Here is a 121,267-nt window from a genome sequence, read left to right as displayed (position 1 = left end):
AAGATTAGATTGTAAAATATTTGCTTCAGTATTGGCAGAAAGACTTAAAAGATACTTAAATAATTTTATACATTCAGATCAAAATGGGTTTCTGCCAAAAAGACAAATAAGAGATAATATGAGAATGATTCTGGACACTTTGGAATACTATGAAGCCCATCCTGAAAAGCAAATGGCGTTGATATTTTTAGATGCACAGAAAATTTTTGACAATGTAAATTGGCGATTTATGTTGCTTTAAATGGAATAGATGGGTTTTGGCAGCAAATTCATTCAAGCAATAGAAGCTATATATTATAAATAAAGGGCAAAAGTAATGATAAATGGAGAATTGACATACTCTATTGAGATAAAAAAAGGTAGCAGACAAGGATGTCCATTGTTGTCCCCTCTGTTGTTTATATTAACATTAGAAGTGCTAAACAGAAATATCAGAGAAGAAAAAGACGTAAAGGGAATGAAAATTCGAAAAGAAGAATACAAATTACAAGCATTTGCAGATGACCTGGTCTTTATTCTTGAAGATCCATTAACATCAATAACTACATTGATAGATAGAATTGCTGGTTTGAAAATCAATAAAGACAAAATGAAGATTTTGATTAAAAATATGTTGGTAAAGCAAAAAGAAGAATTGGTGGATATATCAAAGATGCAGGTCACAAATAAAGTCAAATATATGGGGATACACTTGACAGCAAGATGTAGCACGCTTAAAGAAAATAATTATAATAAACAAACAACAGATAGGGACAGAATTGGCGAAATGGGAAAATTTATAGCTTTCTTTGATTGGAAGGATTGCAACTATTAAGATGAATATTTTGCCTAGAATTTTATATTTGTTCCAGACAATTCCAATTAGGTTGGGGAAAGATATTTTTGAAGAATTGAATAAAATAGTGTTAAAATACATTTGGCAGGGAAAGAAGGCGAGGATAAAATTAAAGCTGTTACAAGATGCTAGAATGAAAGGGAGGTTTGGGTTACCTAACTGGTAACTCTATTACCAAGCGACAAGTTTGATGTGGATTAAAGAATGGATAACGTTAAGAAATACTAGATTATTGAATCTAGAAGGTCATGATTTGTTGATGGGGTGGCATGCTTTTTTATGGTATAAAGGAACAAAAATATAGGGTATTTTAGAAGACATCATATACGTGAGGCTTTGTTATTAAATTGGGAGAAGATTAAAAAACAACACTATTTGAAAATTCCAGTTTGGGTATCAACAATTAAAGCATTTTCATATTCAGTAGTATTTAGAAGGGGACAAATTGTTAGATATAGTGAATTAATGGATGGAAAGGGTGAACTTAAATAAAGCAAGAACTAGAAGAACAAGGTTTTAAAATGGATCGGTTTTCTTATTTGCAAATACGTTCTAGATACGAAGAAGATTCTAAACAAACATATCTTGACTAATTTAGATAAGATTTTAATGGGTTCTGATGATTATTTAATTAAAAAATTGTATGGTTATTTACTAGGGATAAAATTGGAAGAAGAACAAGTTAAACAATGATAGCATGGGGGAAAATTTGGACCATGGGATTGATTTAGAGAAATGGCAAAAATTGTGGTTGCACAATTATAAAATGACAATGTCTACAGCATATAAGGAGAATTTGTATAAGATGTTTTACAGGTGGCATCTACCCCCGACAAGAATAGCCAGAATATTCAAGAACAAATCGGAGAAATGTTGGAAATGTCATCAGTCTCCAGGATCATATTACCATATGTGGTGGACATGTGCAGAAGCTAAAATATATTGGACTAAAATCCACACATGGTTGGAAAAAATGACAAAGAAACACATAGACTTTAAACCAGAGATATTTTTATTAGGGATTTTACCAGAAACGTACAATAGAGAACTGAGATATTTAATTGTGAATGTTTTAACAGCGGCTAGAATTGTATTTGCTAAAAATTGGAAAGGAGAGAAGATACCTACTGATGATGAAGTTATTAAGAAAATTACGGAATGTGCTGAAATGAGTAAATTGACATTTGAAATTAGAGAACAGGAAGACAAACAATACTATTCGATATGGGATTTGTTTTACTGATGGCTAGATAATAAAGCATGGAGATGAAGTATGAAATATGAAATTAAGGTAATGATAAAATATATGAAATGTTTTCTTATGGGAGTTAAGCCTTTATTAAATAATTGTTAAATGAGAATAATAATATAAAGGGATATATAAAGTTGTCAAATAAGAGAAATTAAATAATTTGTAATTTTGGATATGGGATTATGCACAAAAGAATCTTAACCAATTGACACACTTTCTGTGATTGTATTGAATGATGGTGTTATGTTTAAAAATAAAAAAAAATCAAAAAAAAAATCTACCACATGGAGTACAGGGAATTCCTGTGTGGACTGGAGAAAAGAAACTGAGATCCTGAAGATCCAAACTTCCTTTCTCTAGCCAAGCACTGTGGTTTCTATCTGTACATAGAGCAGAAGGAAACTCCTATATTGGGCCAGATGAAGGCAGTTCGGATCCTAAAGGGGTTTCTCCAGGCCTGTGCAGACAAGGCCATACAAGGTGGAGAGGAAGGGAACTTTTGCAGTACGTTGGAGAAAGGAAATTTGGATCCCAAATATCTGAGCTTCCTTTTTCAGGCCTAGCACAGTGATTCCCTTCCACACAGGGAGTGCAGGGGAAGGCCTGCAGTGGGCCAGAGAAACACAAAATTTATCAGTCTCCAAGAAAGATCTTCCAAACAGATTTATTTATTATTCTACATGTAGAGACAGAATCTTGCCAAACTGAAGGAGACTACTGCCTACATGAATTATATATTCTGGGAACTATTAGGAAAGGGCTGGCTTCACCCTTTTTCTCTCCCACAAACTATCTGAACTGAGTTACCTTTTATTCCCCTGGAATGTGTTCCCTCCTTCCTAGTAATCTGCCACATTATGTTCCATCTTTTATCAGACCTTTGGGATCCAAGCTTCCTTTCTAAATCCCAGAACAAAGGTTATATGGTCATATTTTTATCATTTTCCTTTTACTATGTTCAGAAATTCTTTCATTTATTTTAAGATCTATCCTACTAGGTATTATTTCTCATTCCACTCCCATCCAATGGAATATACTTGTAATCAACACATCAAGATATTGGTTGCAGGACTTCCTCCTCAACATTGAATATGAAGGAATCAGGAGCAATGCTATTTTCTTCCTACAATAATATCAAAAAGGTTTCCTTTCTTTAACTCAACTTCTTGGAAATCAGCTTTACAGAAGAACACATTAAACTCAGTTGCTGATCATTGCTTCTGGTAACAGCAATATTAACAAGGAGTGGGTGTGAGTTTTTAAAGCCCCTCATCTGTCTTCATTAAGAAGAACTCCCACTATTAAGTCACCACCACTTGTTTCAAAATATATTTCAATGATTTAGAGGTGAGAAAATGCTACTACTTATTTCAACATCCAAATGAACATTGCACAATATTTTGAACATATCCCAGTTAATTAGATGCCAGTTCAAGATTCAGAAAAGCTAGATGGTGAATTTGAAATTACACTTGATTTCTTTGGCAAAGCAGGTGTAATTCTGTACAAAGGAAAAGCCAAGAAAATATGGATAGAACATCTGAGATTTGTAGCATTTTATAGGCCATGGTTCACAGATAAGAAATGCTGAGTTTAGTGGCTGAAATGTTATCCACCTGATAGTTGGGCAGATGGAATTCCAAGTCAATCTTTCAAGTGATAATTTCATGACATGCTCAAGAAAAATATCAGTTTCAGGCAAAGGAAGAGATGTCAAAGAGCAGCTACATATTTGCAGACCACGGGAATTTTCCCCTTGAAGAAAATTTGTTTACACTACAAAAAGAACCATGGCATGATATTAGGTTGCTATTTAAATGATACTTACAGGTTTTCTTTTCTATTTTTATTAGTTAGCTTTCTGGATTCTATGCTGTCTTTCATCTAGAATCTGCCTTGCATTTTCCCTTTTATCAATTTAGGTTTAGTTTCTTCTTTCCCCTGATAGCACTGTATTATCAGAAGTTGTAAAATACTGTTTCTTTTTTAATCTCATGCCATTCCCTAGTTGTTGGCTGTTCCTTTTTAGAGCTGGTGCGGGGGGTCTGCCACCACCATCATCACCCTCTAAGTTCTAGATCTGGGTTAATGCTTCCTTTCATGGCTGTGTTTCTTCTGCTCTCTCATGTGTTTTATCAATCATTTAGCACTCAAAATATGTGCCATTATGTGTGTGAGGTGAACTGATAAATTGGTATATTGCTGCACGAAAATCTTGGTAAGATTTTTATATTCACTTTTTTTTACTTTTAGTTCTGCTTTATTGTTTTTAAGCCTAAGGATCAAAATTACCAGTTACAATGTGGTGGACTTCCATGTATGTGTGTATATGCGCATGGGTGCATGAATAAATAAATAGGTACATACATTCTATCCCCACAGAGTCTTCTTTTGGGGATATGAGGATTGCATCCCAAAGGTGTTTTTTCAAAAAGCAACGAGATTTTCTTTGTTTTTGCTTGAAGACATCATTGAGACATTGGAGATGTGTTTTCTACCCTGTGTCCTTTCACTATTGAACACAGGTGCAGGCTATTGGGGATGAGTCTGTGTTGTCTGCATCTCAAACTGAAGTGCAAATGTTTCCTGTAGTCCGCAATTTTTCCGGAAATCCGTTCACACTCCCACACCATTCAAAGTGTGTTCATCCCAAAGTGCATAGCTAAATGTCTATGGAGATTTTCAGACATCCAGGTCATGATTGTGCCAAAGGTGCTTTTCAAAAGGAAGATATGGAGACAACACAGATGCAGACAACACAGACTCATTCCCAGCAGCCTGCACCTCTGTGTACAACATAATTTGTTTTATGTTGTAAAGTCTGTCTCTGAGCCAGATGATTGAAAGAAAGTGGAGTCCTTGGTTCTTCCTGACCTTGCTTGTTTCCACATACAGGATGACAGTAAACTTGGCAGAGATAATGCTTTCACTGACCACATTGCAAAATCTGTTGCTTCAGTGTCCTTTCCTGTTGGTATGCATGTGCACTCATTCCTTTTCAGTTTCCTGTGCCCTACCCTTCATGTACTGCTTGGGATAGGCACAGAGCTCATGAATTAGGTGCTGTATTACAGGGGGATTGGTGAGAATATGATGGTAAGACCCAGTGATGGGTTTCAACTGGTGTTACCACCAGTTCGCTTCATGCGATTTGCTTCGCGCAAGTGCATTAATTATCAGAACAGCTGAGGCACAGCAATCTACTCTGCCACGCCTATCAGCTGGGTTAAAAACGAACAAATATAGGTAGGTATAGCGCAGGGGTGGGCGGGAGGGCCCAGCTGACAGTCACAGTGAACCGGTTCACTGTCAACTCATCATCTCCACTACCGGATCACCCAAACCAGGGAGAATCGGTAGCAACCCACCACTGGTAAGACACTTCTCCCAGTTCATAGGTTATGGGCCCTCTTAAGGGAATTGCATGCAAGTATACATTAGGGTTCCAAGACCATGGCCGAATTATGTTGCCCTGACCACTGAGAGATCTTTTTGACAAAATTCTCTCAGTGATAAGGCAATGTGTTGTTTGTCGAAAGAAAGGAGAACTTCACAAGTGCCAGTTGGGTAAATTTAGGAACGGTTATGCTCTGGGTAGTTTTTGGTAAAGAGATTTTACTGAACTATCATGGAAAGAATGTGCTTGCTGGTCTTAGTCAATGCCTTCTCTGGATGGGTGGTAGGTGTCTGCTTCTCTTCCTGCTTTCAGAGATCATGTTCTTTGGCAATATGTTCACTCTCTGGCTGATAATTTCTCTTCATTAAGGTGGTTAAGATCTTTAAGGATATTCAGGATTCTCTAACCCTCACTGTGGACCCTGGAACCCAAGAGAATAAAGAGATGAATGAGGAGATGATGCTTCAAAAGCCCCATGAGGCCCAGAAGCAAAAATGATGAAGCCCCACCTAGACATATTGATCCCAGGTTCACCTATAGTAATATGACTATCGTCAAAAGGGGCAACCAATACTTGGTGTCATCACTGATTGCCAATATGCATATTGAGAATGTAAAAGCATGGGTAAAAAACTTTGGGGACCCCTGGACAATATTACTACTTATTGGTTCAACTGGATAAAATGTTATAAAGCGTTTGGGGGAAATGTGGATCCCTGCCCTTCTATTTTATGAAATTTATTTAGTACTATGGAAGTGATTGCATATGAAAATTTAAATACTGTGGACCACAGCCTACTGAACAGTTCATACTGCTGTTGGTAGATCATACCCCAATTGGTGGTCATTATGCAGTAGAGTTCCTTATAAATATTTACCACCTTTCTGGTTTGGAATTTGCATAGTGGGCATGATTATTTCCTCTGTTCAAATAATATACCAGAAAGAGTGGAACCACCAGATCTGAAATAAGCACATCTTGGTGCACGATTTAGTTCAGGAGAATCGTGTCAACTATAAAACAGATGATACTGGAACCACGATTGGTCAAACTCTTCCCTTGTCTGAGATAGGAATTAATTATGCATCTATTGTACAACTGGGCAATTGGGTAGAAAGACCTCCCAGCACTGTTCTCAGGGATATTTGCTTGGCTCACAGAGTGGCTGCCTGGCTGGAGATGGCTTAAGGAAATATTTTTAGGTTTACTCTTTATAATCGCTTCAATTCTTTTTTGCTATTGTTGCATACATCTTATACCAGTATGCATGCAGACCTGTCTTAAAATATCTGACAGGGTGACTGTACTTTTTATTTTCTTAGGTGAGCAATTCTCCACATTGCTCAAGATATCAAAGGGGGAATTATATTGAACAGGATTATGGTGATCAAACCCTTAAATTGAAATGGCTGAATTAAAGAGAATAAGTGAGTTGTAATAACATGTAACTGTCCATATCTTAGGAGAAACATGATAGGGCAATGGATTTGGGCAATAGATTTGCTAAAGATGTTCTTTTCTAAATATGCTTCTAAATCAGGGGTGTCAAACTCAAGACCCACGGGTTGGATCCAGCCCACGGGTTGCTTAGATTTGGCCCATGGGACCACGCTGGAAACAGCGAAGGACCAGCCTGCAATGCCTCTGCCAGCAAAAACGGAGTCCAGGAGGACCACATGCAGTGGCTCTTTTCACTGGCAGAAGGCTGCAAGAGGCTGTCACAGCTGAAAATGAAGCCCGGGGGGGCGCGTGGGGCCCCCGAGCTCCATTTTCACTGGCAGAGTGCTAGCAAAACAAACTACTAGCAAAAGTGGATCCCCCAACCCCACCTGGGCCACCAGAGGTACTCCTGACACAAGTGATATCAAACTGGCCATGCCCACCTTGGCCACACCCACCTGGACATACCCACCCAGCCCCGTGAGGTCAAACGCAACCCTGATGTAGTCCTCAATGAAATCAAGTTTGACACCCTTGTTCTAAATGTACTTCGCAAGAAATGATATCGTAGCAACTTCTGTTTTTTAATTACTTTCAGGTAGATGGCTGTTGTAACAAGTCTTGGGAAACAGATAGACTCCTGCAGAATTCGAAAATCTCAAGACTCTTTTCAACCTAAATTCTTTTTTTCCAGTGTGGATATTATAGCAGAGGGATACATCAAAGTAGCTTAGTGGATATATAATAAGATTAGTATAGTTAATAAATACATCTATAGACACAGACGTTAGAATCAATGCAATAGTAAAAGCATTTTTATTATTGTAATTTTTTTAAACACTCAGTAGGAATGAAGTGTGTTGAATACTATTTTCTGGCCAAAATGACATCAAAGATATTTCCTTTCTTGAACTGAATATCTTTAAAGCCAGCTGTGTTGAAGAGCATTCGATACTGTGATGCTTTCCGTGCTTTTCCTAAAGTCTGAAGCAAAGTATCATGGCATCCATATGGGCAGAAAAGACCCAAATATTTCTTCATTAACAGTTGATTCCACCACTAAGGTTCCACCACCTGTTACAAAAGTAAATTTGTTAACTCAGGAATATGTTGCCTAGAAAAGAAATACATCCTATTTTCATTCCTATGGCTGTGGTGTTTCTTCCACTACTTTCTTTTTTTTTTTTTTTAATTTGATTTATATGCCGCCCTTCTCCGGAGACTCAGGGCGGCTTACAATGCATTAAGCAATAGCCTTCATACTTTTATATATTTATACAAAGTCAGCTCATTGCCCCCACAAACTGGGTCCTCAATTTACCTACCTTAGAAAGGATGGAAGGCTGAGTCAACCTTGAGCCTGGTGAGATTCGAACTTTCCCCCTCTTTTAAAATTGTTTTTCCTTAAGTTAAATCCATGGTCCGCTTTAGTGGTATGGGAAGGTCTACTGTGGGCAGAGAAACAAAGATTTTTTTATTTTTATTTTATTTAGTTTGTCGAACATGTACAAGATAACAGATATAGGTATAAACATGGGCATGAACAAGGAATGAGTACAAATACATGGAGACAGTAGGACAGGGATGGTAGGCATGCTGGTGCGCTTTTGCACTCCCCCTTTACGGACATTTTAGGAATGGGGTGAGGTCCATGGTAGACAGTTTAAGGTTGAAGCTGTGTGGGTTTGAGGCTGTAACAACGGAGTCAGGGAGAGCATCCCAGGCATTGACCACTCTGTTGCTGAAGTTGTATTTTCTGCAATCGAGCAGTTTACCTTGAGTTTGTATCTATTGTTTGCCCATGTATTGTTGAGGTTGAAGCTCAGTCTCCAAGAAAGATATGTGGTGATTCTTCCATTCTTAATTGTTCTACATGTAGAGACACAATCTTGCCAAACTAAAGCAGACTGTATATTCTGGGAATTATTAGGGAAGAGCTAACTTCACCCTGTTGTTCTTACAAAAATTATCTGAGCTCAGTTGTCTTTTACTCCTCTGGAATATGCCCCCTCATTCCTTGTATTGTATCCCACCACATTTCATTGCATATGAGACCTTTGGGATTCAAGCTTCCTTTCTGCAGTCCAGTGCAGTCCACTTAACAATCCACACAGCTTCTTAATGACCCCAACTGGGAGAGCTGGGATTGCAACCATTGAATGAAGCAGTCATATAGTAACTCTCTTAATGATGCAATGACCTGCAACCAAAATTCTGAGCCTATTTTAGGTCATAAGTCAAGCACTATCTGTATATTGTCAAAGGTTGTTACAGGTACATAAGAAAGCCATAGAAAGTACATAGGTTGACTGTGGAATTGAAAGAGAGAGAAGAATCAGAGTACTACCAAGTTTGGAGTAGATGCAGTGGTGGGTTCCTCCCAGTTCGGTCCGGTTCGGCCGAACCGGTAGCGGTGATGATATGACGTCACCGAACCGGTTCTCCCCTCCCCACCGCCCTCCCACCCCCCCACCCACCCACATTATTCTTACCTTTTATTTGGTCCCACCCCCAATCTATTGCTGCCTCCTGAGTCCCAGCTGATGACTAGAGGGAAAAAAACTGTTTAAACTCTTGGCGCGGGGCTTCAAAGGGCCGTCCTACAGCTGATCAGTGTTAAAAGCAAACAAACGAGTCGGGTCGTAAGTGCGAGGACTGGTCGTAAGTGCGAGGACCTTCCAGAAATGACTCTGACCAGCTAGCCATGCCCACCTAGTCACATGACCTCCAAGCCACACCCATAAAATAAGCCACGCCCACAGAACCGGTAGTAAAAAAATTTAGAACCCACCCCTGAGTAGATGGTATACCTGGCTAGAGAATAGGAGTAAAATTACTGTATAAGAATTATATAATATTGATGACAATATGATTATATCATATATATGTGTAAATATTATTATAATTCAAACATCTGTATAATATAGGATAGTGAACCATAGAAATAGAACTTATGTAAATATGAATGTTATGGATGATATTGATACTGGAAATGCTGTAATGAGTGAAAAATTGTGTTTTGTTTTTTAATGTTGAAAATGTTTAAGAAAAAAATATTTTTTAAAAACACAAGAACATAAGAAAGCCATGGAAGGCCCTGATTTGCCTGCTTCTCTTCCCATTCACAAATCGCAATTTTACTCTTTCTAGCAATGTGAATATGCCTACCTGGTTTACAAGCTGTAAATACTTTTGTTAATAGCTGGATACACTTTTCATCATTCCAATTAAACAAGACTCTTGATAAGATATAAAGATCTGCTTCAGGAATTGGATCTTTAAAGAAATCCCCTGCAAAAAGAAAAATTCCTTTGATAAGGTAGGAATCTAAGTCTATTATCATCTTGGAAACAGAATTTATTCTCCCTTTCACAAAGCTTGGCTCAACAATGCCACTTTCAATAGTGTTTTTTGAAATGGCAGAGATATTGATTCCAAACATACATTACCTTCACGGAAAGTGATCTGTGAGTCATCTGAAAATGCATTATATTTTTTAGATATTTCCACAACTTCAGGAAGGTCAAAAAGTCACAGTACAATTTGGGTATTTTGAAATCAATTCTTTAGCTAAGCCACTGCTACTTCCTTGAAAAAAGAAAAAAAATCCAAAAAAAGGAACTACGTAAGAAAAAAATATCCTGTATCTCAATTGTTTTTTTAACAATTTACTAGAATATTTATGATTATTTTTTAAAAAAACTTAGCTCATTGATTTATTTTTCATCCATCTGGGCTAATCAGGCATATAATATTGTGATTTAAATAAATATATTCCTTAAAACATGTTGTCTGATTCATTGTCCTCTTCAAAAGTCCAGGTGCCTTTTGAAAAAGGACCTTTGGGACAACCATGACATGGATAACTGAGAATCATAGATATATGTAAGGAAAAAAGATCCTGCCTGTCATTTTTAACAATTTACTAGAATATTTTTTTTAAAAAAATTGATTTATATGCCGCCCTTCTCCGGAGACTCAGGGCGGCTTACAATGCGTTAAGCAATAGCCTTCATACTTTTGTATATTTATACAAAGTCAGCTTATTGCCCCCACAAACTGGGTCCTCAATTTACCTACCTTAGAAAGGATGGATTTGTTCTCCAACATCTTTATATTTTTAATCATTGTCTTTTTACTTTCAGTAATGCTTCATTTATTTTAAAATCTATGATACTAGTATTATTCATCATTCCACTCCTCCCCAATGATTCTTTGCATAACATCTTTGATTTCTTTGCCTTATCGAAATTAATGAGCTCCCTTTTATTCTAAGTAGCTGTAGTGAAATCTGAGCAGAAATTAATCCAATCTTTCTTCCACCATTATTTACAGTTCCATGCAAAAATATCTGTTTTAGATCAATTTCTCAGTTTTTCCTTCCTGTTAGGCTATGAAACCATTTTCCAAACTATATACCAGCTATGTAAAATGGATAACTGTTTCTTGATAAAATTAATAATAATAATTCTAATCTAATTCTAATCTCAGAACATGATGTTGAGAAAGGTTGTTCTATGATTTCCATATTGTTATGGTCATCCCAAGATCCAATTGTGAGAATTTTTCACACATTTCTTTCCAAGCAGCTGACTTTTCCAATGTTCACTGCAGATTGATAGGAGTGCTGCACTGACATACTAAGATACAGGATAAGCAGAGCAAAGCATTGCATGTATAAAAGAGAACCTAAAACCCATTGGTTACACATCAAATATTTTTTTCAAGCAAGTTTAAAAACTCCATGACATTAAATGTAGATTTGTGGTGCATTCTGTAATGCTTTTCATACATTTTTTCTCTTTATATACCTTCACCTAAATCTTGACTCCTGATGACTGCCTGGAAAAGTTCCCACAGATTTTTGGCAAGATTCAGAACTGGTTTGCCATTGCCCACTTCCTAGGGCTGAGAGAGAGTGACTGGTCCAAGGTCACCCAGCTGGCTTTATGTCTAATGCAGGACTAGAACTCACAGTCTCCCAGTTTCTAGCCTGATGCCTTAACTACTGCACAAAGCTGTCTCTCTTTCATACCATGCATCATGGCAATATGAACCCCAGGGAAGGGAAGGAAAAATAAGGAAAAAGAGTGCTTTCATCTTCAAAAATGCCATCACCTCTCTTGTTAGTTACTGTGAGACATCCAGTAATACTTTTAAAATTTACAAATAACATTTAAAACTCCAGGAAAGGGAAGATCTTATCTTCAAAGTGTCACATAGCATTAAATTGCTGGTAAGGGCCATGATGAAGACCTTCAGGTACTTACCAATAGATCATAAATCAGCTGAAAACCAGAAAAATCAAAGGCAGAGACCACTTCTTTTCCATGCAGACTCCAAGCCTCATCCATGTACCTGAAAAAGATTTCAATGCCTTCCTTTGATCTACAATTGAAAAATGCATTGGCAGGTAATAAACAGAAATACAACTACATGAAAAATAATATGATACGTCTGACCGTAAAACTATACCCTTCATTATGAGGTAGGATTTCTGCAGATTTTTGTGATAATACTTTGATTTTAAAGAGCAGGTTGCCTAATATCTGGCCTGAAGATAAATGGCATTTGTCTGGGGCTGTATGAATTATTCGCAGTTCTAACCAGGGACATTCCTGGCTCAGCTGGCTTTGAAGAATCTCAAAAATAGCCCAACGTTTTTATGAACTGGCATATGAGCAACATAAAATACATGAAAAGAATTTGGGAGAATCTTTGTATAATCAACAAAAGTATCTTGGTTCCTATAATGGACTATCCTGCAGATTCTAGCAATTCAGATGTAGCTCTAGCTCTAGCTATAGATTTGAGTTCTGCCTTTTGAAAATTAATTCTTGGTCAATGAGACAGGTTGTAAATATATTCCAGCAAAGAGATACTGAAGACTAAAAGAAAAACATCACGAGACAGAAAAGATACGGGCACTATGTATCTTATTCATGCTTCATTAAGATCCACACATAGCTAATTTTCATGTTATTCTTTTTCAGGGTAAGCAACTTTATTCAAAGCCCGGGAAATAATGAACAGGTGATTTTTACCAAAGAAAGTAATAAAAACTTTTACCTATACAGTGCGCCAAAAACTTCCTTTGAAGAAATGCCATATATTGATAGAATTTGAGGTTTCCCATTCCTGTAACAGATTTTTTGTTTTATTTTAAAAAAATTGAAAGCAACAAAAATACCATTAGTGGAGGAAAGCATCATACTGGAGAACAGTTAAAGCAAAACTGGGAACCAGTCAAAAATAAAAATAAGAGTTAGAAGTGGAGGAAAGCATGTGCTGGAAAACAGCTAAAGTAAAGCTGTGAACCAGTCAATAGAGTTAGGAGTGGAGGAAAGCATACGCTGGGTAACAGTTAAAGCAAAACTGTGAACTAGCCAAAAAATAAAAAGTTAAGAGTGGAGGAAAATATACCTGGAGAGCAACTGAAATACAGTTGTGAACCAGTTAAAAATAGAGGTTGGAGCGGAGGAAAGAATTGCTGGAAAGCAACTTTTTGAGCTGCGAACCAGTTTCATAATAGATTTAGGAGGAGTGAAGGAGATAATGTTGGTATGCAGTTAAAATTATACTGTGAACCAGCCTAAATAAGTAAGGTTAGGAGTGGAGGAAAGCATCGCTGGAAAGCAACTGATTAAGATGTGAACCAACCAAAAAATAAACCTAGGAGGAAGTGGAGGAGATAATACTGGAAAATAGTTAAGCCAAACTGTGAACCAGTTAAATAAATAGAGATAGAAGTGGCGGGAAACACTGTTGGGAAATAGCTATTTAAATTATGAACCAGTTAAATATTAGACTTCAAATTAAAGTATTTTGGGAGTGACAAATTATGAGATGGAAATGTTGATTGATTTAGAAACGATTAAGAGAGGAGGAAAATATTCTTTGTCAAGATTATGGATATTAGCTGCCATTTAAGAGAGGTACAATATAGATTCGATGTAATGGGTCTTAGAAATGAGGAATATATATGAAATATTGATTGTTAAAATGACAAAGATTTGGAATGATGTCTATTTGGAAATAATTGTCTAGAATTTAGGGTGACATAATAGAATGATAAATGTTTAGAATAAGATTTTTATTTTTATTTTCCTTTTTAAAGATGTAAATGGATAAAATTTGGAACAAAATTGGTTGAGGGAATGTGAGTAATTGTATTTACTTTATACTGGATCAAATCCTTGCTCTAAAAAGGTGTATTTTATGTTTTATGTTTAAAAAAATAAAAAACTTTTCAAAAAAAAATACCATTAGTGATTATATTCTTTTAAATCTCCAGAATCAAATATATATTCAAATAGCCAATCATTACTCTAAAACTATTACAGGTGCTAAAAAGTAATGTAATGTGAAAACATGTGAAGTGAGTGAATTAAATTGAAAGGTCAATCTTGTTTCACTATGGTTTTTTTATTATTATTACTAAATAGTATGATCACCAAACAAATTGCTTTAACTAATCTTTTGTGGGATTTTTTTTTTACTTTCAATATTAGGCTCTCTGAATTCTGATATATGATCAACTGAGTTTTGTTTCAATCATCAAAGTGTTTTCCTAAATGTTTAATCAGATTAAAAAGTTTAATTTATCTTTTTACAAATCAGCTTTCTATGTCTCTATGTGTATAGGCATCTTTTCTGAAGACATTGAGCAAGAATAAAATTTTGATTAAGTGGATAAGTAACATGCACCACTGGAAAGGCCAAAAGGAAATGGGTGTGTAATCAGTTCGACGCATCTGTTGAAATTCCACCTTTTGCAAGCAACACAGAATGATGGTTAAACAAATCCCCAGCTTCAAAGATTATTAGTTCTTTGATCTCAGGGGAGACAGCTGACAAAAACTGTATTGAATGATGATAACTTTAGGGAGAATCCGGTGCGGCGGGACTGGCTGGGAAAATGCCAGGCTCCGACGAGCTCAGCAAAAACCAGCCAGACAAACCAACACCAGGGGGTCTTCAGACCAAAGCTGTCCTGTAGGGACAGCAAAGAAAGAGAGGCAGCTCAGTGTCTAAGAGGGGCAGGCAAGTCTCTTAGATAGCCTGAGAAATTCTCTCCGAGCCGGTGACGGGGGGCGGCGATCAGAGTGAATTGCCATGAATCTGGAGCCTCTGAAGCAAGCAATATGCAGGAGGGAAGATTTGGACAGAGTGCTGGTGTTGGATGAGTGATCGGCTAACCCACAGACAATAAAAAGAAAATTCTAAATATATGTATAAATAGTACCGTATTTTCCGGCGTATAAGATGACTTTTTAACACAGGAAAATCATCTCAAAAGTCGGGGGTCGTCTTATACGCTGGGTACCTGAATCTGAGTTGCTGGCACTGACCGATGATGCTATGGGAGCGCTGACAACATTGAGGGGAAGCTGTGCCGATCTCGTCAAGGCTGCATGCTGCTGAATGCTGGACCCAGCTGGTTGCTACGCGGAGCTTCCCCCAGGCATCCAGGGGGATATTACCAACACTCCGACTTCCCCAGCTGACCCCCAGTGATGGCGAGCCCCACCTGTATGGGGAAGTCAGAGCGTCGGTAATATCCCCCTGGATGCCTGGGTGAAGCTCTGTTCAGCAACCAGCTGGGTCCAGCATTCAGCAGCAGGCAGCCTTGACTAGATCGGCACAGCTTTCCGTCAATGTTATCAGCACTCCCGTAGTGTCAGCAGTCAGTGCCAGCAACTCAGATTCGGGAAGATTCAGATTCAACTCAGATCTCGTCAAGGCTGCATGCCGTTCAATGCTGGAGCCAGCTGGTTGCTGCGCGGAGCTTCACCCAGGCATCCAGGGGGATATTACCGACGCTCCGACTTCCCCAGACAGGTGGGGCTCGCCATCACTGGGGGTCAGCTGGGGAAGTCGGAGCGTCGGTAATATCCCCCTGGATGCCTGGAATGGTGGGGGAAGCTCCGCACAGCAACCAGCTGGCTCCAGCATTGAGCGGCATGCAGCCTTGACGAGATCGGCACAGCTTCCTGTCAATGTTGTCGGCGCTCCCGTAGCATCATCGGTCAGCGCCAGCAACTCAGATTCATGAAGCTGTGCCGATCTCGTCAAGACTGCATGGGTGACAGGAAAAAAACCTGGTACAAAATAGCCCTCTTGCCACTACACGTAGCGTAGCCCATTACCTTGACAGGCAGATGTGCAGCCTGGCTCATAGGTATCTCTACAGTACAGCAACAGTACATACAGTACAGCAACAGTACATACAGTACAGTATACAAATAGCTAACAGTCAAGACCCCATCATGGCTCCACCAGCAAGAAGAAAGAAATATGAAGCCAGTTTTAAACTTAAAGTTGTAAACTTTTCCATGGAACATAATAACTGTACTGCTGCAAGACAATATGGAGTAACAGAAAAGATGGTTCGGGACTGGAAAGCAAATGTAAAAGCATTAAAAAGTATGCCAAGGGATAAGTGTGCATTAAGAAGAGGCACCCCACATTGGCCAGAACTCGAAAAACATGTAGCAGACATGGTGAATGAGCATCACCAAAACAGTTATGTAGTGACATGAAATAAAATACGTTTGTTTGCACTTCAGTGGGTCAAATCTAACCCAGATCACAGCAGCAGATTTAAGGCCACTGTATCCTGGTGTACTAGAGTCTTGGAAAGGCATAATTTGGTACTGAGGCAAAAGACAAAAATTGCACAAAAATTACCTGCAGATCTTGATGCCAAAGTAAATAATTTCCATCGATACGTAACACAACAGCGCAATAAACATGGCTATGCGTTAAGTAGTATCGGAAATATGGATGAAACGCCAATGAATTTTGATATGATTGGAAATAAAACTGTCCATCCAAAAGGTGAAAAAACAATTTTAATTAAAACAACAGGACATGAGAAGTCCAGTTTTACAGTGGTACTAGCATGCACAGCTGATGGCTCCAAACTGAGACCAATGATTATTTTTAAAAGAAAAACAAGAAATACGAGATTCGCAGCCAGGGCCCTTGGCTCTTCCATCACTTCGCGCCCCCTTTCTGGCTCAGGGGCTGGCAGGCGGATATGCGTAGTAAGTGGCAGCTCGCCTCCGCCCCCTATTCCGCAGGTTCTCTCTTTGGACCCCCGCTGGAACCTCTCCTGATCGAAACCCGGGACAAGCGCAAGATTCTCCCTTCTCAACTTCGGCGGTCGGCTTCACGCTACACTCCGTATCCACGGTCCCAGTCCTTTCGTGGTCCTGACTCCAGCTTGTTCCAGCCACGCTACCACCATCCTGCCCCTCCTCGAAGCCAACATCTTGACTCCCAGGTTAGATAGGGGTGTAGTAACCTGCCACACCGGTCCTTTCGGGGAGGGCGGGGACGCTTCGCCAGGTGAGGCAGATAGGTCCCGCAATGATATTCCTATAGGGGGTCGCTTGTCCTATTTCTATCCCCAATGGGTCTCCTCTGTATCTGACGCCTGACATCAACTACCTGGAATTGCGGGCCATGCACTTATCCCTTCTCACCTTTCGATCTCTGGTGGAGGGCCAGGACATTCTAGTCCTTACCGACAACATGGCAACCAAAACGCACATAAACAAGATAGGGGGCACTCATTCCAAGGCTCTGCTTACGGAGACCATTCTGCTGGGCCGCTGGGCTGAATCCCATCTGTCATCCATCCAGGCGGACCACATTTCTGGGACGGCAAATCTACAAGCGGATGCCCTCAGCCGCTCTCCCTTGGATCACGGGGAGTGGAGCCTCTCTCCATTCCTCTTCCGGGAGATTGTCCGTCGATACGGGACCCCGGTTGTCGACTTGTTTGCCTCGGCGACGAATCACCTCCTTCCAAGGTACTTCTCATGGTTCCCGGACCCTCAGGCAGAGGATTCCGATGCCCTCCTCTGCCGGTCTTCTATATGCATTCCCTCCCGTTCCCCTCATCCCTTGTGTACTCAGGAAGATGTTGGCGGAGAAGGCGGATGTAATTCTCGTCGCCCTGCACTGGCCACGTCGCCCTTGGTACGCGGATCTGCTGTCCCTCTCTGTAGCACCTCACTGGCGCATACCGAACTCCTTAGTGATGCTGACCCAGGGCCGTCTCACTTATCCGGATCCCAATTGGCTTTACTTGACCGTTTAGAGGTTGAGCGGCATCTCCTAATGGCTCACCACGTCCCTCCTCCAGTGGTTACCATGATGGAAGCCACTCGCCGCCCATCTACAACCAGAATCTATGGAGCTACCTGGCGCTCCTTCGTTTCCTGGGGTAACCGTTCTGTGGTCGATCCTCTTTCGGCTTCCGTCCTCCAAGTCCTTTCCTTCCTCCAAGCTGGCTTCGAAGCAGGATTAGCTCCTAACACCCTCCATCGTCAGGTGGCAGCTCTGGCTTCAGTCCTTTCCTGCGGTTCTCCAGACTCCTTGTCCCATCACCCCTTCATCCGCAATTTCCTCCGCGGAGCTACCAATCTCCGCCCTCCTCCTGTGCATCGTTTCCCTATTTGGGATCTGAACAAAGTTCTCACGGCACTCATCTCGTCTCCCTTCGAACCACTTCATCAGGTTTCTCTCCATTTCCTATCGTTTAAAGTTTCGTTCCTCGTCGCTATTACTTCGGCGCGCAGGATCTCGGAGCTAGCTGCCCTGTCCACCTGCAGTGACCTTTGTATCTTTCACAGGGACAGGGTGGTCCTGCGCCTTGCCCCAGTTTTTTTGCCTAAAGTTAACACGTTATTCCATAGGGCACAAGAGATTGTGTTCCCGAATTTTTGCCCTCACCCTACGCATCGTTTGGAACGCTCGTGGCATCAACTGGATGTCCGCAGGGCTCTGCGGATCTACCTGGCCCGGACTGCTCCTTTTCGCAAAACAGAAGCATTGTTCGTTTCCTTTCAACCAGATACTGTGGGGACCCGCGTCTCTAGTACTACCTTAGGACGATGGATCAGGGCTACTATCGCCTCTGCCTACCAACAATTGAAGCTGCCTGTCCCGCGAAACATCATGGCCCATTCAACCAGGAGCACAGCAACTTCCGCCGCTTGGTCCACTCAAGCACCTCTGGAAGAGGTCTGCAGGGCTGCCACGTGGACTTCTATTTCTCCATTCATTGGCCACTACCGCGTGGATTCCTTCGCATCTGCGGATGCTGCCTTTGGTCGCCAAATCCTGCAGTCCGTTCTTCCCTCCTGAAGTCTTCGGGCCAGTTGTTCCCGCCCTGGTGGACATGCAGCTTTGGTATGTCCCCAGTCTGACTGCCTTCCCTTCCTTTGGAGAATGGACGTTAGTCTTACCTGATACATCCGTTCTCGTTCAGGAAGGGAAGTTAGTCAGCCCCACCCTTGGGTCCGGCCCTCTCGGTCGGTTGGGGGAGGGTGCTTTTAATTCTTTCTCATTTCAGGAAGACACGTCAGTCTACGCCTACGCCCTCATCGAAACACTGGGCCATGAGGGCAGAGTTATTCTGATTAGCAAGACTCGATCAATGCTGCATAGAGGAAGTCCTTCCCCAGTCTGACTGACTTTCCTTCCTGAACGAGAACGGACGTATCAGGTAAGACCAACGTCCATTCACAAAAGGAGGAAACATGCGTGCTCCACAGTTGGATGTTTTGTGCAAGGTTGTCATAAAATCCTGGAATGATATTGATGCAGAAACAGTAATCAAGTCTTTTAAGAAGTGTGGCATATCAAATTCATTAGATGGTATGGAGGACGACTACTTGTGGCAAGATGAAGAGGAAGCCGAAGCTGAGACCACACCATCTGATATGGAATTAGATCCATATGATGACTGCCTTACAAATGTATCACAAGATGTCATTGATGTACTTATGAGATCAGATGACGAACAGGAGGATTTTGAAGGCTTTTAAAGGGAAACTGTCACGCCAGCAAAACCTGTAAAAATAGCTTGCAGTTATGATGGGGGTTGCTGACTCGCCAGGGACTTGCCCGGCACTGGATCTCTATTGTTTGTTATCTTCCTCCTATCATCATCAGTTCCAGTTTGGTTGACAGCTTAGAAAACAAACAGCATGGCAGCTCCCATGGGTTTATTGTCTTATTCTTCCTTTCAGCTTTAGAGTGAATTAGGAAAAGTTTAATCCAATTGCACTGTTTTATGTTTACATGTTTGATGACAAACAGCCTTATGTTTATAAGTGACAGTTTTCCTGCTAAGTACCTGCATGTCATAAGCATTTGAATTAAAATTACCATATTGAAATCAAATCTGATGTTTTTTAATTTTTATTTGGTGGGCGTTGGAAGAGGGGTAGTCTTATACGGCGAGCATAGCCCAAACCCTATATTTTAACAGGAAAAGTAGGGGGTCGTCTTATACGCACAGTCATCTTATACTCCGGAAAATACGGTAGTTAGAATTTAGGGATAAATGAAGAAGGTGTTTATGTATGCAAGTATAGAAATACTGAGGTATATTCAAAATAAAGGAAAGGGGGGAAGACAATATTGACAAAAATTGTAATTGAGTAAAATGTATTTGAATTTGATTAATTGTATAAGATAAGAAACGACCAACACTCTGTTTAAAAAAAAAAAAGAAAGAAAGATGTGGGTGAAGGTGGGAGAGGAGAAAAGAAAAAAACCCAATAAAACGGTTTTTTTTAAAAAAAAAAGAATGATGATAACTTTAGAATAATTTAGTGCATAATCGTAAAAATGATACAGCAACTTCCAAGTGAGGGAGCAAATCTCTGTTACTTGTGTGAGAAAGGCAACCCACAAAGAATCCTGGTCTCTAACATGTTCTTGGTGAAAAGATTCTTACTTCACCAGTGTTCCCTTCTTACCTTACAGCTTCAGGCAAGTATTGCAGTGATTCATATATATTTTCTGAAAGGAACTTCATGGTATAATACTGAGTCTTTGGGCTTGATTTAGCCAGAAAGAGATTTGCAAACTCTGTTTTTCCATAAAGTTCTGAAAATGAAAGCATATTATAAGACAGTTACTTCAAAACACCATTGTTGAATTCCACATACATTTAATGAGCAAAGCATAAGATTCATCATAAATGATTACATTTCAGTTTATTTTATTCCTATAATATTCAGTTTATTTCAGTCATGAACTAACATGACTTGGCATTCCAAAAATAGTTCCTGATAATCTTGAAACAAAGTGGCTAAGATCTCTGGACATAACATAACAAATTTATAATATAATAAATTAATAAGCAAACTGAATAACAACAAACAAATAACAAGAGTTTTTTTTTTTAATTTGATTTATATGCCGCCTTTCTCGGGAGACTCAGGGCGGCTTACAATGCATTAAGCAATAGCCTTCATACTTTTGTATATTTATACAAAGTCAGCTTATTGCCCCCACAAACTGGGTCCTCAATTTACCTACTTTAGAAAGGATGGAAGGCTGAGTCAACCTTGAACCTGGCAAGATTCGATCTTACTTTAATTGCAGACAGCTGGTGTTAAATTACAGTGCTTCTGTCTGTTGAGCTAAACCAGGCTACTTGGTTTGAAGGGACCTTGAAGGCTTCTAGTTCAAGTCAAGCAGGAAACCCTATAATATTTCAGACAAAGAGCCTTGATAGTACAGGGGTTTAGTGCACCCTGTAATTAACACAGCTGCCTGCAATTTCTGCTGGTTCGAATCTCGCCAAGGCTCAAGGTTGACTCAGCCTTCCATCCTTTCTAAGGTAGGTGAAATGAGGACCCAGTTTGTGGGGGCAATAAGCTGACTTTGTATAAATATAGAAAAGGATGAAGGCTATTGCTTAGCGCATTGTAAGCCGCCCTGAGTCTCCGGAGAAGGGCGGCATATAAATCAAATTAAAAAAAAAAATTATTCAGACAAACGGTTCTTAAAAACTTCCAATGTTAGAGAATCCACAACTTTGATTATGTTATACTATGCCTATCCCGAACAGTATATTATGTGTATCAGGCAACTATAAACCAATTACCTACTTAGCAACAATTTTCAAATTGCTATCTGGTATGGTAGCTGATGCAGTCCAAAAGCATCTAGTTGAAAACAAGCTCTTTCTACCTGGGCAGAAAGGAAAACATCCCAATAGCAGAGGAACAAAACATCAACTCCTAGTTGACAAAATGAAGACCAACCTAAACATAGCATGGATTGACTACAAAAAGGTATTCGACTCTCTGCCACTTGACTGGATAATCAAGTGCCTAGAAACGACATGTTCTGTCCCCGTCTCATACACGCACACCAGCAGTTGACCAAGAGTTAAAATAAACCAGCAGACAAGAATTTCCTTTGATAACAGAATTGGCAGCAACCGAATGGCTGCTTGCTAACAGTCTTTACTTACAAAGGGAGGTTATCTCCTCCGACCGAAAACATCAAAGTCCACAAAAGTCAAAGAATAGTCAAGTCCAGTCCAAAAAATCAGTCCAAGCAGAGCATATAACAAAGTTCCAGAAATGCAGAATGACTTGCTAGCTTTCAGTTTTGTCCGTCACAAAGCCTGAATGGCCACCACACCACCTTTTATCTCCTGTGGGGTGTGGCCCAATGACTCAGCTTAATCTCTGGCATGCCTCCTTCTCTGCTGCATGTGCTTGTCTTTCTGACGCTGTCGGGGATCCAGGCAAGACTTATCTCCGTCGCTATCTAACTGTGGCTGCTCGGAAATGCCTGGCTCCTGGCCTATCTCTTCTCCTTCAGAAGACACCTGAGGCATTGCCAGAGAGGAAGGTCCTGGAGAAGGAGGCCTTGCAAATTCCTCTCCTTCACTTTCAGAGTCTTCTCTCTCTGATAAGACGGGCTCAGAGGTTGGAGTCACAATACAACAGGAGTCAGTAGGAATCATCAGAAACTTTGGGCAAAAATCGATGGCACAACGAAGACACCCCTGCAGGTCAATGGTGAGAAACTGGGAGAGATTAGTATCAAAGAGGAATATTTCTAAAAGAAAATTGCTGCTCAGCACTGTTCGTATATGCAGTCAAGATATTTCAATGGAGCTTGGACTGGACAAATATGCCATACTCACCATGAAGCGGGGAAAAATAGTGAAAACTAAAGGAATCAAAATACCCTACAAAAATAACATCAAGAGACTGGATGAAGATGATTACTACAAATACCTGGTATCCTTCAAACTGACAACATCAAGCATACTGAAGTCAAGAAAAAGATTAGAGGTGAATACATCAAGAGAGTGAAGAAGATCTTAAAGTCCAAACTCAATGGAGAAAATACCATTAAGGCAATCAACATCTTGGCAATTTCAATAATTAGGTACACAGGTGGAATAGTGGACTGGATTCAAGCAGAATAAAAGCAATGGATATGAAGATTAGAAAAATAATGACAATGAATCATGCCCTTTATCCCCGCAACAACATTAACAGACCTTACTTACCAAGGCCAATAGATGAGTGTGGAATGTTGCGAGTACATCAGATAGTTGAAGAAGAAAAAAGGGCTTTGGGAGAATATCCTAAGGATAATGAAGAAGATGCACTGAAGTTAGTATACCAGGACAGCTTACTGACTATTGGAGAGCCAAACTGACATACAAGAAAGACCAAATGAAGAAGAGAATGGAAATATGGGAAGACAAAGCACTACATGGCTAGGGAATGCAGATAATAACAAGGCCTGGCAATGACTAAGAGCAGGAAAGTTGAAGAAAGAGACTGAAGGACTAATTCTGGCTGCACAAGACCAAGTCTTAAGAACAAATGCACAAATGAATATGGTAAGAGATGGTAGAATAGAAGAGCTGCACTAAAATACACTCTACACTTTTAAGCATATTCAGCTCCAGATTATTATGGCTGCACCCACAGGACCAGTTGTTCAACCTCCTGTCTATATGAAGACTCATCACGATCTTGAATGAGGCTAATGACTGCTGAACCATCTGCAAACTTTAATACTTTAACAGAGGATTCCCTTGAGGTGCAATCATTGGTATCTAGAGAGAAGAGCGATGAAGAGAGCACACAGCCCTCATGGGAACCTCTGTTAATTGCTGGATAGTAGATATAATTTTTCCTAGCTTCACTTGTTTCCTATCTGTCAAAAAGCTGATTATCCACCTGCAAGTATGAACAGGCACAATGAACTGAATCAGAAAGCTATATTCATTTTAAAACAAATGTAATTGCTTCCTTCTGCTAATGGGATCACCTTTGCCATCTTTCCATTCCACTTTCAGGACCTTTAACTCCACAGAGGCCCCCAGCAGCATCTGCATTCCGGTGAGACTGGTCTTCAAGTGCTCTGCCACTGTCTTACAGGATAGCAGTTCCCCTGACTCTCTCAGCAGATTGAAAATGCCCAATTGACTGGTAGTAAATATAATCTGGGGAAAAAATGAGCAGATGTACAAAAAGGAGAAGGTGTGAGTACACTGAGCCTCAGTGTGCAGTGGTTAGATTGCAATACTGCAGGTTACTTCTGCTGCCTGCCGGCTGCCTGCAATTTGGCAGTTCAAATCTCACCAGGCTCAAGGTTGACCCAAATTGTTGGGTCAACCAACAATTTGGGTCAATCAGCCATATACTGACTCTGGAAACTGCTTAGAGAGGGCTGTAAAGCACTATAAAGTATATAAGTTTAAGTGCTATTGCTATTGCTACAGCAAAGTAAACGTTTGAAGGTTCCAGATCACACAAAGAATCATACTCGCACTCCAGAGAATGATATTCTCTAGGAACAAGGCATGATTATGTATACCTCTTGTTGATGAGCAAGAGAAAAAAATGGGCTTGTAGAGACACACCTTTGAATAACCATATCCACTCAGTCTGGAATGATTAACAGCCCAGTGTCTCAATAGCAAGATGGATGGCATATCAATTTTTATAAATATATAAATAAAAATTAAGTGTAGCAACAAAATGGCAGCTCTAAGATTACTTCCCTTTTCACTGCTTGGCTTGTTGAGCTAATGCATGGGGAAACAGCTGGAAAGAGACACATGTACACTGGAAGAAAACACTCAGTGGTTAAGGATTGTGGGAGCATGTTTTTAATTTTTAATTTACATTTTTTTAATTGATCGAAAAAAGAAAGAAGAAAAGCAAAAGAGAAAGATAATTATGATGGAGATATATAGTTTGCCAAAAAAGAGGGGGAAATGAAAATTTATTTGTGAAATAAATACAACCAAAAAAATAACATAATTCATTGTAACTGTAAATGTTACAGTTCTATTTCTAATGATCTAATGCCAATATTATTTACTTATGCATAAATTTTAATACATATATAACTATCATTTTTAACTTATTGTATTTTGTATAAATGAGTCCCATATTTCATTATACTTATACGTACAAGTCCATGTCTATATTCAGTCTTCTCATAAGTAGCAAGTACTAGCAGATCTTCAATCTATTGAATAAACGGGGCTTTCCAATGCTCCAAATTAGTCTTTTGGACATAACAGAGGTACAAGGAATCCATTTCCTTTTAACTAATTCCACGTATTAGATATGTGATTCAAGATAATATTATTCTCTGAAAATGTTAGTTTTTGTTGTACAATCATATTTATATAATTCACTACCTTTTCCCAAAACTTGGTAAATGTAGAACTGTAAAACATATTTTATAAAGAAGCATTATATTTTTAATTACATCTGCAACATCTATTACATCTGTTTCTGACAATCTTTTCCCCAACTTTTTATAGTTGGGTTTCCTGATAAAGTAAAATTAGTAAGGGAAAAAGGACTGAATCTTTTTTATTAGATGCATTCTGTAACATTTATTTCTACTAAAGGTGCTCTATCATCTGTCTGTCTGTCTGTCTGTCTGTCCACTATCTATCTATCTATCTATCTATCTATCTATCTATCTATCTATCTATCTATCTATCTATCTATCTATCCATTATCCATCTATCTGTCTGTCATCTATATCTGTCTATCCCAAAGTTGCTTAAATTAGAATTGAGAATTAACTATCAAATTGTAAATTAGAAAATTAACACCAATTGTTGGTTTCCAATATTTCATACAATAGGTGATATGACTCCAGATTCAGAAAACAAAATCCTCCCTCATTAATTGATGCATTTTTGTAAAGAAATTTTCAGAATCAAAGAACCCCACATAAATTCCTAAATAAATTATTTTATGAAAATATTCCAAATACAAACTGCATTCCCTCAGAATACATCTGGGGTAATATTCATTTTTTCAAGTGTTCACCTTTCCACAAATGGTAAGGTTTAATAATTCTCATTAATCATTATCTGAAGAAACCTCTCTCCACATTTTATTTATATTAAAAGTTACTAAATGAGTTATATCTTTTGGTACACCAAATCTAATGATTTGGTACAAATACAGAATTGATATTGCTTAAATGGAGGATTTGCCAAATTTTCACCGATTGACATTGATTACAATTTGGAGCATTTAATATAGCATTTTGCTAAAGGCTTCTATCTATTGCGTCAATACTGAGGTAGTTGTATGTGGTTTAAAAATAAACAAAAGAATATTGTCTTCAGATAAAACCAATTTGTGTTCAACTGAATTATGAACTATACTTGTAGATCTTTCAATATTACTTAATAGCAGAAGCCTAGTTTTTACAAACTCTGCTTGACTATTCTTAATAACAAACAATATCTCTTGCTGTAATCTATTTGCCAACACTGATGTTAAAATCTTTGTGTCACCATTATCAATGAATTTGGACAATGATTAGCACACTGAGTGTGATCTTTACATGCATTTGATATAAATGTAATATAAACCAGATTAAATGCTAGTGATAAACTTCCCTAATCAAATATCTCTTCATACATTTGATAAAGGTTTGGCACCAAAAGATCTATACTTTTTTTTTATGCCGCTCAAGAGGGAACCCATCTTATTCTGATACTTTACCACTTACAGTTTTTTTTTTATTATATATTTAATTCTACCTGAGATGGAGGACTGAATAACAATTGCTTTTCTGTATCATCTAAACATGGGGAAATTATTTTATTTTAAAAGGCTTTTATATCATTTTTTAATACATTGTCTGGTTTAATACAGGTAGTCCTGGCTTAATGACTGGTTGGTTTATAACCATTTGAGTTGACAATTACTACAGAATTGGTGCTTTAAAGCCTGTAGAGCAATGCCAGGCATCATAAATGGTTGCACTGTAGTCACATGAATGCATGCTGAAAGGGTCAGATGTTTCTATCTCCTGCAACATTATGAAGTCACATAATTGCGCTTTATGATGCTTTTTGCCAGTTTCTAGCAAAAGGACCCATTCAAATGAATGTATTTGCTTAATGAATTGGGCATCCATTTAATAACTGTGATATTGACTTAATAACTATGGTATTTGCTTAACTGCTGTTAAAAAGTCTGAAAATTTACTTACCAGCATAGTAACTTACAACCGTAATTCAGGGCTCAATTACGGTAATAAAATGAGGCTTTCTGAATAAAGTTTGTAAAATATCTTACGAAGGCCGAAAATTAGAAGAACTTTAATCATACAAAGTAGGAAAAGCTCACTTTCTTCCTTTAGAATGTAATTAGAATGCAGATTATATTGGCTAGGAGAGAGTGGCTTGATAATGACAGCAAAAACATGCTTTTAAAAGATGTTAGAGGGTGAAGTCTGAAACTCTGAAGTAGGGTGAAAATGATTTTTCAGATTAAAACAGATTATTTATAATGTGATAATATAGCAATATTATTTTCCAAATTGACTATGGATTTTTTTCCATTTAAAAAAATCTAGATCTATTTTTTTGTGAGAGCACTTATTTCAACCAATTAAAAGGAAAAATAAAAGACATTTTAAATTGTTGAACTATTTGAAATTAAGCAGACTTTTCAGACAAAATTGAATATCCTCCGTTTTCAAACCCTGTTGCTTTTTCCCTTTCCTAGATTCCTAGATTTCAATGGTTAATGTAGTAAAGAAAAGAAATGTCTAATACAATTATTAATCAGGAAGAAGTCAGTGTAAACTTGACCTTGACTGCTTCTGACTCCATGGACACAATGTTGTGTAATTACCACTGAAAACAATATTTTTCAAGCATTTAGACAACACTGCACTTCCTCCCATGATTTCCTAACTCTGTTTCAGCTTTGCCCTTACTAGGAAAAAAAATCTGTTAAGGAGGAAAAGAAAGAATAGAGTAGTTGCTGAACCTCTATCCATTTATGCTCTCTAGACTGGAGTGTTTTATTCAGAAATCCTCCAAAATATGTTTTATAATCATAAATGAAGAGTTCACCCCATCTACATTTATCTGACCCTAATTACACCGCTGGGAAATTTGAGGGGAAAAGAAGAATGGGACGACAGAGAATGAGGTGGCTGGATGGAGTCACTGAATCAGTAGTCATGAGCTTAAGTGGACTCTGGGGGATGGTAGAGGACAGGAAGGCCTGGAGGAACGTTGTCCATGGGGTCGTGATGGGCTAGACACAACTTCGCAACTAACAACGACAACAATCTGATCCTTGCATTGGATTGCAAGATTACAACCTTTCCCCTTTAGGGTATCCCATCACTCCCCATGGTTTACAGCATTGTTGACAGAGATGAAATAGGAGGGGAAGCAGACTGTCAGTACTTCTCTACCATTATTGTACCTGCAGAATGCCACCCCATAGCCCTATTTTGCATGATGTGGATCCTCCTAGCTCAAGAGGACTCAGAGAATCTCTTTCAGGGGTGTATGAAGAAATTTGTGTACAGAATGGAATAACCTTTGCCAGATCTATACTTGAATACTGTTCACCTGCCTGGAATCCTCACTGTATTTCTGACATCAATACATTAGAGAAGGTCCAGAGATATTTTTCTAGAAGAATACTCAAAATGTCTGCTCGAAATAAAATTCCCTATACCACCAGGCTTGAAATTTTAAGTCTGGATAGCCTTGAACTACACAGTCTACATTCCAACCTATGCTTAGTTCATAAAATTATTTACCAAAAAGTCCTACCTGTAAATGAGTACTTTAATTTCAATAGATTCAAACTCAATGTAATTTGCTCTAATCTTGATTATAGGAAATATGACTTCTGCAATAGAGTAGTAAATGTCTGGAACACTCTATCTGATGCTGCTGTTAGTCTCGCTAATCCTCATACCTTTTACCTTAAACTATCTACCGTGGACCTTTCATGTTTCTTAAGAGGTACCTAAGGGGGCGTGAACAAGCGCACCAGCGTGCCTACCATCCCTGTCCTACTGTCCCCATTTGTATGTAATCATTCTATGTGTTTATGGTTATGTTTTGCCTAGTTATATCCTTTTATTTGTGCCAATTTTTTTTCATGTGTCCATGTCTATGTCTATACTGTTACTTGTTTCCTTGTACCTGTTGATAAATAAACTAACTAACTAACTAACTAACTTGCCATGGCCAACTCACTCCTGGACAATTTAACAATTCAATTTAATTATTTAAAACAATTAAAAATTATTTTAATTTTTGTCATTCACATTTCATTTTCTCCCTCCTTTTGAATCCTTTCTTTAATGATTCTATTCCACGATTTCTTCAATATTAGTGTAACTGCCATGATATTGTCCCGCTGTGAGTTCTCCTGCAGCAAGTTGGCCTCGGTATGATATGCAATGTCTGCAGAATCTAAGTGTAACAATTTCCAAAGCTCCTTTTAAAAATCCAATAAATTTTTCCTGCCTCCCATGGCAGAACTTCAAGACTGCTTGTTTTTCATAATGGCAGCAATAAACTTAAGCGAGGATTTAAAAGATATGTTACGATATTTTCAGGATCAGACTCAATAAATAAGTTGAGAATTATCAATTCAACTAAATCTCTGTTTATTTACATAAGGCATTCTATATTCACTGAATATTCACAGATAGAAGCACAGAATGGACGTATGCAGCTCCTTATATATACAATGGGTGGAGCTAGATATGGGAGTGGTGAAATATGAATACATTAAGAGGTGAAGAATAAGTTAACCCCTGATACCCTGTTCATGTACTATTTACATAATGGAGAATAAGGCATTTACTTGTGACAAATCCCCCTCTAAATGCCGATTCGATATATTACAACAATTACAATCAGATTCAGAACAATATAAGACATGTAATTTAGAAGTCAAGTATTTATGCTGCTTAGACGGCAAAGGCTTTGTTAATATGTCAGCTATTTGCTCTGATGTTTCACAATGAACTGCTTTGATAAATCCATCTTGAGATAATTGTCTCACATGTTTAAACTTTATATCTATATGTCTGGACCTTTGTCCAATAGCATCAGACCTAGATATTTCGATAGCAGCTTTATTGTCTTCATGCATAATAAAAGGCAAAATGGGTTTCTTCCAAATATCAGAAAGTAAATCGTTAAACCATACAAGGTTATTTGCTGCCTTAGATAGACAAACATATTCTGCCTCTGTTGTTGAAGTGGCTACTAGATCTTGTTTGCCAGTATGCGCATGCGCAAGATGGCGACTTGCCTGTGATCCCGGTAATCCTGGGGGGCGATTATGGCTCCAGGGGGCCTTTGGAGGGCTGAATTTCGATCGTTGCAGCCCTGGCCCAGCTGGAGGAGTGTTGGGGCTCTCCGTTGAGGGGTCTCCGGCTTCTGTGAGTGTCCTTGAGGCTCGCGGAGACCGTAGGACGGCGAGAGCGGCCCGAAGGAGGAGGGGCGGCAGCAGACTCTCCTGGCGAAGGTAGCAGGGCCAGGATGACGGCGTCAGCGCCGCGGCGGTGGCGGCGGTACAGCACCCTCGCCGGGATCCTCGCCAGCCCAATCTGCCCTGGACATGTACTAGGGGCGGAGGGGGGGGCGAGGTGAGGGCGGGGAGGCTGGCAGCGGCAGCGACGGCGGTGCTGGCGGCGTGGAAATGGCGGCTGCCGGGTCAGGGAAGAAGCTGCCACAGTTTGGTGCGTGGGAGCGTCGGAGAGGTTGGCAGTTGCTGGCTTGCTTTGTTGGATCTCCTGGGCGACCGTGGGGCGTTATTTGGCCCCTTGGTCGTCCCAGAGGCCTCCATGAGGATTTATGGAGGCTGGGCGAGGCTGGACGAGGCAAGCAGCATGGTCCCAAGGAAGATCCGGGAGGGGTTGGGGAGAGCTGGACTATGACTGAGGGGTTTTCCCCCCTATGGCATTTGTTGCCTCTGCTCTCCTTTTTCACCCCCATCCCCCTGAATGTGGTGATGCCATGCCGTGTATGCCTGCTGAACAATCATCTCCGGGTCTAGATGCCATCTTGACCTCCCCGGAGGTAATGACGGTTATGATCTCCGCTGTCTGAGCCTGTCTGGACTATGTGGACTGACCTGACCCCATTCTTCCCCTCCGTTGAATGGAGGTTTACATCTGGGGATTCAAGTCTTGGTGGAGTGGGTCTATAGCTGCTGTCTCAACTCCGGCTTTTTGGACGATCGTGGTTGACCAGCCCCCGTGAGAGGAGGGCTGGGTCACCCTCTGCCGGACCGAAACAGCATTTTACTCCCGCCATTGCCGTGAGAGGGCACTGAGGTCTCACATGCTCCATTGGAACTCTATTGAAGCCTTGCATTGCACTCCTTCTGACTGTGATAACATCAAATTGGCCCCTGGTTATTGGCCATGGACTATCACCTCCCTTTGATCTTTGATGTACTCGGTGAATGACCTTCGTGCCCTGCGAGACTCCCCCCTCTCGCAGGTCTGGCCCTCTTCGTTATCGAGGGCCTATCTTGATGACGGGCGTTGGAGCCCCGAGAGATGGCATGCGGCTAAGAAGAGTTTGAGGGGTTTTTTAAGTGGGTTTTTTAGTGAGTTTTTAACAAAAATTTTAAGGGGTTCGGGGGGGATTAGGGTGGGTTCTGGGGGAAATCCACCGGGTTCAAGACCAGCCTTAGCGAAGGGCTGCGACATTAGGGACGCAGAACCGGAGGTCGGGGAGGGGGTTGGAGTTCGATTTGAAGAGGGCTGTTCCATCAGCACAGTGAGTGGGAGGGGCAGATATGGCGGAAGCTGGGGACCATATCATGTGCGGGGAATGCGCACTCGCTATCTTAGAGCGATTGCGCATTCCGGTCCCCAATGCCTTTCTTGTTCCCCAGGTTGTTCAGATTCTCAGGGCCAGAGCCTCCGGCTGATGTTGTGCAACGCCAGGTCCGTTGTTAATAAAGCCCCCCTCATCCACGATCTTATTCAGGAGGGGGAGGCGGACCTGGCGGGTATTACGGAGACCTGGTTGGGCCAGGAGGGGGGAGTCCCCCTCGTGGATATATGCCCACCAGGCTTCCGTGCATTTCATCAGCTGAGGGCTCAGGGCAGGGGTGGGGGGGTGGCGGTTATTATAAAGGAAGGTCTGGATCCAAGGGAGACCACTGTTCCACAGATAGCCGGATGTGAGTCCCTCTTTGTGAAGTGGGGTCGTGGAGTACAGATGGGCCTGTTGGTCACGTACCTGGCTCCCTGCCACGTGGCAACGGCCCTGCCCGAGCTCCTTAACGTTATAGCCGAGGTGGCGGTGGGCACCCCCAGACTTGCCATCATGGGGGATTTCAATCTGCCATCTATCGGTGAAACGTCTGAGGTGGCTCGAGAGTTCATGGCTTCCATGACGGCCATGGACCTTACTCAGTTAATTCATGACCCCACTCACACAGGAGGACACACTCTGGACTTAGTTTTTGTCTCTGGTCAGTGGTTGAGTAGCCTCGATATAGGGGATATAGCCATCGAACCCTTGTCATGGTCTGACCACTCGCTCCTTCGACTGGACTTTCTAACCGCTGCACCCTGCCGCAGGGAGGCGGGACCGACCAGGTGGTTCCGCCCCAGGCGCCTGATGGACCCTGATAGGTTCCAGATGGAGCTTGGGCCATTTCCTGAGATTCTGGCTCATGACTCGGCCGAAGACCTGGTGGCCGCCTGGGATAGTGCGGCTGCCGGGGCCTTGGACCGAGTCGTGCCTTTGCGGCCTCTGACCCGGCACCGAACTCACCTAGCTCCTTGGTTTTCCGAGGAGCTTAGGGAGATGAAGCGCCGGAAAAGACGCCTGGAGAGTAGTTGGAGGACCAGCCGCTCCGAACCTGACCGAACACTGGTGAGGTCTCATATTAAGACCTACCTAGTGGCGATAAAAGCGGCGAAAACTAATTATTTTGCCGCTCTTATCGCGTCATCAGATAATCGCCCGGCCGCCCTGTTTAGGGTGACCCACTCCCTCCTCCATCTGGAAGTGCGGGATGACCCCTTGCAGGGTCGAGCTGAGGATTTTGTGCAGTATCTGTATGACAAAATCGCTCAGATTCGGGAAGGGCTGGCCTCTGACTGGGTATGTCCAGATGGGATGACTGAGGCAGGTCTTGAGAGTGTTATCTGGGGGGAGTTCGATCCTGTGGCTCCCGAGGACATGGACAGGGTCCTGGGACGGCTGAACGCGACCACATGTTTATTGGACCCGTGTCCCTCCTGGTTGGTACTGGCTTCCCGGGAGGTGACACGAGGCTGGCTCCAGAAGATTGTTAACGCTTCTTTGAGTGAGGGAGTCCTGCCGGCCGCTTTGAAAGAAGCGGTGGTGAGGCCCCTCCTCAAGAAGCCTTCTCTGGATCCGGCTGTTTTGGCTAACTATCGTCCAGTCTCCAACCTTCGCTTCATTGCGAAGGTTGTTGAGAGTGTGGTGGCGCAACAGCTTCCCCGGTACCTGGATGAAGCTGTCTATCTAGACCCGCTCCAGTCCGGCTTCCGGCCTGGGCACAGCACGGAAACGGCATTGGTCGCATTGGTGGATGATCTCTGGAGGGCCCGGGATAGGGGTTGCTCCTCTATCCTGGTCCTGTTAGACCTCTCAGCGGCTTTTGATACCATCGACCATGGTATCATGTTGCACCGGTTGGCGGGGTTGGGGGTGGGAGGCACCGTTTTGAGGTGGTTCTCCTCCTACCTCTCTGACCGGTCGCAATCTGTGTTGACAGGGGGGCAGCGGTCGACCCCGAGGCACCTTGCTTGTGGGGTGCCACAAGGGTCGGTCCTCTCGCCCCTTCTGTTCAACATTTATGTAAAGCCGCTGGGTGAGATCATCCGTGGCTTCGGGGTGGAGTTCCATCAGTACGCTGATGACACCCAGCTGTACATCTCCACCCCAGGCCACCCCAATGATGCCCTTAAAGTGATGTCCCAGTGCCTGGAGGCCGTGCGGGCCTGGATGGGGAGAAACAGGCTCCAACTCAACCCCTCCAAGACCGAGTGGCTGTGGCTTCCGGCGTCCCGATATAGCCAGCTGACGCCATCGCTGGCTATTGGGGGCGAATCACTCGCCCCCACGGAGAGGGCTCGTAACTTGGGCGTCCTCCTGGACGCACGGCTGTCGTTAGAAGATCATTTGGCGGCCGTGGCCAGGGGGGCTTTTTATCAGGTCCGCCTGATACGCCAGTTGCGCCCCTTTCTAGATCGGGACTCCCTACGCACAGTCACTCAGGCACTCGTCACTTCCCGCCTGGACTACTGCAACGCTCTCTACATGGGGCTCCCCCTGGGGTGCACCCGGAGGCTCCAGCTGGTCCAGAACGCGGCCGCGCGGGGGATTTTGGGGGCGACGAGGCGCTCCCACGTGACACCTCTCCTGCGCGAGCTGCACTGGCTCCCGGTGGTCTTCCGGGTGCGCTTCAAGGTGTTGGTGACCACCTTTAAAGCGCTCCATGGCTTAGGGCCGGGGTACTTACGAGACCGCCTTCTGCCACCAATAGCCTCCCACCGGCCAGTACGCTCCCACAGAGTGGGCCTCCTCAGGGTGCCGTCCGCCAGACAATGTCGGCTGGCGACCCCCAGGGGGAGAGCCTTCTCTGTGGTGGCGCCCACCCTCTGGAACAACCTCCCCCCAGAGCTACGTACAATAACAGACCTCCGGATTTTTCGTCGGGCCCTAAAAACCCATTTATTTCAACTAGCTGGGCTGGCTTGAGTCAAATTTTAAACGGATTTTAAATTGGAATGTTTTAATTACGGCCAAAATTATTTAATTATTTTAAATAGATTTTAGATTTTGTATGTTTTGTATGTATGTCTTGTTTTTACTTTGGCTGTTCACCGCCCTGAGTCCTACATTGGAGAAGGGCGGTATAGAAATTTAAACAAATAAATAAATAAATAAATAAGTATACCAGTAAACTGGACAACCGTTAAGGAAGAATAAATAACCAGATGTGCTTTTTCTACATGAGGTATCGCCAGCCCAATCCGCATCGGCATAACATGTGAGGATGGGCTCTTTGACAGTATTAGGTTCCAATAACAAACAGAAGTCTAAACTATTCTTCAAGTACCTTAATATCCTTTTGACAGCTTCCCAATGGTATAGTGATGGTTTGCTAACATGTCTGGACAATAAGTTGAGAGGCAAAGCAATATCAGGTCTAGTCCAATTGGAGATATAAAGAAGTGAACCTATGACTGACCTGTAAAATGTATTGTCTTTGAATTCAGGGGATGATTCATCTGTATTCTTCAAAAAATCAGTTTGCATTGGAGTATTGCAAGGCTTAGCATTACTTAAATTACATTTATTCAAGAGCTCTATGATTTTGTCCTTTTGAGAAAGCTTAAATCCTCTTTTGGTTTTACTGATTTGAACACCAAGATACTTATTTACTTTACCCAAAGATTTCAATGAAAAATGTTCATTCAGTTTTGTTACAAATGCTTCTCTCCTCTCATTATGTTTACCTATGTACAAAATATCATCCACATAGATCAATATAAATTCTAGTGAATCATCCTCTTTTTTGACAAAGAAACAATTATCAGTAGTAGTGGAGTTGAAATTCATAGTTTTGAGTACTTTTACTAAACAATCATACCATTGTTTACCAGATTGTTTCAACCCGTATAAACTTTTATTTAGTAACCAAGTTTCATTTTTGTTTGTGTATTGACTGTGGGGTGCCCTTACATATATTTCTTTATCTAATTTTGCATGTAAATATGCAGTCTGTATGTCGTATTGGAACACATCGAGGTTGAGTGCTGATGCTATAACCAGAGCTGTCTTGACACTCTCTGTTCTTACTGTGGGGGAGTATGTATCTGTGTAATCCTCGGGATATTTCTGTGCATAACCTTGTGCAACTAATCTAGCTTTGTATAGAGTATTGCCTCCCTCTAAATTTTTAATTTTATATATCCACCTAGTGCCAATGATGGTTTTGTCCTTTGGTGCAATTGTAGGTGTGAATACATTTAGCCCTCGTAAACTATCCATCTCTTTACTCATGGCTGATTCCCATTTTTTCCTTTCTTCAGGAGGAAGTTTTAACACTTCCTCATATGTGTTAGGTGTTGGTGATTCTCCATCCATGTGCATTACATAATCTTTGTATTTGTTTGGCACTTGATTTCTGCTACTTCTGATTGCTCTTTCTGGTTTAGTATCATTGTCATGCATATACCTCGCTTCCTTTTTAGTTAATGAATCTGTTCTTATTTTGTGTTGACTATTTGTCCATGTTTTGACTTTATTTTTATGCGTGTTGTTACTATGTTCTTCTCTATCCCCTTTTTCTTGGAATTTAGTGCCTGGATTGGTGTTTGGGAATATTTCATTAAGATGTATTCTAGACCAGTTGGCCTGTTCATGGAACACAGCCGTTCTGGAAACTATAAATTTGTTATTACTATCGATAAATCTGTATCCTTTTGTACCTGTCTTGTATCCCATAAATCTAAGTCTTCTGGATACGTTCTCACCTTTGCGCCTCAATTGTTTAGGTATGTGTACGTCTGCAGTGACTCCAAATATGTGCATGTGTGCTAGTTTTGGTTTTCTGTTATACATCACTTCATACGGTCTCTTATTTACAATACTGGACCAAGTTCTGTTTTGTGTGTAATTAGAATATTGTAGGGCTTCTGACCAGAATTGTTTACCTAAGCCAGCATCCTCTAATGTGCATCTAATCATGGTTTGTAATGTTGAGTTCTTTCTCTCTACCACTCCGTTCTGGAATGCAGAAAATGGGCTAGATGTGTAATGTAACATTCCTTTGTCTTTTAGCCATTGGGAGAATTCCTTAGACATGAATTCACATCCCCTATCTGTCATGATTTGTTTTATTTTAATATTGTGTTGTGTTTCTATACGTTTGTAAAATTCCTTAAATTTCTGAAAGGTTTCATCTTTATGTTTTAATGTGTAAACAAATCCATAACGACTATAATCATCCACAATGGTTAGAAAGTAATGTTTTTTATAAGTAATTGATGGTGTTAATGGACCAACTAGATCCATGTGTACCAAATCAAAAATTTTGTTAGTTGATCTCGTTGACTTTCTAGGTCTGGGACTAGTTTTGAGTTTTGTAGATTTACATACTGAGCATTCCAAATAGTTTTCACAATTTTTTATTTTAACACCTTCTGCATGTTCAGTCATCTTTTGCACTACAGGAAAACTGGCATGTCCTAATTTCCTATGTAAGACATGAGCACACTCATCATGAATTGGTTTACCTATTTTAGGTTTTTTTTTCATTGTGTGTATCTTTGTGGTTATGAGTTACTTCATGTTCCTCATTGTCACTGTTACTATTGTCTCCATTATCTATTTCATTGTCATCTTCCATATTTGAATCAATGTTGTTTAACCATTTCTCCTTTGTCATTAAATAAGGTAGGCCTCCTTTGATTATTACTGTGCCTATGTTTGTTCTGTTTTTCTCTAATGTTGCCTTTCCTTTTGAGAACACAATGTTAATGTCAGAATCTCTGCTTAGTTTTATTGCACTAAGTATGTTATGAGGTATCTCAGGTATTAGTAATACCCCCTCTACTTTTCCTAGGCCTGGTAAGATTACATTCCCTCTACCTATTACTTGAACCTTTTCTTGATTAGCTACTTTGATTACAAATTTATCTTCTACAAAAGAAGATAATATATTTTTATTATTTGTAGTGTGATTGGTTGCTCCAGAATCAATAAGCCAATTGTTGTTCTCTGGTTGTTGTATGTTAATGTTGTCATGTTTGTCTAGCCCATTCAGTGAACCAGACTTTCTATCCTTTGAATTGTCTCTGCCCCCTCTACGTTCTCTATAGTTGGGTGGACTTCTATACCTGTGTCTATCAATGGAAGGTTGTCTGTTGTTGTACCTATTTCTATATTCTGACCTATGTCTTTCTCTTAGAATTTTAGGGCAATCCCTCCTATTATGTTCTCTGGACCCACAATTGTGGCATCCAAATGGTTCATGGTATCTTTCTTGAAATGCTACCTTTTTATATTGTTTGTGTTCTATGTGGTTGTTATAACGACTCCTCCTTGAATTGTCTTCAGCTATTAACTTGTTAGATAGACTTTCTATGGATAAGTATCCTAGATTGATTGTGTCTAAATGTGACATATAATTATCCCATGATGGGTCAAGTGAGTTGATGATAACACTTTTCATCGTTTGATCTGAAATCACTTCCCCCCTTAAGTGCAGTTCTGCTCTAATTTTGTTTAAAGATATTAAATGTTCACTTATGGTAACCCCTGGCTTTATCCTAGAAGAGAAGAAATCTTTAGACATTCTTGTGGTAGTGGCTACACTTTCACTGTGAAATAAATTAAACATGCATTGAATAATTTCTGAGACAGTCAGATTTTGCTTAATGCTGTGATACATGGCAGGAGATACACTGGAAATTAATAAGAAGAATGCTCTATGGTGTAGGCAATCTAACTTTAGAGTCCAAGGTCTTTTGGGGGGGTTAGTAATAAAAAAGAGTAAATTTTCTTTCATAAAGACAACCTGGAGCTGCTGATACCATTCTTGCAAATTAATGCCATCTATCCTCAGCTTTGGGAAGTCATTGGGTAAATTCCCAACGTTGTTGGGTCCATTACTTACAACCGAAGGTAGTCCGTGGTCTTGCAAATGGTGAAAGTTGCAAAACGGCGTGGGGATGCTAGCGACGAATTTGCATGATTCTCTCCGCATCTCATGTCTTCCGAAGTTGTCTGCGTAGTCTTGCGCATGTGCGTTACTCATTTCGTTCCTGGAGTCACCGTGAGAGGTTCTCGCTGTTGCAGCTCCCTCGCTTTGTTCTTCTTCCGATAAATCAGTCTCCGGCTCGATCTTTGGAGTCCTGGTGATAGCGGGCGCTCGTTTTCTTTTGCTGAAGGCGCTGGTCCTTGGATTAGTCTGCGGCGTGGGGCGGTATCTGCAGGGTTCTCTGGGCTCAGGCGTCGGTGCTCTCGCCGTCTGGATAGGAGCGGGTAGATTTTGAGGCATTGGCTCGCTTGCTTGTTTTTTTGTTGATTTTTTGGTGATCTTCAGTTTTGGTCCAAATGCTGCAAAAAGCGTTTTTATTGCTGATTTTACTTGCATGTCTATTGAATCTTCTTCGTTCTCTGTGTCTGATTCTTCTGAGGTATATATTTTTTTCTCTTTCATTTTCACATCGAGTAAGGCTTTTCGCGCCAGATATTTTGAATCCTGCTTTCTGATTGGCTCTGCTTCGCTCATCTTAGGGGTCTGTTGAAACCAAGATGGCTGCCATTTGAAATTTTGCACGGGACTGTTGGTTTTCTTCTTCGTTGCGTTTTCATCTGCAAGCATATTACTCACTATTTTTGAGTCTTTTGATTTTTCAGTAGCGATGTGCTTCTCTCTCGCTGCTCCGTTGTTTTTTAGTATATCTTGGAGGTTCGCGACGAGACTTTCATTGCTCTTTTGGCTTTTTAAAAGTTTTAGTATCTCTGACCTGAGTTCGTTGTTTTCTATTTCGTTTTCTTCTTGGTCATCATCTTCATTTATTATTTCTTCATTGTCTGTGGTGTATTCTTCAGATTCTCTCGAAATTGCATTCGTGGACTCATCGATTATTTCTTGATCCGCTTCCATTTCTTTGCTGTATGCCCTGGTGTTGGGCCTATCTCTTTTAGACATGTTTAAGTTTTTATTGAGTCAATTTAACCATCCTCTGCTACCAGATTGTTACGATATTTTCAGGATCAGACTCAATAAATAAGTTGAGAATTATCAATTCAACTAAATCACTGTTTATTTACATAAGGCATTCTATATTCACTGAATATTCACAGATAGAAGCACAGAATGGACGTATGCAGCTCCTTATATATACAATGGGTGGAGCTAGATATGGGAAGAAAATACAGTCATCATAAAACAGAACGCTCTATGATACAAGCTGGGGTCGTGCCCCAATTTCAATCCAACTAGCAGAAGTACACAACTAAAGTCATGAAGGAAGCCTGAAGGAAGTCATGAAGGAAGCCTGGATAGCTCAGCAGACTAATGCATTGTAATTTAACTCCAGCTGTCTGCAATTAGTAAGTTCGAATCTCTCCAGGCTCAAGGTTGACTCAGCCTTCCATCCTTTCTGTGGACAGGGTTCTGGGTAGGATTAGTGCCGCCACATGTTTATTGGACCCGTGTCCCTCCTGGTTGGTACTGGCCTCCCGGGAGGTTACACGAGGCTGGCTCCAGGGGATTATAACTGCTTCTCTGAGTGAGGGTGCCTTTCCCGCCACCTTGAAAGAGGCGGTGGTGAGACCCCTCCTCAAGAAGCCCTCCCTGGACCCGGCTGAATTAGCTAACTACCGTCCGGTCTCCAACCTTCGTTTTGTGGCGAAGGTTGTTGAGAGTGTGGTGGCACGACAACTGCCCGGGCACCTGGATGAAGCTATCTATCTAGACCTGTGCCAGTTGGGCTTCAGGCAGGGGCACAGCACAGAAACGGCATTGGTCATGTTGGTGGATGATCTCTGGAGGGCTCGGGACAAGGGTTGCTCCTCTGTCCTAGTCCTATTAGATCTCTCAGCGGCTTTTGATACCATCGACCATGGTATCATGCTGCAGCGGTTCAGAGGGTTAGGAATAGGGGGCACCGTTCTGCGGTGGTTCTCCTCCTTCCTCTCCGACCGCTCGCAGTTCGTGTTGGCAGGGGGCAGAGGTCAACCTCGAGGCATCTCGCATGGGGAGTGCCACAAGGGTCGGTCCTCTCGCCCCTTCTGTTCAACATTTATGTGAAGCCGCTGGGTGAGATCATCCGTGGTTTTGGGGTGAAGTGTCATCTGTACGCTGACGACACTCAGCTGTACATGTCCACCCCAGACCACCCCAACGATGCCCTTGATGTGATGTCTTGCTGCCTGGAGGCCGTGCGGGTCTGGATGGGGAGGAACAGGCTCAGACTCAACCCATCCAAGACCGAGTGGCTGTGGCTGCCGGCGTCCCGATATAGTCAGCAGGTGCCATCGCTGACTATTGGGGGTGAATCTTTGCCCCCCACAGAGAGGGCTCGCAATCTGGGTGTCCTCCTGGATGCACGGCTGTCTTTAGAAGAGCATATGACGGCCGTGGCCAGGGGGGCCTTTTATCAGGTTCGCCTGATCCGCCAGTTGCAGCCCTTTCTGGACCGGGACACCTTGCGCATGGTCACTCATTAGTTTAGTTTAGTTTATTTGATTTGTATACCGCCCTACTCCCGAAGGACTCAGGGCGGTGAACAGCCAACAATAAAATACATAAATACACAAAATTTAAAAACCCGATAAAATCAAATTAAATTATTTGGCCCAGACAAATTAAAATACCCCAATAATTTAAAAACAGATTAAAATTTACATATTTAAAAGGGGAAGAGATCAGGCCAAGCCCGCTTGATGGAATAAAAAGGTCTTCACAGCACGGCGGAAGGAGCGCAGATCCGGGATCCTCCGTATCTCTGGGGGAGCTCATTCCAGATGGTAGGTGCCCCCACAGAGAAGGCTCTCCCCCTAGGGGCCGCCAGTCGACACTGTTTGGCTGACGGCACCTGGAGGAGTCCCTCTCTATAAGAGCGTACTGGCCAGTGGGAGGCTATTGGTGGTAGTAGGCGGTCCTATGCCCTTGTCACCTCCCGGCTGGACTATTGTAATGCTCTCTACATGGGGCTCCCATTGAAGAGCACTTGGAGGCTCCAACTGGTCCAGAATGCGGCCGCGCGGGTGGTTATGGGCACAACTCGTTGTGCCCGTGTGATACCCCTCCTGCGTGAGCTGCACTGGCTCCCAGTGGTCTTCCGGGTGTGATTCAAGGTGCTGGTTACCACCTTTAAAGTGCTCCATGGCATAGGACCCGGGTATCTTTGAGACCGACTTCTGCCACCAATAGCCTCCCACCGGCCAGTTTGCTCCCACAGAGAGGGTCTCCTCAGGGTGCCATCGGCCAAGTTATGTCGGCTGGCGACACCCAGGGGCAGGGCCTTCTCTGTGGGAGCCCCAGCCCTATGGAATGAACTGCCCCCGGAAATACGTAAGATCTCCAACCTCCGGGTGTTTCGTTGCGCATTGAAGACCCTGTTGTTCCGCCAGGCCAGGCTATCAACATAATGATTTTAAATTGGGGTATTTAAAATTTTTGGGGTTTTAAACCGGCCAAATCTATTTAATTATTTTAAATTTTAATCATTGTTGTGTCTTGTGTTTTTAAGTTGGCTGTACACCGCCCCGAGTCCTTCGGGAGAAAGGCGGTATAGAAATAAAATTATTATTATTATTATTATTATTATTATTATTATTATTATTATTATTATTATTATTATTATTATTATTATTATTATTATTATTATTATTATTCTAATGTAGATAAATTGAGGACCCAGTTTGTGGGGGCAATAAGCTGATTTTGTAAAAATATACAAAAGGATGAAGGCTATTGCTTAACACATTGTAAGCCCCCCTGAGTCTCTGGAGAAGGGCGGCATATAAATCAAATTAAAAAAAAAAAAGGAAGAGAAACATTAGCCCAGAAGTTTAAGCAAAATTGGACAGGCAAAGGAATTCATACAGAGGCATAGGAGATAACTGGCAAGTTTGCAGTTTGCTAAGGGAAGAGGGCTGAAGCCACATTCCTCCTGACTGCCTAGAATGAAGTACCGTGTTTGAATTTACAATTTGCTGACTTGCCCCTGTATTTCCCATGGCACTCCTGGATGTCAAAATATCACCTTTAAAGAAATCAAAAATACCTCCCTATAAAATTGTATATGGGCAATCAAGGCTTGCAGACCAGTGGTGGGTTGCTACCAGTTCACCCCAGTTCGGCGAACCAGTAACAGCAGGAGGAGGCTCCGCCCACCCGTATGTCATCAAATATGCTCTGCGCATGCGCAAAAGCGCGTGAGCGAACCAGTAGCAGAGGTAAGTGAAACCCACCACTGCTGCAGACTTTGAATTAATCCTAATTCCAGAAGGTGTTGATTCTGACTCATGATCAACTAAGTTATGTGCTCTAAAGTCTTTTCAATAGGAGCAGCACCAAACTTAAGGATGAGTCACTATGATCAGAACCAGGCTACCTCAGACTACTATACCATATAACCAATTGCAAGTAGATATTGGGTGTATCTCAAACTGCAACTGAAAAAAGACTCCCTCTCCAAGGTGGAAAGGCACAGCAGTGCAAACCTGACAGTCTAACCTCATGGGATCACCGCAGTCATCTTAGGTGCATTCCAGCTCCAGAAATCCCAGAAGTAACCTTTACTAAAGACATTTCTCCAGGCTTTTAGGAAGTGAGCAGAAGAAAGAAGAAAAGATGAAGTTCTGACTAGGAAATTCTGAAGAGCTCTGAAGATAACTTTAATGGGTTTTGAGACAATAGTCTTCACAGGAATTTAACTTTGGCATTTTGGCCCCTGCAGTTATTATTTAGCTTATTTAATTTTACTGTTATTCTTTCCTTTCTTTCTTTGCAGTTGAAAACTACCACCACTTAATTATCTATAGCTTTTCTTTTATGCAGATCCAATCATCATAAATTTTGGAAGCTCTTTTCTTGGGTACTTTAAAAAGGTAAAGACTCACTATAAATTTCTCTCAAGCCCTTGGGGAAAAAACTGGTCTAATACTTTACAAAGAAAAAGCCCAGAAAAACTGGATAGTAGATTAGAAGCTTCTTATAGGTAATGCAGGCAGTTCTTCATAGATATTTCTTAGTTAAGTGGTTGAAGTCTTATCCAAATAATAGTTGAGAAGAAAACTCAGTCTTTCAATAATAGTTTTGTGAGATGTTCCAGCTAAATCTTAGCTGTACACAACTCCCAAAAAAGTCAGAGTGGATATATATTTTCAGAGTACAGGTGTGTCCCCAAATGTTACCTAACCAATCTGCCAGACAAGTTCTGTTCTTGTTATTTGTTATTTCAGATTCAGAGATGGCATGGGTTCAAGTTTACTACCCTTAGGAAATGTTTTGTTCTTAATGTTTCTTTGTTCTTGATATAATAAAAAGAAGCATGGCATAATATTGCTTTGTTACCTAAGCTCTGTAGGCTATTCTTTTGCAAGTTAACTTTCATTGGCTTCTTCCTAGGACCCCTCTGACATTTTATGTTCTGTTCTACATTTCATAAAGAGGGAAATATAGTGACTTATTAGTCATCAGAGAGAAAACATGGAATGTGCTAGACATATCTCCCTTGCATATAAGTGTTAGAACACCAGATCAGATGCCCTCTGGATGTTAGATAGTGTCAGAAAGAACTATCAAACCACTATCCCAATGCAAGAGGTGACAGACTGGAGCAATCCAAACTGCTATTTGGGAGCTCTAGCCTTTCATCCTTATAGAATCCTACATGTCCACACTACAAAGGAATTCTTTATTGAGATAACCTTTATTCCATCTGACTCCGTTGAAATCCATCTCGCCTTCTTAGACACAGTATTCTGCAATTATCATAGTTGTAGCATAGTTGTATTGGGCTTTGGAAGGCAGCGATTCAAAATGGCAGGATTTCCAATACTATGATACAGTTAAGTGCTTCCTTCAAGTTCAGACAGCAACATATTTACTTATTTGTTTCTTTCTATATAAAAAGGTAGCATACATAGCTGTCAATTTACTCCATTAACCCATTGAAAAACTACTTAAAAGTATAAGGGAGAAGCTAAATAAAATTCCAGAAACACCTGAAGGTTAAGACTAGTGAAATAAATTAATTGTCTCCAATGGCTTCACCCATGAATAGCATGTGTAAGAAGGACAGGGAAGAGATAGCAGCACACACAATGGCATATAGGCATGCAGTGGACAATGAAATTGCCACCATGCCAAGATCACTTAAACTCGGTAATTGTATTAGGGTACACTAGAAATTGTAAGGCAGCCAGAACTGAGCCGGCAGCGGCAGCTGGAGGCTTCTCGTGCTGAAAAAGAGGTCATGGCTACAGGCTTCTTGTGCCAAAAATTACTGAAAACTACAGCCTGAAGAAGTCCCAAGGCAATTAGCCGGGCCGCGTGGTGAAGGCAACATATATAGGGCAGGGTGGGGCAGGGGTGGGCAGAGCAAGCAGCTGGGGTGAGGCGAGTGGCGAGCGGGTGGGCGGGATGAGTGGCAACCAGGCGACCGGGTGGATGGGGGCAGTTCGCTGGTTTGGTGAACCAGTTAACATTTGTCCTATCGGTTCGCCTGAACTGGTCCAAACCGGCTGAATACCACCTCTGCTTGTTACTCATTTTTGCTGACCAAGGAATCTATACATTTGGCAATTACATGCTCACTGTATGTACATAATTCAGTGCCAAATTCTGCCTTTTGCTGCTCAATTCCAAATATCCTTTATATATCTTGTTAGCACAGTGGTTAGAATGCAGTACTGCTAGAGTCTGATTCTGGCTGGTTCAAGGTTGACTCAGCCTTGGAACTTTCCATGGTCAGTAAAATGAGATTGTAGATTGTGATTTCTGTTGTTGCTATTGTTCTTAAATTTTGTTCATATCTGAATTTTTTGCAGCATCATTTAAATGATCAGGATTTGGAAGAATCTGTGACACATGAAACAGTCCTGTCATTTCAGTTACAATATTCTTGAAACAAAGTGTGATGTAGTCAATCTAATTGCAGATTTGTGCTTTATACATTATAAAAAAGTGCCTGGTCAATTAGATATGTCACAAGAATATTCCAGTGCCATCAGAAAAGATTATGGTTATGATGATGGGCTAAGTAGAACTCTGACATTATGAACATTTATCATGTTGATTAGTTGCCAATGAAACAATTACTGTGTTTAATGTTCATTCTCTAAAATTTTAATTTTACTGTAAAAGGCCTCAAAGGCTTGTTTGAGGGAGTGCCATATATTGAGTAAATTTGGTTTTTCCATTTCTAAAAGGCATTAAAAATTAGACAGTTACAAGGACAATAATCTTGATATTTTCTCTGTACATACATAGATCCTGAATGTCTTGCAGTACTTTTAATGCTTCCCACTGTGCTGGTTTAAAAGAAGATTTTTGGGACAAAGGGAATATGATTGTGAATTCACTGTTCATTGTAAAAAGTCCTTCTAAATCTTTTGCCTTAAGATTTATACTGGGCCTGAGTAGCTCACATACAGTAGAGCTTTTCCTAAGTCAACCTTCAATGGGCCTTCATTGCTTGAATTTGTTTCAGCTGTTATGAACAGTTGTGGTTATTCTAGTAGTTGGCAAACAAGATGGAGGAACCCACCTGATGAAGATTGGAGTGATATTGCAGGGAACATGTTTACATTTTCCTGGTGTCACACTGTGTTACTATCATGTTTGCCACACATTTTAGGGACTGGCAGGAGAAGTGGGGAGAGCAACCTCAAGAAGTTATTTCAAGAGGGACCACTTTTTTTCCAAACTGGAATAGTGAAGAGAGGAAGATAAATAAAAAAAAAGGCAGTCAAGGGTGGGGGGGGGCACCACATGTCCACTTCTCCCCTGTTATGACACATTTATGAGGTGGTTAGCTGGACCTGAAGAGGATCCTGCCTTAGATTTGTGCAAACTATTTGGCTGACTATAATGACCATTCTTTCAACTTTCATTACAGTTTGGATTTGGATATTATTTCAATTTGGTAATCAGCTCCACCCTGTAGTTTTGTTTTATTTTTCCTCTTCTGGTTTGTCTGACTTAATATAAATTGTTTTGTATATTAAATAAATTTATAAATACAATATATAAATATACAAATATAAAACATTGAGAAGAGGAAATAGATTCTGTGAGGCAGGCCAACCCAAAATCACAGAGTGATAATGGACTCAACACACAAAAACACATGCAGAGAGACATGTTTTACTACCACATCAACTTTCTGGCTTGGCATGTCTGGAAACTCCCCCTCTTCTTGGACTCCGTCAAGCTTATCAGCTTATCAGGTGCAGCCATGTTATAGAATAATCGTTGGCTATTCCAGTTGCTTCCTGCATCTCATGGGATTACTTTTCTTTCCTTCCACTTCAGTGTCAGGAGCTTTAATCCTGTACAGCAGCTTCTGTATTCTGAACATTCAGAAGCTGTTACAGAAACAAGATCAGAAGCATCACTTCAGCCCTGGGCAATGAGACTTGGTCTGACTCCTCTTTGATGAAAAGGGGCATTGGAGAGAGAAGGTAAAACGTAAAGAGACTTGGCAATATACTGTTATTATGATGAAAATTATTTCTTGTGTTCCTATGGAATTGGCTGTCTGGTCTGGTCTACCTTGTAATTCTGACTACTAAAGGCCATACACTATGAAATTCTCACCTTCCCCAGTATTTTACTGTTTCTTACAACTGAGGCCAGTAAGCACTCTAACTCAGACTGATCAGATGCTCCACAATATACATATTGATCTTGTGATATAACCTGTCTTGGGCAACAAATAAACCCCTGAAGAATTTCAAACTCTCAAGACTCTTTTCAATCTAAATTATTTTCTTCCAGTGTGGATATTACAGATGAGGGATACATCCAAGTAGGGTCAGTAGATGATAATAGGATTAGTATAGTAAATAAATAAATACATAAATAGACACAGAGGTTAGAATCAATGGAATAGTAAAGCAATTTTATTATTGTATTTTTTAAAATACTAAATAAGAATGGAGCATGTTAAATACTATTTTCTGGCCAGAATGACATCAAAGACATTTCCTTTCTTGAACTGAATATCTTTAAAGCCAGTTATGTTGAAGAACACACAAAGCTCTGATGGTTTCCGTAGTTTTCCTCTAGTCAGAAGCAATGATATCATGGCGTACATATGGGCAGGAAAAGACCCAAATATTTCTTCATCAACAGTTGGTTCCACTACTAAGACTCCCCCACCTGTTGCAAAAGTAATTTGTTAACTCAAAAATAAATTGCCTAGAAAAGAAAACATATCCATGCATCTCATTTTCATTCTACTACTTTCCCCCTCATTAAAATATTGTTTTAGACTCATTTTTCCTAGGCTAAATCCATTTTAGTATCATAAAAGATATTGAAACACTATGCCACGTCCCAGCACCTTCAGCATTGAATAACTCATTACACATGTTATTTTAGCCCGTTTACCACAGGATTGCTTCCCACACTCTGCCTATATTTCATGACTGAAGAAACATGGAACTTCTAAGCAATCTTTCCTCAATCAGACTTTGCCTAAATTCATCAAAAATGGCAATTTTCTGGCTTCCGGTTTGCTCCTCGTCGCTGCCAGATGGTCCCTCGCGACCGCCAGCCCCATCGCCTGTAAAGAGCCGCCTTTACAACAGAAAGGCGGCTCAAAAAACTCCATTTCCATGAGGAAATGTGAGATAGAGCAGGTGAGTGTAGGTAGAGCTTTCCGCGAAGCCCCCAGAGTTTTTTTTTTTACTCTTGGGGGCGAGCGGATGAGGCTCCCTCTTTCACTCACCGCTGCTCCGGGCGTTGGGAGACCTCTGCTTTTTTGCAGAGCAAGGCGACGAGAACAAGCCTTTCAAGAAAACTAACAGATCAATTAAAGAGGATGAGAGCTGGACCTGCGACCCTGAATCGCAAGTATTTTCATTTATTTTATAAAAGTTACTGAAGAAGGAAAAAAAGAATTTTTAAAATGGCGACTGCCGAGACTTGAGAAGGGGCTGAAAGGGAAAGTCCTTCCGTCTCCTATTAAGTTACAAAGTAGCAGAATAAATACTCCTGGCTACAATTGAAGATAAAGCTCCACTTTTGTGTTTTCTCTTTCCTGGAGAATTGATATTGATCTTATTTGGAAAGAAGCTCTTTTTTTCCTTTCTTTGCTTTTCTTTTCTTTCTTAAAAAAGTTTGTCTGTGTGGAAATATGGCGTTTAGACTTACAAAGCCGGACAAACAAGCAGTGCGGGGGGATTCCCCCATCTACAAATTATATGAACAAGTTCTAAACCTACAGTCTCAGAAAACTGATTTTAATATAATTGAATTTCTCTTGGAGGAGATTGTAAGAAGGGATGAGATTGTGAATCAGAACTTTGAAAAATTTAAGCAGGAAATTAAAGAATTGGTGCAATCAAAGTTTGATACTTTGCAACGAAAGATTGCAAAAGTGACTAATGGTTTCTCAGAAATTATGATCAAATTGGATACAAATATTAATTTATTAGAGTCTAAAATGGAGGAAATTGAGGATAATTTGGACAATAAAATACAAAAAATTGAAAATGAAATTGGACAATAAAATACAAAAAATTGAAAAATTGAAAACACTCAAGACAATAGCTTAGAAGAAAAACCTAAAATGGAAGCTGATCAAAAGACTTGTAATGCAGAAAACATAAAACAACGGATTGAAAAAGAAGTTTTAATGATGCAATATAATCTCACTGAATATGCGATTAGACTGAGAGGATTACAGGAAAATAACAGAGATGACTTAAGGAAAATATCTTCTGAAATTCTGGCTGGGATCTTAAAGGTTCACCCTGAGGAAGTATTTTGTAGGATCGACAGAGTTTATAGAATAAATTCCTGGATTGCAAAGCAAAGGCAACTGCCTAGAGTTGTGGTGATTTATTTTACAGATAAAGAAATAAGAAATAATATTGTGCAAAAATCTTTTAATTCTACTTTGCAATTGTTTGGAAGAAAGATTTGGATATACAAAGAGCTACCGCCTAAGATGTTATTGGAAAGAAAGAAATTTGGTTTTCTGGTGACTGAGCTTAAAAAACGAAATATTTTATTCAGGTGGGATGCTCCAGTTGGTATAATATTGAGATATCAAGGAGTAAGATACCAATTAAATACTGTTGAAAAAGCGGAAGAATTTTACTAAAATTTTTTGAAAATGAGCTCAACATCTTTATGCACAACACAAGACAAGCAGAAGGAATTGGGAATAAAGGAAAAATATCGAGCTATAGAGGCCTCTGTAGATGAATCACCTTTGGATTTTTTAGATACCTCAGCTGGATTATTCATAAATAAAAGAGATGTGGCATTGGATTCTAACGTGATGATTCATCAAGTCACAGACAAGCATGGAAATCAATTAGTTGATACACAACCTATAGAAAAGAAATATGAGTCACAAAAGCAAAACCAACAAGATCAAGTTATAAAAGAGCCTTGGTAGTACAGTGGTCTAAAGCACCCTGTTATTAAGACCAGCTGCCTGCAATTACTGCAGCTTCGAATCTCGCCAGGCTCAAGGTTGACTCAGCCTTCCATCCTTTCTAAGGTAGGTTAAATGAGGACCCAGTTTGTGGGGGCAATAAGCTGACTTTGTATAAATATACAAAAGGATGAAGGCTATTGCTTAACGCATTGTAAGCCACCCTGAGTCTCCGGAGAAGGGCAGCATATAAATCAAATTTAAAAAAAAAATCAGAATGAAAACCGATCAGTTGACACACAACTCCTAGAAAGGAGATTAGGATGGAGATCAAACCCACAAGTCAAGAAAAAAAGAAATAGATCTCGCAAAAACAAAAATTTCTAAATTAGGCAACAGTGAAGCCAGTTATTTAAAAGATGACTGAATACATGAAAAGATAGTTGAGGCGAAGTATTGGTTACTATTATCCTGAGGAGAGTGAAAGACCTCTGCAATGCTGTAATTTTGGGATGTGAAAAGGGCCTTAAATTGTTGGATTGGAATTATCTATTTTGGACTTTTTTTTATAAATATATCATGTTTATGCTGAGCTACATGGCAAGAGAGCTATGCTGGGGCATGCAGAAGATCTGGTTGTTACCCCATTATGATGGTGGGAATTAATAATCCTGAAGAAATCCACTATTACAGATATTATATGGAATACAATTATAATGTCACTCGGGTGGTTGTTTTCTTTTTTTATATATATGAAGATATTCATTATTGATGGGGGCAGATGATAACTGAGGACTTTGAACATTCTGTTGCAATCAGGATGCTATGTTACCCTAATATGGGTGATGGAGTTAACAATCCAGTGGAGAGACATCACAGAAGACATTATATGGATTATAAGTTTAAAGTCATTGATTTTATCTATATAAGGGAATATTTTTTTTTTTAGTAGGGTGGGCAGAAGAATAAAGATATTAAGAATTGTTATGTATGGTAATTTTGTAGGAAAGTGGGTGGAGATAGGCTAGTTTATTGATTGTTTAGTTTAAGAAAAGGGATGATTAAGAGATACATTTATGGGAGTGGAGGAAATGGATAGAGTTGAATAAATGTTAAATTAGGATTTATTATATAACTTTTTAGGGGAAGGCTGCTTTGAAATGTTATATTAATATACACTAAAGATTAAATGTTAAATTAGGATTTATTATATAGTCTTAAAGTGGAAGGTTGTTTTGAAATTAATATATAGATATATGTATGGGGGAGGAGAAAAAGGGCAGATTATTGCTAAATTGGGAGTTATAATAATATTATTATGCTAAATTAGAAGTTATTATATAATGTTATAGTAGAATGTTATTCTGAAATGTATGGTAAAAGGGGGATGTAATAATATTATCAGAAAGAAAGGGTCAGTATTTGGGGGATGGAGTAAGGGGATGGTAAAATATTATATAATCTGTTACGAATTTGGATTTTATTTTGAAGAAGCCACAGGGGGACTGGTGGTGAGGGGGGGTTAGGGAGGAGGGGGGGAGAAAAAAGGGGAAAAATTTGTATTTGAAAAACTTTTTCAATAAAAAAAAATGGCAATTTTCTGTCTTGGACAGTGAACAAACAAACAGGTTTCATAACATAGCTTTCATAGGTACTTATGGGAAGAAATAGATTCCTATTATAGAAATAGCAATGGTTCAATATTATTTAGGGAGTGCAGCCCAAGAGTAATCATCCAATTTCTTCCCAAAGTTCAGTGTGACTCAAAGTGCAATGACCCTATTTCTTCTGCAAATTCAGATTTAATAACTAATAATTTTTGTATGAGCTTTAATAACTGTCACGTTTACCTCCAGGAGAGCTATAGCCTCTGCTTATGAATGGATCCTATGCTAATTTTATTAATTTTATTAAGTAGAAAAGTGGCACTTTTCTCTTTCTAAATCTGCTAGTATTCATTTCTGCAATACAGTTTTGGATTAGCACTAATACAACTGATTTCTTCTACAGGTAGTCCTTGATTTATGACCATTCATTCAGTGACTATTCAAAATTATGATCATGTTAAACAAAAAGAGTTATGACCTCTGCCTCAAATTAGCAAGTTAGTTGTTTGTTTATTTATTGAATGAATAAATAAATAAATAAATAAATAAATAAATAAATAAATAGCGCCATCCATCTGATCTAGAGGCAATTCTGGGCAACTCTGGGCAAAGTTATGGCTTTGCATTGCCCCCGCAGTCATATGATTAAAATTTTGCTACTTGGTAGCACACACCAGTACTTACACCTCAGGTGCTACTACCATATCCCACCCACCAATCTCTTCCTCACATATCAGTTGTCCAACTAGCCTTCCAGCACACACAAAATTGCCATGGCCTTAGAGTCTGCTCCATGCCCATGTAGCTCCACCCATGCAGAAGTCCCCAGCTTTCTTCCTGCCCCCTATGCCCTGGTCTACTACATTTGTCTTTTTGTGCAACTGCTGACAGATGAGCCAAGCCAATATGAGGAAAAGCCAAACAGCTAGCAAACAGCTGTTTCTGAAGGATAGAAATGCTACCACATGGAGCAGAGGGGATCTCCAGTGTGGGTGGAGAAAGGAATCGGGATCTGAAGACCAAAAGTTCCTTTCTCTGGCCAACCACAGTGGTTCTCTTCTTACATGGAGCAGAGGGGAACTCCTATTGTTGGGCCAAAGAAAGGAAGCCATACAAGATGGAGAAGAAATAATCCTATGCAGTCGGTTGTAGAAAAGAAACTTGGATCCCAAAGATCTGAGTTCCCTTTCTCTGTCCTTTTGAACATGGAGGTTAGGTGAAGCCCTACTATGGGCCAGAAAAACCAAGATCTGCAAGGCTCCAAAAACAATAAAACACACATAGTGATTCTTCTAAACTGATTTGTTTATTGTTCTACATGTATAGACAGAATCTTGCCAAACTGAAGCAGGACACTGCCTATATGAACCATGTATTCTGGGAACTATTGGGGAGTGACTGGCTTCACTCTTTTTCTCTCCCACAAACTATCTAAATTGAGTTGTCTTTTACTCTTCTGGAATATGCCTCCTCCTTCCTAGGAAGTTGAATGTAGTGCCCTACTACATTCCAACATATATCAAACCTTTCAAGATTCTTTTCTGTATCCCAGTGCAAAGGTTCCCTTCCATGTATGGGGAGGAACTGCCTGTCCTCTTTTGGCATCCAGTTTTCATTCTGGCTATTTACTGATTCACACAGCTGCTTAACAAGCTCAACTGGGAGAGTAAGGAGTGTGGTCAGTGAGCAAAGTGAAGAGGTCATGTGGTCACTCTCTTAATGACTGCAACGACTTACAATCAAAATTCTGAGCCCATTTTAGGTCATACATCAAGCACTATCTGTATATTGTCAAAGGTTGTTGCAAATACATAAAAAAGCCATGGTGGACCCTGTTTGGCTTGCTTGACTTCCCATTCACAATGGCAGTTTTTCTCTTTCTAGCAATGTGAATATGCGTACCTGGTTTACAGGCTGTAAATACTTTTGTTAGTAGCTGGATACACTTTTCATCATTCCAGTTAACCAAGACTCTTGACAAGATGTAAAGATCTGCTTCAGGAATTGGATCTTTAAAAAAATCCCCTGCAAAAAGAATAAATCCTTTAATAAGGTAGGAATCTATTATCACCTTGGAAAACAGAATTTATTCTCCCCTTTAAAGATTTGGCTCTAGAATGCTACTAGCTTCCTTCAGTGGTGCTTTTTTAAATGCAAGAGATATTGTTTCTAAACAAGTATTACCTTCATTGGTAATATGAATTTCTGCCTTCCCATTCATTAATATTTTATTTGGAAACTCAAAATATTTCTCAAAAGCTTTTTCAAAAATAAGTTAAAACTGAATCACTGTACACTTCCTAAGTTCGACTTTTCCCAATCTAAAGAAGGATCTTAATCATTTCACTGACTGGTCTGTAATGAGCTTTACCAGTAAGAAAGAGCTTAGCAACATCCATTAATATTAGAAAACAAAAACCGTGGGCTTCTTTAACACCAGATGGCAAAGATTTAAAATAGGCTATAAAACATACTTTTGTAAGCAACTGAATGGAAATACTACTGTCAACATTATGGATTTACTTCTCTACCCACAGAAAAATATGCTGCAAAGCCTAGGATGATATATATTCATTTTCATTTTGCGTAAATGGTCGAACAAATATTACCTTCATGGAAAGTGATCTGGGATCCATCTGAAAATGCATTATATTTTTTAGATATTTCCATAACTTCAGGAAGGTCAAAAAGTGTCACAGTACAATTTGGGTACTTTGAAATAAATTCCTTAGCTAAGCCACCGCTACTTCCTTGAAAAAAGAACAAAAAAAGAAAGAAACTATGTAAGAAAAAATATCCTGCATGTCAACATTTTTAATAGTTTACTAGAATATTTATTATGTCTTTTTAAACTTACCTCATTGTTTTATTTTTCATCTAACTGGACTAAGCAGTGATATAATATTGTGATTTAAACAAATATATTCATTAAAATATATCATGTGATTCATTTCATTTTACCACTATCCTTTTACTATGCTCAGAAATTCATTTATTTATTTTAACATCTATCCTACTGGATAGTTTTTCTCAATCCATTCCCATCCAGTGTGTCAAACCTGACTCGAATCTGTACAGTTGCCTTCTCCCAGCTTTGCCAAACAGTGACAGTGGAAGGGTGGCAAATTCTTAAGGGTGGTAAGCAAGTGAACCATCTGTTGCTTGGGTTACGATATGCAACAAGGCCAAGGAATGAAAAAATGTTTTGATCAAATCAGACAGGTTTTCCAAAACAAAAAAACTGAACTCAATTGGTGAACTGAGGATAGAACAGAGGGGGAAAAAGGAGATACCTATGTGGATTTTCGCAGGAAAAATCTTAAAAATGACTTTGTTTCTGCTGTACCTAGATGGATTTTTCAATAAAACTACACTCTTGGTTAATCTAAAGAGCTGAGAATTTCTTTTGTTGAATGTGCCAAATGGGACGGTTGACACAGTGATTCTTTGTATCAATTTTTCCTTGATTGCTTTGCTTTAGCAACCATCCTGAAGCACTGCCTTCTAAGTTGGACGTGATGGCGTGAACTTGGGCTGCATCATCTGGGTACATCACTCCGTAGTGCTCCATATAGTACCAAACTATAAACCAGGAAATGGGCCAGGTTATCTGGGCTTCCATCAAAGCAGATCACCAAAGTGGGTGGTGACTGTTCTTCCCACACCAGGACATACTCTGGTGGCAACCCAGCCACTACTACTGGCAATGGTGCAAGGGCTCCAGCTGCCACTGGAGCCATCTGGACTGTTTGCTACAATGCTGGAGATGGGGTGGCAGGGCCAGCTGCTACCATCATCTATCCCAAGGCTCCAACAATCCCCATTGGTGTTAGTGTCCTGGTGTCTCAGGAATGTTGCTAGTTACTGTGAGACGTCCAGTAATTCTGATAAGCTAAGTGATTATAAAATTTGGTATTTACAGGGTATAATCTTTCAACTCTACTTTTGCGATTCAGGGAATTACAAGGTCTTAACAGAACCTGAAAAGTCTTTCAGTCCAATTTCTCTAAACTATCATATAATATTGAATGGCTAGTAAGGGGCATGATGAAGAACATCAGGTACTTACCACCCAGATCATAAATCAGCTGAAAACCAGAAAGATCAAAGGCAGAGACCACTTCTTTTCCATAGAGACTCCAAGCCTCATCCATGTACCTCAAAAAGTTTTGAACACCTTCATTTGATCTAGAATTGAAAATTGCACTGGCAGGTAATCAACAGAAATACAAGTACATGAAATACAATATGATTAGCATCTGACTCCACTTCATGGATTACTGCCTTGTCGTGCGAAGGGGCTTGCACAGCTCAATGAAGCTATGAGCTATGCCGTGTAGGACCACCCAAGATGGACTGGTCATAGCAGAGAGTTCTAAAAAAATGTGATCCACTGGAGAAGGAAATGGCAACCCACCTCAGTATCTTTGCCATGAAAACCCCATGGACAGTACCAAAAGGAAAAAAGATATGACGTTGGAAGACGAGCCCCTCAGGTCGGAAGGTGTCCAATATGCTACTGGGGAAGAACAGAGGGTTAGTACTAGTAGCACCAGAAAGAAACTGGGCCAAAACCGAAAGGACGCTCAGCTGTGGATGCATCTGATGGTGAAAGGAAAGTCCGATGCTGTAAAGATTTTTTCTCCATAGGAACCTGGAATGTAAGATCCATGAATCAAGGCAAGCTGGACGTGGTCAAACAAGAGATGACAAGACTGAACATCGACATCTTAGGAATCAGCAAACCAAAATGGACAGGAATGGGTGAATTTAATTCAGATGACCATCAGGTATACTACTGTGGGCAAGAATCCCTCAGAAGAAATGGACTAGCCTTCATAATCAATAAACAAGTAGGAAAAGCAATACTGGGATACAATCCCCAAAATGACAGAATGATCTCAGTTTGAATCCAAAGCAAACCATTCAGTATCACAGTAATCCAAATCTATGCCCCAATCACTGGTGCTGAAGAGAAAGAAATTGACCGGTTCTATGACCGGTTCTACAGCACTTTATAGAATTAACACCAAAAAATGATGTTCTTATCATCATGGGGAATTTGAATGCTAAAGTAGGAAGCCAAAAGATAACCGGAATAATAGGCAAGTTTGGCCTTGGAGTATAAAATGAAGCAGGGCACAGGCTGATAGAATTTTGTCAAGATAATATGATGGTAAGAGCAAACACTCTTTTTCAACAACCCAAGAGACGATTCTACATATGGACATCACCAGTCAGTCAACAAAGAATTCAGATTGACTATATGCTCTGCAGCCAAAGGTGGAGAAACTCTATACAGTCAGTAAAAACAAGACCAGGAGCTGACTGTGGCTCAGATCATGAGCTTCTCATTGCAACATTTAGGCTTAAATTGAAGAAAGTAGGGAAGAGCACTAGGCCACTCAGGTATGAACTAAATCATATCCCTGATGAATATACAGTAGAGGTGACAAATAGATTTAAGGAATTAGATCTGATAGACAGAGTTCCTGGAGAACTATGGATGGAGGTTCACAACATTGTACAAGAGGTAGCAACTAAAACCATCCCAAAGAAAAAGAAATTCAAGAAAGCAGAATGGCTGTCTGAGGAAGCTTTGCAAATAGCTGAGGAAAGAAGGGAAGTGAAAGGCAAGGGAGAAATACACCCAGTTGAATGCAGAATTCCAGAGAATAGCTAGAAGAGATAAGAATGCATTATTAAATGAACAGGGCAAAGAAATAGAAGAAAACAATAGAATAGGGAGGACCAGAGATCTCTTCAAGAAAATTGGAGATATGAAGGGAACGTTTCATACAAAGATGGGCATGATAAAGGACCAAAATGGCAGGGATCTAACAGAGACAGAAGAGATTAAGAAGAGGTGGCAAAATTACACAGAAGAATTATACAACAACGAGCTTAACATCCCTGATAACCACGATGGGGTGGTCACTGACCTCGAGCCAGACATCCTAGAATGTGAAGTCAAATGGGCCTTAGGAAATCTGAGCAACAACAAAGCTAGTGGAGGAGACAGTATTCCAACTCAGCTATTCAAAATCTTAAAAGACGATACAGTAAAAATGTTACACTCAATTTGCCAGAAAATTTGGAAAACTCAACAGGATTGGAAAAGGTCAGTTTACATTCCAATTCCAAAGAAAGGCAATGCCAAAGAATGTTCAAACTATCGCACCATTGCACTCATTTCACATGCTAGGAAAGTTATGCTTAAAATCCTACAAGCTAGGCTCTACAGTACGTGGATCGAGAACTACCAGAAGTACAGGCAGGATTTCAAAGAGGCAGAGGAACTAGAGATCAAATTGCCAACATACGCTGAATCATGGAGAAAGCTAGGGAGTTCCAGAAAAACATCTACTTCTGCTTCATTGACTATGCTAAAGCCTTTGATTGTGTGGATCACAACAAATTGTGGCAAGTACTTAAAGAGATGGGATTTCCAGACCATCTTATTTGTCTCTTGAGAAATCTATAGGCAGGTCAAGAAGCAACAGTGAGAACTGAACACGGAACCACTGATTGGTTTAAAATTGGGAAAGGAGTCCGGCAAAGCTGTATACTGTCGCCCTGCCTATTTAACTTATATGCAGAGCACATCATGAGAAAGACAGGGCTAGATGAATCAAAAGTTGGAATTAATATTGCTGGGAGAAATATCAACAACCTCAGATATGCAGATGATACCACTCTAATGGCATAAAGTGAAAAGGAACTAAAGAGCCTCTTGATGCGGGCGAAGAAGGAGACTGCAAAAGTTGGCTTGAAACTCAACATTAAGAAAACTAAGATCATGGCATCCAGCCTCTCAATTCCTGGCAAATAGATGAGGAAGAAATGGAGGCAGTGACAGATTTTATTTTCCTGGGTTCCAAGATCATCGCAGATGGGGACTGCAGCCAAGAAATTAAAAGACGCTTGCTCCTGGAGAGAAAAGCTATGGCAAATCTAGAAAGCATACTAAAAAGCAGAGACATCATCCTGCCAACAAAAGTGCATATAGTCAAGGCTATGGTTTTCCCAGTTGCAATGTATGGCTGTGAAAGTTGGACCATAAGAAAGGCTGAGCACCAAAGAATTGAGGCCTTTGAACTATGGTGCTGGAGACGACTCCTGCGAGTCCCTTGGACTGCAAGGCGATCAAACTGGTCAGTCCTAGAGAAGATCAACCCTGACTGCTCTCTAGAAGGTCAGATCCTGAAGACGAAACTCAAATACTTTGGCTACCTAATGAACAGGAAGGACTCACTGGAGAAGAGCCTAATGCTGGGAAAGATTGAGGGCAAAAGAAGAAGGGACGATAGAGAATGAGGTGGGTGGATGGAGTCACTGAAGCAATAGATGTGAGCTTAAATGGACTCCAGAGAATGGTAGAGGACAGGAAGGCCTGGAGGACATTGTCCATGGGGTCGCAATGGGTCAAACATGACTTTGCAACTAACAACAACAACCACATCTGACTGTAAAACTATACTCTTCATAATGAGTTGCTTTCTGAAAGTTTTTTGTGTCACAACTCGATTTTAAAGAACAGGTTGCTTAATATCTGCCATGAAGATAAATGGCATTAGTTGTCCATTTGGGAGCTGGATGAAAAAAAATCCAATTCCAACCAGAAAATTTTCTGGCCAGAACTGCTGAATATGCCTATATATGCCTCAGGCTCAACTGTCTTTGAAAAATCTCAAAAATAGTCCAACTTTTTTGTGGACTGGCCTTTGAGAAACATAACAAAAATAACAGAATAACAGAGTTGGAGGGACTTTTACCATAATAGTTTTTACTATATAATAGTTACTACTATTGAGCCAGATATCATCTATTCTACACCTGTGCAGTTGGTTTTTCTTGCCTAAATGTAGAACCTTTCTATTCTCACCACTGAATTTCATTTTGTTAGCTAGGGCCCGGGGTTCAAGTCTGTCAAGATCATTCTGTATCTTGAGGCTATCTTCTGGAGAGTTGGCTATTCCTGACAGTTTGGTGTCATCTGTGAATTTGATAGTTCCGCTTCTATCTCCTCTTCTAAATAATTGATTAAGATATTGAAGAGTGCTGGCCTAAAACGGAGCCTTGGGATATCCCACTGCATACTTCGCTCCATGTAGACACAGTCCCATTAAGGACTACACATTGAGGGTGGCTGGGCAGCCAGTTATGAATCTATCTGGTGGTGATGTTATCTAACCCACATTTTTCTATCTTATCAAGTAGTAGGTTGTGGTCTACTTGTCAAGTGCCTTATTGAAGTCCAAGTAAATTATATCCACAGCATTTCACTGGTCCACTAATTTTGTCACTTTGTCAAAGAATGCAATCAGTTTCATTTGCCATTCCAATATTGCATGATCACTTTCCTCCCCCTCAATGTTCCTCTAACTGCAACGCTTTCTATCATTTCATCTCTGCTAGTGAGAATTCAGTCCAATATGGCTGACCCCTAGTTCCCTTCTCCACCTTTTCGAAGACAAAGTTGTCTGCACGTTAGGCATGTAGGCTGCTATCTTGCTCCTCTGGACCCAGTCTCAGTTGTCTTAAAGTCGCCATAAGCTGGTCATCCCAACAATTTTTGGCACTATGCAAATGCAGTGGAATTGCAACCAGTCACTCCATATCAGAGTTGTGTTTCAGCAGGTTCTGACCAGTTCTGGAGAACTGGTAGTGGAAATTTTGAGTTGTTCAGAGAACTGGTAGTAAAAATTCTGACTGGCCCCACCCCCATCTATTCTCTGCCTCCCAAGTCCCAGCTGATAGGGAGAAAATAGGGATTTTGCAGTAACCTTCCCCTGCCATGCCCACCAAGCCACACCCACCAAGCCATGCCATGCCCACCAAGCCACACCCACAGAACCGGTAGTAAAAAATTTTGAAACCCACCACTGCTCCATATGTGACATGACAAAATACATGATAAGAATTTGGGAGAATCTCTGGGCAATTAATGAACGTATCTTTGTTCCTATAATGGACTACCCTGCAGATTCTAGCAATTGAGATGTAGTTGATCTAGTTCTATCTATAGATTCCAGTTCTGCCTTTTGAAAATTAATTCTTCGTCAGTGAGACAGGTTGTAAGAATAGTCCCGGCAAAGAGAGATTGAAGACCATCATAAGACAGAAAGGACATGGGCAATAAATATCTTATTCATACTTCACTAAGATCCAAAAATAGCTATTTTTCATACTATTCCTTTCAGGGTTAGAAACGTTATGCAAAGCCTAAGAAATAGTGAACAGATAAGTTGGGAAGCAGAAAATAAATGGGAAAAAAGACCATGCCAAGATTGCATCAGCATTATTTAGCACATCTCCCCATGCCTTCTTCTTCTCCTTGCAAATCATCCATTCTTTCACAAGAATACTCTGGGTGGCGCAGTGGTTAGAATGCAGTATTGCAGGCTAACTTGCCCACATTCTGGAATTTCATCCTGATAGGGTTCAAGGCTGACACAGCCTACCATACTTCCAAGATCAGTAAAATGAAAACCCACATTGTTGGGTCAATATGCTGACACTGTAAACCATTCAGAGAGTGCTGTAAAGCACTATGGAGGAGTATATTACTTTAAGTGCTATTGCTATTTCCATAAAGAGGTGATAAATAGGTTGATGGACTGGTTTACAATCTAATCTCCAAATTTGTGATTATACATTGGATGGAATAGTATAAGCATTGTGAGAACAAAACTGGGCTTTGCTTCAGTTTGTGGCAGATTGGCCAAAATCAGTGTTGGTAGCTAATGTTGCTTATCTAGTCTAATTTAAAAACGTCCATGAAAATATTTGCAGATTCTCAAAAGTGAGATGTGATAAGAAAAATAAAAGCCAAAGAGCTATTTACTGCCCAATCTTTAGAAAAGAAAGTTATAAAAACTACTTTTACCTGTACAGTGCTCCATATAACTCATTTGAAGAAATGCCATATATTGATAGAATCTGAGGTTTTCCATCCCTGAAGCAGATTTGTTCGTTTGTTTTTTCAAAAAAAAAAAAAATGAAATGAACAAAAATACCATTAGTATTATATTCTTCTTCATCCCCAGCATTCAAATAGTGAATTGTATTACTTGCAAAGGTTATTCTAAAGATACTGCAGGCTCTAAACAGTAATAGAAACATGTGGAGTGAGTGAATTAAATTGAAATCTTTATACCCATCTTGCTTCACTATGTTTTTAATTATTAAATAGTAGGAACACCAAACAAATTCCTTTATCTAGGATTTTTTTTTACTTTGAATATTAAGCTCTTTGAATTCTGATATTGAGTTTTGCTTCAATTGTCAAAATGTCTTTCTAAATTAAAATGCTAACACAATTTAAAGTTGAAGACCCAGTTGTGGGGGCAATAAGCTGACTTTGTATAAAATATACAAAAGTATGAAGGCTATTGCTTAACGCATTGTAAGCCACCCTGAGTCTCCGGAGAAGGGCGGCATATAAATCTAATTTTTAAAAAAAGTTTTTAATCAGATTAAAAACCTTAACCCCTCTTTTTGCAAGTTAGCTTTGTATGTATGTATGTGTACAGGCATCTTTTCCAAAGACGTTGAACAAGAATTAAATTTTGATGAAGTGAATAAGTAATATACACCACTGGAAAGTCCAAAAGGAAATGTGTGTGTAATCAGTTCATAATCACTGCATCTGTTGCAACTCCACCTGTAATAAGCAACACAGAATGATGCTTAAACAAATCCACAGCTTCAAAGATTATTAGTTATTTGATCTCAGGGGAGACAGCTGAGAAAACGGGCAAACTGTTTTGAATAATGATGATTTTAGAATAATTTAGTGCATAATCATAAAAATGATGCAGTAACTTCCAAGTGACAACTCAAATTCTTGTTACTTGTGTGGGAAAGGAAGCCCACAAAAAATCCTGGTCTCTAACATACTCTTGGTGAAAAGATTTTTTACTTCACCAATGCTCCATTCTTACCTTATAGCTTCAGGCAAGTATTGCAGTGATCCATATATGTTTTCTGAAAGAAATTTCATGGTATAATACTGAGACTTTGGGCTTGATTTAGCCAGAAAGAGATCAGCAAACTCTGTGTTTCCATAAAGATCTAAAAATGAAAGCATATCATAAGACAATTCCTTCAAAACACAATTGCTAAATGTCATATATATCTGATAAGGGCAAAGCATAAGGTTCATCGTAAACATTTCAATTTATTTCAGTTTGGTGAAATATTTCATATTTGATTTGCCATTCGAAAAAGAGTTCCTGACAATCTTGAAGCAAAGTGGCTGAGTTCTCTGGACATAAGATTTATAACAGTGGTGAAATGCAAATTTTTTTGCTACTGGTTCTGTGGGTGTGACTTGGTGGGCGTGGCTTGGTGAGGGTCATGTGACTGAGTGGACCACCTTTTTTTTTTTAACTTTTTAAAGCATTTTTTTACTCCCTATTCACTCGAACCGGTAGTAAAAAAACGCTTTAAACAAGTAAAAAAAAAAGGTTCCGATGATCACAGCTGTACCACACGATCGTTAGAACCTTTTTAAAACCTTTTTAAAGCATTTTTTACTACCTATTTGCCTGAACCTGTAGTTTTTATCACTACCAGTTTGCCCAAACCGGTGCGAACCGGTAGCATTTCACCCCTGATTTATAACATAACAAATAAATAAGCAAAACTGAAAACTTTGTGTACCTACTTTACTGTCAATAAATTTTTAAAAATTGAAGAACAAATGACCACAAACTGCTAACTCCATAAAAAGATTAGCATATGGTCATTTTAAAACAACTGCTTTCTCCTGCTAACAAAATCACCTTTGCCATCCTTCCATTCCACTTTCAGGACCTTTATCTCCACACAGGCCCCCAGCAGCATCTGCATCCCAGTGAGACTGGTCTTCAAGCGTTCTGCCACAGTTGCAGAGGACATCAGTTCCCCTGACTCTCTCAGCAGATCAAAGACGCCCAACTGACTGGCAGTAAATACCATCTGGAAAAATATAAAGAAATGGGCAGAGGTGCACAAAGGAGAAGGTGTAAGTATAGATTTAATTATTTGAGGATTTCAGATCATAGAGAGAACCATACTCACACTCCAGAGAATGATATGCTATAGGAACTAAGCATGATTATGTATCGCAACCAAACTTGCCCACTGTACCTATTGCTTATGAGCAAGAGAAAAAATGGTCTACTAAAGCCACTCCTTTAGACAAGGACATCCACTCAGTCTGGAATCATTAATAGCTCAGTCTCTCGACAATAAGATGGATGGCATATAAATTTTATAAATATGTAAATAAAAATTAAGTTCAGCAACACAATGGCAGTTTGTAGTCTGTAAAGATTCTCAGTCATCCAGGTCATGGTTGTCCCAAAGGTGCTGTCTGCAAGGAATATAAATCCTTCCATTTCCCACTATCCTGTCAGAGCTGAAGAAGCTTCTTGGATGAGAAGCGAAAAGTCTTCAAAGAAAAAACAAGAAAGTCCAGTTGCCTCCTGAAAAAGCACCTTTGGGACAATGGCAGCTTGTAAGATTATTTCCCTTTTGAGTGCTTTGTTTCTTTAGCTTATTTGTGAGGAAACAGCAGGAAGGAGCCACACTTGCATTGGGAAAAAAAACATGCAGGGATTGAGGACTGTGGAAGCATGTTTATTTTTTATTCATTGTTTTTTAATTGATAAACAAAAATAAGAAAGAAAAGGATCAAAAGACAAAAGATAATAATGATGGAGATATATACTTTGTCAAACAAAAGGGAAAAAGAGCATTTCTTACAACAACAACAAAATTTATGATGTAATTCAATGTAAGTATAGTTACAATTCTATTTCTATTGATCTAATCCCAATATTTTTAATAATGCATATATTTTAATACATTTATATGATTTTTATGTTAAGCTACAGTATTTTGTATAATTGAGTCCCATAGCTCATTATACTTGTCTATATAAAGTCTATGCCTACGTTTAACCTTCTCATAAGCGGCAAGTACTATCAGATCTTCAATCAATTGAATAAATGGGGCCATGCATTTATCTTTCCAATGCTGCATATTAGTCTTTTGGCCATAATAGAGATACAGAGGTGTAGAAAATTACTTCTGATCAGGCAGGTTCTTGACTTAAAGGCGCAACGATTTACAACCGTAATTTAGGGCTCAATTACAGCCATACGGTGAGGATTAACTGTATATAATTCTGAAAAAAGTTTGTAAAATTAACACTTTATATCCTTTGAAATTTTTGAAAGACATGGAATAGATTGTTTTTGTAAGTTTTAATACCTGATAATTTATAAATATTACATATCTTACCTTTGAAATTACAAATGAATGCTGGTAGTGAAATAACATTTTAATATTTTCAGTTGCTTCAGGTGAACTCATTGTGTCCTTAGGAAGTTCTACAGCAGTCCTTTGCATATCAAATGGTCCCAGCACTTCAGATGTTTCTGGTTTGCTACCAGAATCAGGAAGTCAGAAAAAATAAATTAAGACTTAAAAGAATTGTTTCAAATAACATCAGAAAGGAAAAGAGAGTAGGGAAATTTCATTAAATATACAATATCATGATGAAAATTGCTCATTCACAGAAACGCACGTACAGGAAATATATTTGGAATATTCTCATTCATTCTAAGAATTTTCTTAAAAATCAAATATTCTCAAAAAGGAACTGAATCACATATATCTTAAAATTGGAAGAACTTTCAATATAAAAATTTAGGAAAAGCTCATTTTCTTCTTTTAGAGAGAGATTAGAATGCAAATTTTAATGGGGAGGAGAGAACGGCTTGATAATTATAGCAAGAATATGCTTTTAAAAGATCCTAAAGGATCTGAAACTCTGAAGTATGAAACTGATTTTGCAGATCAAAAGCAGTTTAATTATAATATGATTCTAGCAACATTGTTTTACAAATGGACTGCAGATTTTTTTCCCAAATAAAAAATAAAGATTTATTTTTTGTGAGAAAACTTTTTTAAGCCAATTAAAAGGAAAAAATAAAAGAAATTATTGAACTATTTAAAATACAGTAGTTGTTTCAAATGAAATCAAATATCTCCAGTTTGCAAGGCCAGCTGTAACCTTTTTCCTTCTTACTAGATCCTTAGTAGTTTAATGTAGCAAAGAAAAAAAAACTAATACAATGATTAACCAGGAAGAAGTTAGTGTGAACTTGACCTTGACTCCCTCTAAACTTCATGGACATCCTTGTTCTGCTCCTGGAAACAATATTGTGCAATTATCACTGAAAATAATATTTTGCAAGCATTTAGACAACACTGTGCTTCCTTCCATGATTTCCTAACTCTGCTTCAGCTTTGTCCTTACTATTTAAAAAAACTGTTAAGGGGGAAAAGAAGGAATAGGGTAGCTGCTCAACCCCTATCCGTTTTCAGAGATCCTCCAAAATATATTGCATAACCATAAATGAAGAATTCATCCATGCTCATCGATTCCAATTATACCACATGTACCACCTGATTCTTGGATCAGATTGCAGCCATGAGAACTGTCCCCTTTCACGTCTCCCATCCTTCCTCGTGATTTATAGAGGAGCTGATAGAGATGAAATACAAGTGGAAACATCTAGAGAGTTCCTGGTAGTCAACAAGGAGCAAACTCTACTGAACATGTGTGAGAGATGCTATTAAGGTCTACATTGTGGCTGTAATGTCAGCAGAGTATCAGCACTTCTCCACCTTTATTTGTGTCTGCAGAAGGCCACCTCGTAGCCCTGTTATGGACCCTCCTGGGAGGACTCAGAGACTCTCTTTCAGGGTTGTATGGATGAATTTGTGTGGCATCTGTTGGATAAAGTCACTCAGTTTCATTTCCAGTTGGATTTCTAAAGGTGAACCATGCCAACCTCCTTTGATGTTTTATTTTGCACATTAAAAAGGTAAAGTTCTAATTTTCTTATTTCAAAGTGACAATTACTATAAATTTCTCTGAAGCCCTTGAGAAAACTGATCTAATATGCAACAAAGAAAAAGTCCAGAAAAACTGGATAGTAAATTAGTAGCTTCTTACAGGTAATGCAGATAGTTCTTCACAGCTACTTCTTACTTTAGCGATTGAAGTCTTCTCCACATGATAGCCGAGTAGAAGCGGTTACAAGCCGGTCTTTCAGTGATAATTTTGTGAGATGCTCAGGTTAAATCTCATCTGTACACAACTCCCAAAAAAGTCAGAGAGGGGATATATATTTGCAGAGCATAGGTGTGTCCCCCAAATGTTACCTAATCAATCTGCCAGAACAGTTCTAATCCTCTTATTTCAGATTTAGAGGTGGCATGAGTAAACATTACACCCTTGAGAAATGTTTTGTTTTCAATTTAAAAAGAAGCAGCATTGCACAATATTGCTTTCTTATATAAATTCTTAGGATATTTTTCTGTAGGATAAGTTACCTTTCATGCTTCTAAGTTGGCTTTCTTCTAGGAACTGTCTGGCCTTTTAACCTGTATCAATTATATTTTGTTTCATATTCCTTCTTATAGCTCTGTATCATCAGCACCAATTGTATCTGCTTATTTAATTCGGCTTATTTGACTGGATGTCAAATGACAAGATGTTTTCACTTTCCACAGTTATTCATTGTCCAGTCACTGGCTATTTCATTTCTATGGTCCTAGAACTGATGTTTCTTTCTGTGACTGACTAATGGGGTGTGAGATGGATATGGGATGGGTACATTGACCATGGCTATCCCATTCCAGAGATGGTTGTTGAATTTGTCAGGGTTATGTAGGTGGCCAGATCTTGTTCCCAACAGAGAGAATGGGCCCCAATGTGAATCACACATTGTTAGTACTTCTTGATCTAGCCCAAGGATTTTCCAATGGTCAACAACTCCTGCAATGCTTGATCAGAAAACAAAAGGAAAGAAATGGGGATGCTGTTTATATTTGCACCAGTGCCTACCCAGTAATCAATAAAGTAAATTCTACAATGTGAAGATTTCTAAGGAGATATTACTGAGGGAGAGATTATTTTTGAGTGTAGATTAAAAAATGCTGCATCATGACCCTTCAGCTTGTCAGAAACCCATTGAAAAGACACCATGGAGCTAGCATACTCCATTCTCATTTCTTCCTGTTACACCAAGATTTAAACTGTCCTGTCACCTTTTAATACTTTGCCAGGTCATGTACCCTAATCTGAACAAGAAGCAAGAGACAAAGTGAAATGAAATCAAGGTCCAATGTCCAATGCTGCTGTTGAGGGAGAAAAAGGATATTTGCTTTAGAAACACTTGCATTGTTTACTGAAGTTTCTTTCCATTAGCAGCATCTTCTCTGGAATATCCAGAGGGACTGGATATTCCAGTGGTTAGTGGTTAATATTCTTTTTGTGTACCAATGCCATGCTTTATTTTGTTTGGATTTAAAGGCACTGAAACAACCTTGAAAATTATGTTGAAAAAATATGGAACAAGATGGTATTAATTTGAATCAGCATGATCTGGACAATATCATTCTAGGAAAAGAGGACAAAATGTTATCAAGGATATATAAACTTTTAATAGACTATTGGATAGGGGATGAAATAGTTAAAGACTCTATGATTGCCTGGGGGAGAAATATTGGCTATCCAATTGATATGACAAAATGGGAAGAAATCTGGCTTAAACATATGAAATTCCTGTGGGCAACATCATACAAAGAAAATGTGTACAAGATGCTGTATAGATGGCACCTTCCACCTGCTCGTCTTTCTAAAATGTATTCAAATCTCTCACCAAACTGTTGGAAGTGTGGGGAGATTGGCACCTATTTCCACATGTGGTGGACCTGTTCCAGGATGACTGAATTCTGGAAAATCATATAGGCATGGATCATGGAAATCACAGGTTATAACCTAATTCTGAAACCAGAGTACTATCTATTGAACATTAGGCCAGACAACATAGGCACAAATATATGGTGTCTGTGTCTATTTATCACCACGTCAGCAAGAATATGTTTCGCTCAACATTGGAAGGGGAAAGACCTGCCGGCTGAAGATTTGATTTTGGAGAAAATTTTGGATTATGCGGAAGCCAACAGATTGACTAAAGCATTGAGAGATCAAAAGGACTCCGTATATTTCCAACGTTGGGACAAATGGTACGTTTGGTTGAACAACAGACGCCCAAAAAGTCAAGTATAACCAGGATTTTGTTTAATATATGTTAAATCTGACTGAAGCCTACATACCGTAGAAAGTGTAAATATCATGTAAAGTTCCTGTCGCGATCATTTGTCTGACTATTTTTTTGATGTATTGTTTTAAATAAATAAATTTTAAAAAAAAGAAAATTATGTTGAAAAAATAAAATCAAATTTATTTGTTTTCACACATTTTTTTGTGATACAATATTGTTGTGGAAGAAGGAATTCAGAACCATCCCTTCAGGGCAGACAGAATCAGTTTATTTATTTATTGCAATAAAGGATCAAACCTTGGTATCGCTACCATAAAAATGGAGGTCTGACCGAAGTATGATTTTCAGCTCAAAGCATTTATACAGTTTCAAACAAAGGATTCTGTGAAGTCAGCAATTCATATGGTCATATACATTTGTCATTTTTAATTGACATTTCCTAATTACTGAGTTTGTTACTATCTTTACAAAACAGTTATAATTCTTCTAAGAAATTACTGAAGCATAATATGGTCATCTCCTCTCTCCGACCTTAAAATGTAAATCACCTAGACTGTCCTTATCTGTGACAACTGAGAGGCCTTGAAGTAGAAATCCTACTTGAAAGGAATGTGCCTGCCTACGTGCTGGATATAATTGCAAGCATTTTCTCTTTTACAACATTAAGAACAAAGAGGTACCTTCAGTGATCATTTAGTTGGACCCGCTTTTACTTTATTTATTACTTTATTTATTACATTCCACATTAATATAAATTGAAATTATTTTTTTATTCTTACTATGGCATATCAGGGTTATAGGCAAATAGATTGAGCTAGTGATTATATCGTAAATATAATTTTAGCTGTGTATAAAGACTGCAAGTCAGGACAAAGTATATCGTATGCCCCTTTTTGCTGTTAAATTTGGAAGTAAATTAATTTTTATCTCTGTCTTTTTTAATTCTTCATTACTATATCAAAGGTTTTTCCTATACCAAGGTGTGTATAGTTATTTCAAATTATTCAGATTGTATTGCTAAAATAACTCTGAATAATCCAATGGGAACATAAACTTGGCACCTGCTAGAGAGAGAGATCATGCAGAGCATTTTTTGTTGATAATCCCTTTATTTTTTTAAAAGATTGTTTTATTGAATTTTTACAATTAAACAATCATTATTCAACTCTTGTGCATGACTGTGACCATTAACATATCATCACACTACTATTTACATATACTCTATATATTTTTACGAAATCTACATTATTTGCTTTTTCCTTATTTTCTATTTTCGATCCAATTATACCAAGGTGTATATAGTTATTTCAAATTATTCAAATTGCATTGCTAAAATAACTCTGAATAATCCAATGTGAACAGAAACTTGGCACTTGCTAGAGAGAGAGAGATCATGCAGAGCATATTTTATTTATAATCTCTTTCATATTCATGTGAGAATTAGAGTCGAGATATTTTCTTTTCTTTTTTAAAATAATTTTATTTAAAGTTTTTTCTTTAGCATACGTAAATGCTTAGTGAACAGTGTATTGTCTGAGTCAATTTACTTTATACACAATACTAATAACAATATTCAACAATATTCAAGTACATGTGGTAATAATCTTTCTTTTTTTTTAATTTTAAAAAACAAACTTTATTGAATTTAAAAATTTTAAAATACAAAATTATACACTTTTAAAATTGCATATACAGTACACAACTCCACCGACAAGCTAAATATATGTACCTATATGTACATATATACATACATATATAAACAGTAATACATTCCTTATTCTATCTACCTTACGGTGCTTATTTGTTACCTTGGATTTTTCCTAAATTTAGTCTTTACCCTTTTTTCCTTTGATTTACCCACTTATACCATCTATTCCATACTTCAAAATATTTTGAGTCTTCCTTGTCTTTTAATTTTAAGGTTAATTTATCCATTTCTGCACATACGTAAATTTTTTGAATTATCTCCTGGTCTGTTGGCAAATGAACTGTTTTCCATAATTGTGCTAATACTAATCTTGCCGCCGTAATTATGTGTAATGTTAACTATTTTATGTCCTGTCTAGTGTTCCTTTTAATCATGCCTAGTAAGAAGATTTCTGGTTCTAATTCAGTTTCTTGATCTGTTATTTCTACTATCCATGTTTTTATTTTCCTCCAATATTTCTTGACTTCTGGGCAAAGCCACCACGAATGGAAGAAAATACCCTGAGCTTGCTTACATTTCCAACAAGCCGAATTTACGTTTGGGTACATTTTTGCTAACTTCGAAGGAGCTAGATAATAATCTTTCAACTTCTAACATTTACATCTAGATGGTAATTATAATATTTTATGTATCAGTGTACATAGTAATATTTTCCCCATTTCTAATTTCTACCTCTATTTTCTAACTCTTAATCAAGCAAATCCTATTTTAAGAAGTATTCTATATTTATCCGTCATCTCTTGCCCTTTTTAGTATTTCAACTCTTATTGATTTTTTTTGCCAGATCTGCCATGTTCTTCCCTTGGAAACTTATATCTCTTTACGTCACTCATATTTAATCTAAGTATTTCGTCTACTTCAACATCTACCTCTCGCTGTCGAATCTCCAAGAAACCCATTGATGACTCTTTCATCACTTCTGGGAGATCTTTCTCTTTGCCTTCTTGTATATTTTGAGCTCTTAATACCTGCTCCATTGCCTGCTCCATTTCAAGAATTTTTACTATACCTTTATCTGTTTGTATCATTTGTTGATTTGTCTCCTCTATTCTTTCCTCTGTTCTTTCTACTTCCTCCTCTATTTCCTGGGTTTCTTGTTCATTTTTCATTGTCATTTGTTGAGAGATTCCTGGTCCCACGTCTATATCATGTATCAGTTCCTTTATCTCCCTATGGTTACTTGTCATAGCTTCCTGAATACATTGAAGCATCAGTATTATTTATTTTTGAAATGCATTTGTTTTTCCCTGTTGTAACATTTTACTTTAATTTAATGGGCTAAAGGTTACTCAAAAATCCACCAAAATCCCAATGTCCCAATTGTCCATCACACCAAAAAGCCAATATTAGAAGAATTTACTCAATCCTGGAACTTTCTGGCAATGCAAATATACCTTCCTTGCTTACAGGCCGTAAATACTTTTGTTAGTAGCTGGATACACTTTTCATCATTCCAATTAAACAAGACTCTTGATAAGATGTAAAGATCTACTTTAGGAATTGGATCTTTAAAGAAATCCCCTGCAAAAAGAATAATTCCTTTAATAAGATAGAAATCGAAGTCTATTATCACCTTAGAATCGAAGTCTTTTATCACCTTATTCTCCCTTTCACAAAGCTTGGCTCGACAATGCCACTAGCTTCTTCTTTTTTTTTTTAATTAAATTTTATTAACATAAACAAATGTAAAACACAAATACATGTAAACACTTATACATTAACAAAGAGTCAATCGACTAACTTCTAGAAAACCTTCGCATCGGTGGCTAATGTCCATTTAACCAATTTTCCTTAATCATACTATTTACAAATTTACTTGCTTATACCTTAATACATTCATTGAAGTTCAGCAGTATCTTTCTACAATCATATTAACCATTTATTTATACAATCCTACGGCTCATCTCATGTATCTATTTCTACAATTCTTGAGTTATGTTCTCCTAATGTCCTATGTTGTTGGCCCTATCCTTCCTTCTAACCATGTGTACCATTTTTGCCAAACTAAATAAAAGTCAGTGTTCTCTTTATCTTGGAGCTCTTTTGTGAGCCTATCCATCTCTGCGCATTCATTTATTTTTGTTATTATTTTTTCTTCTGTTGGTATTATCTCGGATTTCCAATTCTGAGTGTACACTATACGTGCCACTGTCAATATGTGGATGGTAAGATATTTTATCTCCTTGGTACACTGTGGTGTAGTCATTCCAAATAGAAAGAATTCTGGTTTCATTTCTACACTTTGCCTCGTTGTTTCTTCAATTATTCTCTTAATCTCTTGCCAGTAGCGTTGTGCCTTCCTGCAAGACCACCAGAGATGGTAATATGTCCCCATTTGTGTCTTGCACTTCCAACACATTGGTGATGTGTTTGGAAACATTTTAGCCAAACGTGCCAGAGGAAGGTGCCATCTATAAAATATCTTGTATAAATTTTCTTTGTATGGAATCGACAGTGTCATCTTATAATTTTCTGCCCATAGCTTGTCCCATCTGTCCAACTACCAGTTACATAAAGAAGGATAACTGTTTGATGGTGAAGATAATAATTCTAATCCAACATAATTTCAGAGCATGATGTTGGGAAAGGTAGTTCTATGATTTTCATATGATCATCCTGGGTCCAATTGTGAGAATTTTCCAAAATTTCTTTGAAAGCAACTCAGTTTTGCAATATGTTCACTGGAGATTGATAGGGAGTACTACTCTACTTTGTCACATGGTTAACAAAGCAAATATTATATGTGTAAAAGAGCAGCTAAATTCCATGCACATCAGGTGTTTTGTTCAAGTATCTTTTACCGTAAAAACTCCACAACAGTAAATGTAGAACTGTGATGCATTCTGTAATGTTTTTCATACGTGTGTGTGTGTGTGTGTGTGTGTGTGTGTGTGTGTGTGTGTACCTTCAATTAAGTCTTGAATACTGGCTACTGCCTGGACAAGTTCATGCTATTTTCTTGTCAAGATTTCAGAACAGGTTTGCCATTGTCCCCTTCTTAGGCCAAAATCATCCAGCTGGCTTTATGCCTAATGCAGGATTAGAACTCACAATGTCCTGGTTTCTAGTCACTACAGCACCTGGTTCTCTTTTCATATTATGCATCATGGCAATAACTCACCCAGGCAAGGGAGGAAAAAAGAAGAAGAGTGCTTTAATCTTTAAAATTTCTCTCACCTTTTTCCAAACAGGACTGTTGCTAGTTACTTTAGACATCCAGTAATTCCGATAAACAATTTTAAAAATAGTTCAAACCTCTAGAAAAAAATAAGATCACAGGATGGGATCTTGTAATTCTACTTTTGCAATTGGAGAATTACAAGATCTCCAGAGTTGAAAACCAAAAAGATCAAAGGCAGAGACCACTTCTTTTCCATGCAGACTCCAAGCCTCATCCTGAAAAAGCTTTCAATGCCTTCCTTTGATCTAGAATTGAAATTTGTACTGGCAGATGATTAACAGAGCTACAACTAAATAAAATACTACATGAGTAACATCTGACCATGAAGCTAAAATTTCACTCTTCATCATTCTATTCATTTTTTGCAGGTTTTTGTGTTAATACTCTGGTTTTAAAGAGGAGGTTGCTTAATGTCTGGGTTGAAGTGAAATGGCATTAGGTGTCTGTTTGGTGGCTGAATGAATTATTCCTATTTCCATTCAGTTTATGACCTGAGTAATTCCTGGCCAGAACTGCTGAATATGCCAATATGTGCCTTAAGCTCGGCTGTTTTTGAAGAATTCCAAAAATAGCCCAAACTTCAGGAATTTTAAATTATTTCCAAGCCAGGAAATAATGATCAGATGAGTTTTGGAGCAGAAGATAATGAGAAAAAAAGACAAGATTATGATAATCCTATTCAACACATCTTTTCACACCTTCTTCTTCCACAATTTCCATTAACTAGTGATAAATTGCCTAGTAGACAGTTTGCAACCTAGTCTCCAAATTTGTGATTGTAGGCTGGATGAAACATGAGCATAGTTAGAGCAAAGCTGGGCTTTGAACACATTGACACATTGGCCAAAATCAGTGTTGGTGGATAGCCAGTTGGGTCCCTTTCTGGATCGGGACTCCTTACGCACGGTCACTCAAGCACTCGTCACTTCCCTCCTGGACTACTGCAATTCTCTCTACATGGGGCTCCCCTTAAGGTGCACCCGGAGGCTCCAACTGGTCCAGAATGTGGCCGCGTGGGGGATTATGGGAGCGACAGGTGCTCCCATGTGACACCCCTCCTGCACAAGCTGCACTGGCTTCCGGTGGTCTTCCGGGTGCGCTTCAAGTTGTTAGTGATTACCTTTAAAGCGCTCCATGGCTTAGGGCCTGGGTATCTACGAGACCACCTTCTACCGCCAATAGCCTCCCACCGGCCAGTACGTTCACACAGAGAGGGGCTCCTCCTCTGTGGCGGCACCCGCCCTCTGGAACAACCTACCCCCAGATATACGTATGATCCTGGACCTCCGGACTTTTCATCAGGCCCTTAAAACTCACTTATGTCATCTAGCCGGGCTGGCTTGATCCCATCTTTTGGTTTTAGTTTGAAATTGATTTTATTGGGGTGTTTTTAAATTGTGGGCCAAAATTATTTAATATCTTTTTAAATTGTTTTAAATTTTATATGCTATGTTTTACCTTGGCTGTTCACCGCCCTGAGTCCTGCCAGAGAAGGGCGGTATAAAAATCAAATCAAATCAAATAAATAAATAAATAAGCATTGCTAATGTACTCCTTCTGTCTTATTAAGAAAACTTTCATGAAAGTTATAAAATGCTATTTATACCTGTACACGGGTACAAAAAATTCCTTTGAAGAAATGCCATACATTGATAGAATCTGAGGTTTCCCATCCCTGTAGCAAATTGTTTGGTTTTTTTAATTGAAAGCAACAGAAATGCCACGGTCACTCATGCCCTTGTTACATCTCGGTTGGACTACTGCAATGCCCTCTACATGGGGCTGCCCTTGGGATGCACCCGGAGACTACAGTTAGTCCAGAATGCGGCCGCGCGGGTTGTTATGGGGGCTTCTCGGTATTCCTGTGTACATCTTTCCTGCGCAAGCTGCACTGTCTGCCGGTGGCTCTCTGGGTTCGTTTCAAGGTGCTGGTGTTCACCTATAAAGCAGGATCTCCTGTCTTCCTCCCACTGTCCTGTGCGCTCACACAGAGCGGGCCTCCTCAGGGTGCCATCAGCCAGACAATGTCGGCTGGCGGCCCCCAGGGGGAGAGCGTTCTCTGTGGTATTACCGACCCTCTGGAATGGGCTGTCCACCAGCCTCAGGACAGCCCCAGACCTCCTCTCCTTCCACTGCGAATTGAAGACAGTTTGCTCTCAGGTGAGATACCAGAGAAAACAGTCAAACTGTCTCGAATAATGATTATTTTAGAATAACTTAGTGCATAATCATAAAAATGATACAACAATTTCCAAGTGAGGACCCAAATCCCAGTTACTCATGTGGGGAAACAGCATTCAAAGAGACCTGGTCTCTAACATGCTCTTGGTGAAAAGATTTTTTATTTCACCAATGCTCCCTTCTTACCTTACAGCTTCAGGCAAGTATTGCAGTGGTGAATATGCACATTCTGAAAAAAAAACTTCATGATATAATACTGACACTTTGGGCTTGATTTAGCCAGAAAGAGATTGGCAAACTCTGTGTTTCCATAAAGATCTGAAAATGAAAACATAAGACAATTGCTTCAAAACACCATTGCTGAATTCCATATACTTTTGAGATGAGCAAAGCATGAGGTTCATTATAAATGATTACATTTCAGGTTTTTTCAGTCACAAAACCCAAACCATTTTATCTGGCATTCCAAAAAGAGTTCCTGACGATGCTGAAACAATTCACTGGCAAAGTGGCTGAGTTCTCTGGACATAAGCATTATAATATAACAAATTAATGAGCAAAACTCATAACTATGAATAACCATTTTAAATTAAAAGAATAATGAAAAAAGAATGGCCAGAAATGCTAACTAAAAAGAATGGTATGTGCTCATTTTTAAATAACTGTAACTGCTTTTCCCTGCTAACGGGATCACATTTGCCCTCCTTCCATTCCACTTTCAAGACCTTTATTTCCACACAGGCCCCCAGCAGCATCTGCATCCCCATGAGACTGGTCTTCAAGCGCTCAGCCACAGTCGCAGATGACATCAGTTCCCCTGACTCTCTCAGCAGATCGAAGACACCCAACTCACTTGCAGTAAATATGATCTGGGGGGAAAATGGGTAGATATACAAAAAAGGAGAAGGTGTGAATACAGATTTAAGCTTTTTAGGGTTGCAGATGACACATAGAACCGTACTTGAACTCCAGTGAATGATACGCTCTAGGAATGAGGAACTATTATATATGGCAACCAACCTGCCCACTGCTACTGTTAATGAGTAAGAGAAAAATAATGGGCTTGTAGATCTATTTCTTTGCACCACTATCTCGCCTCAGAATGGAATGATTAACAGCCTAGAGCAGGGGTGAAATCTAGCAGGTTCTGACAGGTTCTGGAGAACTGGTAGTGGAAATTTTGAGCAGTTCAGAGAACCGGTAGCAGAAAATTTGAGTATTTCAGAGAACCGGCAAATACCACTTCTGGCTGGCTCCAGAATAGGGTGGTAATGGAGATCTTGCAATATGCTTCCCCCAGGAGTGGGGAGGGAATGGGGATTTTGCAGTATCATTCCACTGCCACACCCATCAAACCACGCCCACAGAACTTGTAGTAAAAAAATTTGAATTTCACCACTGGCCTAGAGGCGCTCAATAGCAAGATGTATGGCTTATAAATAAATAAAAATTAAATGGAGCAACACAATTGCAACTCGTAAAATCTCACTTGAGTGCTGGGTATATTTAACTTATTTGTGGGGGAATAGCTGGAAGTAACCACATTTGCATTAGAAAAAAAACTTTCAGTGATTAAGGACCGAGGGAGCATTTTTTATTTATTTATTTTTATTTATTGCTTTTTAAGTGATAAGGAAAAAAGAAAAAAAGAGAAAAAAAATGGGCTTGTAGATCTATTTCTTTGCACCACTATCTCGCCTCAGAATGGAATGATTAACAGCCTAGAGCAGGGGTGAAATCTAGCAGGTTCTGACAGGTTCTGGAGAACTGGTAGTGGAAATTTTGAGCAGTTCAGAGAACCGGTAGCAGAAAATTTGAGTATTTCAGAGAACCGGCAAAGTTCTCTGTTCTCAGTATTTCTTTGCACCACTATCTCGCCTCAGAATGGAATGATTAACAGCCTAGAGCAGGGGTGAAATCTAGCAGGTTCTGACAGGTTCTGGAGAACTGGTAGTGGAAATTTTGAGCAGTTCAGAGAACCGGTAGCAGAAAATTTGAGTATTTCAGAGAACCGGCAAATACCACTTCTGGCTGGCTCCAGAATAGGGTGGTAATGGAGATCTTGCAATATGCTTCCCCCAGGAGTGGGGAGGGAATGGGGATTTTGCAGTATCATTCCACTGCCACATCCATCAAACCACACCCACAGAACTTGTAGTAAAAAAATTTGAATTTCACCACTGGCCTAGAGGCGCTCAATAGCAAGATGTATGGCTTATAAATAAATAAAAATTAAATGGAGCAACACAATTGCAACTCGTAAAATCTCACTTGAGTGCTGGGTATATTTAACTTATTTGTGGGGGAATAGCTGGAAGTAACCACATTTGCATTAGAAAAAAAACTTTCAGTGATTAAGGACCGAGGGAGCATTTTTTATTTATTTTTATTTATTGCTTTTTAAGTGATAAGGAAAAAAGAGAAAGAAAACAAACAAAAGACAAAAATAATAATGATGGAAATATATACTTTGTCAAAAAAAAGGGGGGAAGTATTTGTGAAATAAAACCCTCCAAAAATAGTATATTTCAGTAAAACTGTAAACAATTAAAATTCCATATATAGAGAGATAGATAGATCTAATGCAAATATTATTATTTATGCATAGCTTTTGAATACATTTATATAACTATGTTTATAACCTATTTTTGTATAAATTGTTTTGTATGAATTGCTCCCATATTACATTTTACTTGTTCATGCAAAATCAATGTCTTCTTCAATCTTCAATAAGTGGAAAGTACTATCAGGTTTTCAATTCATTGAATAAATGGGGCCATACATTTAGTGTATCTTTCCAATGCTGTGTATTAGTTTTTTGGCCATAATAGGGACAGAATCTTCTCCTTTTCATAATTCAATCTACCAGCTTTGTGCTTCAAGATAATATTTTGTGAAAATTTTAGCTTTTGTTGTACACTTATATTTATATAATTCACTACTTTCTCCCAAAATTTGGTAACTGTAGGACTGTAAAAACATGTCTTATAAAGAAGTACTATCTTTATACTATCTTCATACTATAAAGATATACTATCTTTATCTCCAAAGTGCTCCAAAGTGCTATTTCTGACAATCTTTTCCCCTATTTTTTATAATTGGGCTTCCTGATAAAGTCAAATTGGCAAGGGAAAAAAAAGGGTCAAATATTTTTTGATCAGTTGTTCTAAACTACTTGCCAACATTGCTGTTAAAATCTTCTTGTCAATATTATCAATGAGATTGGACAATAATTAACACACTGACTATGATCATTATATGTTTTTGTTATAACTGTAATATAAATCTGGTTAAATGCCCGTGATAAAGTTACCGTATCAAATATCACTTTATACACTTTATACACTTGACATAGTTTTGGCACCAAAAGATCTATAAATGTTTTATACCGCTCAAGAATGTGCCCATCTTATCCTGGTATTTTACCACTTGCCATTTTAAAAATTATGTTTTTAATTCTACCTCAGATACAGGAGCAAATAGAAGTTGTTTTTCTGTATCATCTAAAGTTGGTTATACTAATTTTATTTTTAAAAGCCTCTATATCATCTTTCAGTACATTGTTTGGTTTACTACAGGTAGTCCTCCCTTAATAAGGAGTCATTTTACAACTATTTGAATTTACAATGGCCAAAGAATTGGTGTTTTATAGCCTGTAAAGCAACCCCAGACATCATAAATGGCCCCATGTGGTCACATGAATAGATGTTGAGTAGATCAGACTTTATTACTTCCAGCATTCCACAGTCACATGACCACAATTCATACTGGTTTTTGCCAGTTTCTGGCAAAAAGGGCTATACAAATGAATGGATTTAGTTAATGACTTGGGCATTCACTTAATAACTGTGGCATTGACAATAACTGTGATGTTTGCCATTAAAAAAATCCTAACTTTACTTCCAGTCATGCAGGTACTTTCACTTACAATCCTAATGACTTACAACCATATTTCAAGGCTCAATAATGATCATAAGACAAGAATTGCCTGTATATAATTCCATTTTTTTTTAAATTGTACTTTATAGCCATTGAAATTTTACACAGAAAAAGAATATCTTTTTGTAAGTCTGAATATCTGATACATTATTTGTAAATATTACAGGTCTTACCTTGGAAATTATAAATGAATGCTGGTGATGAAAGAACATTTTTATATTTTCAGTTTCTTCAGAAGAATGCATTGTGTTCTTAGGAAGTTCTACAATAGTCCTCTTCATATTAAATCAAAAATATTAAATCTTCAGTTCACTAGGCCAGCACTTTAGATTTGTATGATTTGATGCCACAATCAGGAAGTCAAAGTTGCAAAAATAAATAAAGCTTTAAAGGAATTGTTTTAAATAAACCAAAAGGAAAGAGGGAAGGGAAATTTCATTAAATATATGGCAATGAGAATCACCACTATTCACAGAAGCACAAGTAAGGATACAGATTTGAAATATTCTCATTGATACTAAGAATTTTCTTAAAAATAAAATTTCCTTAAGAAGGAATTTAATCACATATTTCTGAAAATTAGAAGAATTTTAATCATAGAAATTTAGAAAAAGCTCACTTTCTTCCTTTAGAGAGAGAGATTAGAATGCAGTTTTTATTGAGGATGAGAGAACAGACTGATAATTACAGCAAGAACATGCTTTTAAAAGATGTTAAAAGATTTGAAACTCCAAAGAATGGTGAAAATGATTTTGCAGATTTAAAACAGATTAAATATAATGTGATAATATAGCATTGTTGTTTTACAAATGGACTATACATATTTTTTCATTTAAAAATCTAGAGGTATTTTTATTGTGAGAGAACATATTTAATGAAAGCGAAATATAAAAGAAGAAATTTTAAATTATTTAACTATTTAGAATACATTAGTCTTTTCAAATGAAATCAGTTTGCAAGACAAACTATTGCCTTTTTCTTCTTCTAGATCCCTAGACTGCAATGATAAATGTAGCAAAGGTGGCAAAAAATCTAATAAAAATATTAATCGGAAATATTTCAATGTGAACTAATTATGGTGTTCTTCAAACTCTTCTGATATTCCATTTAATAAAGTAAAGACATGAGTTGACCTTTACTCCTTCTGAGACCATGGATATTCATGTTCTCTTCCTGGATGCAGTATTGTGCAATTACCATCAAAAATAATATTTTACAAGTATTTAAACAAAACTGTAATTCCACCCATTGGAAATAAATCTGCTGCAGCTTTGTCCTTCTTAGAAAAGAAGAATCTGCTATGGAGGAAAAGAAAGAATAGAATAGCTGCTCAACCTGTATCCATTTATACTCTCTAAGAGCAGGGGTGTCAAACTTGTGGCCCATGGGCTGATTGCGTCAGATACTAGCTATGCTCACGCCCAGTTTAGCCCTCCTATTTAACATCTACATGAAACCGCTAGGTGAAATCATCCGATGATACGGTTTGGGATATCACCAATATGCAATGCGCTCTACATGGGGCTACCCTTGAAAAGTGTTTGGAGACTACAGTTGGTCCAGAATGCAGCCGCGCGAGCTATTGTGGGTGCACCTAGATACACCCACATTACACCAATTCTCTGCGAGCTGCACTAGCTCCCTATCGGTCTCCGGACACAATTCAAGGTGTTGGTTATTACCTTTAAAGCCCTACATGGCTTAGGGCCAGGCTATCTTCGAGACCGCCTTCTACCGCATAGCTCCCAATGACCGGTAAGATCCCACAGAGTTGGTCTCCTCCGGGTCCCGTCAGCTAAACAATGTCGGCTGGCAGGCCCACGGGGGAAGGCCTTCTCTGTGGCTGCCCCGGCTCTCTGGAACCAATTACCTTCTGAGGTCTGGACTGCCTCCACCCTATTGGCCTTCTGGAAAGCAGTGAAGACTCTGGCTTTTCTGGCAGGCCTGGGGCCATTGATCTCACTGCTGCAATCTTGCGAGACACAGCTATGAATGGAGTGTATGGGTTTTTAATGTTTTTTTTAAAAACAACTTTTATGGTATATTGTTTGCATTATTTTTTGTTGTAAGCTGCCCAGAGTCCCTAGGGAGTTGGGCAGCATAGAAATGCAACAAATAAATAAATAAATAAATAAATAAATAAATAAATAAATAAATAAATAAATAAATAAATAAATAAATAAATAAATAAATAAATTGCAGATTGCAGATTGCAGATTGCAGCTGAGGAAGAAAATGAGTGGATAAAAGCAAATTATAGTTTGCTCAGATTTAATTAACTGGGCCAATAAACTATCGATTCAGCATAGGTTAAAGATAACTGTGCAGTTGCATCCTTCAGTTCACTAAGACAGTTGAGATCTGTTATTGGAAAACTGGCCAGAGCAAGACTGCCTGTTTTTCCACAATAGTAGCAATGAAACTAAGAGAAGATTTAAAAGATACACCCAGTTTTAATATATACTTTAAATTTTACTGGGATGATAAATTTTACTAGGATCACCAGGGTGAGGAAGCAGCAGAGAGTGCCTGATGCAAGGCAGAATATGCAATCCTCCTCACAAGCTGATAGAAACATTGATCCTGCTCCAGGTTTTACCCCAACTAGCTATACAACTGCACAACTAAAGTCATGAAGAAACCAAAGCATTAGTTGATAGGTTAATGGAATTCATACAAAGGCAGAGGAGATACTTGGCAACTGCGCAGTTTGTTTAGCCCACTCTAAGGGAAGAGGACTAAGGCCACATTCCTCCTCACAACATAATGTGAGGTACCCTTTCAGATGATGAAATTGACTTTGACCCTATATTTCCTATGGTATTCCTGGCTGTAAAAAGCTCACCTTTAAAAGAATTAAAAATATATCCCTATTAAATTGTATATGGACAATCAAGGCCTTTGAACTTAATTGATCTTAATCCAAAAAGGTATTTCATCCAGATTCATGGTCAACTTAATTACAGTGTATGTGTTATACAATCTGTTCATCAGGAGCAGCACCAAATCAAAAGGGTGAGTCACTACATTGTAATCAAAACAGGCTACATCAGATAGTACCACATAATCAATTACAAGCAGGATATTGGATGTATCACAAAGTGCATCAGAGAAAAGGCTGTCTCTCTCCAAGGTGGAAAGCCACAGCAGTGCAAACTTGACAGCCTAACCTCATGGGTTCACCTCAGTCATCTCAGGTGCACTCCGCCTCCAGAAATCCCAGAAGCAACCTCTACTAAATAAATTGTTCTAGGTTTTTGGGAAGTAAGCAGACGAGAGAAGAATAGTGAAGCTTTGACTAAGAAATCCTGAAGAGCTCTTAAGAAACATTTTAATAGATTTTTTAGGCAAATAGTCATCAGAGCAGTTTAACTGTGACATTTTGCTCCTGCAATTATTATTTAGCTTTTTTAATTGTACAGTTATTCTTTCCTTTCTCTACTTGCTTGCAGCAAAGCAAGGTTCTGCTAAAAACTGTATTCATGTTGGTAAGTGTGGTCTACCTGCAATTGTGAACACATTGGATGCAACAGCCACTGGGCCTATCTACCTACCAATAACTTTTATTTAACTTTAGTTCACTCCATAATTTTTTTCTGTACTTTTGAGGGAACAAATATACTTTATAGAAGTACCAGAGCAGTCTTTGGAGGTACTCCATAAACTGCCTCCAATGCATACACCAGTCAGCCTTTGTTTCTGTTTTTTGAAATATTTTTTATTGCTTTCTATGTTGAACAGTGTGTTCTCTAATTGTCCAAGGTGTTAACATACAAGCATATAAACATCATCATCATCATTATGATCATATATATAAACAAATATGTGGTAATATATAAATATGCGATAACATCAATCATATTATAACATATAATATCTTCCATTATAGTATCAATTATATAACCGTCAAAAATATTTACTCATCTGTTTTTCTTTCTCCTGTAAACCATATTTCACCTAATTCCATTCCTATAACCTCAATATCTGTCATTTAACTATTTATAGAATAGTTCCATGTTATGAAATAATCCGAGTCTGCTTTTCTTTTAATTTTTAGGGTTAACCTATCCATCTCTTCACATTCCAGAATTTTTTTGATTATAATATTGTCTGCAGGGGTTTTGGGGTTTTTCCAACATTGTGCAGGATGTGTAGAACCAAATATGTGTTACCCTTATTATAATTTCCTGGAAATATGCCCAACAAAAATATCTCAGTGTCACTGCGTTCTTGTATTTGTCAGCTGGGCTCCCATTCTGAGACTTACGGTAGACTGATCTGACACTCAGGTTTCAGATCTATTTGTTGTCCAGTATTTTTTGGCTTTGGGGCATGTCCACCACATATGGTAGTATGAGCCTGGTGTCTGATTGCATTTCCAACATTTAACCAATTTGTTTTTATACATGTTCGCTAATCTTGCACGTGAGGAATGTCATCTGTAAAACATTTTATAGAGGTTTTCTTTGTATGCTGTTGACATTGTAAGTTTATGATTTCTATTCCATAATTTCTCCCACCTGTCCAAATCTATTGTACTGCCAAAATGCTTAGCTCAAATTATCATTGTTTCTTTTACTTGACCTTCTTCCAATTTGCAAGTTAATAAATAATTGTATAGTCTCTTAATTAATTTTTGATCTGTTCCCATTAATATCTGGTCCAGCTCATTGAAAAACACATATTTCTGCTTGTCTTTTTCGTAGCTGGATTGTATTTGCAACTGTGGCCACCATAATAGGTCAATTCCTAATCTTTTTCATTCTTGTTCATTTAATAAGTCCTTGTATCTAATAATTTTATCCATATTAATGACATTGGGATATATCCATGCCTCTATTATAGATAATCATACTAGCCCTTTCAAAGAGTGTTGTTGTTTAATTTTGGTCCATGCTAGCAGTAGTGAATTTCTAATGTGATGCCTCTGGAAGTAGCTGTGTATCTTGCCCTTCTCATACCATAAGAAGGCATGCCATCCCAGTTGCAGATCATGACCTTCCAATGTTAATAGCCTTATATTGCTCAGATTGACCCAATCTTTCAGCCATTAAAGTGCCAATGCTTGGTAATCCAGAAGATCAAAATCTCCTCTACTTTTAAGTAGAGATCTTGTAACAGTTTTAATTTTATTCTCGCTTTTTTCTTTTGCCAGACAAATTTTAAAATCAACTTATTTAGGTCTTCAAAATATTTTCCCCCAATTTTATTGGAATCATCTACAACAGGTATAATAATCTTGGCAGGATGTTCATCTTAATCATAGCTATTCTCCCCAATAGGAACAGTTGCAGGTTTTGCCAGTTTTTGAAATCCATTTAATTTCTACTTTCAATTTGTCGTAATTGTCTTCTTTGAGAGTTACACATCTTGCCATCAATTGGATCCCTAAGTATTTAACTTTTTTTACAATTGGCATATTCATTATTCTTGTAAATTCTCTCTTTTCTTTATCTGTAAAAATTTTAACCAATATTTTTGTTTTCTCTTTGTTTATTTTCAAACCTGCAATCGCCCCATATTTATCTATCTTTGTAATTAATTTAAGTCCTGTTTCCTGTGGGTCTTCTAAAATAAACACCAAGTTATCGGCAAAAGCCTCTAATTTATACTCCTCCTTTTTAATTTTCATACCCTTTATTTCATTATCTTGTTGGACATTTCTGGCTAATACCTCTACAGTCAATATGAATAACAGTGGGGATAAGGGACAACCTTGCCTTGTGCCTTTTGTTATGTTAAAATTCTCAGTCATGTCACCATTCATAATCACCTTTGCTGTATGTCTATGATATAGTGTTTTGATCATATTGGTAAATGTCTCTCTAAAGTCCATATATTCTAATTGTGCAAACATCAACCCAAAAAAGTCAGAGAGGGGGTATATATTTGCAGAGCATAGGTGTGTGTCCCCCAAATGTTACCTAATCAACTTGCCAGAACAGTTCTGATCCTCTCATATTGTCATCACAGATTCAGGAATGGCATGACTTCAAATTACACTAATCCCCCTTGGGAAATGCTTTCAGTTAAAAAAAAAAGCATTGCAAAATATTGCTTTGTTTCCAGAGTTTTGCAGGCTATTTTTTACAAGTTAACTTTAATGGCTTCCTTCTAGCAATTGCCTGGCATTTTATCCTCTATCAATTATGTTTTGTTTCATATTCTTTTTAATATTGATTGTTTCCTAGTATGATTTAATTGCTTATTTGTACCCTGACTATCATTAAGTGTTGTACCTTATGATTCTTGACGAATGTGTCTTGTCTTTTTATGTACACTGAGAGCATATGCACCAAAGACAAATTCCTTGTGTGTCCAATCACACTTGGCCAATAAAGAATTCTATTCTATTCTATTCTATTCTATTCTATTCTATTCTATTCTATTCTATTCTATTCTACTCTATTCTATCACCAGCATCTCTTATGTCTGCTTATTTAATTTGGCTGATTTGACTGTGTAGACAAGATGCTTTCAATTCACTTCATTCATTCATTCATTCATTCACTTCATTCATTCATTCATTCATTCATTCATTCATTCATTCATTCATTCATTCATTTCCCAGTCTCTGGCTATTTCACTTCTAGGGTCCTAGAACTGATGTTTCTGACTGACTAATGGGGTATGAGGTGGATGTGAGATGGGTACATTGCCGATGAATGTCCCATTTTGGGGATGGTTGCTGAATTCTCCAGGGCTGAGTTGGTGACCAGATCTTATCCCCAACAGACAGAATGAACCCCAATTGAACTTGGTGAATCACAAATTGTTAAAACTTTTCCTTGATCTGGCCCAAGGACTTTCCTATGGCCTGAGCAATGCTTGATCAGAAAATGAAAGGAAAGAAATGGGGATGTTATTTATATTTGCACCAATGCCCAGCCAGTAGTCAATACAGTAAATTCTCCAGTTTGAAGGCCATAGATTCCTAAGGAGATTTTACTGAGAGAGAGGTTATTATTGAGTGTAGATTAAGAGAGTTATAGAGGAAAAGAAAAAATGCTGCATCATGACCCTTCAATTTGTCAGAAACCCATTGAAAGGACACAGTGGAGCTAGCATACTCCATTCTCATTTCTTTCGGTTACACCAAGATTCAAACTGTCCTGTCACCTTTTAATATTTTTTCAAAGGAGCTGCAGATATCAGACCCTAACCTGAACAAGAAGCAAAAGACAAAGTGACATGAAATCAAGATCCAATGTCAGGTGCTGATATGGATAAAAGGGATATTTACTTTAGAAGCACTTTCGTTGGTTACTGAAGCTCCTTTCCATTAGCAGCATCTTCTCTGGAAGATCCAGAGGGACTACAAAAGAGCGGTTATTATTCTTTTGTGTACCAACACCATGCTTTACTTTGTTTTAATTTAAAGGCACTAAAACAATCTTGAAACTTGTTTTGAAAAAATAATATACACTCACACATTCTTTGTGGTACAATATAAATTGACTTATTTTTTATTATGGTATTTCATGGTTAGACACAAATAGTTTTAGCCAGCATTTGTACCATAAATTCAGTTTTAGCTGTCTCTAAAAACTTGGAAATTAAGATAATAATAGAGTGCATAGCCTTTTTTTGCTGTTTCTTTTCCAAATCCAAATTCTAACAAAACTTTGTTAAGTATATACTTAGTAATCATAGATAGATAGATAGATAGATAGATAGATAGATAGATAGATAGATAGATAGATAGATAGATAGATAGATAGATAGAGATAGAGATAGAGATAGAGATAGAGATAGAGATAGAGATAGAGATAGAGATAGAGATAGAGATAGAGATATATGAATTTCCAGATATATCATCTAAGACAGGGATCTCCAATTGTACTTTGATAACTTCAGGCAAGGTGAGATTATAGAGTCATATCACTGTATAATCAAAGTCAGTAGATACCGTACAGTACATTGAAATAATTTTCTTTCAACACTTGGCAAGCATGAAGCAATTTTAGCAACATTATTTTCTGGCCAAAATGACATCAAATAGATTTCCTTTCTTTAGTTGTATATCTTTGAAGCCAGCTGTGCTGAGTAATGAATGATACTCTGATGGGGTCCGTACTTTTCCTTCAGTATTAAGCAGCACTATGAGGGAGTACATGGCAATAGGAAAAGGCAGAGTCTTGTCTTTATCTAATGTTGGTTCCACAATTAATACTCCACCACCTGTAAAGATATAGTTAATATATAATATATAGTTTAGGAATAATAATAATAATAATAATAATAATAATAATAATAATAATAATAATAATAATAATAATAATAATTCAGATGTGACTATGTTACAATTACAACAGCATAACTACTTGACTACTAAGATCAATCATGTAAATGACCTAAGTTTAACTAGAGTGGCATTAAGTTATATAGAGTAAGGCCACTTTATAAGCTACCTTTCAATGCTGGATATGATTTATACAGTATCCTAAGGCAGCCATGAAGTCACTGTAGGTGTATCCTCATTTTTGCAGACACTTATGAAGATATACACCCCCTAAAGCTCTGCCCACTCCCACAATCTTCTCTCTTCCCTTCCATATTGTCAGCTATCTTGCAATTTCTTTGACTGAGAAGATGCTCCTCCTAGTCTAGCTGCCATGTGCATTCCCTATTCAAAGAGAACACCCCCCTAGAAAACAAGCCGTGGACAATTTCTTCAAGATCTAAGTTAAGTTTTTCAATAGATGAATGTGTTGGGATGCTCTTCTTCATCCTGTGATTTCCTTCACTGGAAAAAAAAATGCAGCTTGTATATAGTATTCTTAATCCAAAGAAATTCAAGGTAGGGAAAGCAAGACAGATGATGTTCTACATTTCATAAAAGGGGAAATACAGTGAGAAGTTCTGGCATACCTGGATATGGTACAGATTATATCATGAATTAAAATACACAGATGCCAAATTGCTCCATGTAAAGCAAGTTGGAGAGAAAAGGTTTCTTGCTTCATACAATATAGAACGCTTTTCCATGCCAAAAAAAAATCTGTCACTTTTTTTGGGGGGGAATGATATCAAGTAAATATTCTGCAACAGTTTTATTTTTCTTTCTTTTAACATTATTTCTCTCATATCAGGCATCTTCCCAAGTCAATTGGTGGATACCATCGAGTCCTGATACTGGATCTAATTCTTCATCCCATCTTACACTATCTTTTGCTGGTTTCATGTTCTCCCACTATTTCTTTTTATATATAAATTTATATTTAAATTTATATGAAATGCTTTATAGATGGCATTTACCACCTGCTAGGTTAGCTAAAATGTTTAAAAATATGTCTACCAAATGTTGGAAATGTAATCAAAAGATGGGCACATTCATCATATGTGGTGGACTTGTGCTAAAACAAAAAAAAGTTTTGGACAAAAATACATGTCTAGAAAAGATAATAGGGAAACATGTAGATTTTAAACCTGAACTGTTTTTATTAGAGATGATATTGGAGAAATTTGATAATAAAAGTATATATTTAGTATTACATATTTTAACAGCAGCTAGGATTTTCTTCGAAACTCAAATACATTGGCCACCTAATGAGAAGGAAGGACTCACTGGAGAAGAGCCTAATCCTGGGAAAGATTGAGGGCAAAAGAAGAGTGGGACAACAGAGAATGAGGTGGCTGGATGGAGTCACTGAAGCAATAGGCGTGAGCTTAAATGCACTCCAGAGGATGGTAGAGGACAGGAAGGCCTGGAGGAACATAGTCCTTGGGGTCGTGATGGGTCGGACACGACTTTGCAACTAACAACAACAAAAGGATTATCTTCGCACAGTATTCGAAAGATGAAGAAACATTGCAAGATAAAGAGATAATTAAGAAAATACTAGACTGTGGAGAAATGGATAGACTTACATTGAAAATCAAACGGAAAAAAGACACAGATTATCAAACATGGAACTTATTTTACCAGTGGTTGGAAAAAAAGGGGTGGAGAGTAAGAATGGAATCTGTATTGTTAAGCAAATTAAATACCCACGATGTTTATTAAGCACTAAGAAATGTAATTAATAAAAAAAAAATTTTAAAAAAAAAAGGTCTATCTCTAATGTACAAACAAGTGAATGATGAAAAACAGAGAGATGCAACCAGGACATTGTAGAAATCATGAATGCCATAGAGTTCTGCCTAGCAGGGAGAAAAGCTATCCAGCACACTTGGGACACCTCCTTGCACGATAACTACAGTAAAGAGTTTAGAGTGTGTTTAGAGTTTATTGGATTTCTATAACCTTCCCCTGGAGTGGGATGGGAATGGAGGTTTTACAGTATCCTTCTCCTGCCACGCCTACCAAGTCATGGCCACCAAGCCACGCCCACCAAGCCACACCCACAGAACGGGGTAGTAAAAAATTTTGAAACCCACCACTGGCAAGGAAGTGTAGCTACCATTCTTTCCCCTTCCTCAAATCATCGGGACTGGGGAAAAAGAGACCTATTGAGCCATTGTGCCTTTCAGCCAAGCTAGTGAGTGTGTCCAAAGATGACAGACCACCATAAGCCACTCTGATAAATTTACAAATTGACTGGAAGAATGGCTATCACAACCATAATAAACAGATGTTAGTGTGCGAAATCAGTTCTCAAGGGAAAACTGATCAAAGATAAAAGCCTTCATGACATCTCTGCTAACCAGACCCTACATCAACTTCAAAGTGAACCGGGGCGAACCAGTAGCAACCCACCACTGTGAAGTATCTACAACACCTGAAGGCAAGCTCTTCCACTTATTAATTGTTCTCACTGATAGGAAGTTTCTCTTTAATTCCAAGTTGCTTCTCTCCTTGATTAGTTTCCATCCTTTGTTTCTTGTCTTGCCTTCTGGTCCTTTGAAAAATAAGTTGACACCCTCTTCTTTGTGGCAGCCCCTCAAATACTGGAATACTGTTATCATGTCACTTCTGGTTCTTCTTTTTTCTAGACTAACCATACCCAATTCCTGCAACCATTCTTCATATGTTTTGGTCTCCAGGCCCTTAATCATCTTGCTTTTTGTAGCTTGAAAGAAAGTTTTTTTATTATTATCTGTGACATTTGTTGCAAGTCTTAGTTCATTCTGCACCTTAGTTTCCTGACTTCATTTTTGTAGATTCAGGCTATGTGCTGGTATTCTGCCTTAGTCATGTGTCCCTCTTTCCATTTTTTGTACTTATCCTTTTTGTCTTTCAGTTCTTGGATTTCTTGTTTTATTTTTCAGTGGTATTGTGCTGACATGGGCTTTTATGATCATAGTTTTCAGAGTTTCCCAAGTTCCTTGAGTTGTTTTTCCCTTTAAGATTTTGAACTAGGGAATCTGTCCTAGGCTCCCTCTGAGTTTGTTAAAACTATCTCTTTTAAAGTTTAAGACACTGATTGGATTATGTTTTATTGCTTGTGTTTGCCTTATATTGAATTCTAATATTATCTGGTCGATCTCACCCAAAGTTCTGTCAACATCAACCCCCTCTATCACTTATTCTGTTAGTAAGAATTAGATCCAGTATAGCTTTTCCTCTAGTTCCCTCCTCTATCTTTTGAATCACAAAGTTGTTGGCTAGGTTGGTTAGGAATCTCTTCAAACTCCCACTTGCTGCAGAGTTTGTTTCCCAGTTAATATCAGTATAGTTAAAGTCTCCCTGTGGTGTGTTTCCTATATACGTTTCTTAATTGGTTAGTAAAAAGCTCATCTATTTCCTCTGCTTGGTTGGGTGGCCTGTAGTATATGCCTATAGCAATGTCATTCTTTTTTCCTTTTACCCATATGCATTCTAGAAGGTTTTCATCCTTGGTTTTGTACATTTCGTTAGAGATAAAATGAACTTTTACATGCATGTACTAATAATATCATGTACTAGAACTTCAAGTTCACTCTGCTTGTTCCCTAAACTTTGAGCATTAGTATATAGGCATTTGAGTCCTTTATGGCTGATCTTGCATACATTTCTTATATCTCCTGCTTTGTAACTTGTAACCTTCCCATCACTCTCTACTTCATTATGTGGTTGGTTATGTTGAGGTTTATGTTTGGAATTAAGTCTCAAAGATCCTAAAGATTGTCCTAGAGATCCTAAAGATTGATCAAAATCCCCTCCCCTCATTTGTAGTTCACTTTAAAGCTCTCCTGATATGTTGAGCCAGTTGTTTACCAAAAACATTCTTCCCAGTTTTTGTGAAGTGCAGCCCATCCCTTCCAGAAGCCCTTCGTGAAGGTAATGCAAACTATGGTCTAGAAATCCAAAGTTCTCTTGGTGTCACTAACCTATGAGCCAGTGGTTCATTTCTAAATTCCCTTGTTCTCTCAGTATAAGTATACAAAATAGTATACAAAAGTATAGAGGATTGGCTCCTATGCCATAGTTGGCAGTTTCCATAAATACAGCAACATAGGTACATACCAGGCTTACAGACATTAAACACTTTGTTTAGCAACTGCAGACACTTTTCATCATTCCAGTCAAACAGGATCCTGGCAAAAATGTACAAATCTGCTTCAGGAATTGGATCTTTAAAAAAATCACCTGAAATGAAATAATTAAGAAACATTTACAAATATCATCATCCTGGAAGAATACTTTGGTCTCCCTATCTACCATTTAAGGTAAAATAAGCTCATAATGTTCTGACATTGGCAGAAATCCTAGAATAAACTCCAGTTTACCTCCATGCAAAGTAATCCGCGATGCTTCTGAGAAGCCATGATACTTCTTTGATGTTTCCACTACTTCAGGGAGGTCAAAAAGGGTCACAGTACAATTTGGATAGATTGCAATCAGTTCCTTAGATAAGGCACCACAGCTTCCTTGAAAAAGGACAAAATTTTAAAAAAAAACTACTGTATTTTTTGGAGTATAAAACGCACCGGAGTATAAGACACACCTTAGTTTTTGGGAAGGAAAATAAGAAAAAAGCTGATTGGCAGGTGGATCGGCCTCCTGAAATACCCCCAATCAGCTGTTCGGAGAGGTGAATTTTAGCAACAGGTTCCTTGGTTGTGAACTCTGTGCCTTGCTTTTTTTTTTTTTTTTTTGCCTTTTTTTTTCTGCCTCTGAAAGCCTCTAAAACAGCTTCAGAAAAAAAGCCTCTGAAGCTCTGTTTGAGGGCTTCTTTTCTGAAGCTCTGTTTGAGGGCTTCTTTTCTGAAGCTCTATTTGAGGGCTTCTTTTTTGAAGCTTCTTTTCTGATGCTTTTTTCAGCCTCACTTGAGAAGCTGAGCAGGGCTACATTCGGAGTATAAAATGCACCCAGATTTTCACTCTCTTTTTTATTCCCAAAAATACGGTATATAAAATAAAATTTTAAAATCTGTACTTCAAACAGTTTTTTGGTTTTTCTGTTTTAAGATTCTTCAGCTATCTCTGTTACTTCCAACATCAAAGTCTGCTTTCTAGTTTCCATAAAGCAATAAGCAGAAATACAAGATATAATCTAATAAATATATTATCTAAATACTTTCCTTCATTTTTGTAAAATGCTTCTCTTTAGTCTTTTTCAATGGGCTAGATAGTCAATTTTTCCAAAAATCTATCCTATTAGCTATTATTTCTCTTTCCTTTTCCTGTACCTTCTTTTCATAGATACCTAAACGGTCTTTTTTCAGTGGACCCAATGAAATCTGAGCACATTTAAAATTAATCCATCCTGCTGCCACTGCTTGCAGCCCCATACAAGATTAACTTTCTTAAAGCTAATCTTTTTTTATCCTCTTAAATTACATTAGCATTCTCCCAAGCAAATTGGCTTACCTAAAATAAAAAATAACTTTTTGGTGATAATCAGCAATTGTTGTCCAGTATATGGGAATAAATAATGTAAAGGGAAGGCTATACAAAAACTCCCATACATTTATGGTAATTCTGTGCTTCATGTTTGAGTCTCCAAGGATGAGGGTCAGCCGAAGCACTTGATCTTTACAACGAATGTACTGGCGATTGACAGTGTCTAGTAATATTACATTAATATACTGTGCACATAAATGCATTATATGTAGGGTTGCCAGGTGTCCACTATTTGAGCGGACAGTCCACTTTTTTCACATTATGTTCACTATTTTTTTTCACAAAATAGTGGACATTTTTTATTCAAAAGCTTTATGATGAAATGGTACGTAAAGCTGTACAGTCTAAGATAATAAGGATTGGAGAATCGCGTTTTATTTTTTTTTATAAGTTAGAATGAGACAAAGATCAAATGCTCATTGCAATAATCACATTTTACACAACAGCGCAAAAAATGCATTAAAGCAGTTATCTTTTGATATCGAAAATGTAGTGCTGAAGGTTTTTGCCGAATTTTCGAATTCTGTGAAGAAATGAGAAGGGTTGAAATCATTTTTTGAGTTTTGCGAGTCAGAATTCCATGAAGTTTTGTGCCATGTTCCAACACGTTGGTTAAGTTTCTTTAAAGCGGTCGAAAGACTTCTTTTAAACTGGATACCTCTAAAATCGTATTTTATTTCTCTTGGATCTGATGAGTGCCATAAGGTTATCTGGTACCTTATTTCGGATCAGGAAAATGAACTCGCAAAGGACGATGAACCAACAATTTCAGAATTGTATTAATATTTCACGCACTTCTTCATGTCAATCATGCAAGACACCCTACTGAAGCTGGAAAGCAAGAAAATTCTTGCATGTGATCTTCACATTATCATGTGTAAGCTGCATGATTCTTTGCAAAAAAAAATACGATGAGCAGTTTTTTGGAATGAAAGTTTTATTTGCCTTACGTAAAAAACATTTGCCTGAGAATGCCGTGCAAAAGTTCAAGAAAGAAGCCATCAACGTGTATCAAAGAGCCATTGCGTACCTAGAAAAGTGGTATAATTTCACCGATTCAGTATATGAGACGCTAAGTTGTTTCAATCTAATTGATCGCAATAATCCTCCAACTTTAGAAGAAATGACGAACATCTGGTTATTATCACCATGGCGAGAAGAACTTCCACCCAACACTCTCTTCGATGAAATTTCTGCCTTAGAAGACATTTTTGTTCATCTGCAGGGCGATTCATCCCTTGATAAGTGGACGTACTTTTTCAAGAAAGAGCCAGCTCCGAGTTTACTGAAACTGTTCCAGTATTGTGCATCAATTCCGGTATCAAATGCAAACGTTGAACGAATTTTCAGCGTCATGGGAAATTTGCGGACTGACGAACGTAACCGACTGCTTGTATCAGTTCGAAGTGAACTTTGTATATTTTATAATATTTCTCAACGTTGTACTGAAATTAAAGAATTATTCCTTAAACACAAAGAATTGATCAAAGCTGCGCAGTCAAATAAAAAATACACACGACAGCAAAGTAAAATGTAATTTAATATTTTACATATTATTATAATATATTTGATGTTTTGAATTTTAAGTAAAGTTTTGAAGTGATTATTTTAATACATGCTAAAATGTTTGTAAGAAAATATATAATTTAATTGTATTTTTTTTATTTTTTTTACTACTTAAACCGCCCCCCCACTTGTCCACTATTTTTTGGAAGCAGACCTGGCAACCCTAATTATATGTGTGAATAGGCACCAGTGGTCCGATATCAGGCCTTTAAACAGTGCGTTCTGCATCCTCAAGGATGCAGTGCAAATGCAATTCTGTGTCGCTTTCTATCCTTAGCAAACTTTGTTCCAAACTTCAGATTTTTGTTATGTTTTTCCACATTCATACACTTTGATATCAATCCAGGCAAGAGGGGGGGAAACGGGGGGGGGGGAAGGAGGGAGGCATACAGGAATAATGCTTAGTTAAGCCCTTCAAAACTTAAAGTTGCCAATAATTGTTAGTAAATCTTTTTAAGACAGAGAAGCTCTGAAAACAGATTTGGCAAAGTAGACTTTTAATCTCTGAAGACATAGTGTTTGTGAAATAATGTAAAAGGCCAGAGAACCCACCCACCCTTCCAAATCTTCAAATGATAGAAAGTCAAATTAATAATCAAACAAAATGTCTAAGAATTTGAGATACTTACCACCTATATCATAAATGAATTCAAATTCAGAAAGATCAAATGCAGTCAGTACTTCTCTTCCATGCAAACTCCAAGCCTCATTCATATACCTGAAGATGGCTTTGATGTTTTCTTCTGACCTAGAATTGAAATTTACACAATAAACTTATATTTTAATATAGAAAAGATGTTAGAGAAAAGTTATTTCTCTATAGCTGTGCCTATTAATGGCTTTTGGAATGTACAGATGCGTGGGCCAATCAGAGGGCAGCTAATATGTTTGAATCTCCAGGGCCCTCCCCTAACTGTCACAGTTAACAGTAAAAAAGGAGATTCTTAACAGAAACCCTTGCTCTTCATTTTGGTATTCAGTTTGCTCTTCACCTTGCTGTTCAGTTTGATCTTCTATCTAGTATTATATTGTCTTCAAGGATCTTCCGTTTATATAGCTGTGAGCAGTTTGGAAGTCCGTTAGAAGAGCAGTTCTGTGGTATATTGTGATATTTCTTCTGAGGAAGAATATTCATAGATAGCATATTTTAGAGAGATTAGATATGTATATAGATAGATAGCTGACAGTATAATTTATAATAGTAATTTAGTGATGTTTATTAATTGTATATATATTATTATGTTTTTATTGTATAAATAAAAACATTTGCTGTAGCCTGCTTCAGAGGCTCATTTGTTTAAGTAGAGTTTCATAGAGATAGAGGTTCACGGTTTATTGATTTATTTACCTCCACAACAAAAGAGCACCTCTATACCAATGTAATCTGTAATTTACTAAGAAGAATCCAAAGATTATAGAGCCTTGATGTTCTACATCAACTTCAAAAAATTAATATTTGATATTAACTTTTTTGATATTAACTTGGTAATATGTGATAAGGGAAATCAATTCTATTTCACTAGACTACCAAAAACAAAAGCAGTCTCTATGCTAGCTCTCATTGCAGATTTCACATGTTCAGATTAAAAACCAGTTAGACTGTGTCATGAAATGATGCTTGCACACAGATTTCACACTTTCTTATAATCCACATCCCTGGGAGTAAGAGATGTCTGTCGGTCAACTACAGCAGTGGCCCCCAATCTTTTGGGCACCAGGGACTAGTTCCATGAAGAAATGTTTTTCCACAGACTGGAGGGGGCATGGTTTTGCATGCTGCCTGCATCCTGCAGATGGGGCTTCGCTTGTTTGCACGGCTTGATTGCTGGCTTGGTTGCTGCCATGGACTGGGGGTTGGGGACACCTGACCTACAGGGTCAGATTAGCCCAGTCTCATATTGATATAGAAAAAAATGTTTTCATTAAAAAGGAATTGGGGAAAGAAGAAGAGAGAGAGACTGGTAAACAATACTTAATTATTTCCAGCAGTCTCTGAATTCTGGAAATCTTCAAGAAGCTGGAAACATCCAGGAAAGTGAAACAGATTCATTTGCTTCAGGAAACCTTTATTTATGCACATAGAATTTGTGCTATGGAGGAATTTGCACTAAATATTTTACTTCTGTTTTATGATTGGTTGCACAGTAAGCCAGATGTTTAGAGGTTTAATGTTATTATTTATTTATTTAAATGTATTGGGCACTCCTCTCCAGAGGACATTGGGTAGCAAGAATAATGTTTATTTTTTTTCTTTTGATAAGTCTTATGTTGGCTGCCGATTTGCTTCCAGGTGCAATTCAAGGTGTTGGTTGTCACCTTTAGAGCTCTTCATGGCTTAGGACCAGATTATCTGAGGGACTGTTCTCTTGCTGGTCACATCTACCCAATCCATCAGAGCGGGAAGGCAGGGAATGTTGCAGGTCCCATCCCCTAGGGAGTTATACCTGGTGGGACCCAGAGGAAGGGCCTTCTCCGTAGTGGCTCCCTCTCTCTGGAACATCATTACCTCAGAGATTAGAATGGCCCCCAGTCTGGAAGGAACTGAAGACCTGGTTCTGCCAGCGGGCATGGGGAATCCAATGCAGGATGGAGCCCATTAAATGGCTTGTGTGATGTGCTGTCACTGGGGGGGGGGGGAAGTGTTAAGGGGTTATTATATTATCATATCATATATATCATGTTGCAGGTCCCATCCACTAGGGAGATACACCTGGTGGGACCCAGAGGAAGGGCCTTCTCCGTAGTGGCTCCCTCTCTCTGGAACATCATTACCTCAGAGATTAGAATGGCCCCCAGTCTGGAAGGAACTGAAGACCTGGTTCTGCCAGCGGGCATGGGGAATCCAATGCAGGATGGAGCCCATTAAATGGCTTGTGTGATGTGCTGTCACTGGGGGGGGGGAGTGTTAAGGGGTTATTATATTATCATATCATATATATCATATATATCATATCATATATCATCATATATTATATTATATATTTTTTTATTCATGTCATTGTTTTGAATGAGGTTTTATATTCTGTAAGGCACCTTGAGTCACCATGTGCAAATAGGCAGCAATATAAATTCAATAAATAAATAAATAAATAAATAAATAAATAAATAAATAAATAAATAAATAAATAAATAAATAATTTTAACTTGGAAGTCATCAGAGAGAAAACATGAAATGTGGCAGACATATCTATCTTGCATACAGGCATTAGAACAACAGTAAGAAACCCTTTGGAAGTCAGATAGTGCCAGCAAGAACTACCAAACCACTATCCTAAGGCAAGAGGTGACACCAAACTGGAAAAATCAGACAGCTTCTTGGGGCTTCTAGTTTTTCATACTTATATGTATCTCTAGCTTCAGATCCCATATGTCCATATTACAAAGGAATTCTTAGACAGTTATAGTACCCAAGTTACATCACAAAGAGGTTGAAGAGAGAAGACGAAAACAAAAAGAAATCATTGGTAGTGTTAATCATTTTTCACAAAGTTGGACAAGGAAGATTTGATAGACATATGTATTGATTGCCCATTCTTTGGAAAATAAAACATTGAGAAATATTAGATTTACCGGTAAAAAGCCTCAAATACATTGTTTGAGGAAACCCCAGTTATTGATGAAATCTGATTCTTTCCTTCCCTGAAAAGATATTTTAGAAGCAAATGGTTAGGCAGCACAAGTTAAGTAACTATCACATTCTTTTTCCCCCATCATCAAATACTGAGTATATTATGCAGGTCCCTGTATTATTTTCAAAAGTCATTTCAAATGGCTTAGTCTCTAAATGGTTTATCACTTGAAGCTGAAATATTTTGCAATGCAATCCTATAAACAGCTAAACAGAAATTACTTTTGCAGTACAGTACAATCCTATACACATCTAATCAGAAATCAGTTTCATTTATTTTTTTTAAAAAAGTACCTATACCTATATAATATTTAAAATGGAAAAAATATTTTATTCAAGACAGCATTCTTTTTTTATTCTTTATCCTTATTGTTTTATCTTTCAGTGAATAATATTTTTCAATTGATTATTTCTACTAAATTGATTTAAAAGTTTGTTCAAGAGAAAAAAAAGTACTCTTATTTTCACTGTTTACTGTTTCTTGAAATAAAGCCAATCTCTGATCTAAAAGTTTAGATTGGTACACAAGGGCTTCACAAGGCTCTTCCCCCAAGGAGGTACTCTGCCTGAGGAACTCTGATTCAGAGTTTAACTGAATCTCTGCATCAAAACAAATTGAAAAACTCAAATGATTTCAGGCAATTTTAATCAGCTTTTTAGATATGTAAAGATGTGCTTTTTCACATTAATTTAGAAAGCCAAACTGCATCAAACCACAGAATGGGACAACTCGCCATGGCCAACTCACTGCGGCCAAGTGACCTCAGGCAACTCACTGTGGGGCAATTCAACAAATACAAAAGTTACATTAATTTTGATCGAACCATGGCCAATAATAATAAAATAAGAAAAGTCAATCCAGAAATACAAGAGTTACAATAATTTTGACAAAAAAGTTGTCACTAATAATAAAAATAACTGAATGAAACAATTAATACAGTGTTGAATTTTCCCATGGTGAGTTGTTCCATGGCGAGTTGGCCATGCTGAGTTGGCAGCAATAAGTTGTCCTAGACCCTCAGATCAATTTTCAGAAGAAGTGTGATTTCAATTGGATCAACCCTAATAATCCCATCCCTACTTCTGTCTGTTTCTTTCTTTGTATGATTGACTTTTTCTACAGTAAACAACTAATATATATATATATATATATATATATATATATTTGCAACAATGAATTGAAGTATAAGCAATAGTATAACATATGAATAAATGAATAAGCTAATATTTTAGCAACACTGAATTGAAGGTTAAGCAATAGTATAACACATGAATAAATGAATAAGTTAATATTTTAGCAAATATGCATGGGTACTTACAAATAATTTTATTTCTTCATTCTTTTTACTTGGAAATTTTATTGCATTTTCATGTTCTCTTAACCTTTTTATTTCAGTTTATGTTTTAAGTCTTAAATCTTTTAAAAGTAATCTTGAGAATGCAGGATAATGAAAAATGCTATTTTGTGGTTGTGTTCGAATATGATTAAAGTAATTGGACAATTCTTTTTAAAGGAATGCAAAAACTAGAAGAACATGAAGACTGGAGTGGAAATGAATGATGAGAGGAGTTTCATTGTTTCATTTCCTAAAGATGGATTTCTTTAATTTGCAAAGAACAATAGAAAAGACATAGTATACTTATGCTGAATGACAATGATGTCTCTACATATTGTAACAACTAAAATATGACAATGACACATTAAGTAGCATGGGGAGAGAAAAAATTGATTTTGAAAAAGAGCAAATTGTTTTTATCTATATGCTTTTGTATGATATTTATTTTAAAAAATTAATTAATCTTCCTACCTCACTGCGTCAGGCAAGTATTTCATTCCTGGGTAGACAATATCAGAGAAGAACTTCAGGGTATAATATTGAGACTTTGGACTTGATTTTGCCAGGTAGAGATTGGCAAATTCTGTATTTTCATAAAGACCTTAAAATGAAGGGAAACAGAAAGAAGTATTAAGATTATTGCTAACACAAAAAAGAAAATTTAAAACTATATTACTCTATATACTATTTCTTATATTTTGAATAAAAACAAATACAATGGGTTATTAAACATGATTGTTAATGCTTCTGAATGTTGGTGTTGGCGAATACATCTGAGAATATTATAGACAGCCAAGAAAACAAATTGATCATTGAACAAACCAACCCAGAATTTTCACATAAAGATCAAATGATCAAGCTTAAATTTTACTACTTTGGACACATTATTAGAAGACTCTAATGCTGGGAAAGGTGGAAGGAAAGAGAAGATGACCAGCAGCAAGATGGATGGACTCAGTTACAGTGTCAATGGGTAATGGGCATTGGAAAATTTGCAGATTTTCTCCCTGAAGAAAATCTATGTTTGTGGTCTTCAATGATTTATGGCATGTAATCAATCACCCAAAATGTTTCAAATGACTTCAATCATGCTTTCTATCATAAAATCTCAAAAATATCTTAAAGTATCACACTTTTAAAAAACAATAATAGGACATCATAAAGGCCAAGTCATTCTTAACTAGTACAAATGGATTATTGGGACTTATAACTACATATAACAGAATAAATTTGTGGACAAAACTAAATCGCTATGTAGAAACAATGAAGCACGTTTAGAATAAATTAATGAAGGCTGAAAAAAACTAACTCAAAACTTCTATCCAAAATAACCATTGGAGGAAATAAAGTGCTTGAAATACAGTTCGGCATAGTATGGATATGAATTGAATGGTATAGACTGGTTATAGTAAACCACATGTGTAGAAGTGACAGGCTACAACATTTTATGTGACACGCCAGCATTCACCAGTTTCTGGCAACATGTATTCTTGAAAGCATGCCCTTGTTGTGGCTCCGTTGCCTGAGCCTGGGCTATCGACAGATGCAGACTCTGAGAGTGAGGGAGAGGAGTTGGCAAGGCCTCCCTCTCCAGGACCCTCCTCTCGGGCAATGCCTCCGGAGGACACTGAAGGCCAAACGATAGGCTCAGAGCCAAGCACATCCCCGCAGCCACAGGTGGACAGCGATGAAGAAGATAAGTGCTGGCTGGACCCGCGACAGAGGCGCAGGGAGAAGCGTGCACAGCAGAAGGGAAGGCGTGCCAGAGATTAGCTGAGTCACTGGACCACACCCCACAGGGAATAAATGTGGGTGTGGTGGCCAGTTCAGTTTGTGACAAGCAAAAACTGGAAATACTCCATGATCTCTGTGTTACTGAACTTTGTCTGCTTTATCGGACTGCATTTGGATTCATCCTTGTATTGTTGACACTCTGCCTGTTTTATCGGAATGCTGGCAGTCTAATCTTTGTTTTGTGTGAGTAAAGTCTGAATTGGCAGCTAGCCACTGGGTTGCTGCCAGCTTTATCTTCAAAGAGTTTTATCGTGTGGCTTATTAATTCCGGGCCGTCTGTTGGGGTGCGTGTGGGGTACGGGGACAGAACAGCCCTGGCTGTGAAATCTGCATGCAAATGGGGTGTGCTTTTGCTCAGTGTTTAGAAATTGCACAGGAGTTGTTTTTGCAAGGCATCCAAACCCTCCAAAACCTATGTGAGAACAGGATGTGATTTTCTACGGTGTTTGGAGGTTGAATAGGCCATGCACATGCAGTGACCAAAGCTGCTTACAAATGAAGGCCTCGTGCAACCCGCAGCAGCCTGTCTGCAAAAAACAAAACAAAAAATACTGCTGGAAAGTAAGCCTGAGGATAAGAAGCATCAGGCTTGCGCATCCGGGGGAACAGAATTTTGAGTAGCAATGAGGCTAAGGGCTGAAGTCGAGCTCTTGGCCCGGGCCTCAACTTCAGGCCCAGCCTTGGAGCTGCCATCTAGTGCTGCTCTTCAGAGTAACATAGATTGGCAGCTGGGGGGGAGGGAGAGAGAGAGAATTGTTTCTCTTTTTTTGGGAGTGGGTGTGTGACACAACAACCCCAAAGGATTTGCCATCTGTGGTATAGATTAATATGTAATAATTATAAAGAATTTGGGGCACTTTTGATTCCAACTTAGTTACCTCTGTCGTCCTTTCGTTCCATTTTCAGAAGATTTAAAGTTACGCAACAGTTCAGCAGCATCTCCATTCCAGTGAGACTGGTGTTTAAACGTTCAGCAATAATCGCAGAGGAGAGAGATTCACCTGACTCTCTCAGCAAGTCAAATATTCCAAATTCACAGGAAGTAAATATTATCTGAAAAGAAATGGAGAGATGTACCAACAGCAGAAAGTTTGAGAAAGGATGATCTTCCTTTAATTATTTAATTTTGTCTCCTCCAAAATATCTGAATAGCTTATGAACAAGGCTGAGTGAAAGTCAATAATTATAAAACATTTACAAAGGAAGAGAGACTGTTTTAATTAGATGTGTTTTTTCTTAGCTAGAAGCCCTCTTCAGGATAGAGAATGCATGCCTTTTCCAGTCCTGCCCCTTCGTAATGTCCACTTGCTCATCTAGGAGATCTGCAAGAAGAAGTCTGACTCTCTTGAACATAAGTGCAGCTTCCTATGTAATTTGGGATACAGGTAATCCTCAAGTTACCATAACTTAGTGACCGATGTTACGTCATAACCCCCCCCCCCTTTGGGACACAGTCCCAAAGTTATGAACGTTGCAGCACTATGGCAGCTATTCACACTTATGAGTGACCACAGAAGCACTGCAATGTTTGCCCTGCCTACTCCCCCTCCCCCCTGGATCTTCACAGGAACTGGGCCTCTGGAGACTCACTTACCTTGCAACCAGGGCAGGGGTGAAATGCTCCCAGTTCGGATCGGCTCGGTGAGTAGGTAGCAATGATGGCGGGCAGTTCGGAGAACCGGTAGCAAAAATCCCTCCCCCACCCCACCCCCCAGCCTCCAGCTTGCTTACCTTACCTTCGCTCTTCGGACCGAATCCTGAGTGCTGGTCACAACACCTGCCTTGCTTCGCTTGCTGTAATCCCTGAAATCCATTGCATCAGCAAGCAACTGAATCTCCCTGACTGCAATCAAGCTCATCGGTGAGCAGCTCTGCCTGCCTGCCTGCCTGCCTTGTCCCTTCAATTGGATAAGTTTTTTTCCCCTTTGGGAGCTTTAAAAAAATAGTTTATTGGGTGGTTTTTTAGTTGTTCTTTTTTTAGACCTAGCCATTTAAAGTTTAGGAAGTTTTAAATTTAGCTGCTTTTATATAAAAATTAAAATTAAAACAAAATAAAATAATATTTGTGCAGCTTTCTGAGATTTAGTGTGTTTCTGTAATGTTTCACTCTAACTACACAAACACACAAAAACTCACTGTATGTGGAATTTTGTGTGTGTAAAGTATGAAAGTTGGTTTTTTGGGACTTTTTGTGACTGTGTGAGGTTCCTGCTTGTTGCAGGGGCCATTTTGGGTCTAGCACAGCTGCTTTTACATTGTGGGTGAGCCAGTTGTGTTGTGTTGTGTTGTGTGTGTGTAAAGTGTGAAAGTTGGTTTTTTGGGCTTTTTGTGGCTGTGTGAGGTTCCTGTTTGTTGCAGGGGCCATTTTGGGTCTAGCACAGCTGCTTTTACATTGTGGGTGAGCCAGTTGTGTTGTGTGTGGGTAAAGTGTGAAAGTTGGTTTTCTGGGCTTTTTGTGGCTGTGTGAGGTTCCTGCTTGTTGCAGGGGCCATTTTGGGTCTAGCACAACTGCTTTTACATTGTGGGTGAGCCAGTTGTGTTGTGTTGTGTTTTGTAGGTTAAAAAAGGGCAAAGAAGTAAGGTTGACTTGGCCACGCCCACCTGACCAACAAGCCACGCCCACCCAGTCACCTGACCAACAAGCCACGCCCACTAATTAAGCCCCGTCCACAGAACCGGTAGCAAAAAATCGAGCAAGTTCTGACAGGTTCTGGAGAACCGGCAGCAGAAATTTTGAGTACTTCAGAGAACCGGCAACGGAAATTTTGAGAGGTTTGAAGAACTGGCAAATACCACCTCTGGCTGGGGTGGGAATGGAGATTTTGCAGTATTCTTCCCCTGCCACGCCCACCAAGCCACACCACGCCCACCAAGCTACGCCCACAGAACCGGTAGTAAAAAAATTTGGATTTCACCATTGCTTGCAACGATCTAGTGAACCATCAGTTCCTTTGCATTCACAGAGAACAGAGAGCTAAAGTAGTATGAGATCACACAAGATCAGTAATGCGAGATCTCATGCTACTGATCTCCCAGTCTTCTCTCCATTTGCAAAGCTTTTGTCTGCAGATCTTGCAGTAGTGTAGTACTGCAGTAAAGTACTGTAGTGCAAGATCACACGAGATCAATAGCTTTTTGCAGCAAGACTGGAATCCTCTGGGGGCTGTAATCTCACACCAGATCACAGCCCTTAGAAGCTTCCAGTTTTGGCACAAAAAGCATTTGCAAGCTGATGTGTCATGCCCCCAATGGAGCCTGAACCTGGGGGGGGAAGATGAGCTGGAACCTGAGCTGACAGAGTTTGAGGGGGCAGCTTCGCTGGCTGCAGAGGAAAATGGGGAAAGGCAGGACCAGTCAGATCAAGGCATTTCAGGATTAGAACAGCTTGTACACAGGGAGGAACAGGGGCAAGATGAACATGAGAGACAGAGCTCAGGCGATGAACAAGGACTACCCCTCCTGATCCAAGAGCACAGAGAGTGGAGAGAAGGCAAGAACAGCACAGACTGAACAGGCTACTCGGGAGAAGAGTGCCTTGCCATCTTCACAATGAACACCTGAGGAATGAGGCTAAAGACGAGATGCTGTGGGCATTTGTCAGAAACAAACTTTGAGTTCCTGAAGTGTTGAGTGCCAATGTTTGAACTTTCCAAGAGTACTTGCATTCTTTCTGGCTTTCCTGACTAATTACCTGGATCCTTTGCTTCCTGAACTCCTTGATTTGCCCTGCTGGATTTATTGCTATGCAGCCTTAGTGTACACAGCTCTGGGCTGGAATATTTGTAGCCAGAAGCTGCTTGAGGTACATGTGGGTATTTGTCATCACTTTGCTCTGGGACTTGCCAGAAATGTGGGAGCCTTTGAGAAAATTTGGAGCAATAAAGGGACAGTTTGAACTGGTAGCTGCTTCTGAAATACCTCATGTACACTTAACAACCTGCATGTTCGATTAGCAAATGTGTGGGCAAAAGCAGGGAGTGATCATGTTTATTTGACATGATTTACTCCAAAGAATTCTTGGGTTACAAATGTAATTGTCAGGCTCCATTACATTCATAACTCAAGGATTACCTGTATTCTTTTTTTTAGTGCCAGATCACACAGAGAACTGCATTCATGTTCAAGAAAATATTAGGACACCATTCCTTTTGACTTCACAGGTGAATGCAGAGAGTAGAGGGAATAAACAGCTCAATTCTTTGATCTCTTAAAATTCCTCACAAGTAATCCCTAAAGAGAGCTACAAGATCTGTTGTGATAGAAGCTACTGACAGAATTGTGGTCAGAAGACACCATTACTCTATTTGGATAATAATTGAATTACTGATTGCTGATTAGATTTGACATACCTTTCATCCATGGGTGCCCATTGCTCCCTAATCCTTCAGTCCCTGATACGTTCTAGAAACCATGATAATTTATGGCAACCAGCTTTATTTGTAGCTGTTGAGCAATTGGTAAAAGGGCAGGTACAGCATCTTTTTTCATCTAGCAGCTATGTTTCTTTCTTTAAAAAATCATAACTGAGTTTTTATGGACTAAATCTAACGGTGTAGTGGGTCACCAAAAAGAAAAGATAGAGGAAAAATGTTTATTGCAGGCTCTGAACAGATTTCTTTTGTTCAAAAAAATAGAAAAGCCATTGCCCAAAATTAAAGTTTTTACCATCAAATTTTAAAACACAATCTGTGGTAAAGTACTGTGAGATTTTATAATAAATGTAACATAATCTCTTTATTTGTCATGTTCCAATCTGATTTCCTTCAACTGCAAATTGGGTAGCCTTATAAACTGCTCTAATAAATAATAAATAAATAATAAACAAAAAGCTTTCCAAAGCAGAATGAGAAAAACGAATGATCTTCTTTTGATGAGAATGAAAAAACTGATACAGAAAGTTCAGCAAAATCTTTTGTACTTTAAGTAAAATAATTTTAGTGGAGCATAAACTGCATGATTTTTTTTCATATCCATAAGACTCTGAAGAAATAAAGTTGTACATTTTAATGCCATATTTACTGTTTTCACCCTACCTTTGTAACCATAAATGAATGTTGATGCTGAAATAATATTTTAATATTTTCTTTTTCCTCTGGTGAAGCCATTGTTCTTCACTTCTCTGTCAAACACACAAGAAAATTATTTCATTCACTCATATTTCTATACCATTGCAATCTAAAGAAATTCTCATTGATTACAGTATCAAACACAAAAAAGTACATAATAAATTCATCAACCCATTTCAGTGTCTCTAGTTATGCAATAGCTAAATAATCTGACAATGTTTATCTACTAAACTTCCAACTTTTCAGCCCATTTGGACCACCTTCTTAAAAACCAGCAGGGGAAGCCCCACCTAGATATCCAGGGGAATCTGTTCCACAGGTATGGAGAGTGGAGACATAACAGAAAATCATTGGCTCCTGGCTCTTCCTGCCCCACAACCCCACATTTCACATAGGGAGAGCACCTTCAACATCCCAACCTGTGACAGGTTTTACTGAAGTAGCACTCCCTCTAATGACTTTGCTCAGAAGCACCCTATGCAGTAAGCTTTTGATGAATAAAGGGTGATTAATCAAAGTCACCCAGTGAACTTTCTTCACTGAATATGAATCTCACCAGTAACAGTTCCATTACAACATATTAACGACCAAGCCCCTCAACTACATGAACCATGCCAGTACCCTACTATTTTCCATAGACCCTTTTCAGTTCTGCCTGCTCCACTTAGCATATTGTCACCGTACTGATTTATCATACCTTTCTCTTCTGTCTTTCAAATTCCAGGGAAGAATTGGGAGTTTCTTCCTAGAGACATGCTTTTGTAGTCTCTGTTGCTTGTTAAACTGTGGTTAAAATATGCACACTCCCTACCTTCAGAAGTGGATGGGGTGCATTTTTTAAATGATTTTGAGGCAAGGGACAAAAACAATTTACTACATTTTTCCCCCTTGAGATGAGGAAATGGGAAGTGAAAAGAGGAGATAGCTATCTTCTCAGTTTCTCCTTGAAAGAATTTATGACTTTGATACATTGCTTATACAGATAACACACAAAAACCATTTTCTTTGGAGTGATTTGTTATTGCACAATGAACTCTATACATGAGAAAGCAGACCTTTACCTTCCTTTGCTAATATGTCACTCCAACTCAAGGTCCAAAATCAGCCAGATAGATACCCTTCTTATGATGCATCATTTCTGATATTCTTTCTATTGTTCATTTGAAGGAAATAATTTCCAGCCTTTGTTGGTTGAATTTTTTTTTATTTTTTTTTATTTTTTTTGGTAATGACTCTTTCTTCTCTTGTAAACATAAGCACAAAGCTTATGTGGCATAACATAGAAGAGCAAGAAGAGCAAACTCAAGTATCTGGTCTTTCCATATGTAACAACTTATTTCTTAGAAAAATGAACTGTCACATTCCAGTAGGAAACAATGAATATATTATTAAATGGGATCTTCTGATCTCATCTTATCAACTACTATCTGATCTTGGTGTTTTTTAGAAAGAAACTAGCTAGATTTCTCGAAGAACAATTGCAAAACCTTAGAAAGTCACCTTCTGCTTTATCTCCTTGGCAGACATAGTCCATTCTCACATGGACATTCTCAACATTCTCACATTCTCAACGCTATTTATAAACACGGAAATATCAGTGGAATAATGCTTTCCTTGTATATTAAAGACAATACTGGGTTTTTATCTGTTTCCATTTATGTATAGACATATTGATATACCAGCAGGATGCCTGCTTTTATATAGGAATTATAACCCACTTCTGTCTATTGATTAAGTAACATACAAAAGTAAAAGTCCTAGCTGGTATAAGATGAAAATAAAATAGTAGTTTACAGTAATATACAGTAATGCAAATTAATGGCTGATTATAGTTAAAAACTGCAATTAAATCCTTGCTAACATTCCTGTCAATCCCAATGATGATGTGGAACAGATAAGTTTTACAAGTTTCAGGAAGCAACGTAATTTGTTTCAAGGACCAATTGCTCTAGAGCCGTGATGGCAAAACTATGGCAGGTGCGGCAGAGGTGGCACACAGTGCCCTCTCTGATGGCACACGAGCTGTCACCCCAGTTCAGTTCAGCTCTGCTGTGCATGCATGCTTGCCTCCTGCTGGCCAGCTGGTCTTCGTGTCTCTGCAGCGCATGCACGGGGGGAAGGGCACATGTGGGGGACATGTGCGCATGCACGGGGCATGCACACATGCACGGGGGGACATGTGCGCATGCACGGGGGCAAGGTGCTGCGGGAAGCCATGCACACAAGCGTGAGGATGCATGCGCCGGGGTGCGCACGCATGCGCAGGGGCGTGGGGTGTGCCAGGGGGGCATACATGTACGGGGGCGGGATGCATGTGCAGGGGACACATGTGCATTGCATGTTGGAGGTTCGGGCATGCACGCGCTTTAGGCGCTCAGTCCAGAAAAGGTTAGCCATCACTGCTCTAGAGAAAGGTAGCCCCACAGAGAACTCTGTATTAACATCTTGATTCTTCCTAATTTCAAGCAACAACAGCGACGATCCAAAAATAGGTAAATAATCTATTAATGTGGATTGAAAGAAGTCTATTTAGAAAATACAATGGCACTTTAACAATTATCACTTTTACTGGAACATATACTTTAGCCTTCAATTATTTAACCTCTGTAAAAAGCCAAAGAGTGGAATATTTTTGTCAGTTTTAATATTTAACTCATTATTTGAAAGGGTTACATGGTTTACCTTTGAAATTATAAATGAATGTTGGTGATGAAACAACATTTTAATATTTTCTATTTTTTCATGTGAAGTTATAAAATGCACAGGCAGTTTTTGAACAAGCTCAGTTATGTTTCCTGAATACAGAAATTACCAACAAAGGAGTACTTTTTTTTTTTTTGCTTTAATTTATATGCCACCCTTCTCCGGAGACTCAGGGCGGCTTACAATGCATTAAGCAATAGCCTTCATACTTTTGTATATTTATACAAAGTCAGCTTATTGCCCCCACAGTCTGGGTCTTCATTTCACCTACCTTTGAAAGGATGGAAGGCTGAGTCAACCTTGAGCCTGGTGAGATTTGAACTTGCAGTAATTGCAAGCAGCAGATGTTAATCTGTTAATAACAGTGCTTTAGTCCACTGTACTACAGGCTCTGTACTTGATACAGTAGCCCAGTCAGGAAATCAAAGTTGGGGAGATCTCTAAAGCCATCCAGCGGCAGAGGTGGGTTTCAGCAGGTTCTGACCAGTTCTGGAGAACTGGTAGCAGAAATTTTGAGTAATTCGGCAAACCAGTAGTAAAAATTCTGACTGGCCCCGCCCCCGCCTTCGCCCCACCCCCATCTATTCTCTGCCTTCCAAGTCCCAGCTGATTGGGAGGAAATGGGGATTTTGCAGTATCCTTCCCCTGGAGTGGGGTGGGAATGGAGATTTTACAGTATCCTTCCCCTGCCATGCCACCAAGCCATGCCCACCAAGCCATGCCACGCCCACCAAGCCAAACCCACAGAACCAGTAGTAAAAAAATTTGAAACCCACCACTGTCCAGAGATACTCATTTTGATTAACAGAAGAAAGGGAGGAGAGGAGAGGAGAGGAGAGGAGAGGAGAGGAATGAAGAAGAGAAGAGACGAGACGAGACGAGACGAGACGAGACGAGAAGAGAAGAGAGGAGAGGAGAGGAATGAAGAAGAGAAGAGACGAGACGAGACGAGACGAGACGAGACGAGACGAGAAGAGAAGAGAAGAGAAGAGAAGAGAAGAGAAGAGAAGAGAAGAGAAGAGGGCTTCTTGGCTTTAATTTAACATACAGTAGTGAAAATTACTTCATTTACAGAAACAATAGTACAGGAAATATATTTACAATATTTTTCCATCCAAATTTATCTGATCCAATTTCAATCACTTGTTACAGTAATAACCCTGTATATTGGGTTTCTCTTTAGACCAGACTGGAGCACTCCCAAAATAGGCAGTTTTGGTAGACTTCCAATTAATTATTAATTAATATTTAATTTCATTAATATTTCAATTTTCCCCAGAGACAAGGCAAGCAGGCACTCTCCTGCCCTTCCAGAAATAACTGAAGACGTGGCTCTGCTGACTCACTTGGGACTCACAGAAATGCAAACAGGCTATTGCTTTGAAGGCCCTCCCCATATTTTAACTCTGAATTTTAAATCATTTATTCATGTTTTAACCTGCTTTGTATTATAATACACTGTTTTTATGTCTTATTTGTACAATGCCAAGAGTCGCTCTGTAAGATGAGCAGTTTCTAAATGTGATAAATAAAACAAATAAATAACCATAGCCAAACTAACTCTGGCAATTATCTGCTTCACAACACTGAAGATTTTTTTACCCTGTTATTCTGATACTACCCAAGGGCAGTTTTAATGAGCATAGTTCTATTGGGCTTTTGGGAGATGCAGTGGCTCAAAATGGAGGCAATAAAAGTAAGATAAGCATCATCAATAAAACAGCAGATTTTGTACTGATATAGTTTACTGCCAGCTCAAAAATGGGTGGAGAACAGTTCCACTTGTAGCATGTTCCAGGCAGCCCCTTTCAAATCTGTGTTGTAAGTAAGGAAGAAAATAGAAAACAAAGCTCCAGAAGAGAGAAGAAATTACTGAGAGGGAAAAGATGGAAGGAACTTTGAAGATATGCTCTGGAAGTTGCAAGCAGAAACAAGCCGAGAGAGCCTGAATTAGGATTCTTCGGATAAATCAGGTTGTCTGAATTTAGGCAAAAGGGCAAAAATGAATAAGACTTGCAGACTTGTGTTCTCATGTGATTGATAGAGGTAGGGGGATTGCCACCAATTAATAGCCCATCTAAGAGCTGCCCCCAAGGTGAGATGGACGGTAAACAATTTAACAAATTGTTAAACAAATAAATGTATTAAACAAACAAATAAATAAGAAAGACCTCCCATTGTCCAGATCCTCAGCCATATTAAATGTGATCTCAGATGTGGAGCTAAGACTGCTATGTTGGAAAGTCACTTACAAAGATTTGTTTGTTTGTTATTTGTTAAATTTATTTGCCACCTATCTTGCTGTGGGATGCAGGAGAAACATTTTCATGCATTAATGGAAAGTAGATAAACAAGATTTCCAATAGTATAATATAGTGAATTGCTTCTTCCAAGCACAGACATTGACATATTTATTTCTTTGTTTAAAGTGACATACATGGCAGTCAATTTGGTCCATAACAACCTACTGAAAAATTCCTAAACTCCTAAATACAATTCCAGGAACTCCTGAAGGTGAAGACTAGTGAAAGAATTTGTAGAAATTAATTATCTCCAATGGCATCAATAGTCATCCACGCATAGCATGTATAAGAAGAGTAGAGTATACATAGTAGCATACAGGATGGCATTGCCATGCAGTGGATGATTCTATGAAATTGCCATGATGCCAAGATCAATTAAGTCCTGTAGCTGTATTGGAGTGCAGCTGGAAATTATAAGGCAACAGAAATCCCTAATGCCAATGTGTAGTTCTAGAGGCCTAAATTGCACTTGATTTCTGATAGTCACAACCTTGGAACAAAACTTGGGGATTTGTATTGTATTTCAATCTGCAAGCAAGATTTGGGGAATTGTAGAGAGCAATGGACTGGCCTTGAAAAGAATATTCAGACACTGTTTCAGAAACACCAAGACCAGAAGCATTCCTTCAGCCCTGGGAAATGAGATGGTCTGACTCTTCCTTGATGAAATGGGCCATTGGAAAGAGAAGGTAAAATATAAACATTCTTGCAAGATTCTGACACTATAATGAAAAGTAAATCTCATGTTCCTATGGAATCGGTTGTCTGGTCTAGTCTAATTTGTAAATCTGACAAGCATGTAAGCACCTTCCCCCCCCCCCCCCCAAAGTGCTGTATTTTACTGTTTCTTACAACTGAGGCCTAGTAGGCATTCTAACACCAACTAACCAGATGATCCACATTATAGACTTTTGAGTAATGATATAACCTGTCTTGGGCAACAGGTAGACCCTGGCAGAATTTCAAACTCTCAAGACTCTTTTCAACTTAAATTACTTTATTCAAGGGTGGTTATTTATAGTAGAGGAATACATCAAAGTAAGGCTAATAGATAGATAGATAGATAGATCTATCACAATACAATTAGTATAATAAATAATTACATCTATAGACAGAGGTTGTGGGGCCAGTGCGATGTGCAGTAAGTTCACATGGTAAGAAAGATTGTGTGTTTGTTAGTAGGATTCACTGTGTTAGGGATTTTCTGTCTTTCACTGTGAGTTGTATTAGGTTGTGGGGTTGCACGGAGGGAGGCTCAGGCAATCTCATTGTACACTCTGACAATAAAGATGTGAATTGAATTGAATTGAATTGAACTGACATTAGAATCACTGCAATAGTAAAAGCAATTTTATTGTTGTAATTTTTTTAACAGTCAGTAGGAAGGAAAAATGTTGAATATTATTTTCTGGCCAAAATGACATCAAAGACATTTCCTTTCTTAGACTGAATATCTTTAAAGCCAGCTGTGTTGAGGAGCCTACAATGTTCAGATGTTTTCCGTGCTTTTCCTTCAGAATGAAGCAACGTTATGATGCAGTACACATGAGCAGGAAAAGACCCAGATATTTCTTCATCAATAGTTGGTTCCACTACTAAGACTCCACCACCTGTTGCAAAAGTAATTTATTAACTCAGGAATAGGTTGCCTAGAACAGAAGTGAGTCCTTCATCTCATTTTTATACCTATGGCTGTGCACTTTCTCCCACTACTTTCCCCCTTTTCTAAAAACATTGTTTAGTCTCTCTTTCTCTAGGTTAAATCCATGGTCTATTTTAGTCGCCTTTCTGTCCTAAAATATATTGAAATGTTTTACCATTCCACAGCTGCTTCAGCATTCCCAAAGTCATAACACATGCTACTTCAGCCCACTTAAAACAGGATTGCTTCCCATGGTGTGCCTATAGTTCATGACTGAAGCATCATGGAAATTCTAAGTAATCTTCAGTGATAAATTCAGTGATACATGGTATTTCTCGGAAGGGTAAGCAACAAACAAGAGCCTGATAGTACAGTGGACTAGAGCACTGTTATTAACATCTGCTGCTTGCAATTACTGCAAGTTCAAATCTCACCAGGCTCAAGGCTGACTCAGCCTTCCATCCTTTCAAAGGTAGGTAAAATGAGGACCCAGATTGTGGGGGCAATAAGCTGACTTTGTATAAATATACAAAAGTATGAAGGCTATTGCTTAACGCATTGTAAGCCGCCCTGAGCCTCCGGAGAAGGGTGGCATATAAATTAAAGCAAAAAAAAAAAAAAACAGGTTTCATGACATAGCTTTCCTAGGTATCTATGGGAGGAAATGGATTCCACAGAATAGCAATGGTTCAATATTGTTTAGGGAGTGTGATTCAAAATGTAATGATCCTATTTCTTCTCCAAGTTCAGATTTAATAAGTAATAAATTTTGTTTATACTTTGAAAACTGTCAAGGTTACCTCCATGACATTTTAAGTTTAGAAAAGAATTTTGGCACATATTTGGCCTGCAAAATGGATCTATTGTTGTGACTCCATCCCCAGAGGCTGATTTATCTTCGCATGCTGATACATAGGATAATATGGAGGAAGCTGGCACGAGCTATGTGCCGGAGGGGCCGTCTTCACTGGTGAGTCAGCAAGAACTGACAGTTGCTGACGTGCCTCTGGACCCCAGCCAAATTGAGGAGGAAACAGAGGCCAGTAACGAGGAGAGGGAGCCCTTATTGGATGCAAGAGAGAGATGTAGGAGACGTCGTAGAGAACAGCTATTGCTACGTCCCAAGAGGTGTGGTCAGGAGACATAGGGCCACACTCTACAAAGTATAAAAGGGGTGTGGCTGGGCCGGAAAGGCGTGGTGAACAATTTGTTGGCGTTTTGGATGCAGTGGAGTTTAGAACTGCTAGTTTTGAGTTTTGAAAAGGAGTCTGCATTCCTGCATTAGCCTGCTGGCCGTCTGCCAAGACCTCTGGAACATTACCCGGTAATTACTGAACTGATATACCTTTGGAACATTGTCAATAACTACTGAACTGATATACTTTTGAAAGAGAACTGTTTATTAAAGGGCCAGCTTCAATCCTCTAGCCTGCATTTGTTACTGCCGGGCTATTTGAGCTTCTGCAAGGCCACTCGTGGGAGGGGACAGAACATCTATTTTTAGTCTTATTAGGTAGAAAAGTACCACCTTTCTGTCTCCAGATAGGAGACAGATAGGAGCTACCACCTATTTTGGCAACGCAGTCTAAGATAAGCACCAATACAACCCATTTCTTCCCAACTACAGGTAGTCTTATTTACAACTGTTCATTCATTGACCATTAAAAATTATGTACCCTGGTCATGTAATCCTAATTTCGACACTTGGCAACACACCAGTACTTACACCTCAAGGCACTGCTATCACATCAAACCAGGGGTGAAATCAATTTACCTTCCCTACTGGTTTGGAAGTGCACACGCCATCGTCACATCCTATTTTAGACCCTCTGTGCATGCACAAAGCCTTCTGCGCATGCACAGAGGGTCAAAAACAGGTTACTTCCTGGTTTAAACCAGGAAGTAACAATGTTTGGGCAGGTAGGTGAAGCCTCGCTCTGCTGCCGCTATCGGTTTGCCAAACCACCCACCACCGCCGCTACTGGTTCGCCTGAACCAGAGCAAACCGGTAGCATTTTAGCCCTGCATCAAACCCACCACTCTCTCATCCTATCTCAGTTGCCCACCTACCCCTGTCCACTTCTCCCCATCCATACAGAAAGCCCAAGCCTTCTTCCTGTCCCACCCTGCCCTGGTCTACCAGTTTTGTCTTGTTGTGCAGCTGCTGACAGGTGTGCCAAGCCAATGTGAGCACAGCCAAACAGCTAGCAAATGGATGTTTCTGAAGAGCAGAAAGATTAGCACACAGAGCAGAGGGAAAGCCTTCCTTTCTCTGGCCAAGCACAGTGATTTCCTTCTATTCACAGAGTGGAGGGGAATTCCTATGTTGGGTCAGAGAAAGGAAGCTCTAATCCTGAAGAGTTTCTCCAGGCTTCTGCAGAAGATGCCTTCCACAGATAGAGGGGAGAGAAACATCTAATGTAGGCTGAGAAAAGGAAGCTCGGATCCCAAAGAACTGAGCTTTTTATCTCTGGCCTAGCATCAGTGGTGGGTTGCTCCTGGTTCAGTCCGGTTCTATAGAACTGGTAGTAAAACCAGCGGGAGGCTCCACCCATCCACCCCAATGTCATCATGGGTGATCTGCGCATACACAGAAGCTTCTGCACATGTGCAGAAGTGCACACGCACAAGCGAATCAAGCACGCACATGCGTTCCCGTTGCGAACCGGTAGTAAAAGTAAGTAGAACCTATCCCTGCCTAGCATGGTGTTTTCCTTTCACACATGGACTGCAGGGGAAAGACTATAGTGGGCAAGGAACAAAGATCTGTCAGGCAAAAAAAAAAAAACACCTTGATTTCTTTATTGTTATATGAATCTTGCCAAACTGAAGCCGGACACTACTTACAAGAAGAATATAGTCTGGGAACTACTGGGGAGGGACTTTTTTCTCCCCCACAAATTATTTGAACACAGTTGTCTTTTACTCATCTACATTTCATCACATAATCAGACTTTTTCAGTCTACCGACATAGCTGCTTACAAACCCAACTGGGAGAACCAGTTATTGCTGTTATAGAATGAAACAGTACTATGGTGACTTTCATAATGACTGCAATGACCTAAAACCTAAATTCTGAGCCCATTTGAGATCATAAGTAAAGCACTATCTGTAATATTGTCAAAGGTCATTGCAAGTACATAAAAAGCCATGGAAGACCCTGATTGGCTTGCTTCTCTTCCCATTCACAAATGGCTTTTTTTGTTTGTTTGTTTGTTTGTTTCTAGCAATATGAATATGCCTACCTGGCTTACAGGCCATAAATACTTTTGTTAGTAGGTGGATACACTTTTCATCATTCCAGTTAAACAAGACTCTTGATAAGATGTAAAGATCTGCTTCAGGAATTGGATCTTTAAAAAAATCTCCTGCAATAAAAAATAATTGTTAATAAAGTAGGAATTGAAGTCTTATCACCTTGGAAACAGAAATTATTCTCCCTTTCACAAAGTTTGGCTCTGCAATGCTACTAGCTTCTTTCAGTAGTGCTTTTTGAAATGGCAAGAGATATTGTTTCAAAACACATATTACCTTCATGGAAAGTGATCTGAGAGTCATCTGAAAATGCACTGTATTTTTTAGAAATATCCATAACTTCAGGAAGATCAAAAAGTTTCACGGTACAATTCGGATACTTTGAAATCAATTCCTTAGCGAAGCCACCACTACTTCCTTGAAAAAAGAACAAAATGCAAAAAAAAGGACCTATGTAAGAAAAAATATCCTGCATGTCAACGTTTTTAACAATTTAGTAGAATAGTTATGATGGCTTTTTAAAATTTACCTCATTGGTTTTTTCCCTTGTAGCGGGCTAAGCAGACAGATAATATTGTGATTTTAAAAAATATATTCATAAAAGTATGTTGTCTGCTTTATTCTCCTACATTATATTTTTATCATTGTCATTTTACTACGCACAGACATTCCTTTATTTCTTTTAAAATCTAACCCACTAGGTATTATTTCTCATTCTAGTCCCATTCAATGATTCTTTGCATCGCTTTTTCCATGATTGCTTTGCTTTAGCAAAACTAAAGAGCACTATTTTATTGGCTGCAGTGAAATTTGAGCAGAAATTAATCCAATGTTATCTCTGACACCATTGCTTTCAGTTTTATGCAAAAGTATTTATTTTAAATCAATTTAAAGCTTTTTCCATCTTGTTAGGCTACGACAATTTCCAAACTATATAAAATGGATAACTGCTTCTTCTAATCCAACATAATTTCAAGGTATGTTGGGGCAGCCAGAATTTTAATTTTCATATTGTTATGGTCATCCCAAGATCTAATTCTGAGAATTTTCCAATATCTTTGGTATCAACTCACTTCTGCAGTGTGTTCACTGGAGATTAATAGAAATACTTCACTTTCATATTGCATTATAAATATAAAAGAGCACCTAGCACTGATTGTATACACATCAGGTGTTTTGTTCAGCATCTTTTACTCTAAAAACTTAATGACAGTAAATGTAGATCTGTGGTGCATTCTGTAACCTTTTTCACACATTTTTCTCTTTGTATGCCTTTAACTAAATCTTGACTCCTGGTATCTGCATGGACAAGTTCCTGCAGTTTTCTTGGCAAGAGTTCAGAACTGGTTTGCCATTACCCCCCTTCCTAGGGTTGAGACAGAGTGACTCAACCCTAGGAAGGTCCAAAGTCATCCAGCTGGTTTTATGCCTAAAGCAAGACTACAACTCACAGTCTCTCAAATTTTAGCTTGATACCTTAACCACTGCTTGAAGCTGGCTTTCTTCATACCATGCATCATGAAAATATCTCCCCCAGGCAATGGAGGAAATAAGAAGGAAAAGAGTGTTTTTCTCTTCAAAAATGCTCCTACTTTTTTCCAAGCAGTTCCTAATTACTCTGAGACATCCAATAATGCTGATAAGCTAAGCCATTTTAAAATTAGGTATTTACAAATAAAGTTTAAAAATCTAGGAAAGAGAAGATCACAGGGTAGGATCCGGCAATCCTACTTTTGAATCAGGGAATTACAAGGTCTTGGCATAGTCTAAGAAGTTTGTCAATCCAATTCCTCCAGAATAACTGATAGTATCAAATTACTAGTAAGGGGCATTATGATGACCTTTAGGTACTTACCACCCAGATCATAAATCAGCTGAAAACCAGAAAGATCAAAGGCAGAGACCACTTCTTTTCCATGCAGACTCCAAGCCTCATCCATGTACCTGAAAAAGCTTTCAACGCCTTCCTTTGATCTAGAATTGAAAGTTGCACCGGCAGATGATTAACAGAGTCACAACTAAATAAAGTACAATAAATGAAATACAATATGATTAACATCTGACCATAAAGATATTACATAGAATTACACTCTTCGTTATTCTCTTCATTCTCTGCAGGTTTTTGTGTGAACACCATGATTTTAAAGATGAGGTTTCTAAATATCTGAATTGAAGTTAAAATGACATTTTAAAACAGTACTCAATGCATGTCTACATATCTTGTTCTTGCAAACCATCCAGTGTTCCACAATTTCAATAAAGTGATGTTAAATTTACAATCTAATCCCCAAATTTGATGGTAGGTTTGATGGAATAGTGTGAGCATCATTAGAGCAAAACAGAGCTTTGGTTCTGCTTGTGGCACATTGTCCATCCATTCCTTCACAATTTCCATTAACTGGTGATAAATTGCCCAGTAGACAGTTTGCAAAGTCTCCAAAGTTGTAGGTTGGATGGAACATGAGCATAGTTAGAACAAAGCTGAGCTTTGGTTTTGCTTATGGCACATTGGCCAAAATCAGTATTGGTGGGTAGCACTGCTAAGGTAGACTTTCTATCTTATTAAAAAACGTTCATGAAAGTTTTGCAGAGTTGCAAAGTAAGATTTGATAAGAAAAATTAAAGCAAAACAGCTGATCAAACTTTACAAAGGAAAGTCATTAAAATGCTACTTTTACCTGTACAGTGGTCCATAAAATTCCTTTGAAGAATTGCCATATATTGATAGAATCTGAGGTTTTCCATTCCTGTAGCAGATTTTTGCTTGGTTTTTTTAAAAAAAATTGAAAGCAACAATTTTTCCTTCATTTCCAGCATTGTGTTTAAATAGTATTAAATATATTGTTTTGTATTATTTGCAAAAGATATTCTAAAAATATCACAGGCTGTAAACAGTAATAGAAACATGTGAAGTGGGTAAATTAAATTTAAATCTTTATGTCCATTTTGTTTCACTACTTTTTTCATTAATAAACAGTATGAAGATCAGATAAATTCCTTTAACCAATTCTCTTATAGGCTTTTCTTTTTTTACTTTGAATATTTAAATATTTTAATTTAACTGCTAAGACAATTTAAATATTTTAACTGGATTAATAACCTTAACCCACCTCTTTACAGGTTAGCTTTGTATGTGTCTGTCCAGGCGTGCCTGTATATAGATAGGCACATTCTCCAAAGGCGTTGAGCAAGAATTAAGTTTTGATTAAGTGGATAATTAAGTGGATAATTAATATGCACCACTGAAAAGCCCAAAAAGAAATGTGCGTGTAATCAGTTCACAACCACTGCATCTGTTGAAACTCCACCTCTTATAAGCAAAACAGAATGGTGCTTAAACAAATCCACAGCTTCAAACATTATTAGTTATTTGATCTCAGGGGAGATACAGGAGAAAATAGGCAAACTGTATCGAATAATGATTATTTTAGAATAATTTAGTGCATAATCATAAAAATGATATAACAATTTCCAAGTGAAGACTCAAATCTCAGTTACTTCTGTGGGAAAGAAAACCCAAAAAGTGTCCTGGTCTCTAACATGCTCTTGGTGAAAAGATTTTTATTTCATTTTAATGCTCCCTTCTTACCTTACAGCTTCAAGCAAGTATTGCAGTGATGAATATACACATTCTGAAAGAAATTTCATGGTATAATACTGAGACTTTGGGCTTGATTTAGCCAGAAAAAGATCAGCAAACTCTGTGTTTCCATAAAGATCTGAAAATGAAAGCATAATGTAAGAGAATTGTTTCAAAACAGGTTACTGAACTTCCTGTACATTTGATATGCGTAAAGCATGGATTCATTATAAATGATTACATTTAAGTTTATTTCAGTAATGAAACCTAAAACATTTAATTTTGCATTCTAACAAAAGTTGCTGATGACATTGAATCAAGTCACAGGCTGGTAAAGTGGCAGAGTTCTCTGCATATAGCATTTATAAAAAATAAATTAATAAACAAAATTCATGACTATGTATAGTAAAAACTCATACCTATGTACAGTATAACTACTAAATAAAACAAAAATGAAGAAAAATTGGCCAGAAACCGCTAACTCCACAGAAAGATTGCTGTGCGGTTCTTTTAAAACAGCTGTAACTCTTCCTCCTGCTGCAGGATCACCTTTGCCCTCCTTCCATTCCATTTTCAGGACCTTTAACCCCACACAGGCCCCCAGCAACCTCTGCATCCCAATGAGACTGGTTTTCAAGTGCTCAGCCACAGTTGTAGAGGACATCAGTTCCCCTGACTCTCTCAGCACATCGAAGACACCCAAT

General features: G+C 38.7%; 3 protein-coding genes and 1 pseudogene across 3 annotated transcripts; all 4 read right to left on the bottom strand.

Annotated features, from left to right (window-relative positions):
* Positions 1-7,792: 7,792 nt before the first annotated feature.
* LOC117659454 (acetylserotonin O-methyltransferase-like) lies at positions 7,793-20,765 on the bottom strand (annotated as a pseudogene).
* Positions 20,766-47,662: 26,897 nt separating this feature from the next.
* On the bottom strand, positions 47,663-65,218 carry LOC117659424 (acetylserotonin O-methyltransferase-like). The gene is made up of 8 exons (XM_060686629.2): positions 65,074-65,218; positions 63,570-63,744; positions 62,727-62,856; positions 61,670-61,738; positions 55,850-55,968; positions 54,390-54,530; positions 53,683-53,805; positions 47,663-47,943 (listed from the first exon to the last, which is right to left on the bottom strand). The coding sequence occupies exons 1-8, from the start codon at positions 65,179-65,181 to the stop codon at positions 47,735-47,737; spliced, it is 1,074 nt and encodes a 357-aa protein (XP_060542612.1). The 5' UTR covers positions 65,182-65,218; the 3' UTR covers positions 47,663-47,734.
* Positions 65,219-87,354: 22,136 nt separating this feature from the next.
* LOC117660334 (acetylserotonin O-methyltransferase-like) lies at positions 87,355-107,489 on the bottom strand. The gene is made up of 9 exons (XM_087895352.1): positions 107,370-107,489; positions 107,047-107,132; positions 102,892-103,066; positions 100,691-100,820; positions 98,825-98,893; positions 95,884-96,002; positions 92,573-92,713; positions 92,310-92,432; positions 87,355-88,102 (listed from the first exon to the last, which is right to left on the bottom strand). The coding sequence occupies exons 2-9, from the start codon at positions 107,116-107,118 to the stop codon at positions 87,894-87,896; spliced, it is 1,038 nt and encodes a 345-aa protein (XP_087751478.1). The 5' UTR covers positions 107,119-107,132; positions 107,370-107,489; the 3' UTR covers positions 87,355-87,893.
* A 5,934-nt stretch (positions 107,490-113,423) lies between these two features.
* Positions 113,424-120,679, bottom strand: LOC117673816 (acetylserotonin O-methyltransferase-like). The gene is made up of 6 exons (XM_087895353.1): positions 120,573-120,679; positions 119,662-119,730; positions 118,839-118,957; positions 117,260-117,400; positions 116,974-117,096; positions 113,424-113,695 (listed from the first exon to the last, which is right to left on the bottom strand). Exons 1-6 carry the CDS (start codon positions 120,629-120,631, stop codon positions 113,487-113,489), a joined length of 720 nt encoding a protein of 239 aa, XP_087751479.1. The 5' UTR covers positions 120,632-120,679; the 3' UTR covers positions 113,424-113,486.
* Between the last annotated feature and the right edge of the window lie 588 nt (positions 120,680-121,267).

This window comes from Pantherophis guttatus, chromosome 5, assembly GCF_059756535.1.
Source record: "Pantherophis guttatus breed Tessera chromosome 5, ASM5975653v1, whole genome shotgun sequence".
Classification (NCBI taxonomy): domain Eukaryota; kingdom Metazoa; phylum Chordata; class Lepidosauria; order Squamata; family Colubridae; genus Pantherophis; species Pantherophis guttatus.
Note: the sequence above shows the minus strand (reverse complement) of the source record. Positions and strands in the feature narration are given on the sequence as shown.

Bases quoted from the DNA above. Each gene is read 5' to 3' on its own strand.
- LOC117659424 (XM_060686629.2), bottom strand. From the start codon at position 65,181: ATGCAAAGGACTGCTGTAGAACTTCCTAAGGACACAATGAGTTCACCT. The intron at 55,969-61,669 runs GTAAAAGTAGTT...TTTCAATTCTAG, and splicing joins TTATATGGAGCACTGTACAG to ATCAAATGAAGGTGTTCAAA. The intron at 53,806-54,389 runs GTAATATTTGTT...TTCTTTTTGCAG, and splicing joins CCAGATCACTTTCCATGAAG to GGGATTTTTTTAAAGATCCA.
- LOC117660334 (XM_087895352.1), bottom strand. From the start codon at position 107,118: ATGGCTTCACCAGAGGAAAAAGAAAATATTAAAATATTATTTCAGCAT. The intron at 92,714-95,883 runs GTAAGTATCTCA...TCCTTTTTCAAG, and splicing joins ATTCATTTATGATATAGGTG to GAAGCTGTGGTGCCTTATCT. The intron at 92,433-92,572 runs GTAAACTGGAGT...ATTTCATTTCAG, and splicing joins GCGGATTACTTTGCATGGAG to GTGATTTTTTTAAAGATCCA.
- LOC117673816 (XM_087895353.1), bottom strand. From the start codon at position 120,631: ATGAAATTTCTTTCAGAATGTGTATATTCATCACTGCAATACTTGCTT. The intron at 118,958-119,661 runs GTAAAAGTAGCA...TTTCAATTCTAG, and splicing joins TTTTATGGACCACTGTACAG to ATCAAAGGAAGGCGTTGAAA. The intron at 117,401-118,838 runs GTAAGTACCTAA...TCTTTTTTCAAG, and splicing joins GCTGATTTATGATCTGGGTG to GAAGTAGTGGTGGCTTCGCT.